Source organism: Schistosoma haematobium, chromosome 4, assembly GCF_000699445.3.
Source record: "Schistosoma haematobium chromosome 4, whole genome shotgun sequence".
Lineage (NCBI taxonomy): Eukaryota > Metazoa > Platyhelminthes > Trematoda > Strigeidida > Schistosomatidae > Schistosoma > Schistosoma haematobium.
In genome coordinates, this window is record NC_067199.1 from 28,153,088 (window position 1) to 28,297,266 (window position 144,179).

General features: G+C 32.8%; 3 protein-coding genes across 3 annotated transcripts in view; 2 read left to right on the plus strand and 1 right to left on the minus strand.

Annotated features, from left to right (window-relative positions):
- Positions 1-442, plus strand: part of POU4F3_2 (POU domain, class 4, transcription factor 3) — a gene marked incomplete at its 5' end in the record, with an annotated part of 1,216 nt that extends 774 nt beyond the window's left edge. Inside the window, one exon of the mRNA XM_012947210.3 lies at positions 1-442. This exon is cut by the window's left edge and continues 774 nt beyond it. Coding sequence (XP_012802664.2) covers positions 1-42 — 42 coding nt within the window. The 3' untranslated portion in view covers positions 43-442.
- An 18,946-nt stretch (positions 443-19,388) lies between these two features.
- On the minus strand, positions 19,389-73,769 carry WDR96 (Cilia- and flagella-associated protein 43; the record flags this gene model as incomplete). The annotated part of the gene is made up of 29 exons (XM_051219345.1): positions 19,389-19,549; positions 23,040-23,196; positions 24,697-24,777; positions 24,827-24,917; positions 27,710-28,014; positions 30,009-30,309; positions 37,593-37,762; positions 39,129-39,362; positions 42,079-42,597; positions 43,824-43,915; positions 46,190-46,271; positions 47,907-48,179; positions 48,623-48,748; positions 49,087-49,474; positions 51,380-51,510; positions 52,543-52,692; positions 53,504-53,706; positions 54,813-54,956; positions 56,602-56,705; positions 58,357-58,505; positions 60,547-60,627; positions 62,172-62,743; positions 66,872-66,938; positions 68,284-68,414; positions 68,514-68,650; positions 69,540-69,707; positions 71,993-72,086; positions 72,134-72,387; positions 73,714-73,769. The coding sequence occupies 29 exons, from the start codon at positions 73,767-73,769 to the stop codon at positions 19,389-19,391; spliced, it is 5,421 nt and encodes a 1,806-aa protein (XP_051066687.1).
- Positions 73,770-73,876: 107 nt separating this feature from the next.
- On the plus strand, positions 73,877-107,969 carry ZNF84 (zinc finger protein 84). Its single transcript, XM_051216135.1, has 3 exons — positions 73,877-74,666; positions 79,520-81,332; positions 107,873-107,969. Exons 1-2 carry the CDS (start codon positions 74,137-74,139, stop codon positions 80,751-80,753), a joined length of 1,764 nt encoding a protein of 587 aa, XP_051066688.1. The 5' UTR covers positions 73,877-74,136; the 3' UTR covers positions 80,754-81,332; positions 107,873-107,969.
- Positions 107,970-144,179: the final 36,210 nt, after the last annotated feature.

Sequence of the window (144,179 nt, forward strand, 5' to 3'; positions counted from 1 at the left end):
TCTACACTTGGCATGTTGCATCACTCTGCAACTCGAACATGAATTAGATTAAGCAGGTAGAAATAGAAAAAAACTAACATAACATTGGTAAAAACCACCAATAATGTTAATATTAATAAAAAATTAAATATCTATCACTATCGATTATTTTGGCTAAGATCACCATTATCCTTCATATTAATAACTATGTATTCTTTCGTTGGTTCTTTTAGTTTCGAGTTTTTCTTTCTCTTCGTTAGTGATTTGAGTATTTACATCAGTTCTAATCAATTTTTGTGTGTATACATCACTTTCCTAAGTCCTATTACTTTCTGTTCTTATTATTTCACTTAAGTCTGTAATTAAAAATAATTACGTTGTAAGCTGGTATATTTGTGATATTTCATTAAATAATCATGTTATTATAGCGTATCAACGTGAAATATATGATCATGTTAACGTATTTTAATTAGCAACTTATGATAATAAAAATGTGTGAATTTTATTATCTTAGTTACCTATGGATTAACTAAACAGTTAATTGGCAGTATTAAATAGCTTTAGTGATAAACTGATTAAAATTGTAGCGGCTACCTATTGTATTTAAAATGAATAAGTTATAATTTGACCGCTTTTTTTCTCAGATGAACTGTAGAAGGACAGTAAATATTTACTGCCATATTATTGAATCTAATTCTGATTCTAATATAATGATGTTAGAATAATATAAACTTTTTATCTGTTTAGTTACATGCCAACCAGTGAATCTTAACCGACTCATTCTAATACCCAAAAGTGTTCAGATATATGATTAAGAAATTTAGTAATCAAATTTACCAGATCTTTTTTAATCTGAAGTCTCACTTTCACTTTGAAATCCGAGCATGGAATGAATAAACGTTAATTTACTAATACATCAACTAAGACCTGATTTTAGAAATTGAAAAGATCCCAACGACTGACATAAGTATTTACATGAATACATTTGAAGGGATAGTGATTCCTGCATTATACTGTATTTGATAAAAACCAGTTTTGAAGCTGAAAATTACTCATTAATTATTTCTATACTGTAAGTAAAGATAAAATCTCAAGTTCTACTTATCTCCAACGGCGGCGGCCTGCTTGAATATTGGGGCTACATGTTCCTGCCATCTAGATATTAAGGCGGCTAAGAGAAAGAATGTGCAAGGAGAAAAACTCCATTAAAGTTCGAAAGCAAAATAGTCTAATAAACCTAAAGATTAGACGTCTCAACTCAATGTTTACTCAGAAACTTTTATCTTGTAAAAATCCTTAAAGTATGTAGAAACTATTTAAAGAACTTACAGGTGGGAGACATATTAGGATTGATAACCAGCTGAATGTTTGCGACTTAAATAAGTCTTTCGTACGTCAGTCATCGGATTTCATGCTCCTTATATTCACAGGTTTGAAGAATCGTAGTGTTCCAATTATCGTTGAAACTGATATCCGAAAATGTCTACAGCCACTTAACTCGTCGCAATGTTTAGGACCTGGTGAAATCCAAAACTTTCTAAAAAGCGTGCTGACGTTCTGGATTATACATTCACGAACACGTTTAACAGATCCTTCTTAATTAATCTCATACCGAAAATTTGGTGAAAGATAAAGATAAGTTATCTAGTGATAAAAGTGTGAAATGTAGACCCTTAGCAACGAATTCGCCTTTTCAATCTACACCAAAATAGTACATTGATCCGTATCAGTTTACTTATAAATGTAAAAAACGTATATCTGATGCTGTTGTTTTTCTGCATCTCAGTATACTGTTCAGCTTGGAAAAAGGGTAAGAAATATGTTCTATGGGCTTTTGTGGACTGTACTTCTGCTTTTGACTATATTCTAAGATAACTTCTACTTTACAAGTTAATCAGTGTCAACACTGACAGCTGAATAACCAACTGGTCATGTCCCTACATCTCTGGAAGAGAACAGCACACCATGTTTGGAGGAAAGTGTTCGACGTCTCTACTGTCTCATGAAGGTGTGCCACAAGGAGCTGTTCTTTCCTTTTTTTCTGGATGATCTGCCATATTCCACAGAAAACACTTTTGTTAAGTATGCAGACGGTCTCACTGTATGTATGCAGATTTCTATCTATTTACATCCCTTGGAAATGAATAAGTTCTTGTTTCGTATTGAATGGTGGTCTGTTGTTAATGGTCTCACACTTAACCTGTCTAAATTTCCAACTGTTGACTTTAGCATGATATATGAACAGAACGTAAACACCCTGTTGGAATTCCATAAAACTTGTGCCATTGGAGATTCTTTTATAAACACAGTATCAAAAGTCATTTTTACCTTGGTGTAAGTTTTTCTTCTGATCTTTCTTGATCTTCTCATGTTTTATTGTGATCAAATAACGTTTTCTGTCTGACTTATTACATAAAGAGACTGTTTGCTTTTGAGATTACTCTATATTTACTCTTACAATTTGTCAATTATTGCACATTACCTATTATTCTTTACTGTTCCCCATTATTCTTTCCCGGGCTTTTGAGAAAAGACTTCGTCGTATTGCGAAGAGTGCTGAAGTCAGTTAGTATGATGTGTGGTAAATCTTTTGAAATCGTTATTAATATGGTTGTGGATAGACATTCAAAGTCTTGCGTATTCCTAGTAAGTGCTATCTTATTAGATAATAGCCATCCACTTCATTCATATCTTTCTCCTTGTATATCTTCTGGTAGAACGAGACGTCAATGGATTAGAATCCATGCACTCAAGCCAGGATGTAAAGAATCTACAATACATCATCTTGCAAATATACTCTGTGACGAACAGGTTATCAGAGTTTAAGTCAACAACTTGTATTTTTAAACATGCTTCTAATTAACAAGTTGTACAGATTCAAATCATCTTAGAAAACATTTCATTTAATTCCAGGTAGTTTACGACATCAGTCGTGTGTGTTATGTTATCATCCTGACGTAGATTATTATCAGTTATATTGCTGAAAATATACAGCGACGACTAATTAGAACACAACTAATTAGTTGTGTTGTCTTTTTGTGAATAAATATTTATATTATCATCTTGTCTATCGTGATCATAACAACCTGTGCATACTTTTTGTACTCAACTGTGCTATGATCTCTATCTAGCGCTTATTCCATTCATCTATAAACTGAACTTGTATCAGTGTGATAAGCCGTTGTAATCATTCTTTACTAGTGAATCGAATGAGTTTATGCATGTTGCACACAGAATTATATTTGTAAAACAATATTTATTTATAAAAATCAGTGCATATGTGGGATATTTAGAGCATGCAAAATGAAGTGAATCCACTTGATCCCACAATGTTTGTTGATCGTCTTTTAACTAAATTGATGACGGATACTAACTGGATAAATAAGGTGTTAAAAAAACACTCTCATTTTTAAAACTTCAGCAATCAAGATATAGACAGCAAAATAACACACTCAAATGAGATATGTTTGCTCACATTTCTCAGTTACCTTTAAAGGTATTACAGTTTCATAGAAATACTCGTAATAAAAATGAAATTTGTCAAACTCAAAACCTCAGAATTAAATATTAGATTATTATTCCATGTTATACGGGTTTTTTAATGACAAATGATTTTAATTTATAAACTGTCAGTCTTAACTTCTAATGAGGTTTCTCAGGTGAAAATAAAGAGTAAACTTCAAACATGTTAATTATTCTGAATTACTTTATGCAATATTATGTTCACCATCAACATTACTTAATGAAAAGTAGGCCGAAAATCAAAAATGTTTTACGCTTATCCGTTGAGTCGATATTTAAAACACAACTATATATTTTCATTTACTATCGGTTTATTATGAAGTACTCAAACTAATTGATAATGATTCCTATCAAGTGTAGTGTTACTCAGTAAGTTATGTACATGTTTCGTGGTCTGCTGATTAGTTAATTTCATAGTTATTACTTCTTCCTTACATTAATTAAATATAGTCAACCACCAAAGTAATAAAAAAATGTGAGGCCTATTATCTATTGCGATTATGCACGAACCTAAACAATTCGTTATCGATGGATTTGATTAGACATAAGTTGTACTTGGTTTTATAGCTATTTCATGATACGGTTAGTTGATTAGTTAGTTTATAAGTTAACTAAACAAATGCGCACATAATCAGTCATGACAAACTTTGAAGAGAATAGAGTTAGGTATAGTAAAGTAATTCAGCGAAGAAACAGCAACATATAAGTCACAAAGAAAATTTTACGAGTTATAAGAGCAGGAGGTAGAGATGGCGAAGAAAATCATCTCACTAACTATTTTTCTTCATGTCAATTAAAAAAAGAGAAGCTCATGAATTCACCCTTCTTACTCTTTTCTCATCTCTTACTCTGTACATGGATTTTCCAGACATTATTTAAAACTTCTCCTTATGCCTAGACCGTTTTTGTATATTAAACTAATCAGATTCTTATGGGAGTGTAATATAGTCACATATATCACCCATAAATATATGAATATACATACTATTCTTTAAGTAATTATTTGTAGAAGTAGCTTTCTATTTTTTTTTTGCTTTCTATTGAAAGTATGCATACACATATGTAACATGTCTTTAGAAATCTGAATATACACGTGTATAAAACATCAACAACTCATCACAGGCTCAATGCATAAATATTTAATTGACTTTGGGTGGAGTAAATAATAACATTCTCAATCATACAATTTGTAGGTGGAAACAAACACAAAAAAAGGTAGAATGGAAGGAAAATATGAGGAATATACTGTCAAAATTTATGTGTACATAAGAATGGAGAAATATACAGAACTATTCATTTTGGTTTATGTTTTTTTTTGTGTGGTTTGTTATATTCTGATTGTGTATACAATATTAGATGAACAAGAAAATTTGAATTTTCAGGATTTTGTCATCTAGTCTTTATTCTGTTGATGATATATGTGAAAAAGACAAACATAAGGTTGGGTGGGACTGATAATTGAGTAGTAGAATAAAACCACTAAAGTGTGTCGAAAATTTGTGTGCTTATGCTTAAAATTTATTTTTGTTCATCTCAAAAGATTTTCAGTGTTGCCTTTTGGGAATGATATATATATATATATATAAGCAAGATTACTTATTGATCATCCATCTTAATGCTAATGCACATTGTTAAACGAGTATGATGATCATGATGTTTCCATTTACATATATATATATATATCCCCTCCTAACTTCCTTCTTACTAACCTATAGTTAGTGATTGAAAGTAAAATAAAATTATACACTTATCTCAGGTATTCGCCATTGGAAGGCCAAAAGAATATGAAATAAAAGAATATATATTATGGAATAAATGTAATAAAATGTAAATTTTATGGACCGATAAGCAGAGAGAAAAGGAGAACTATAGGAATCTACAAATCTGAACTTAGTCACTGTTCCATTTAATGAAATTACATACATTCGTACGCTCAAACACATGACCACCTATTTGTGTTGGAAACCAAATGAAAATAAATATTGGAATATGAAGTATATTGTTTTTATTATCATCAATTTCGCTATTTTTTTAAAAAAAGCAATGCTTCATTCATTATCAGAAGTAGGCTGTTACCTCAGAATCTCACAAGAATTTTACGACTCATTGGCCAGAAAGAAACTTAGCATTTAGGGGAGAGATTATTGAAATGAAATTTATGAGATATCGAAAAAATGGGAAGATAATATTAAACATGAACTAAGATATACATTCATGTAACAGGGCAGCTACTCGTAACTTTGTCAAGTTAACATTGATTATACTGGTTATTAAGTTAAATAACAATGAAACTGAACAGAATGATGTACCATTTGTGATAATTAGACTTTAAATAATAAGATGAAATAGTTACCAACTAAACTATATCATAGTTATATTAAAAAGTGAGTTATTCAGAGGCCTTAAAACTTGCCAGAATAAACAAAAATTAGTATTGAAGGAAATAACATCCCTGTATGATCTGCTTAAGTTCAAACTATAATGGACTTGGTTTAACATCTACACTTATTTCGTTCATCTATCGTTCATATATCAGTCAGACCAGCATTAGATAGTTTTATAATGTAATGTCGTTTTCTTTTCCAGTGATCTGTACTCTTTTCTTATTCTAGATTTATTTCGGAAATTATAATGAGAAGTAGCTAGGAATAAGTAAAGTACTTATGATTAAAGCAAGAGGTGCGTCATTACGGCTGTGTTAACTGGTTAACTTTTCTATCTTGTGCTTTATGTCTAGTAAAGCCATTGCTTATTGAAAACTACTATCGAAACTGATCGTTTGAAATTACAGGTGACCATAATTTTGATCTTGTCTTGAATGTACTTTAATTGAGCCCAGTTAATTGGGTTATAACATGACAGTTGTGAGTCGAATTTATTAACAGATAACAAGACTGTAATAAAAAAAGACATACAAAATCGTCTTAAGATGGTAAAACCAAACGTTGTGTACAAAAGTACTAGCTACGAAGAATCGACAAAATTCGATGATAGGAATTAGACCATCGGATATTGTTTCGGTTGATAAACTGGGTTTCTTATGTAGAAGTGATGAGTGGAGTCAGAAAGTTTCAGGTTGTCATACGATCTAAACCATTTCTCAATATATCATTCACTCATTGAAATAAACATCGAGTGAAGATAATTAAAACCAGTACTTATTAACCGGTAATACTCATTACTGACCATCAAAAGTGACTTGGATGTCAGGTTGCAACATGCATTTAGATAAGAGGTGAACAATACTAGGTTATCCAGTACTTAGCAATTATCGAAGTATTATCGGTAAAGTTGAAATGTGGTTACTATTGCTAGTAACTCAAAATAATGGTTCCTTGTTCTCAATATTAAATGATAGAGTGGAATTGGGAGTAAACTATAAACTTAGGTTTTGTGTTGGCTGGCACTTGTCAGTAAGCTGTACTTGAAATCCTGAAGAGACTTATACTCCCTATATGAACCTAAAAATCCTTCCCTAAGTGTCCCAGTTATAGTTCTTTCAACAAGGTATTATTAACAACTGATTCTCTCTTTTAGCGAAAATCTGTTTTCAACACATCTGTTCTACACAGTAAGTTAACCTAGTATGGAATACATGTTTATCAAACAGAACTCCCCTTAGTTCTTATCCAGTAATATCATCCTTCAATCTGTTAATATTTTCAATCATCCCTATATTAGATTGTAATATTACTTATCCCTATTCATTTGACCAGGATTAAGTTATGACTGAAAAAAATCCGCAAGTCGACAGTTCGTTTGACTGTATACCAGTTCTACAAAGTTATTAATTTCTATCAAAGTTGATTATACTTCTTTTCTTTTCAATTTCTAAAGTATTTGCTTTTTTAATTCACTATTTATAATTATTTTTCATTGAATGAATGTTTACGAGTGTATGACTGTTTACTACATCATGATAAGCTGAAAATAGTTTAACTAAAATGGAAGTTTTATTTACTAATTGATTTATGTAGATCTATCTACCGTGAAACAAATATCAACCAATTATTAATGAGTAATTTTTTTTATTATCGAAACTGGCTAACCTCATCACTAATAGACCGAGTTTTAGCCAGCTAAAGTACCGCTATATAAATTTACTAATGGATGTGAACATAGAACATGAGGACACAAATGACGTTACGATCAATGGTAAAAGTCAACCTATCACAATAAAGCGAATATCCAATTGGTTAATGATGACTGTCACATCAACTAAACAGATACCTAGTTAAATAACTCCATTTCTGTTAAATCTGTAATGGAATGTGATTTCTCTAAACAACAAATTTGTTTTACCAGACGGTAAAATAAAGATAAATATCCATTTTTTAAAGTAATTCAACGCTACTTCTCCCTGGAAAATGATAGTAGTATAATTGAGATTACACTACTAAATCTATGGAGATTTTGAAAATTCCGAGCGCATATGTTTCATATAATTTGTCATTGTTTTATTAAGATGCTTAATGAATTTAATACATTCCGAAATGTAAAATTAACTTATGAGAGTTAAGAAAACGTTATTAAATAGTAAATTTTAGAATACGTTACTTGTTGGTTTAGATAGTTATTACTACTAATATTATCTTGAAATGGTAGAAAATGTTTGTAGCATGGGTTACATAGTTGGATGTAGTCGTCAAGACTTGATGGACCAAAGTTTTCTGCTAGTTGGTACTAGTCGACGACTAACCATTATCTCCAGTGTTTAAGGCCACTTCCATAAGAATTATAATAACCTTACCTATAAGATTAAAATCAGTGTTAACAAATGTTACCATTCCTCACTAAATATATGTCTAATTGAAGATAAAAAGATTCACAGTTCAGGAGAAAAGACTTATGAAATTTCATAGACAATAATGTTTCACATACTTACCTAAGACTTTATCATGATGCTGACGGGGATTTTTCTATGTGAAACGTATCTATATAATCATATTCACTGTTTACTCCCTATTATACAGCCATCTCATGACACAACAAATTCGATCAAATATAGTTTGAGTAGGTCAGCATTTTAATTAATAATCTGTATAACTAAATAATTGTTCTACAAATTATGCCTCACTGTCTATTTCACATACAAGGATCGCTCTACAAACACTGAACAGTAAGTGATGCACGATAGATTTTTTATTTTTCATGAAGTAGGCAGAACTAAGATTCCTCACAAAATAAAACGCGAAATCTTCACGGTTGAAAATAAGCGCACTATCTTAAAACTACCAGAATAAAATTTAGAAAATAATATTTTGTATATAACAAATTGCCAAGAAGTTGAAGTAACTTCTCCAAATGCCGTCGTATGGATGAGGGTGGGGAGAGTTCAGTCTCCTTCTCCAAATACTCTCACTTAGCCACGTGCATACGGCCACTGCCAGGGAAGTCCTACTCACTGCCTTCTCGTGGCGGGGGTGTTGCTTACGAAGTTGAAAGGACGAAAAGCGAATGTCCGACGCTTTAACCGGGTTGGTGGATACAGAGAATCCACCTAGAGGAGTTGGGAAATTCTGATTTCAAACCAATGGTGCATATGGGCTCCAGGATCTCGAGGGGACAAATGACGTATGAACCTATTGTTGGTAACCAGCTACTACGGGACTGCACCTTCTGATGTTGCTCCACTGCCATGTGGGTCAGACCTTTAGGTCGAAGGCTCCGAGTGTAACCAGCTAAGAAAACCACCTGGTTCGGTTTGGGCACCTGGGCAGTATCACAGCTCACACACAAATAAAATGAAATGACAATAATTACTGAAAATACTGTTCTCGCTCCAATTAAAATTCAAACAACTCACATCCATTTGATAACATTTATTTGTGCTTTTATCTTTTTATGTACTACGTCACTTATCTACTCTCTTCTATTCTCACATAGAGTATCCTCATTTTTCAACCTATACACCAGCTTGCCTATGATGGAAACCCTGTTCTATCTAAACTATCTTGATTAAACGATTGATAAAAAGTTAAGTGCTACCACCGAATACGAATACTGACGCAGTCTTTCTGAAACCAGGTATATCATTCAGACCGGCTTCCTTCAAAGTTCGTACACTAATGTAGATCGGACAACAGTTAGGGTTGGCTATTTCTTTAGAAAGTATCAACCTCGATGTCTGTTGTCTGAGACCCACATTCAAGACTCTGGTGAAGTACTACAAATTCGCTCTCAATTTATCGCTTCGGAAAGCTTGTTTCACATACGTTTATCCGGGGACCCTGTGGCATCTTCGTCCGTTTTTGCTGGCGTTGGTGTTACACTAAGGCTGAGGCAGCATTGAACGATTGGATCTTCATTGACAATCAGTTATGTGCCGTTAGATTGGAAAGTCCCATCGAAGTAAGAAGGAATCGGTTTGAGAAATGATGTCTTCTCGTAATCTCCGCTTATGCTCCGACATATTGCATCCCGGATGCGATCAAAGACGAATTTTACAAACAGTTAACAGTTCTTCTACTGAAAGTGCGTTCGACAGATATTGTAGTACTAGCCGGATGCTAGTCGGGTGCCTGGGCACAGGAGAGAGTCGTTCAGGTGGCCGATGGGGACTTGTTGGTCGCAGGTCAGATAACGGGGACTGTCTACTGCAACTGTGCATGGACTATAATCTGTTTCTGGTTAGCATTAACTACCGGCACAGTGCCATCTGGCGTCCTCCCTTTGCATCTCAAGCCTGGACTCAGATTGATCACATCGCGACCAGCTACCGTTGGCGTGGTTGTGTACAAGACTGCCGCTCTTTTTGGAGTACCTATTTGAACTCTGATCATGCCTTTGTTTGCGCTAGTCTTACCTTAACTATCAGTGGCCAACAAATTCATCGTCCGAAACGGATCTATGTCAGTACATTGGTTTCACCTTCTGCTGCAAGTAAATATCAAACTGAGCTAGGTTCAAGGCTAGCTAACATCCCACCAAAAGTGTAGATGAACATTGGTTGCAATTGTATGACACCATGAGAATGGCGAGTAAAGTCGCTTGCGGCTTCGCGTAACGTCTCGCTTATAAGCAATGGGCTTCTCCAGGCTCCTTACAACTTGATGAAGCCCCTCTGTCCACTCTGGGTAACCGAGAGTTTGACTACAAATGACGGCTGTTACGTAATTAAATTGAGCAAAGCTTGCGTAAGGACCAAGAAGGCTGGTGGTCGGAGCGTGCCAGTGAGTTGGAAGTAGAAGCTGCATCTGGTAACTGCCGCGAGCTCTTCCAACTCATCCGAGTCACTGGTAGCCATAAGTCCAGTGTGAGCGAAACAACATGTGAAGCTGATGGGATGTCAATCTGTTGGGAACGATAGATCCCCAAATATCATATTTTTTAATTTTATCTTATCGATTAAATGTTTAAATATTTGTATGGGGGTCAATTGATGAACTATCGATTAAATGTGCAGATAGGTCAATTGATGAACTCACTGATTAATATTTAAAAAATTTTCATGACAATATCGACTGTAAATATTTGTATAAATACGCTTGATTATTGTATGCTTGACCTGACTTGTTATCTGCTGTTTGTTTGTAGAATACACTTTTCTACACCTTAACCAGATTTCTTGATCGAGTTAGCAGAGTCGGGGACAGCGAACCACAATGGCTATCGAGTCTCTGAATCATTGACCCTTCGTTCCGTTCGAGTAAGACGAATGAGCAGTAGCCTTCAAGCTTAACGAATCATTACACAATCAATGACACCTATCAACGTGTTGAACGATGGGTAGAGTTTTCCGAGGAGCTATTCAACTGGTCTACTGCCCCGGTAACATCGATCAGACTGTCCTGCCCTCCATGGCCTGTGAAGACTGACCCATCAAATTAGGCGGAGGTCCACAGGGGACTCCAGCTTTTGAAGCGCTACAAATTACCTCCGTCCCCTTTTGAAGATGGCGGCGACCTGGTTAAGGAACTGAATGAAATGTTTTCAAAGATCTAGCAGTTCGAGAGTGGTTCAACATCATGGAATGAGTGGTTAGTTGTTCCTATCTTTAAAATGGTTCACGTCGTTTCTGTAACAAATATCTGGGGATAAGTCTACTTCCGATTGCGTCCAAGCTGTTGGCTTCCGTTATACTTTGTTGGTTGATCAAAACACGAGAAAGATGGACTCGCGAGAGGCAGGCCGGTTTTCGTTCTGGTCGAGGATGTATTGATCGTATCTTCATCCTTCGCCAAATGTTAGAACACTGTCATACTTTCACAGGCCAACAATCGTAATGTTTTTTGAAATCAGGGCTGCCTTCAATTAGCTGGACAGGACTGTTCTCTGGAATCGTCTTTTGAAGAAGAGTGTGCCTGAGAAGTTTATTAACATCCTAAAAGCCCTGTATACAAACACCTCAGGTAGAGTGAGGGCATACAACCACTTCTCTCCATTGTTCCATTCGAGCAGTGGGGTTAGACAGGGTTGCCCAATATCACCATTCCTCTTCAACTTTGCCATCGATGACATTCTGGAAACAGCTCTGATGAATGTAAGTAATGGTGGTGTGGATCTGTTGCCTCGAGAAAGACTTCTCGACCTTGAGTATGCGGACGATATTGTCTTACTGTGCGATAGTGCTCAAGGCATGCAATGCGCACTTAATCAGTTGGCAATCAGTTTCCGTAGGTATGGTATGTGCTTTGCACCTTCGAAGTGCAAAGTACTTCTACAAGACTGGCAGGATTCTAATCCTGTACTCACCGTGGATGGTGAGCAGATAGAAGTAGTCGAGAAGTTCGTGTATCTAGGTAGCTGCATAAGTGCTGGTGGTAGCATGAGTGATGAGATCGATTCACGTAAAGTGAAGGCCAGAGCGGCTTATGCCAATCTGGGCCACCTTTGGCGCCTTCGTGATGTTAGTCTGGTTGTAAAAGGTTGGATCTACAACGCGTCGGTGAGAGCAGTTTTGCTCTATGCTTGTGAGACTTGACCTCTCCGAGTTGAGGATGTTAGACGACTCTCTGTGTTTGATCATCGTTGACTCCGAAGAGTTACTGACATCCAGTGGCAACATCATGTTAGTAATGCAGATGTTAGGCATCGTGTGTTCGGGCACAGCGACGACAATCCAATTAGTTTCATTATCTTGAAACACAGACTTTGGTGGTTTGGACATGTACTACGAATGTCATCCCACACCGTGCATTATTTGCCGACGCCGGGACTGGTTGGAAAAGCGGAGAGGTGGTCAGTGTATGACATGGTATCGTGGTATGAGAGAAAGCTGTATAAGACTGGCTTCTATTGGTCCTTCGCGACTCCCTGGTTGGGGTTCTAGAGACTATGCATTACAGTGGCTAGAGACGTTATCAGACATGGCTCAGAATAGAAGCTAGCGGAAATCCTGTTGTAACTTTATTTTACTCTCTTCATAAAAAGTGGACGTAACTCCTTTAACTGGCAGAATTCTTTCTGGTTGTACCTTTTCTAACTGAACTGCTTCTTCAATTATTATTATTTCACTATCAAATACTGATTTCTGTTTGTTAGTGTTCCCTTTTTTCTTATACGCACCTTACATTCTCTATCTCTTCACATTCTCACTGTTATTGTGTGGCGCATATGTATTTAGTGTCCCTTTGTGCCAATATTTATGTGTTCAAATGAATAATAAATAAATAAAATAACTTCTAGCTAATTCCATGTTCGAAACAGTTTTTACAGTAATGATGACATCTCTAGATTTTTTTAAAGAAAGCTTGTATTCCATTAATCTTCAAAACAACCAACACTCGTGCTTTGTTAATATATATGCCTTTAGTCTAATATGGTCAATTTCCAGAAATATTTACCCCAAGAAATTACAGATAACGTTTCATAAGTTATTTGAAGACTATATACTAGATTTAATTCAAAATACGTCTCCAGGCAAATCAAAGAAATATCTGTGAAAAATAAACAGTTTAAGGATCATTGATTAAAAACAATATAGTGCTGTCTGTTTTGTCTTAAAAAATACATGTCAATGATTAATCTGTGCAAATTTCCTGATTTGAGCATGAACTTAAATAAGTTTTATATTAAATAAACAAACTAAATTTAAGCAATCAAAAAGTTGCTTGAGGCATATATCTAATAAACATATACGTGATGTAGTAAAATTATTTTATAAATGTGGTACTGATTATTGAATTAATTAAAAACCAATGAACTAGTCTCATTGTATGATACTTGCAGATAATTGGTACAGAAATTTTCTTAGAAACGGATCTTTCTGTTGTTCGAAACAAGTGCTTTTTTTTAAATGAGATTATATTCTATGAACTAAAGGATTTTTACAACTTAGGTTTCTTGTTTGTGCTAGTCAACATTCTGAGGAAATTCCTTTGGATATTATTATTGATAATATATTGAAGACTATCAACACGTTGCATTTTTCTTAGCGATCCTGACACTTGTGATTGAATACTAAGAATACCTAAGAATGTCTTTTATTCTTATTGGCTATGCTTCACACCCTTAAGCTAGGACAGAGTGAACTATTGCTCAGTATACTCGACTTTGATCAACAGACGGTTTAGTGTGGTTCACCACTTTGGTGGCTGAAGATCTGACACTCATTCGAACGAACGAATGAATATTCCATAAATAGAAATCTATTGTAACTCCGCCTGGAGTCCCTCCGGGGGCTACTGCCGGTCCCAAGCCCGGATAAAGGAGGAGGGTTGGGCATGGGGTTAGCGTCCCCATCCCGTAGAAAACTAACTCGCTAAAAAAACGCTAACCAGAAAAAATTATTCAAACCTTTTAAACTCTGCCCTGGGAGTCAGAAGATCTTCATTTAGAAGAATTATGACGCCTCATGATGAAAGCCCCTTCTGACAACCAGAGCGACCATTTATTTAGGTACATGGAATGTTCGTACAATGTGGGACACCGGAAGAGCCTTCCAGATTGCTGCAGAAATGAGAAAATATAACCTAGAGGTACTTGGGATCAGTGAAACACATTGGACACAAGTTGGACAACAACGACTAACTACAGGAGAGTTCCTGTTATACTCCGGCCATGAAGAAGAAAATGCACCACATACACAAGGAGTTGCATTGATGCTGTCCAAACAAGCGCAAAATGCACTTATAGGATGGGATCTCATGGACCAAGGATCATCAAAGCCTCGTTTAAAACAAAGAAAGAGGGCATTTCAATGAACATCATCCAATGCTATGCGCCTACCAACGACTACAATGAAGACGCTAAAGATCAATTCTACAATAGGCTGCAGTCAATAGTCGAGAAGTGCCCAACAAAGGACCTGACCATTCTGATGGGAGATTTCAACGCCAAGGTTGGAACGGACAACACTGGATATGAAGACATCATGGGACGACACGGACTGGGAGAAAGAAACGAAAATGGTGAGAGATTTGCAAATCTATGTGCCTTCAATAAGCTGGTCATAGGCGGCACCATATTCCCACATAAACGCATACACAAAACCACATGGACTTCACCGGATCACTCTACACAAAACCAAATCGACCATATTTGCATCAACAAAACGTTCAGGAGGACTATAGAGGACGTGAGAACCAAGAGAGGAAATGATATAGCATCAGATCATCACTTACTGGTCGCCAAGATGAAATTGAAACTCAAGAAGCACTGGACAACGGGGCAGACAGTATCACAAAAGTTCAATACGGCCTTTCTCCAGGATACTAACAAACTCAACAAATTCAAGATAGTCCTCAGCAACAAGTTCCAGGTCTTTCATGATCTACTCAATGGAGAAGGAACTACTGTGGAGAGCAACTGGAAGGGGATCAAAAAGGCAATCACTTCAACATGTCATGAGGTCCTGGGTCACAAGAAGCACCATCACAAGGAATGGATCACTGTTGGTACACTGGATAAGATTCAAGAAAGGAGGAACAAGAAGGCAGCGATCAATACCAGTCGAACAAGAGCAGAAAAAGCCAAGGCACAAGCTGAATACACGGAAATAAACAAACAAGTGAAGAGGAGCATCAGAACCGACAAACGTAAATATGTGGAAGATTTAGCAACGACGGCGGAAAAGGCTGCAAGAGGAGGAAACATGAGACAATTGTATGACACGACAAAGAAACTCTCTGGATATCGCCGCAAACCAGAACGACCAGTGAAAAGCAAGGAAGGCGAGGTAATCATCAACATTGAAGAGCAACAAAACAGGTGAGTAGAACACTTCAAAGAACTCTTGAATCGACCAGCTCCACTGAACCCACCCAACATCGAAGCAGCACCCACGGACCTCCCAATCAATGTTGGCCCACCAACAATTGAAGAAATCAGCATGGCCATCAGACAAATCAAGAGTGGCAAAGCAGCAGGACCGGACAACATCCCAGCAGAGGCACTAAAAGCAGACGTAGCGGCAACTGCAAGGATACTCCACATTCTCTTCAATAAGATTTGGGATGAGGAACAAGTACCAAAAGACTGGAAAGAAGGACTACTGATCAAAATACCGAAGAAAGGCGATCTCAGCAAGTGTGATAACTACAGGGGCATCACTCTTCTCTCAATACCGGGAAAAGTCTTCAACAGGGTATTGTTAAACAGGATGAAGGACTGCGTAGACGCCCAACTTCGTGACCAACAGGCAGGATTCCGTAAGGATAGATCGTGTACAGACCAAATCACAACTCTACGGATCATTGTGGAACAATCAATTGAATGGAATTCATCACTCTACATCAACTTCATTGACTACGAAAAGGCATTTGATAGCGTGGACAGAACAACACTATGGAAACTTCTTCGACACTACGGCGTGCCTCAGAAGATAGTCAATATCATACAGAACTCATATGATGGATTACACTGCAAAATCGTGCATGGAGGACAGTTGACAAAGTCGTTCAAAGTGAAGACCGGTGTTAGGCAAGGTTGCTTACTCTCACCCTTTCTCTTTCTCCTGGTGATCGACTGGATCATGAAGACGTCAACGTCTGAAGGAAAGCGCGGGATACAATGGACATCTAAGATGCAGTTGGATGATCTAGACTTCGCAGACGATCTGGCCCTTCTATCCCAAACGCAACAACAGATGCAGGAGAAGACAAACAGTGTGGCAGCAGCCTCAGCAGCAATAGGTCTCAATATACACAAAGGGAAAAGCAGGATTCTCCGATACAACACAGAATGCACCAATCCAATCACAATTGACGGAGAAGATTTGGAAGATGTAAAAACCTTTACGTATTTGGGCAGCATCATTGATGAACAGGGTGGATCTGATGCAGATGTGAAGGCGCGGATCGGCAAAGCAAGAGCAGCATATTTACAACTGAGGAACATCTGGAACTCAAAGCAACTGTCAACCAACACCAAGGTCAGGATTTTCAATACAAATGTCAAGACAGTTCTACTGTATGGGGCAGAAACCTGGAGAACTACAAAAGCCATCATCCAGAAAATACAGGTGTTTATTAACAATTGTCTACACAAAATACTTCAGATCCATTGGCCGGACACTATTAGCAACAACGTACTGTGGGAGAGAACAAACCAGATCCCAGTGGAGGAAGAAATCAGGAAGAAGCGCTGGAAGTGGATAGGACACACATTGAGGAAAGCACCCAACTGCGTCACAAGACAAGCCCTCACATGGAATCCTGAAGGTCAAAGGAAAAGAGGAAGACCAAAGAACACATTACGCCGAGAAATGGAGATAGACATGAGAAAAATGAACAAGAATTGGAAGGAACTAGAAAAGAAGGCCCAGGATAGAGTGGGTTGGAGAATGCTGGTCAGCGGCCTATGCTCCATTGGGAGTAGCAGGCGTAAGTAAGTAAGTAAGTAAGAAATCTATTGTTCAGTTCCGTATACTACACCTAGGCTGACTCCGTTTGCGTGACGGCCAAATATGGATTTAGTTGAATGAGTTTATTTCAGACTTTCGTTTACTCAGACAGACACTAACAATGAGAAGCGGAAAAGTAAGGTTCACAAAACTCACCCCCGATATAGCGTAACTCCTTATTTATAATCAGATATGAATAAACTAAAGACATGTAATGAATGAAGTAAGCGATGCGCACACATATTTTCACATAAAAACAGTTAAAGTTATAAGCAAATAATTGACATGGTCAAAACATGTGTGGATAATGACTAGATAAGAATAAATTAATTGGTTTGTACGAAAGCTGGAATAAGCCATGTAGGTGTCTCATAGTATTAGGCACTAGGAATTGTCTTACAGAATGTGAATCACAAAATCGGAAGTCGGAAATACTACAGCTAATTACATGTGAGGAAATATAAGCAGATATATATTTTACAGGGTTGTTATTAAAACAGTCAAATGTAATCTAAGTATAACCCGACCGTTGTTGCTACATTGACGTGGTGGTCGGGCTTCCCTATCGTGATGAACTAATCGAGCTATACTGGCTGGAACAATCATTCCTCAAGGTCCTACCATGCCAGACAGGTCGGTTGAAGAGCGGTAAGTCTAAAAGCAGCAAATCCAAGGTCTGAGGGTGAAGTCGTACTGCTGACTGTGCAGAGGTGTGACGGCGGCAAGGTGTTTCCTTCAGACAACCAGCATAACAGCGATGCTGCCTTCTCATAAGGAGGGGTGAGGTTAGAAAAGGTCGACACTAAAAATACACACCTCGCCTTATCCCATGGATATCCGTCTCGAGCGGTAAGGTCTCAACAAGTACGGAGCTAACACAAGAATTACTCATAAAAAGGTTGTGTGTGACCGACCTCAAGCAGTTGTCCCTTGGGCACTGCGGTTACGCACTCAGGTCACTAAGACCACCTTTAATCCAATTTTGTTTTCAGGCACCTCCAGAAGAACCCTTCCACGGTGTCGGCGACCGGGATGTGATAACTGCCCTCATACCTCTAACAGCACTCAACACCACTGTATTAATCTAAGTATAATCTAGACAGGATGTATTTGTTATCTAACCAAAAGTCTTAAAAAAAGGTAAAAACTAGTTCCAGCTTGTTTTTTGAAGATAACAATTTCAGATTAGATGGTGGTTGGAGGTAGTCAAACTAATAAGGACTAGACAAGCATGAGATTGATCACCACCCAGTGATCAATCAATTGTGATAACAATTTCAATTTAGATTATCTAGTTATAATATCTTTATATACTCCTTATAAATTTTGTTCATCCCTTTTGCTTACACTTATCTTCTTGTTTATGTGCCATAGAAAACTATCGTGATTTTAAACAATGTAACTCTACATCCAATTCTTTCTGAAATCAATGTACCAACTTGATCAAATCCAAAAAATTATGACTTAAGCTGTCAAAATTTCTGAATTTTATTAAACGTTCATAATATAAATCTTATATAGGAAAAAAGTTCAGAAATGATGAGTATAATTACTTTTTATCAGAAAGGGTTTTGTGCAGATTTTAGAAATTTCACTGATTGAAATCATGAGTCGATTGAAGCTAGACCACCATGGAAAACCTGGAAGCACTGGACGGCCGTTTCGTCCTAGTATGGGACTCCTCGCTTTCGCACGCGAGACTGACAGGTCCTGGGTTTGAATCTCACGGGGTGCGGGATCGTGGATGCGCACTACTGAGGAGTCCCATACTAGAACGAAACGACCGTCCAGTACTTCTTGGTTTTCCATAATGGTCAAGCTTCAATTGACTCATGATTTCAGCCAGTATAATTACATTTTACAAATCATTTGATATTTTCAAACCGGTGAAATAGTACTAAATAATCATATTATAACAATGAACTTTATAGTATCTGGCTGTAAAATATATAGTTTTTTCTAAAAAAAAAAAGAAAACTTATACTGCATTTTTCAAATATCATTATCGAGTCACATGGAAACGGATAAAGAATGGAATAATTTAAAGAGAGAAAAAAAGAATTATATACTATTTGTATTATATAAGTAATATATAATGAAATACTTATAATTTTAAATTTGATTTTTGTTGACGTAAATAAGTTAATTCAGCTTGAAGTATTTTTAATTCTTTAGTTTGTTCTTTAATTTTTTTAATAATATTTTGATGTTGAATTAATAGTTTATGTCGAAGTTGAGGATTATTGAGATGATCACTTTTCATATCTAAGTAAAAAAGGAAACGGTAAAAAACAACAACAAATGGTTTGTAGATTAAATGAAAAGTCATACTGTATTTTAGCGGAGAAAAAGTAAACTTTCACACATTGAATGTATCAAGTAAATATTAACAATAAACTTTGAAATATTAAATGTATAAGAACTTTAAAGTCAAAAGCTTTTTGAACAAAGATGGGTCAATTGCAGTCCTAAATAACAATGGGAAGATACAAGTAAAACAACACCAAGTGAATTTAAACTCTATCCCATTGCACAAGCAGGTGGCTATCAGGACTCAGTAGCTAAGTGGATAACGCGATGGCGTTGAAAGCGAACGATATTGGGTTCGAGTCCCAGAGTGAACATCAACTCTAAGGTACAGGGACATCCAGCTGACGAGTCTCAAATAAAACGAAACGCGTGTCCTGGATTCCAATACTAGCCACTATCCATCTATGCTTAAAAAGCATGTGACTTAAGACTGTATCGAGGCAACCCTACAGGATGCACATATACCAATAAGAGACTGATTAATGGCAGTCCTAAATAACAACAAGAAGATACAAGTAGAACAACAAGTGAATATAAGAACTTTTGTCTAAATTTGATTGAATAGTTTCACAGTATTTGGGCGCTGAGCTGATGTGAGACATTAATGTTTGAGATATTAACTTGTTGGCTAAATACCATTAAGTTAAAATAGTTATGAATTGTAGTTGTTTTAGGGGATGAAATGAACACATGAATAAATTATATTAACTAAAAACTTTAATCAAACAATATATATATTACAGACATTTGTTTTTTTCTTCAAAATACCTTATGCCATCAATTTTTTGATCAGAAATGTGATTGAGCAGAAATTTTGTTTATACTAGTTACTATTTCAAGTAATTTCAAGAAATTTAACCAAAGCTCAAGTTGGTTACTGTTACCAAATATGTAATGATAGCCTACTGATAACTGTTGACTCTGGTGGAACAGAGATCGATGTAATGATAGGTAACACTTTTGTTCAACATGATCAACATTTTGACTGCTTTTAATAACAATAGTTCTCTGGATTTATTTAAGTTATGTATCATTAACACCTATATATAGCGAATAAAACTTGACAGAAACGGTAATAGGTGGAATTGAACTGATTTAATAAATAATTTTTTAAGGAATATAAAAACAGATTGTTCTATTAACATCATGAAAGGAGCATGTGATAGTGAAAAATGTGAGCTATCGCTTAGAAGACGATATTGTTGATCCTGTCAAAATTATTGAGTAATTACACTTACAGATGTGAATGAAGTAATGCACTCAAAATGTAAAGAAATAATTTTTTAATATTAACAATGTTATATTAATGAGGAAGAATGTATTTGTAAAATCTCAGCGAATGAATTTGAAGTAAATCCAACGTTTCGCCTAGCAATGTGATCCAAGCTTTTTCAAGGAATTATAATCAAACATCAAAATTATCGAATATAAATAAGTACATGGTTCTCTGGTTAACTATATACTAAATAGGTCATCTAATCAATGTTAACAATGTTTAAAGTAGATATTTGCTTTGGTGTGTAAGAGACATGTGGGGTAAAATGAAGTGTTACGAAGAGATTGTGTGTATACGTAAGTGGTGTGAGAAGAGATTTCATTCACTATATATTGTATTTAATCGGTGAATTTTTAAGAAAAATATAATTTTTATATATGATATGAATTAAATGTCACAACATACATAAAATGAGGATAACTAAACAAAATAATTGATTAGAACCGTTGAATGTCATTGTTGTTATTCAGATAATAAGAGACAGATAAAATGGAATAAGGAGTTCAGGTTTACTTACTAATTCTTAGTTGCCATGGAACAACTAATTGTATCCCATCTCTACGATTAATACTATTTGTATTTGCCCGCATGTGTAGAGCTTCAACTGTTAGTCTTTCTTTATAAGAATTAAAACCTTTTTGAAGGATTATTGTACCGTTGAAATCAATTGTACAATCCGATTCTATTGAGTCTAATGCTATCGCTGATTTGTTGTCGAGTTTTCTTACATCATCTGAGGATTTATGAATGTAGTTTAAGCATAGTTTGTGTTCCTTCACTCACACATTCAGTTGTCTTGATGCTTCACCTACATATGTGACATTACAGTCACTACATTTGATTTTAAATTTAGGTGAAATTTCTTATATATCAACAGTGTTATTTCTCCAGTGGTCACAATTGTTCGTTGTTTCAGTTAATTTGTTACTACGCATAGTTGAAACAGGTCATAAGATTGATCTTAGCTGTAATGGTTTGTTACAAAAGTACTGAAGGGCGCATACGAAGGTTTATTAAAGATTTGACCATATAAAAATTTAAATACCCTTTATGTGTTCAAAAAGTTTGTTCTCATCCTAAACTTACCCTGGAATTATTATTTCCCATTGTTTTTAGTATTATTTTCCTTACTAACTCTATTTCCTCTTACCTTTCACTTGTCTAGTTAACTTTTTAATTCCTCATATATAAATGATCTTGACAACTAGATGTATAATCAGAATGTTCGATGTCTTGCACATACTTCTTATAATCTTTGTCTTCTTATTACATCAACCAAGTTTATTAGAGGAAGTGACTTTTTTAAATTTCTAATCGATTTATGGTATGTCAGTCATGTAAATCAAACAGACATTACTAACTATTTCGGTTAGGCCAGATGAAATTATTAAATAACACATTTTTTGTACTCGTACTTTTATCTTTCAAAAAACCTATTTCAGTTACCTGTAAATATCATCAATACTGTTTTAGAATTTAGCAGTCAAAAGTCCTAAGAATATCATACATGCCGATATCCAGTTGGATATATTTTCGGGGGTGATAATTGTTGAAAAAATGGCACAAACTTAATTTCTGGGTTAATGATTGTGTTTCATTAAATAAACATCATTATATAATGTCCCCAAATAAAATTCAAAATATTCCCCTTAAAAATGTCATACGATGTGTGATAGCCTTAAGAATTAGACAATTAGTTAGTCGTGATAAATCAAATTCATATTTATCACGATATTTTATTGATGAAAACGGTAGAAACGAAGCTATGGCACTTTTTATTTGTCAGCACATGGGATCTCTTTCCTGATTTAAATACTTATAAATCATGAATCATGATAAGTATGGTTATACTGGCAGTCATTTGTAAATAAATATACACATTTATTGACTTCGCTATAAAGAACAAAATATGTACCAAAGTTTAATCACTATACTATTTCTAATCCCTCTTTTTTCCCCTACCATGTTCCTTGAAAACTAATATTCTTCTTAGCCTGTGATCCATATTATTTTGTTCTCGTAACTGTAAACTAGAAAGATAAATTTTGTTGTAACTATAATCCCACGATTTCTAAGATAATTACTAATTTGATTATACATCTTTTATATTTGCATGAAACAAATTTAACATAGTTTCATATATTATAAAGAATTATTATCATAACTTACGATTTTGTTCATGAATGAACTTCGTTTCATGTAAAACAACATTCATTTCTTCTATTTCTTTCTTGGCCTTTTCATTCTCTTTCTTAAGTTTTTCGCCTTGATGTATTTCATATTGGCGAAGACGAGCAAGTTTCTGAGCCATTGTTTTTTCGTGATTCTAATAAATAGTATTGATTATGAAATCATTATTTTTACTTCATGAACATTGAACAGTAATACAACTAGCCATCTTTAAACAACTATTATACAAAATATAAAGAATTTTGGCGGTACCATGGTATGTGCTTCTGTGGTTTGTAAGTTTGCATAGAATCAGAACTCATAATATGAATCGTAAATGTCACTGAGGAATTCAAATTTCTGATCATTTATACGATCATAAAAAACAAAATATTCACTAGACCAGGTGACCTAGTAAGGTAATGTTTCTGTATGAAATTCATGATCGGTTTCCGCTGTGGTCCAAGTGAAACGACGATAGAAGTTTCTAGTCGAATTTTTAAAGAAAACTATCTGAGTTCCAAGAGGAGAATGCGTTTTCCTAAATGTAACGGTAGTTCTCTATGATTAATCTTAACAAGCTTGAACCTTTTATTTAAGGATTTCAGTTGCGAAAAAATCAACGATAATTGAACTAGGAACTTTGTTTTCGATAATATCGTTTCCTGAGACTAAACAATCGTATGTATATATATCTAATATATTTAGCATTCTATCGAATAATAGAATGGTAATGTCATTTCTGTTAACTTATTTAAAACATCTAATGGCGAATATTCCATAACCATGATGATTATCTGCGAAAGTGAAAACTTGGAGACGGTAATAACGTATGAAAAGTGGAAAATGGTTTTGTTGAAAGAACTTCAGAATATAAGTAAGCATACGAACGTTACACTTATTATCGACACATCATTAAATATATAGCAAAATAAATATCAAAAGTGAGGCTACAATAATAAGAAGTGTATGAACTGTATATGCGTTAAAAGTTTAAGCATTTATAGATTGATAGTTTTTTAACGGTGAACAGACAAGTAAAAATGTTAAAAAAAAACACACTAATTTGTATCATCTCATGGTCACAGTGACTTATGTTCATTTTATTTTGTCTGATATTTGTATTTAGCTTCACAGAGATATATAATCTGACTGGGATAATTGTGCTTAGCTTTACAGCGTGTTAGTTATTCCCTGTATGGTTACTTTTTGAAATGATTATTGATTAAAAATAATTTTAAAAGAGCTTTTCTTTTCATATTCTTGGAACATGAAGACAAAAGGGAATATAATAATTATTAAAGAGTAATATTTCTAATTTCCATGCATCGACGTAAAAATATGAGCTTAATACTTAACAAATCTTCAGAACTGCAGAATTTCAATTCGTTCAGTTATGTCACCATTAACGGTTGATAGCTAACTTCTGCTTCATTGATTTCTTAATTTATGTTATTTTATAAATAGTTCAAATCATTAGTTGACAACGATAAAAATACCACTATAAATAAATATAATAGTGGATATATGAAATTTCTAGCAGTAAACATCTTTAAAGTAATTTTGGATTTAATTGTGAATCTTTGATTATAAGCCATAAAAATGTAAGAAATACCAGGATAATATTAAATACACAAGAGAAAACAAGGATTCTTACTTCTTGTAACATTTGAATGGTACGTTCAGTATTTGTAATTTGTGTACTGATTAAAGAATCATAATCATTTGATTGAAGATACTAAAAATCAGAATTATTTGTATTATGTAAGTAAATCAGTTTAACTTACTTTTCGTATTTCGCTGGTTATTTTAAATCTTCGTATATCGCCTAACTTGGTTTGTAAATCTTCATAATGCATTAACATTTCACTTAGTTCCCTTTACGTATACACATATTATGTATGAGATTGCAGTGATATGAAAGTGAATAAAAACTCAGTAAGAATGATAATTACATGTTTTATATCAAATGTTTAATTTAAAGGAAATAACATACAAAATAAATAGACTGAATGGTTCAATATTGTCAGAAAGTTCAGCTAAACTCTATCCTTCCATTTCATCAAAGACAATATATACGTATTTCCATCAATCTTACAAAAAACATATTGTAAAGCAGTTTGAAATGATAAAAAGATAATGGTTACTTCGAATTATAACTTATTTTCAGTCAAATCCATTGAATCAGCATTAACACTTTGCTATAAATTTCATGATATGCATTAAAACGTTAAATCAAACGTTTGTGTAGAACTTAGAATTACTAAATAACAATTTTCAAAGAATTTTAGATTTGAAAAGGGTTTTGTGAAGATTGTAGTAATTTAATAGTTGAATTTATGAATCAATTAAAGCGAGACCACCTTGTGAAACCTTGAAGCACTGAACGGTCGTTTCGTCTTAGTATGGAACTGCTCAGCAGTGCGCATCCATGAGCCCGCTCGCGGGATACTAACCCAGGACCTCCGGTCTCGCGCGCGAACGCTTAAACTTTAGACCACTGAGCCGGAATCCAACGGTGTTAATGTCTAACTTCAACCAATCCATGGAATTGCGCCACTGTCTACCATTGTTTTCAGTAAGTTACTGCGTCACAACAGACACGGTTGAATTCCACCAGTGCCTCTAGGTTTTATAAGGTGGTTTAGCTTCAATCGATTCATGAATTCAACTATTAAATTTTAGATCTCTAAAGTGTAAAAATGTATTCAATAATAAATTTATATGATGAGAATATTCGATACAACATTTTTTTATAGAGTCATTCAACTGTGTACTGTTCAAGGAAAATTGTCGGCGAGACTATAGTTTATGGATGAACCAATCAGGTATAAGCTAACAAATCTCGGATTTTAGCGCGAAATTCACCCATCCAATTGGCTAAATAGAGTTTTGGCATTGTAGCTTATATCAGTTCATGATGAAAACCCTAAATCTAGTTCCTAACCTTAACCATCAACTGTAAATCATTATTCGAATTCCTCACACTAATTTGTAACCCTCATTTGGTCTTAGTTATTAGGTGGACACTCTCAAGGTTACTTTAGCGTCGCTCAAAGGTCATCCATAAATTATAGTCTCACCAAATCGTCAGTTAATTATTAACAAAATATATACTAGATGCGAAAAAAGTGAAAAGAAATATCTAGTGAATGCAATTCTCGTGAGTATTCCATAATTATTTATAACAAAACTGCAACAAATATAATCCATCTGATAATTATTATATACATATAATTCTCTTTATTATCTTAAAGAGAGCAAGGACGAAGATTGGTGCAGAATAATATGAATTTCGTTAGGTTCTCATCAGCTGCTTACAACCTATGTTATTTAAAATCAACGTTAATACATATATTGACATACTTATACATGCGAGGGCGATTAAAGATGAATATGTATACCATGATGTAGCGGAGATTTCAATAGAGTTAATAAGGTCATAAAAATTGTTTGTTTCGGACAAATAAATAAAGTTTAGGGAGGAAAGTTCAAGACACTGAAATAGTGATTAGAACTCATGGAATTTTTTGATTGATTTCAATTCATAACTTCATTAGCATTAATCTGTTTTCAGTTGCTTCGTTACACAATCACCTAATGTTTGTTAACTCCATGAGTTCTAATCACTAGTTCAATGTTCTGGAACTTTCTTTCCTAAACTTTATTTATACGAAACAAAATTTTCTATGACCTTATTAACTTCATTAGAATCTTCGCTACATCATGGTATACATATTCATCTTTAATCGCCCTTGTATTTATAAGTATGTCAATATCTGTAATATATATAATCACTATCTTTAGTCACTTTTTAATTCCAATATGAAGTAAACAGTTATATTATGAGTTGAATTAGTATTAACGCTAAAACTTATCTATAACAGTAACCGTTTCAAATCAGATTCACAGTTCTATTTTCTACAACTCTAGCTCATAATATTTGTAAATAGATGAAAGATATGTTTTATGGAACTTGAATCCAAACTCCGGATATTGGGATTGCTAAAGCTCATTGTTATTAAATTGGCAATCATTGAGTAAATTATTGGCTATAGTCTTCATCTTAAAACTTTAGTGGTCGAATGTATCATTTTTGGGGAACAGAAAGGGGAAAGGTGCAGAAAATTGTTCATTAATTGAGGGGTTGGGTGTACATTATAAATTTAAACTACTGTTGTTTAAATGTTTATCGTTTCCCTCAGGATGTTATGTCTTTATATATGTATGAAAGAAAAATATATGTGTATTTAGATATATCGAGCGTATATTTCGATTACACTTCAACTAATAACTCCTTTTTCAGTGTTCATGGTCATACCCTAAGAATTAACTGTAAAGGTCAAAGGAAGAAACCCACAAATTTTTTTTAACGTAAACCCATAAATACTCTGCTCTGTTCGTTCAAAAACATTTTGTACTACACAGAACCTACTCTAGAAATAATGATTTATTTCAATATTCAGATTAGTGTGATTCATATTGTTTTTTCCTATTATCTTTGTTTTTCTTATATTCTAATTTGTTCAGTTTGACCTCTGTTTCGTATATAAATATCTTAGTAAGTTGATAAGTAATTAAAATATTCCAAGTATACTTCTCTAATGAAGTTGTTTTGACAAACTTTGTCATTTAATTGAATTATCGAAAATTGAAAGATCTGTACTTACCACTCAAGGTGATAAAATCTTTTTTTAAATTCTTTATTTCTTATCATATGTGATACTTTTGATTCTCCTAATACAATTATCTGTTTATTCAATTCTTCAACTTGCTCTCTTTGTATTAATAATGCATCGTCATAATCATGGAGTAATGTGAATTGGTTAATATTAACTTCAACAAATCCTTGTTTTATTAACAATTGTAGTTCTAAATTTGTCTGATTTCGATTATAATCTTTTATTAAACTATCTAATTGACATTTTCTTTCTTCTAACAATTTATGTAATGATTGTAAATCACGATCACGTTTCTAAAATATAAATCAAATACAGAAGATTAATACATATGAGATTGAAAGATAGGAAAGTATTAGTTTATTAAAATAAACTTTAACCTATGTGAAAGTTATTTATTGTGCAAGAAATGTATTTGTTAACCGCTAATTTGAATTTGTGATTAAAAAAAGCTTACTGGTAATTACAGATGACAGATGATTGAATTAAGTTAATTATAATACTTTTGATGTATACAAAGATCAAGCTATTTAATTCGTTACAAAATTTAGCATACAATTAAATGACAGCCTTTAATGTTAAATGATTTGTACCTATATTACTATTAAGAAGGGTTTTAACAATCCCTTTGTTAAAATTCTTGACTGACTTTCAATTGATCGTTTTTGGTACCCGTGAGTTATATGAGGGTTGCTTCGATAAAACCATTATGTTACAAGACTTTAAGAATAGATGGATTGAGTCTACTGGTAATATATCGGTTGTCAATTTAATTCTATACATGAATCGTAAGCCGGATGTAATTGATCTTTACACTGGGAATTGAACTCAACGACTTTCTTTCAAACACCCTGATCTGTTGAATTTAGATAGTCACTGACTTGGTAAACGGGTATGAAATTTATATCATTATTAGGAAGGTTTGAACTATCTCGTTGTTGGTTTTATTGACCGAATCTTGATCAGTCTTTGTTGGTAGGAACATCCAAATGCAAATCCAAAAGTACAGTAACTTAAGTGAGTGAATGGAGAACAAACTATAAATTGATTCACACAATGCTAGAAGACTTTACAGTCGTTATAAGCAAGATTTTATTGGACCGAAAACTGTGAATGAACAACTAGTCAGTATCATATAGTTTTAATTAGTCATTTGGCAGTTGTCAGTCTGCAACGAGAACAATTAGTTAATTATTCCCATTTTTAAACCAGGACTGGTGAATAGTTGACCTTAGCTAATCAAAATAGATGAATTCTCATATGAGTATCATATAGTTTAAATAAATATAGTCATTAAAGAAAAATGAGAATCACAATGACAATTAATACTAAATACGTTTAGTAGCAGTCAAGTTCTACTTGAAACTTGTTGATTACTCAAAGTTATATTCTCTTAAATTAACTAACGTTCAAAATGACATTCATCATGAGCATAAAACTGATGAAAATGCGACTGAACAGCTTCCTGTATCAAATTTAAGTTCACTCAACATAACTCACAAGGAACCTTCTTATATAGTGCAATGATTAAATCAAATCAAAGAATATCAGTCGAATTCATTCCGAATTAATCTTCACAGTGTCATCATTAGGTCATTTGTTTACTTCAAATATGTGTTTACCTAGAGGAACAGTGTTATTTCAGCTACGTGATCCTATTAACATGATATAGTTGATCATCAAGTGGGAAATCTATGTTGAGGTTATTCTATGTTATATTTGCGAACTAGTGATCATCATATATACTAGCAAAAAAATTACAAACCTTGACAAAGTTGTATCATGCTTTAAAATGATACACTATACAATGAAAAAGAATTTCTGTAAAAATAAAACTGATTTTGGGTCTTATCATAGTTGTCAGGAAATCTTTGCAAAGATTACAAAAGATTACAAAAAGACGGAAAAGCTCAGTTGGATTTCCGTCTTATTGTTTCGTTCATGCAAATAACACAAAGAAACTCTAATCAATATCTTTGACTAAAAGAACTTGCGAAATTCGGTTTCTAGTTCAATTGATTAATGATATTTTGTAGAACAGTTTTCACACATTTCGAAACATACAAATACAGAATACATATACGTTGACCAAATTATAAAAGTATTTATATCTTTTGTGTCCTGAATAAAATTTCTAACAGAAGGACAAATTGAAAGTTAAGGAAGCTTGCTAAAATTAGCAAACAGATTGACCAGCTAATTTACAAATGGATCATATGGAAGTGATATTCATATTCATTAGTACATAAAACACCGTAGAGCACTGGATTACGCAGAAACTCAAGCTTACACGAATAAAATTTGTAATGTCATCTAGCTTCTGAGTGGCAAATTTAATTTCCAACTCTTTATTAATCTTCCAGCGTCTTGCTGCACATAACCTACTCCATAAAGCGTTATCACACCCAGGCTGCTGTTCATGTGAAGGGTCATTATCTAGTTCTACCAGACTTTCTTCTAGTAAGCTAGTTTGTTTGGTTGACTGAGATGATTGCCATATTTTTTCGATATATGGATTTAGTTGTTTAAAAAATTGTGCATCCTTTCCAGTCTGATCAATCTTTTTCTCCAAAGGAGCTAAAAGAAAGTACCTTTAAAAAAGATAGGCAAAATATTACGAAACAGTGGATCTGATTTATTGTAGGTATCAAGTAAAAATAAAACATCCCTTTGGCGGTTAAAGGGTAAATATTTCCCAAGTTAACTTCTACAAGATAATCAAAGTCTGTACTCGTTTATGAAACTGATTGATACTTATCACCAAAAAACGCATTGACTGAAGTTGTAATGAAATTCCTCTTATTTGAAATCATCTATCTAGAGGTTGGCATTCTAGTGGAACTCCATCAAAGTACTGATGTGGTGTATGCTACTCATGGGTACAGGCATAAGTAGTATGTGGCAGGAATCGGAGGTGGAATGCTAACCAAACAAAAGATAGAAATAAATAAAAGAGGAAGGAAAACAGAAAGCAACCAGAATAACGACAAGATTTAACGGATGATGGAGTAGTTAAAGAACAACTCAGGAAAGATATGCAAATGATGTATTAATTGTATGATTTTCATATTCTGCATAGTCACTGTGTAATTTCGTCTAAATAATAAACTGGTTTTCGCCTTCATGCCTTCGTCCAATACTTTGATATATTCAACCAGTCTAAATTTTCAATGTCAGAAATCAAACACTGTGTCAAGGGGGTTACTTAACATGGAATGAAATTATAGTCTGCTTATTGGAGAATTTTGGAAGCGTTAGCATAATACAGTAACTGTAAATTTATTTCAAATCAAATTTGTTAACCTACATTACATTTCAAAAATAAGGGTTCATTGTGTATAAATTAAACGATATCAGTCAGTAAATTACATTAATAAAACATAAAGACCAATCATCTGGTACGTCTAAATAATCCATTTAGTGGCCAGAAAGTTTCTTTTGTTAATTCATAAAGAGCTCCTTTAAAATTAATTAACAGTGAAATTTCCTTTTATAAAATTTCCTATATTTATAATCTCAAAGTTGTTTGACATCAGATCGAAAATGTAACCTCACTGAGTGTATTGATAATTATTTATATAAGAATATTGAAGAAGAAACTTGTACTTACTTGGTTTTCCTAGCTAGTACACGATATTCTTTAAGCATTTATCAAGTTGCAAAATTTTCAAGCTATTATAAAATTAATAACCTTAGAATTAAGGTTAGATACCAACTAACTGAAAATGCAGTTTAAACTTGATGAATGTCGCCGGTTATACGATATATTAATTAAATTTTTATTATCCAATATACTACTCATAAAAAAGTAATTTATACTAAAGTTTATGACTTGATCAAACTCGATATAGTTGAATAGATTTATGTTACAATACTTAAAAGAGTAAAAAAAATGCATATGTCTGAATATGAAAATCATTAAGTCGGGTAACATTTCAGGCTAAAATATATCAAAATATAATTTAGGTAAAATAAGTTGATCATCTGACCATTACTTAATCAACTTTAAAGCTTGATAGTAAAGATTAATAATCCATACACTGCTGGACAGGTAAGAGATGTATTAGTAGGTAGTTAGCTATAAATTAATGGTACTGTTCAAAATCATGTCAGTCACCTGATTTTGACAACTTCGTTTTACATTTGTTTTAGATGCAAATAATCCTACAGAATATATATGCATTCTATACTCTCACTTTTGAAGAAAAATGTCATTCTTCTGTAGTCCGCTTTAGATCTTAATTATTTTAAGCACAATAAATTTCAACAAGTTTTATTTGAAAAAAATCATTTGATTATTGTTATGTCTTTGGACTGTCTACCCACTTTTAGCGCTTGGCTACTTATTTAATCCAGATTAAGACCTTGGCGCGATAGGCTGACCGACCTAACCTTGAGGTTCGAAATGGGGTAGAGAGAAGAAAACTATTCTATCACCTGATTGGCTGACAAGCACGCGAATGAGAGAATACAAGACAACTGGAACATTACTCGATCTATTCCTGATGATGCCCTGATATACTGATTTCATCTGATTTCAGATTAGTGTAAAAAGGTACATGAATAAATAGGTGACTAACCCGACCACAACGTACAATAATTAGGAAAAATACAATTATGTCCAAAGCTGGGAATTAGAGTAGAAAATAGGGTGCAAAATATTATGTTTAAATTACAATAGCTTCGGAATAGAAAAGGGTATAGCAATGAATCATACATCGAACGAAAGCTTATGTTTTGTAGAATAGATTAGGGACAAAAATAAATGCTAGTGTTTTACAAACTTTGCATAAAATGAAATAACGTCCCGAAAGATAGCTTCCATAGTTTGTCAGAGCTTCTCGTTTCCCTGTTCACAACCATTATAGATTTATAATAAAACAGATCAAAATTCGAGGAAGAATGCATTTGTAAAATCTCAGCGAAAGAATCTGAAGTAAACCTAACGTTTCGTCTGGCAATCTGGTCCAAGCTTTTTCAAGGAATTCGGTTTCAAAGAAATTTCATAACTAATCTAATAACTCACAGTAAACGGATACCTTCGAAATCTTGTTCAGATAAAAATGTAGATCGGATATATCTTTCATTATCAAACTAACCCGACCGAAGCTACTACCTTGACGCGGTGGTCGGGCTTGCCTATCGTGTTGACCCAACCGAGCTATATTGGCTGGAACGTATGTTCCTGTAGGTTCTACCATGCCAGGCAGGTCGATTGGAGAACGGTAAGACTGAAAGCAGCAACTCAAGGTCTGAGGGCGAAGTCGTACCGCTGACTGTAGAGGGACATAACAGCAGTAAGGTGTTTCCCTCGGACAACCAGCATGACAGCGATGCTGCCTTCCCACAAGGAGGGGTGTGGTTAGAAAAGGTCGACCCTAAAACTGTCACACCTCACCTTACCTCACGGATTTCCGTCTCCGGCGGTAAGGCCCTTTGAAGAACGGAGCTAACACATTAAAAACCTTCCACAAAAAGGCCGTGCGCGACCGGCCTCAAGCAGTTGTCCCTGGGCTCTGCGGTCACGCTCCCAGGTCGTTAAGACCAACACTAATCCAATTTCCTTTTCAGGTTCCCCAAGAAATACCCTTCTACGGTGTGGGCAGCCGGGAAGTGATATCAGCCCTCATACCCGTAACAACACACGAGACCAAGTTGGTCACATTCAAATCCTTCCTACACCTCCTAATACCTCTCTTATCTCCATGACTAACCCTCCTCACGTCTCTTTGCCACCTCGCACCGCTAGGGCAAACGATTCGAGTACGCGGAACGCTATTCCTGGTCTCCTGAAACCACGCTCTAAACTACACGTAGGAGCTTTTAATGTCCGAACACTGTGCCAAATAGGACAGCAGGATTCCTTAACTAGGACTTTAGAATCTCGCGCCATCCATGTGTGCTGCGTCTCCGAGACGCGCACACACGATCCGAGTAGCGTTATTCATTTGACCTCACCATGCCAAAATAAAGAACCGACTCGATTTACGCTTCGTGTATCTGGAAGCCCTGATTCTGCTTCCCGTGGCCTCGCCGGCGTAGGTCTAGCATTGAGTCCTAGGGCAGGACTAGCTCTCTTAGAGTGGATCCCAGTAGACAGTCGTTTATGCGCTGTCCGACTGAACGGAACAGTAAGGACTCGGAAAGATAGGGACACTCGTCGTTGCCTATTCGTCGTCTCTGCCTATTCTCCCACTGACTGCAGCTCAGATGATGTAGGAGATGAGTTATACAGAAAGCTTTCCGACCTTCTCCGAAAAGCTAAGCGCTCTGATGTAGTAATAGTGGCCGGTGACTTTAATGCTCAAGTAGGTAAACTAAGCGATAGGGAAAGACACCTGGGTGGATCTTATAGCATCGTGGCTCAAAGAACAGATAATGGCGACCGTCTGTTGCAGCTATGCTCAGATAACCGCCTGTTCCTTGCAAATACTAACTTTAAGCATAAGGAAAAACATCTTTTAACATGGAGACCCCCTAATTCGTCCCAATGTTGGACCCAAATAGATCACATCGCTATCAGCCACCGATGGAGGGGCTCGATAGAAGACTGTCGTTCATTCTGGAGCACATGCTTAAATTCAGGTCATGCTCTAGTGCGGGCTTGTATTTTATTGCGTCTTACTGGACGTAGGAAAGACGCTGCAAGGAAACCTCTTAGGGTCCTACCTAATGATAGTCAAGCTAAGAGTATATTTCAGGAACAACTAGGGAAACTGTTAGGCAGCCATGCAAGTAATGCTCACCCCGATGCAGCATGGAATGATATCCGAAAAGCTATGGAAACAGCAGTGGTATCTGCTAGTATGGTAAACCAAAAGGTTAGGGAGAAACACTGGATCTCAGCTGCATCTACCGCACTGATAGATGCTCGAAAACTCATTCCATCTGGTTGTGAACATAACGAAGAGCGGAGTCAGCTTAAGCGCAAGCTGACAAGAAGCCTACGCAATGATCGTGAACAGTGGTGGGTAGCGAAAGCAAGAGAGATGGAAAAGGCAGCGGCAATAGGTAATAGCAGACAACTCTTCCGACTTGTTAAGAAAACTGGTATTAGGAACCCAACTGTTAGTGAAACTCTCTCGAAAAAAATGGACACACTATTCACTCCTAATCCGTGAGATTGGATCGATGGGCAGGATATTTTAGGGATCAGTTCAACTGGCCTTCAGCCACACTTCGGTTTCCCACGATCTCCAGTAGACCTGAATGGCAAGTTGATGTAAGTCCTCCAGCTCTTTACGAAGTTGAGAAATCTATAGGAAATCTGAAGCGAGGGAGAGCAGCAGGCCCTGACAGGTTCACTCCTGAGATTTTTAAGGATAGTGGTCCAGTATTAACAGTGAGATTGCTGAGGTCTTAGGTAAAATTTGGGAACTGGACGTAATCCTATCTGACTGGTCTCAATCACTGATTGTGCCAGTCTATAAGAAAGGACAAAAGTCCTCTTGTGACAATCACAGTGGAATCAGTTTGACTAATATAGTGTCTAAAATATTAGCTTCAACAATACTTCGACGCCTAACTAAAGCTCGTGAAGAGTAGACTGGAGAAAACAAGACTGGTTTTCGACCTAGATGTGGTTGTATAGATCAGATATTCACACTACGTCAGGTTCTAGAACACAGACACACAATCAGACGGCCCACAATGGTAGTATTTCTTGACCTTAAGGCGTCATTCGACTCTGTTGATCGTGAGGTTCTATGGCAGTGTTTGTCACTGAAAGGAGTACCAACGAAGTACATTAACATTATAAAGGCTCTCTACTCGAACACAACTGGTAGAGTGAGAGCTTATGGTGAACTGTCATCAGAATTGATCACCTCAAGTGGTGTTCGTCAGGGCTGCTCACTCTCTCCATTGTTGTTCAATTTTGTCGTCGACGTAATTTTAGAGAAAACACTCTTCTCGTCTAGATTTTCAGGGGTTGAACTTCTACAGGGAGGTTCACTTGTTGACTTAGAATATGCTGACGACATAGTTTTATTTGGTGAAGACGCTGACAAAACGCAGAGTCTTCTGACCACTCTAAGCAACAATGCAAGTATGTTCGGGATGCGATTCTCTCCCTCGAAATGCAAAATGTTGCTTCAGGATTGGGCTGCATCGACACCCGAACTAGCGATAGGGAGTGAAGTAGTTGAGTGTGTCGACCGCTTCACTTATCTTGGAAGTCTCATCAGCCCTTGTGGTCTGGTGTGTTACGAAATCTCAGCACGGATACAGAAGGCTCGACTAGCTTTTGCCAACCTGCGTCGTTTATGGCGTAGGCGAGATATCCGTCTATCAACCAAAGGACGGGTTTACTGCGCAGCAGTTCGTTCCGTCCTAATTTATGGCTGTGAAACATGGCTGGTAAGAGTAGAGGATATTCGTAGGTTACTAGTATTTGATCATAGGTGTCTTCGAAATATTGCTCGTATAACCTGGGACCACCGAGTAAGTAAATCAGTTGTTAGGAAACGGGTACTAGGTAAGGATGACAAATCAATTGATGAAGTGATGAAACTTCATCAGTTGAGATGGCTGGGACACGTGTTACGTATACCCAACGACCGACTGCCTCGACGTGCGATGTTCAATGGCATAGGAGTAGGTTGGAAGAAAGATAGGGGCGGCCAGACCAAAACATGGCACAAGTCCATGAAGTCACTGACAAGTGGACTGAGTCATGTTGGTAGGTGTAGACTACCTGGTCGGGGACCGCGAGATGATAGCAACCGATGGTTAGAGACCCTGGATGACATGGCTCAAAATCGTTTGCAATGGCGCAGGTGCATCCACTCTTTGTGTTCTCCCAAATTCTAATCTTCTGAATTCTCCATGTCCCATTCTTTTTTCTCTTTCCAAATTTATTTCACTGGATTATACTCCTTGAATAACATCTTCAAACTCTAATTTTTCTGATTACAGCTTGTAATTTTACTACATCTAGCACTACGGGATTTGATTCGACCACTGCATCTCTGTGCTAATGTGGTGTGGCAACTCGAACTGATGTACGTACGCACGAAGTTCTACGTTGTTACTGACTGACTGACTGACTACTGACATTCAGGGGATATTTTGCAGCCATTTTGTTTTACTTTCTCGTATCCAAACTCAAAGTTTCATGTTGCAGTAAATATTTTTCCGCTCAAAGGTCGTCTGTCCATCATGGTATATAGTTTAATCGGGTTCATTCTAATTATAATATGCTTTCAGTTCAGTATAAAGGTGATGTATACACTACCAAATGATCAATAGTTAATAAAAAGAAAATTTATGACCAACTAAAAATTAGTCTTTACAGTTGGTAATACTGACCATACCATCCATCAATTCTCTGAAGGCTGTTATGAAAAAATTAACATTTTGTGTTTAATCTGAGATGAATTTCTATCTTATCACTGTCTTAGCGCGTTAGGATTAAATTCGTTAGTCTTATACAAATACAAATAAGCTCAGTAAAAATACTTCACATTTCAATATTTCTGTAGAAACTTCTGGAGATTACTGAATCCTCATAATTTACATTACATAGTGATCTTAGTTAAAAAGATATTGGAAACTGGGAAACATTAGACAGATGTTTAATCCTAGTGTAAGACTCACGGGTCTGCATCAACATCCCCATCGAGGATTGAGCTCTTGATTTGTAAGTCTTGTTTTGAGCGGTTGACTTCTAGACTAATGACCTGGAGCTCTGCATTAGACCTCTAACCGTGATGTGGATACATACTCCTGAGTCTCTTATTAGGATGAAACAGCTGTTCAGAGCTTCCTGATTTTCAGTGGCTGTCTAACTAAGGTCAATACGTCTTGTAAATAAGTGTAATTTCAATATTTGTGTTATAAATAGTTTCTAATGTAGCTTTTTTTTGTTGCTTACTTTGGACGTTTCTTATAAGCTTTGACAATAAAATCATATAACGGTCCATGTATATCACTGAATTCTTTTCGAAGATTTTTTTCCATTAATTTATCATCAGCAGACAATAGTTCAGTTTCTTCTTGAACTTGGTTTAATATTGATTTGGCTGTTTCTAAATTTTTGGTAATCTAACAATGAACAAATAAACAAAAAGAAACTTTTTAGAAATTTTAAGATTTATTGTTAATAAACAAATGTATAAATAAAGAGGAAAATACTTATAAAAGGAACTTCTTGGAATTCTCATACATTTCAATCACAACAAACATTTCAGTTTCAGACTGGGAAAGATGGGAGGCTGGATAATTTGTGTAATTCTTGGTGATTAGAGTCTTTCATTTAGTTTAATCTCCTTCTGCATTAATCACCAGACGAAGCTTCAAATTCAGTAGTAATATGGATCATGTAAGTAAAATTTTCGACGTCTGAATTAAAAATCACATCATTTAGGACTACTAAATGACGGTTATTGAAGCCAATATTTTGTGCAGCTGTATTTCACAAGTTGGTTAAAGCAAGTAGATATGCTTTACAGAAGTCTTGAAGGTCTCGTGCTCGATATTAAATGAACTTACAGGTATTTTATTCAGAAATATATTGCAATATATTACCTATTACAATTCGTTGTTCAACCGATGCAAACTGATTAAAAGATTATCGTAACAAACTTTAAAATGAAGTAGTTAGCGCATGATTACTTCGCGAATTCGTTTCGATTCTAGTTACCAGTTATCAGTCATAAATTTTAAAAAAAGTTTGAGGTTTAGTCAGAATTAAGTTGCTAATTGCTAAAATAAAGAAAACTGTCATTTTTGAGACTAACTGCTTGATATAGGAAGCCATTTCTATTATCAAAATCAATTTTTCGAATGTTCAGTAAAACTAATAATTCGAACTAACAAAATGGTAATAATCGTTTTATCCGATACAATATAATTGATTACAACATAATTTCTTAGAACTAAATGTGTAATTTTGGCAGAAATTTTCTTACATTGATTTGATTGCTGAACATAATATATATGCATAGTATAACTAACTTTTTAAAAGCGACTATTTGTCATTCTTAGTCATCCCAAAATATCTACGATCAGCCTTCCTCTTATGACATAATACATTCGGTGAATGAATTTTACTCAAATCTTCTATGAAACGAAAGAAAATGGTTCCGCTCAAATTTTGCCTTGATTAATCGTGTGGAAGGTTTAAAATCTTTGAAAAAAACGGATGAATACAACACGAAGTCAATGTACATAATTCCTCAATTAAAACAGACAAAAAAAAAGAAAATCCTTTGTAATATATATGCAACTAGAAGATAAGTAGTCTATAAATTTAAGTAAACCACCAAAAATAGTACCATAATGTGTTTTTGATAGAATAAAATAAAATTGACCAATGATCTTCAGCTTTTTAAGAAAACAATTATTCATATTTATTTGAGAGTTCATTTTATTTTATATCACTTAAAGAAATTAATACTGAAAAGCTTACTTGTACTTCCTTCTTATATAATTCATTAATTGATTGTTTTAATTCATATTCTCTATTAATAAATTCCTCTTCAGTAAGTAACATCCATTTAAGCCTCCATATTTTTAATTCTTCTTGTAATATAGCCACTTGAACATGTAGCCATTTATTAAATAGAGAAGTTAGCTCCTCATCAAATTTTTCTTTAATTTCATCTATTTCATTGTTAATCTTTTTTAAATCACCTTCTAAAAACTGCATTAAAAAAAGTATTAAATTACTTTATGAATAAAATATTTTAAATTATGTTTCGAAAAAAAGCGATCATTTAGTATTGTAAGATGATATTATGCTCATGACAGATAGTAGGTCAAACAGTTATTATAATAGTCTCGTTTGTATTGAATGATGTTAGTAGAATATCAGGAAGTTTATTCAACAACTGTCTCTATCACATATGATCTAGTTAGTATGATTGCTATAAATTTTCTAGAAGAATATGCTAATCATGTTCCATTGTGGGTGACATTGAGCAGATGTTATAGCAACACACCTACGATTTATTTCGATCACGGTTAATTTTGTCGAACCCTTTTATTAACTTATTTGACGGACAGTGTTATTCGAACAGTAACAATTCGTCTATTTCTTTGTATTATTATGATCACTATCATGTCTGTATAAACGCATATACTTGATCACATGTGACAGTCTACGCACATATTCCTCACCCTCTTAATAATTGCCCTGTTTTGCTTTGCCTTGATTTCATTTGAATGTAAATGCACCTGTGTATTCTCTCGTTCGTACACATTTGCCTCTGTGCTCCAGTTTCCTCGATTTGCTTGTAACTTGGTTATCTGTGTTGTCCAAGAATAGATTGTAATCGCCGCTCTTTATTGCCTTCTGAATTCAAACACCGTTGGGATTTATGTAATAACAGTTATCAAGGTGATTAATAAACGAAGCCTAACGAATTATCTCGAAGCGAAACCACTACAATGTCCATTTTGCGTTTCTAGAAGAAAAGTCGATAATATCTATTGAAACTAATTATATAGATGACAGCAATCTTTCGAGAAATTTCATATTGTTAATAAAAGACAGTATTGTTTGATAGATATTTATAGCCAAACACTTGTGGACAGTATCCGATTTTTGTGTAAAAATTCAATAGATAATTATTAGGAATACTTAGAAAGAGAAAAAAACAATTAGATATGCACATGTACAAATTGTAAAACGAAATATTGAATAAATGAATTTATAATCATTATGAATAATTGATACTGATTTGTCTGTATGACAATAATGTGATTTATAATTGCCGTACTATAGTTAATTATTTTATTCATCATGAAGATAAAATAAATTCTACTCTTTGTTCAATCACATTATTTTGTGTATGCCGAGGGATTCGGTAAACTTAGCAAAGAAATAGTAACATATTATTTTTAGAGAGGGGGTTTGTGGAGATTGTAGTACCTTAATAATTGAATACATAAGTCAATTGAAGCTGGAACACCATGGAAAACCTAAAAGCATTGGACGGCCGTTTCGTTCTAGTATGGGACTCCTCTACAGTACGCATCCACGATCCCCCACCCAGCGACACTCGAACCCAGGATCTGTCAGTCTCGCGCGAGAGCGCTTAACCATCAGACCACAGAGCAGGCATCCAACAGTGTTAATGTCTAACTTCAACCGATCCACGAAACTGCGTCACCATCCACCACTTTTCCAGGTTTTCCGTGGCGGTCTAGCTTCAATTGACTCATGAATTCAATTATTATGTTATTTTATCTTACTCTTTTTTCACATACAAGAAACCAAGTCATAAAACACTAGATACTAAACATTTTGGTAAAGGTAAGTGGAATTAATAATGAAATCATAGTATTAGCCTGAGGTGAACAAGAACACGAGTGGGACAATTGAATGTACCCGACACGACATTACAGAGCATCTCACTAAAATCTGAGAACCATATAGTAAATAGTTAATCTGTAAAATATCAATCCACGTCTCAAACTTGACTGCTTCTTTTGCAAATATCAGTCCATTGTCTCAGATTTCATTGTTCATACATTTTCATACCAACTGCTCTTCGTTCCCCTTTTTTCCTTCGATCTTCTACTGAAATACTTTCTATACCTGACCATCGTTATATACTAATTATGTGGATATAAGGAGCTCACATCACAACCCTATTGGTAATTAATGTCATCATTTTGAAAAGTTTATAGAAAGATGAATAATTATCTAAGCATATTTAATTAAAAAAGTTTGTTACTAGTATACACAATGACAGTGATTGACAAGAGAATTATTGATGCAAGTTTTATTCATTTCGGCTAAATAGAGCACAAAAGCACTATGACTTGTTATCCCTGTAATTAAAGCTTTAACATGGAGGAAGGAAGAAAGGAGAATAAATAACACGAACTCTGGGATAACAAGATTGTGACAGCGACTATAAATTTTGACTAATCCGCAACCACATAGGAGCGAAAATCACAATTGTCTAGTTCTCTGTCAATCCCGTAACAATGTGGCCAACTACCATCGGAACATAGTACACAAGATGTAAGTTATATGAGCTAATGACCACATTGCAACTTGATCGACAGAAGCCAAATAGCACTTAAAAAATTAGAGATACATGGAACTAGTCGCTATTCAGCTATCAGTGAACTGCAAATACTGCAGTCCTAAAGAGAATCAGTCATTGCTCGAATAGCTCAGCGGTAGCGTCCTAAACTATGAAGCTACGTAACTGGTTAGAATCCTCCGGCAATCATAGGTATGTATTACTGACTAATGTCAAATAGCATGAAATATAGGTACGGAGTATCCCACCGACTATTTCCAACCATCTATCATCTATAAATTTTGATTGCATGAAACTGATATATTATAGTTTTATTGAATTGCGTTTCATTTTGCACATTAATGTAAAAGACAATACAACCTTTTTATATTTTTCTCTTTCTTCATTTAATTCTTTTACTTTACGCTCATACTCTGCATACATTTGTTTATCATCTTCCGTCCAATGAACTGATGGTTTACCAGTTAATAAAAAAGCTGGTTTTGGGATATCTTTTTTCAATTCATCTTCTTTTGTAATCTCTAACACACCACCCATCATTTCCTCCAAACCTTTTTCACGCCAATTATCCAACTTTTCCTTACGTCGTCTTTCTTCGTCAGCTAATCGTTTCAATTGAATTTCAGCTAACTGCTCAGGTGAAAAATACTTTTCCACTGTTATCTCATCATCTGTAACAATAAATAGCTGTTCTGGCTCTTCGTCGGGATCAAATTTCGGACTAGTGAGATGTTTTATTAAATGTGGTTGTTGAAGATCCGTATGAATTTTACGTATTCTCGATAATTTAGTTTGAATGTTAGAAAGGTGACTTGCCTTCTTTTCATAGAATTCATCGAACTGTTTGTTGAAAGATTCTTTCATACGATAAATTGCATCCTAAAAGTTTGTCGTTAATTTTAAATGTTTATAATTAAAAAGATTCATGTAGTTAGATAAATTATTTTTACAAATCAGAAATTAATCAGATGTAACTATTAAAAACACAAGTGCCTATCTACCGTTTGAATATCAATTTAGATATGTATGAGTGATACAAATCATTATTTAAATGAATTTGGTTGTTCAGTCAACCAGTTATTTAAATATTTAGGTTGTTGAAGAAAATCCTAGATTATCCTTCATTAGATTTTTATATTCATTTTGAAACAATACTTGAGAAAATTTCAAACTTTGTCTTAACACTATGTAAGTCATAGTACATAGGATTTTGATGATTATCTCAAAGTGAATCCATTACACTGTAATTACTTTCGGAACCTCAAAGTGTATGTTATCAATCGACTTATTCTGATGATCTAATATTGGTATAAAGCTAGTCTAATTTCTAGATATATGGATACCAAGTGCTATTTTACAGAATAACTGAGGAGCTCGAAGGATAACACGATATATTTTATTAGATAGATGGACAATAAAATCGGCCGAAATATTAGAAGTTTATCCATATTTGATAGTTTGCAATGACTCCTTATTTTAATTGTATTCTGTAGTCACATGTTAAACCCATAATGCAACTGAAAATTCAATATTCATTACAAAAAAGTTATGATAAATATTTTACAAAAGGAATCGTTAAATTTTTAATCCAAACATTTTTTAAACTGGAAAATAAGTTCACTGAAAACATGCACATATCTTTAACTTCAAGCATACTTTTTGACAGAATGACTACCGAATTTCTATAATCTATCTGGATGATTCAGAACAAGAGAGTCAGTACAAGAACTGGCTCGCATAAAGTACACCTTAAACTATGAAAAATGACTTTCGGGTTAAGATATCAAAAGTTGCTTAGATTATATACCGTTCTATAATTCCCATAAACAGAATTGACCACTTTCAACTTGTACAAACAATGAAATACAAATAAAAATTATTTATTTACAGAATTAATAAAGTTTCAAGTTTATTTTTGATATTTAGATGAAACTAAATATCTCTAGACGTGAATTTAAGTAATTCATTGGTTGAGATCACAAGTCAATTGAAGTTAGACCACCATGGAAAACCTGGAAGCACTGGACTGCCGTTCCACTCTATTGTGGTACTCCGTAGCAGTGCGCAATCCCTTCTGATACTAGTTCATTGGTGTTTATACTTACTTTTATCAAAACAATTTGATAAATCTTTTGCATTCGTGTATAAAGTTCCATTTGACCATAACCATGATCAATCGATCCACCTTGTTCTCTGGCTAAAATACAAACAATGATAATCAAATTAAAAATAAAATCCGGTTTGCAAATAATACTACCATGCCAGTCAATAATATTAATTATTTTCAAATGTTTCGCTAGGAGTAAAAGTGAAAATCATTTAAGGGAAACATATCCAGATCTCTGTTATTATTCAAGGTAGTTATGTGTTATCTTAGAAGCATAAATTTTCTAACCTTATTAATAATTAATACTAAATTTGCTATCAAGAGTGACCTATACTACTCAAGGATTTAGAAATCAGCAACTACATTGTTTATTGATCAGTCGGACAGATTAAATACACTAGATTCGGTATTGATACGTTTTTCAAATTAGGGTTAAGTGAGTAAAACAAGATAGTCAAATAACTAGAAAAACGGACTAAAATTTGCGTTCATTTTTCCTAAGTAATAAGAGGTGTACAATGTTAATTATTGAAATAAGTTATATTTAAAACACAATTGTATGAACGAAAAATATTCTTTTCAATAATTTTTCATCAGGCTCTACAACTATAAATTCAAATTAATAATCCATAAAATTGACTAGATTAAAGGCAGAGTACATCGTTTAAAATTGTAACATGTAAATACAGAATTGTTGTTTGTCATATAAATTCAAATCAAATCAGAAGGGGTTTTGTGGAGATTTTAGAAATTTCACTGGTTGAAATCATGAGTCAATTGAAGCTAGAACATCATGGAAGACCTGAAAGCATTGGACGGGCGTTTCATCCTAGTATGAGACTCCTCTACAGTACGCATCCACGATCCCGCCACCCGTGAGATTCGAACCCAGGATCCATCAGTCTCGCGCGCGAACGCTTAACCATCAGATCACAGAGCCGACATCCAACGGTGTTAATGTCTATACTCAACCAATCCAAAACGCCTCTATGATTATTAAGGTCTTCCATGGCGTTCTAGCTTCAAGTGACTCATGATTTCAACTATCGAAATTCAAATGAAATCGTTAAAAAACTAACTCTTCTTTTAGAAGAGTTATGACGCCTCATAATGAAAGCCGAGTTCCTTTGTAAGTCACGAGGCTGATGCCCCTTCTGACAGCCAGAGCAACCATTTATTTAGGTACATGGAATGCTCATACAATGTGAGAGACCGGGAGAGTCTTTCAAATTGCTTCAGAAATGAGGAGATACAACCTGGAGGTGCTCAGAATCAGTGAAACACACTGGACGCAAGTCAGACAACAACGACTAGCTTCAGGGGAGCTTCTGTTATACTCCGGCCATGAAGAAGAAAATGCTACACATACACAAGGAGTTGCATTGATGCTGTCCAACCAAGCATTAAGTGCACTTACGTTATTAAAAGGGGGAGGTGTTGGGGTTGTTAGATCCCCAGAACTCACTTGGTAAATGCCTTAATTTTATAATTTTATTTTGGAAATTTAAATTTCCTTGTTTTCGCGCCAAAGTCTCACTTTTCACCTTCGTGTCGTATTTCCCACTTGAGAGAATCTTTAACGCTATTGTTCCGTTGTGTATTTTTAGTATGCTATTTTCGCTACACTTCCCAAGGACAGTTTTATGCTGTATATATACGTTTGGTTTGTGTCTGCTATTATTCACTAGTGCTTCTAGCTTACGGAATATACTTTCCCGTTCCAAGCTTGGACTTCTTCGTCTAGTTGGCGGGGCGGGGATACATCAAATAGCTAGATTATTGGTCTACAGTCACAAGCTAACCCATTGGGGTTTCTCCGCGTGAGTTCGAATCCCGTCCCCGTCGCCAAATTTACTAGGTTTGAAGTTATTACGAGTTCACTTTGTATGCGAACCGAACAAAGACTTGTGACCGTAGACCAATACTCTGGCAAAAATATAAGATTATGGATTTTTGTTACTTCAAATCCTAGTTAATTTTATAATTGCTGATGAAATTTGTCTTTATATATAAACAGCATTAGGCTTTTTCTGTATATTGTAAACATTTCAATTTTCCGCAAATAGTATCTTAAATGATGTAAGTTTAAAAAAAAGGTGAGATAATGAAACACATATGAACACTTTCATTTAAACAATAGTTCTTGTTTCATGAATAAAATATAAGTGAACTATTCAACTAAATTTCAAACATAATCACCAATTTCTGACATTAATGTAAGGTGATTTAGATTTTCATGTTGTTTGATTTTTTAACACATTAAACGAGTAAATATTAGCATTGAAAAATTTTTTTTAAAACTATAAACCCAGAATGTAGATAGTTATCTCGGTAGAAACCTATCTACTTAGAATTCACACGTACCAGTACTTCCAAGAAGAATCCGATTTATTGATTGCTCTGTTTCCTCTTCCTCATCTACTTCTTCCTTTTGTTCTTGACTGGGCTTCAGTTAATGTAGGTAAAGAAATAAAATCATTAAATTTATTTTTTGATAGCTTTTTGGTGATATTCAGTTTATCGGTTAACATTATAACCTATGATCAGGAGCTAGATATGTATTTATTAACTAAAGGGTCTTTACTTCACTCTGCGTGTGATCATGTAATGTTCATTAAACGAAAATGTGTTTTTGTAAACAGTCAAATTTTGCTTAATAATGTATTATGGTGAGAACACGAACTTCCCGAAAACAGCATAATTAAACGGGTTTCCTTTGATTGATCACTATGTAGTCTTCTGTATAGAAACTACGAAAGGACAAATACCATTACCCGCAAATGAAAGAAGTAGACTGGCAGATTTATTTGACACCGAAAATAAACCAGAAGCCATATTTTGGTACTGTAATTTTTACGGTGTTATTCATACTAAATACTAATCAGATTTGCAATAGACTTTAGGGGAGTAGAACCGGTTACGAAATTAATCAGTGACTGGTCGTATTGAGTTAACTTACTAATTTCGTAGGATTTAAGTGTACAAAATAAACCGGCCATTGAATTATATACTTATCCTCTTTTCTAAAAACTCAATTATTTTGTCGCGCATGGTCAGGTAATATTATCTGCTACCAGATGACATATATGTGAAATGTGATCTAGAATGCCAAACCTTAAGAGTCTTCTGAACAATAACTCAAATTAGCATATGTCAACGAATACTAAAACACAAGTATTTTCGAGGTAGCCTATTAAAAACTAAACAAAATGCATTTTACTAATCATTCTAAATTTCCACTACTGCTTGTTTGTTATCTACACTATTGATTGCCCATTCTTATATTTTAATCTAGCTACTTAGAAGAATTCATGCATTTGTTAGGGTCAATGCTATTTCTGCTTTCGTGATTGGCATTCGTTTACTAGGAATTCATGAACTTCCATTAGTCGACCACTGCAGAAAGTAAGAAGTAGAAGAATCCACATCGGGAAGACATTTATTTTTGGCTACATTGAATGCTAGTTTTAGTTAGTTTTAACCGGACAAAATACGGTAGTTTCAGTAATTTATCATATGATAATGCAGGTCAAAAGAAAGATTGATCGAAAATGATCTACTATGGATAGACTGAATACGAGATATGCGTACAACCTCATTCGCTTTATGACCTGATGCGGTTATAACATAAAGCATCTAAACTAAATAGACTAAATAAGAAAAATTGACACTAAATATAACTATAACGAACAAATGTATATTACTGAAATCTATAAAATGATGTATAAGTCAAATATTCAAAAACCTGTGAAATGTGGATAAATTTAAAAGGTTGCCTAAAAGTTATAACAATAGTAATTTTAAATGGATTGAGAGATGAGTGATGGATTAAGGATAGAATCCTATGTTCATAATAAGTAGAACAATGAATTTCGTATGTTTCATTTGCTTCTCCAGTTCTCATGAGTAAACACAAATTAAGTAGATTATAATAAATTCTAAAATGGGAAATCTCCTTCCAAATTATGACTTGTGTCATAAAGTATTATTAAATTTTACAAGACGTTCTTTTTACAGATTATCAATTAAAATTACCTTATATAACCTAATGACTACAAAAAAACTATTGAATGAAACTAGCCTTTTTTAATATATTTGATTGAAATAAATGTGAAGATAGTAATTCTCTTTCTTTTGCTGTTGCATGAATAATTTTCATTCTAGCAATAACAGTATTAATTAATTGTTTTTCACTGTTTGTAATATTCTTTAATGGATAATTTGTAACTTGAATTGGTAAACTGAACGCTTTTAAGCATCTTCCCTTGACAAACATTTCATCCCAACATTGAGATTTAATAACTTGCCAAGTAAATTGTTTTGCTAAATTTCTTAAGTTTATTTCTTTTCGAAGCTTTTATAAAAGAAAGATAAGTACATTTAATGTGAAGATGAAAACGTGAATTATAAATGGATATTTGATTGAAATCGAGAGAAAGTGAGAGAGATATTTGTATGTGAAAAGATTTAGGGACAATTCTGTACTAACGTCATGAACAATGATTGTTTTTTACACTTCGATTCTCTAATTCGAACCAATCCAGGTGTATTAATGTTTAGTTTACATTCAAAAGACAGTGTTACATAGCTCTGGATAATTGATAATGTTACACTTTCTAATGTGATTACTAAAAAAGCATAATGTAATTTTTCTCTTAGTTTCATCTAGTTCTTCTATCTTACCCTTAACCTAGAACCTCGTAAACACCAATTATACTGCTATGAATAAACTAATATATAAGAAAGATTAATATGAGTATAAATTAAAACAATTTCGTGCATACTTTTTCTACTAACCTGGTTGACCTCTTCCTTCGTTTTTTCTAAAATGACACTTTGTTCATCAATATCTAGCTCAAATTCTAACCTGCCAATACGTTGAAACTCAGGAAGACTTTCGTTTTCACTGACCATAGCATTGACCTATTTTGTGTTTCATAAAAAAGTATCAATAGTCAGGAAACTTGAAATCATAGTAATCTATGTTAAAATTATAGATCTACATTTCACTAACGAGTTACAGTAATAAGTAATAATTATCAGAACTTTTGCAAATTTCAGTTCAAACAGGTTTTGCGAGTGGTCATCAGTATTCCATATTATTGGATAAAGCAAACACTAAATTTCTCCCTATTGAAATGAATATTTAAGTAAAATTAATTTTTAAAGAAAAAGCACTATGACGATCAGAATTTCTTATTTCGTTAGTCCAAATAATCTTAAGGCTGATACGTGGTATATATATATATAACAAATCTTACTGTATTTCTGATTTCATTCAATTCATTAAGAATTCTTGTCTTTGTTTCTCCAAAAATCAAGTCTTCTGAAGCTTCAGCATTAAGCTGGCAAGATTCTATCCATGTGTTAATATTTGAGTCAGTATCTCTTTTATAATAGGAAAACTCTTCTAAATCTGTATCTTCATCAGCATCTACCAATATTTGTTGATCAAATAATGAAAAGCTTGTACCAGATTGATGGGGTAATGTTGGTAAAACATCAGGATTTTGTAAAAGATTAACATTTGAATGTGATTGATTTTGTGTTATCCCACAACTTTTCATTTCTTTTAATTTAGTTAGTTGTTCATGTAACGATCTTAAACTTGGAAATAAACGGACTTTCGATTCCGTAATTGTACCTTCACTGTAATACAAAATAATCAAGAAAATTAAAAATTTAAAAAATGATGATGAAAATGCTGAATTGAGTCTTTACATAAAAAGAAACTATACAATGAAATATCCAAATGTGATCTTACTCGAATCACAAAATAAATATTATGAGAAGGGGTTTTGTGGAGAATTTAGAAATTTCACTAGTTGAAATCATGAGTCACTTGAAGCTAGAACGCCATGGAAGACCTGATACACTGGACGGGCGTTTCATCATAGTATGGGACTCCTCTGCAGTACGCATCCACGATCCGCCACCCGTGAGATTCGAACCCAGGACCTACAGTCTCGCGCGCGAGCGCTTAACCGTCAGACCACAGAGCCGACATCAATGGTGTTAATGTCTAACTTCAACCAATCCAAACTTCTAAATTCTCCACAAAACCCCTTCTCATAATAATCATCTGCTCATTGGTGACTGACTCCAAGAGGCATTTCCTGAAGTTCTAGTTAGAAGCAGTGACCAGTGGAGTTCAACCAGGTCTGTTGTGAGATGTCAACTCACTGAAGACAATGGTGTACGGTGGCGCAATTTCGTGGATTGGTTGAATTTACACATTAACACCGTTGGATGCCGGTTCTGTGATCTGATGGTTAAGCGTTCGCGCGCGAGACTGATAGATCCTGGGTTCGAATCTCACGGGTGGCGGGATCGTGGATGCGTACTGTAGAGGAGTCCCATACTATGATGAAACGCCCGTCCAGTGTTCTCAGGTTTTCCATGGTGTTCTAGCTTCAATTGACTCATGATTTCAACTAGTGAAAATAAGTATTGTTAAATTCTGTATCCTCAAAACGTTTTATTTAATTATGGATAAAAATATAATGAACATTCACTAAACACTTAATTTAGGTTGTTTATTAACTATTTTGTTATAGTAATAGGCTATGATTAATTAATCATATATTTATTTTCTATATAACATACAGAAAAGTGTTTTCATGAATTTATTTCATCCATTAAGGTAGCCTCAAAGAGCATAATAATAGTAATACACATCTTTTCATAAAGCATTTCTGAAAATTCAACTAGTTCATAGTTCTTTGTATCAAACGCACTTGGAAGATCGTTAAAATATCTGTGAAAACCGAGGGAAGAAAAAGTGATAAATGGTTGCAGAAGGACAAATTCAGTATCCAGATAGGTTTTGGTTCAAAGGTGCAGCTTCTATGTTCAAAATTATATGGTCTGTGATGAAAGTTAACACTTTCAAAATCCGTCAGTTATACGATAAAAAACTTCATACTGACATGAAACTAATTAATTATCAATACCAGTCGGAAAAAAAATTGACCATCAAAACCAACTAAGACATCTAAGATGGATGCGATATCAAAAATTATTATAGATGATCATTATTTCTGAATGAACACTTAAACCGCAATAATGTTATCGTTAAGGAAACAGATGAATTTCTACTCATGCGTGTAGAAACAGAAACTGAGCTCCCTAATTTTAATACCATTAAATGGTGATGTCAATAGCATTTAGGTTGATAATGACTGGACTGAAGGCTTCGGCACTGATAATAGGTAAACATATTAATAACATTAACAGACAGTAGTTTTTTGAAGATATTATTTTATATCTAAGTGTTTATAAAATATTTAACGAAACTAATTTGGATTATATATCATATTTGATTAGTCTTTCAAATCATTAAATGAATGAAATGAGCTGAATCATGGAACATCCAACTTGTTAGTATAAAATCCATTTGTTTTGATTTATTCCTTACTTAATGCTTACATTGTATAAAAAATCATATATTATACGAAAATAGATTTGTTATAAGCGGTGTAAGAGTAAATTCATCATATGAAAGATCATTTAGGTAAGCAAAATAATTATAAAGTCTTGATTGCCAAAACTTACCTTATTTTAACTCTGGCTAATAAACCATCTCCACCACATGTGATTAAGCTATTCAAATCTTTACAGAACTCTGCAGCGATTATACCACGTGAATTAGATTCATGAATATTTATGGAACACTGAAGTGAAACCTTGTAAACATGAATGGAAAACAATATGAACAGAACAAAGTGCACTTTCATAAGAGGTTTGGTGGAGCGATGTGGTAAAACTAACCAGCTCAGTAACAGAAAACTTTAAAAGTGAGTAGACACACTGTAGGTGTTGAATAAAAGTTGTTTAAGGTAGTTGGTGGTCTGACCTGTGTAGCACATGACAGTTATTTATCCTGTTGGTTACTGAATAATATTTCTGGAGAACTTGTAGCTGATATCCGCCTTGCTTCCATAATATCTTCAAAGCAGTACGAATTAATTTACTACACAATATTTGCTAAGTGAAAAAATACACAAAATACTTTTTAGATCTATGATGAAATTGATTGGGCGTCGCTTATCGAAAATGTATTAATATAATTATATTTATCAGTATAGGGTTGCGGAGATTGTTGGGCTTCATTGAAATCATAAACCGATCGGTGTTAAACCACCAGTGAAGACCCGGAAGCACTGACCGGTCGTCTCGTTGTAGCATGAAACCCCTAAACAGTATGCATCCACTATGCTGTACGTGGAAATGAAGGCCAAAACCTCCAGTCTCACGAGGGGACGCTTAACCTCTAAACCACTGAGCCGACATGTAACGGTGTTAGTGTCTAACCTCGATTAAGCCACGATATTGTGGGACTGACTCAATTGATGGCATTACTGAGGAAATCCGCTCATGATGCGCATACGTCAAAACAGTTATTTACATCAACAACAAAAGGATTCAAGCCCTTAAAAATAAAACAAAGTTCATCCCCGTTTTACATGCCAGCGACCATAAGAACTCAGTAACCAAGTGAAAAACACGTTGAGCATTTGAAACGATAAGTATTGGAATTAAATCCTGGTATGAACATCAAAATTCGGAAGTAAGTATATTCAGCCGATGAAACCGAAATAAGATTGAATTCGCATCCTCTATTCTACCCCCACTTAATATCAAAAATTGCTTACAAAATCTCCTATTTTTTGGTAGTTGTGAATAAAGGTCAAGATAATATGAAATAATTATCTTACAGTTTCATTTATACTAATAATTTGAACTGATCCATCCATAGAATAAGCTAGTAATGAATTAGTACCAGATATTCTTGTAAATTTGATGCTTTTTGATTCTTGTAAAATGTCATAGGTGTACTCTGTGGTAATATGTAGTAGATTTTGTTTCTAGTAAAGAAAACAAATGAAAACGTGCAAACTAATTATTCAATGGAGGAAATATCTGTAACAGTAAATTACAATATTTCTGATTTTAAAATTTGGTAATTCAACATTCCATTTTCAATTCAAATGTGTTTTTTGGAGAAAAATTTACTTTAAGGAAATAGTGTAATATTTATTGTAAACCATATTTTTTAAATGTTATAAATTCTCTTCTGTATATCTTTCAGAAGAGTCTATAAATAATTGATTGGTTTCAATTTATAATCCCGTTTAACACATTTATGATTCGACCAATAAAGTTAATTGCCACGTTATAGGCATTCAGCTGACGAGTCCCAAATAGGGAGGAACACGCGTCTTGGATTCCATTGCTAGCCACTATCCATCTTTGCTTATAAAGCTTGTGACCTAAGGCAATATCGAGGCAGTTCGCACAGGATACACATATGCCAATAAGAGACTGATCAATTGCAGTCCTAAATAACAATGGGAAAATACAAGTAAACAACACCAAGTGAATATGATTTTTCCGTTCTAAATTTTTAAACACTTTATGAATCTGCATACTGTAATCATAATGCTTAAAAATAAAACCGGTAGTGTTTACAGCATTTGTGACCTGCTTAGATAGTAAACTTGAGTTATAGTGATTTTTAATGAACATGAAGATATAAAATCGTTGCTAATCATTATGTGTCGCAGAAATAATACTTAAGTAGTTATTCTGAATCAGACTAAATATTTGCAAGCGTTCAATAATTTCGACCGATAACTTTCATATTATTGATATAGCTTATAACTCATTATCAACTACCTTTTGTGATTCATCGATGCAAAATATTTCCAATCTATGATATTGAGAATCAGCTGCAATTAACAATGGTGATGTTGATTCATAAACATCATTTGATGGCCAATAGCAGACACCAACCTTCGGTTTTTGAAAATTCCATTTGATAAGCTTAATTTTATCTTCATTTAGTTTTCGATAGTTATCAACATAGTCTAATTCATTATCTAAAAATCAAACAGAAAGTTATTGAAAAATATCATATTATGATAGATTTGGCATTATTCAACAAAGAAGAAATGAATGGGTATACGAGTAAGTTTTTTTCAAAATCTATATTTGATCCTTAATAAGACATTCATGAGAACCATGTAATTTAATGGTCGACAGTAATATTATATGAAGGGAGTCCAAATCTTTCCTGATAAGGTTGATAATTAATTAAATAATTTATATCATAAAATTCAATTAAAACCAATATAATAAATTTAATTATTCGAACCCAGGGCCTTCGGTCTCGCGCGCGAACGCTTAACCTACTGGACCACTGAGCCGTCATCCAATGGTGATAGTGTCTAAAATCAATTTACATTAATTTACATTTCTCAAATTCTTAAAATTGATTTAAAAATAAAAATAAAAACCTCTTTCACTGAACTTAAATAGAGTAAAATGAATTATTGTAAAAGTAGTCAAAGTAATGGTCAGAGCACTACAGGAATTTTGGATAAGATTACATTCTAAAATACACTTTGGAATATGAGTCTTGATTTATTGATTATAACGAACTTTAAAAAAAAAAATTCATTATGTGAAAAACACTTTCTAGAAAATTATGAGAAGAGTACAAGTTGCAAGTAGTCAATAAAAGCATATAATAATCACTTTAAAACGTTAATAAAGGTAGTAACAGCAAACTGTACAGAAATGAGATATTTTCAAGATTAACTAAACGTATTGATATTCAATGCATTGATTATTACTTGGATTGAATATATTAGGTCGGTTAATTACTATGGTTCAACTTTACCAGTTCTAAACAAATTGGAAATAACAATCAACATTTTTTAAGTGACTTTAATTTCGAGTTTGTTTTAACGTTACTTTAAGACTCAGAAAAGTATTCATTAAACAATCAAGTAGACTGAATAAATTGATAACCACAGAGTATAGAAAATAGATTTCAATCCCTACATTTCACTAAGACAAAGTGAAAATACCGTTCATTTTTGTTTCTTATAAAAATTCTCTATAAATAAACATCTATTTCACGAAGTGAAACTTGTATTAATTGTAAAAATAGCCTACTCATAGATTACTCTATTTAACTTACTACTTCCAATTTCAGCTGGTATTTCGTACTGGTATACAGCCTCAGCAGTTTTATTGGTATCATTACTAACAGCAAGAAGAACAAAGATCTTCTGTGAATCTTTTGATCGAATCATGCTTAAATTATGCACTCTACCACTAAATGCTGTAAATGATGAGAAAGCATATGTTGAAAATTATTATTTCAGACAATAAATTAAAGTAGACTTATGAAAAAGTTGTTAAAAATCTAGGAAACTTGAATAAACATAAATTAAATAAGTACCCATGGTACTAGTGTATGAACTACTCTCCAGTTTTGTGGTTTTCCATTATAAAATTTGACAACCACAAAATCTTAAAGCAAATTTATCAGATAGAATGAAATGGGTACACTTCTTAAATCTAGGTGAACTTACAGTTAAATGGGTTCCCTCTAATTACATAGTGAACAAATCATTTCGAAATAATGACGACAAGTTTTTCCTTGACTAGTAAGGTAGAAAGAGCCATACATACACGCCTTCATCACAATGATAAGGTACAAAAACTGAAATTGAAAGATTCCAATTCTGCTTCTTCTTAAGGTAATAGAAGAGTTTTTTAAACTGTGCAGAATACCAAGTAAGAACAAATAATTTCTATTACAGCCCTTACCTTAGATCTCATGCCATGTTTACAATCACCACTTTGTTCCAGGGAATAGTGTGGTGCACGGTATATATATACCAGTATGGCCTATATTCTTCCATGCAAAACATATTATAATAAATAAATTCACAATTTTCATTATGGAAAACCTTATCGTTGGTCATTATTTATCGCTATATAAAATTTAGTTAAACTGTTTGGATCTATGCCGTCTAATTTCATATCTGGTACTAAAACTCTGTTTCAAAATAGAGTACTTGATTCCCTGAAACTATCGTCAGTCGAATATATCGGTATTATGTGGTGTTCCAACCATTTAAGGTTGGTGAAACCTCATTGCGTAAAGCTGATTGGTTTATCTGGATTGTAATCTGCTTTCCAAGGCTCACGAACTCACCGCGTGGACGTGGTTTCGTGTCATAAAAGTTTGAACACTTTATTTTAAAAAAAACTTGAAAAATAATCACTTTGAAGTTTGTCAGTTTCTTAAACATAAACGATAAGTTCGTGGGTTATTAGTGCATTTAAATTTAACCAAAGTATTTTTCATCTTAAGTCAACCTTTCTAGTTGTTTGAAATTTAGAAAATCAGGTTACGGCTAAATTTTAAAGTAACATTGCCGTTGTTCTTAGTGGAGGGATGAATAGTATTTGAACGAATCATGATCAACAGTCATATGTATGAAATTTGGCTAAATAGCTCTTAAACGTTTTCAAAGCAAAACGTGGGTTTAAGTCACAGTTTTTCATAGTTTTATTTCACCCTTGCATTACAGATATATTAGTTAATAAGGCTACTTCATGATTGGTGAATAATCATTTACTATGGTAAGTAAGTAGACAGAGGTTCAGGAATGGTGATCAATTAAACCAAGAATACGACCAACTGCAGTAGCTGTAACCAGGCAAACATCTACTCTTACTCAGTACTAGAGTAAAAGTTAGATCAATGGTTTATTACCAGGTAAAATCTACTATTACAATACAAACTGTTGTATATCATAGTGTTAGGTTATGAAATTTAGGTTAAGGTAACATGTTTTTTTTTCCAGTGTACCTTAGCAGTTGTTATCAAGTATTTGTTATACTTATAATTGTTTTCAGTATACTTTCTATCAGTACATTTATGATTATTAAGAAAATATTATGATTAAACTTACACACATAACCTATTGGTTTAAAAGATTTGTTAGGTAATGCTGATACTAAAATACTTGGACCATCATCTATTACTGTAGTTAAAAATTCACCATCAGGGTCGAATCTGAAAATAAAATAAAAAACACATTACTGAGTAGTATAAAAATGAATTATTCATTAATTGTATGGTATATTGTTAATTACTTTATATTTTAAAATTATTAAACTGGCTCATGTTTTCTAGAAATGGATGATCTAGAAAAATGAAATTATCCAATTCGACTTAACTAAAACAATTTTAAATAGAAGTAAAGTTTTTATTGACATTTAAAATATCATAGTAATTAAATATAAAAACAAAGTAACCTAAGATAATAATAATTATTTACAAGTGGAATAAACGAGTTATTTCATTATCAATAACAATTAATAATAAAAAAATCCTTCTTATTTTAATGTAGACTTTCACAACCATACTCTTAGTAGTATATAGAATAAATGACAATTTTTTTTCTATTTACAAAAACAATAATTTGATTTTGAGATACTTCATATTAAATATTTATGTGTGTCAAATTCTTTGTATACATGGTAAATAACTTTGTTTCTTGTGATTTAGTTCGTGAATTGTGACTGGCATTAATTATTCATATATATATATATATATATATATATATATATATATATATATATATATATATATATATATATATGTGTGTGTGTGCTGTAATTTTGAGCAGCTCTTTTCAGTTTATATCAACTTCTACATAATGTGATGATTGAATTCATGAAACAGTTAAAGCTAGACCATTATGGAAAACCTGGAAGCACTGAAATGACGTTTCGTCCCACTGCAGGACTCCCCAGAAGTGCGCACCCACGATCCCGCATGCGATATTCGAACCCAGAACTTATCGGTCTCGCGTGCGGACACCTAACTTGTACACCAATAAGTCGGCGTCTAACGGTGTTAATGTCTAACTTCAATCGGTATATATATATATATATATATATATTCGATAAACTTTTGTCCTTAGTTTACTTTTTAATAGTCGACAATTTAAGTTACAAATGAACTGTTTTGTAGAAATTATTATTATACATTGGATAGTGAATATTTTATGACAGAATATTATATTGAATTATATAGTTTTTATTGATTAGTATATCATAGTAGTTAGTAATTTATCATTATTGTATGTAGGTTATGTCATCCACGTTTAATTTGAGTTTTTAATACCCATAAATTATCATCACTTTTTTTGTGATAACATTCGCTAACTAAAATTATCTGAAGTAAAACAGTGTTCATAAACACTTTACAATTGCAAAATATGAACGATTACTGGATAAATCTGGTATTTATCTGTTTGGTCAGATAGAATGATAATTTATTAGGTCAAATTTGGTAAACTCGTTGATTTCTCTGTTTGTCTTTTCATGAGAATGTTTTCCTGCTTTTTGTAACTGAATACGTCATTAGTGATGCAGTGCTCCGTCAGGGAGTATCAGTTCTCTCAAAATCACAGGTACATTTTGTTGACGAGTACCAAGTAGTACGAAACCTAGATCCAGGATTCCTGTTGACTACCTCCAGCACCATCTTATCGCAAGTAACATGTTGTATTGAAATAAGTACAATGTGTTCTTTATTCTTGTACACAAAATAAACACCTCAGTTATGTCTAAAAGGTAAGGGCGTCAGCTTTTAATATTACATGAAGGATAATCCAACAAAAATGTACAAATAAAAGTACTTCATAATATACACTCACGCAATATGTGTTAGAGGTTTACGATAGAGTCGAATAACATTTACAATTCTCGGTGAAGTGGGACTAGTAAAGTCAATAAACATTATAGAGCCAGAATTCATTCCAGCAACTGCCAAAGGCAAAACTGGTGAAATGGCCAAACAATGACACTAAGTTGAGGAAAAAATAAGAATCTTTGGTAGATTAAAAAGTTTTTCAAATATTTTTCAATAATAAAGATCGTGTTGTTACGAAAAAATAGGGTTCTTAGAAGTTACGTACTATACTGTCGAAAATCGTGTTTCAACATAGCATATCATTAGTTGATGCAATATTATCAGCCCGTTTACTGACTTATTTTCATAATTAAAGCACCAAAAACTGATACGGAAAGTTTCTCAGCTGACTAAAATTTACTAGTTGTTAAAACATTACAAGCTTTAATAAGCCATATCAAGTATGATGTTTATCATTACTTGAGGAAGACTAAACCAAGTAATAAATAACAGGTACCCAGAAAATTTTTTTAGAAAAACACTAAATCACCATTCTGTACAGAATATAGAATTCGATCAGCACTTTGCTAACGAGTGAAAAATAGCACGTAACCTAGGTTCATGGCTTTCTGTGGATCACTTCCAACCACCGTCTTACATTTCAAGATACTGTACACCATTTCGGGTCACTTAAACTTGTGGCTACATCGCAACTAGGCTTATAAAATTCGATTAACACTAAGAAAAACTTAACGTAAATGACACTGACCACTTCTCAGTGATTAATCAATTGCGAAAGTATGCAACTTTTGTGACATAAGAATATATGCTTTTTTAAAAATATCTATCTAGAGAATCTGTTCTGAGAACACTCTATCTCTTATAAAGTAATCGGTTTATATGCATTTATTACAAAGTGGTTTTAAAAAGGACACTGTCAGACAAAATTTTATAAAACCATGAAATTTCAAGGAAACAAAATTTCCCAAAACTTATGTGTCACGAAACATTTGAGGTTAAAACCTTTTTTATACCAATACATAGATACCAAGTCAAATTCTGTTCAATAGCAGCTCATTTTAGAAGGCCAACACATGATAATTTTTGCGTCCATACAAAGTTAAAATTTTCATTATTTTCATTACAATCACTGGTGGTTTGTAAACAATGAGCTCTGAAGTTGATCATTCTTACCGCTATTCATCAAGTAAATCAATCAATAATTACGGAGATAGTTATAAAGAATCAAAGTTTTCAAATAACTAATTAATAATATAGCAAATAGAATTTCGTGAATGTTTCATCTACATTACTAATGTATGGTAATTTTTCCCATTATATCGTTCGTGAAACCTCAAATTCATTCTTAGTTACTTGTTAGTAGTATAATTTTATTTATCTAATTAAAATTCCACTTAATAAAATGTTTATGAGATACATAAAGTAAATAGTATAAACAGTAGACTTTGGAATATTGAAAGATAATATTCCTACATTAAAAGTACATGATATTTGATATAGTTTTGTTATTAAATGAAATAATAATTCAAAACAGATGATATTTTGGGAAAAATATAAATTAAGACTTCCATCATATGACAAATTTATTAATGAATATTCTGTATTTTCGATGTAATTGCTCTTGGCATGATTTCAAATATTCTAAGTAACAATTTCTATTTGTCAGACATAAACCTTTGTCATTTATAAAAGATAAATTATATGTCTCGAATGAGTTAAATGTCAAAATGAGAATAAGGTTAAACAAAATAAAATCTCAGATGGGTTTTGTGGATATTATAGTAATTTCAATGGTTAAGATCATGAGTCAGTTGAAGCTAGAACATCATGGAAAACCTGGAAGCACTGGACGGCCGTTTCATCCCATTGTGGGACTCCTCAGCCGTGCGCATCCACGACCTCGCCTCCTGCGAGATTCGGACCCAGGACCTACTACTGGTTTCACGCGCCAGCACTTAACCACTAGACCACTGAGCTGGCATCCAACGGTGTTAATGTCTAACTTCAACTAATCCGTTGATTTAATTTTCATTGTAAACTGCTTGAATAAAATATATCCATTTATTTAAATTACAAATATCGATAAAATTACATTATTACGGAAAAAAGAGGATGGAATTAGTATGAGTGAATGAGAAATGGCAACAAAAGAGAATAATAATCAGTACAAAAATAAGTAGATATAACTTCTTACTGTATAATTGAGAAATAACGATCCAATCAATTCTCCAGTTATACAATCCCAACAATTGATTATACCGGTAGTTCCTGCAGTCTTTACAATAGACAAAATGATAAACCAGTATTTAAACCATAATTTATACTGAAATTTTTTGGAAATCAGTGATTCAAATATGAAGCATACGAAGACCAATTTAATGTGATTACTTACATACCAGATACTGTTAGTGGTGAAAAACAATAATTTACAACTTAAATTTAGTCATATGATGCGTAGTAATACATACATTCAATGGTAACTTTGAGCGTTTTTATCAGTGAACCTTATTTTAATATCATCTAAATGTGCATATATTTCAATAATTACATGTCCCCTAAATATTGTTCAACAGTTTTCACACCGTTTCTTGACGTTACGAACATTTTCAGATTTTTTAAATAGTATTTATTGTGTTGCCATTGTTTTGCGAATCCCGTTTGAATAAAAATCACAATTAAAAACTGGGTTACTGTTTTACTAAATATTTTAACTCAGTTATCAGAACGGACATATTTCTGGTTTGTCTTAATAGATCAAAAATACCATCGTCCTCAAGTTTAATTCACAAGTTTCCTAAGTCAGAACAAAACACCCGAATGATTTTTCAAGCAACGTGTGCCCGAATGGCTTATTCTCTCGTAGCACTACGAAAATTCTTGAATTACCAGGGGATTCATAAAACAAATAAAAAAAATTAAGTTGGAACTTGCTATCTTAACAGTGTCGGAACGATAATGTTTGCAAAATAAAATGAATTTGTTATATTTCATGGCTTCCTATCATCAGCAACCAGCTTTATTCAGTGAGGTTTATATGATTGTGTGAAAAGAAATAGAAATTGAGAAGAAGAATAATAATAGGAGGAATAAACATGTCATAAATATTATTGTATGCATCCAAGGAGAGGCCATTTGATAGAATAAGTTCATTTTGTTCTGCAAGTCTTATTGATGACGCACTATTTGAATTTATTAAGAGAACTTGTTTATAGTCTGTTATTGTGCAAAGCTACTTAACCGAGAATTGGAAAACCAAAGTGTTCTCGGCCATGGGAATAGTTAAAGCAAAAACAATTTTTATTCCATCTATTTCTTTAAACAATTCTGTTTTTCAATAGTTTGTTGACAAGTATGTCGTAAAATTGAGTTGTACTACTTGTACCTTATTCAATAGTGTAAATATAAAAGTTTTCAACTTGGAAATGCTTAAAAGTAACCAAATATTATTATTTATCACTTGGCCCGATATAAATAATTAGTACTAATAAATTTCAATAGGTATAAATCTTCTATGAACTTTTTATTCATATGAGGAAATATAATAAACTTATGGTCTGAGCCTCAGAGACTGCGAAAACTAGTTGCGGGCGAATCACTTGGCTCAAAATGGATGGTGATGGTAAAGATTATCTTGTGCTTTCATTGACTTAAAATTTTGAATATTCATTCGGTATTCCTTTGTTTTTATCTACACACGGTAAGATTGTTTTGATGAATCACTAGTGTTAAGCATAGATAAATAATATCTTGATTGGTGTATCAGTGAAAATTATTGCACTAACAAAGAGTAGATCAAAACGGATACTCAAATTAACTTACAACACAAATTATTGATTTTTCAAATCTAATTAGTCCCATTCCAACAAATCGATCACAGTTAGTAAACATTTCTTTATCAGGACTGAGAGTAGACTGTAGAGAATCATGTAAACTAAATAAACTCAAATAACCAAGCCGACAACTAACTGCAATTTGTCTATAAGACGATGATATACTCAAACCTGTAATATTTCTACCCCAATGGTATCGATTATTTTGTATCAGGTTTTCAAATTTATAGAGATTTATACAATTTTGAATTTCAGTGTTGAATAAATAATTTTCACTATTTTTTGCTAATGATGCTTCATTTACTTTGACAGATAATTGATCACTTTGTTTGTTGAGTGGATTTATTTTATTAACTATCGTTTTTGTTGCTTTACTTAAAATTAGTAAACGTAGAACACCATCACTACCCCCGGCTAATAAACCATGCGTTGTATATAATATATAGGTTAAACATCCTTCTAGTTTATTGACTATTTCCACTTCTGAATTAATTAATGAAGACTCTGTTGAAATTAAATCACAATTGCAATCAGTTCTATCAGGAGTACTTTCAGACGCTTCTATATATTCAAAAAAGAATGTTAATCAATAAAATAAAATAAAACGCTTATCAATGAACTGATATGGAAAAATGAATTTTTCGCATGTAAGTAATAAATTCATATATATAGTATAATAGCCTGATAATAAAATAGTCATGAAAACATTCATATCCTTTTTAATACAGCTCTGACAGTCAGTCAGCTACAATGTAGGACCAGGCACATATGTACATCGATCCAAGTTGTCATACCTCATTAGCACAACAAGATGAAAACCGAACTCATAGAAGTAGTTTAATTCAATGGTGGTAATATATAAAAGAAAGATTGTGTATAAGGATGTAATACATAAAGAAAAAACCAGTTCGTAGAAAGAAAGATATGAAGCTATTTGAATCTCATAGTTTAAAGGAAGATAGAGAGTGTATACACCTACGCCATTGTGATCGATTCTAAGCCATGTCACCCCCAGTCTCCAACCATTGGTTACGATAGTCACGCGGATCCCAACCAAGTAGTCTGCATCTACCAACATGGCTCAGACTAGAAGTTAGTGTCTTCAAGCACTGATGCCACGTTTTGGTTTGGCCGCCCCTAACTTTCTTCCAGCCATCCCCAACACTAGTCTGCATTTCACGTCGTGATAATCGGAGTTTAGGCATACGCAACACGTGGCCCAACCATCTCAGTCCATGAAGATTCATAACCTCATCAACTGGTTCTCCATCATTCCCTAATACCCTGGGTCTAACCTCACTATTACTTACCCGATGTTCCCAGCAGACGCCAGTAACATTTCTAAGGCATCTGTGGTCAAATACTAGTAGCTTACAAGTATCTCCTACTCTTAATGGTCACGTTTCCCAGCTGTGAAGTAGAACAGAACGAACTGCCACGCAGTATACTCGTACTTTAATTGATAGATGGATATCTCGCCTTCGCCATAGGTGACGTAAGTTGGCAAAAGCCAAACGAGCTCTTCGAATCCGTGCTGAGATTTCGTCAGTCACCAACCCATTATGGCTGATCAGACTTCCAAGATAGATGAAGTTGCTAACGTCTTTGACTACTTCACTCCCTATCCTTAGTTCAGGTGTTGATGAGAACCAGTCCTGAAGCAACAACTTGTATTTAGATGTCGAGCAACGCATCCCAAACATTCTGTCATTGTTGTCCAGTGCTACCAAAAGACTGTATTTCATCAGCGTCTTCACTAAACAGGACTATATCATCTGCGTATTCTAAGTCGATAAGTGGACCTTCTGTTAAGAAATAAATACCCGAGAATTCAGTCGACGAGAATGTTATTTCCATCAGTAGGTCTATGATGAAGTTAAACAAATATGGAGAGAGTGAACAGCCTTGATGGACACCACTTGAGGTCGCAAAAGCGGATGACAGTTCGCCATAAGCTCTCACTCGACTAGTAGTGTTCGAGTAAAGAGCCTTCACAAGGTTTATGTACTTCTGAGGTAAACATTCCAACGACAGACACTGCCACAGAATCTCGCGGTCTACCGAGTCAAATGCTGCTTTTAAGTCAAGAAAGACCACCATTGTCGGACGTCGATAAGTATGCCTGTGTTCTAGAACCTGACGAATGGTGAATATGTGGTCGATGCAGCCACGACCAGGTCTGAAGCAAGCTTGGTTCTCTCGTGTTTGCAGTTCACGAGTCTTAGTTAGGCGTCTGATAATTATCGAGGCTAGTATTTTAGATACTATATCAGTTAAACTAATCCCTCTATGGTTATCACAGGATGATTTTGACCCCTTCTTATACATCAGGACAATCAGTGATTGTGGCCAATCAGATTGGATTACGTCCAACTCTCAGATTTTAGCTAAAATATTAGTCAACCTAATTAAAATTGGACCACCATCCTTAAAGACCTCTGGAGCCAATCCATCTGGACTAGCTGCCCTTTCTCGTTTCAGATTAACTATGGCCTTTTGAACATCAGCTAGAGTTGGGGGACCTACTTCAATGTTCCATTCACACTGTGTGGGAATGGTGGGTAGTTGTAGATTAGCTTAAGGCAAGCTGAACTGCTGCTTAAAATGTTCTGCCCATCATTCTAAACGTCTGAAATGGGAGCAAATAAAAATGTCGTCTTTTTCTGAGGTAGTTTCACAAACACTTGACTTATTAATTCCAGTTTCTTTGATTAGTCTGAAGAGCTGTCTTGTACAACCTATAGCCGCCTCCTTTTACATCTCCTTTGCTTTCGTTGCCCACCACTGCTCACAGTCATTCCTTAGACTTTTGGTTAACCTAGATCTGACTTGTTTTCGCTCTTCATCATGTTCGGAGCCTGATGGGATGAGTTTAGGAGAACCCATCAGTGCAATAGATTTAGAAGAAATCCATTGGCTCTTTGTAACCCTTTGATTTAAATCACTGATAGATGTCACTGCTGTTTCCATAGCTGTTTGTATTATTTTCCCAAGCAACATCTGGGTCAGCCTTGTTTTCAGAACTACCTAAGTGTGACTTCAGTTGTTCCTGGAACCTACTTTTAGTTTTCTCATTACTCGACTAAATTCTGATGGGTCTTTTTAGTGTGGCTTTTCTGCATCCAGTGAGGCCCAAGCAGATGCGTGCCCGTATTAGAGCATGGTCGGAGTTCAAGCAGGTACTCCAGAATGAGCGACAATCTTCTATCAACCCTCTCCAACGACGACTGATGGCAATATGGTCTATTTGACTTCACCGTTGGTCTGGTGCAAGGGGTCGCCATGTTAAACGATGTCTCTCCTTATGCAACGTGTGTATGCAACGACATGTGGCCCTATCCTTCAGAGTTCTTACGAAGCCATTTAGCCGAACAGTACATAGAAGACTGTTAACGGGCATATACTATAATAGTGCTTGTTCCGCCCTCGTACTTAGTTCTATGCTTACATCTACCAGTCCACAACAACTAGCCATCTGATCGCCAGATACACAGAGGGTGTAACTCGTCGGCTCTCCATTTTGGCGAGATGAGGTTAAGTGAATGACCACACTAGGATCCTGTGTGCGTGTTTCAGAGACACAGCATACATCAATGGTGCGAGAGTCTAGGGTTTTAGCCAAGGAGGCATGTTGGCCGATTTGACACAGGTTACTTAAGTTAAAGGCTTTAATGTGTAGTTTGGAGCAAGATTTCAGTAGACCTGGGACAGTGTTTTGCGCACTAGAATCGTTGGCCATGGAGACACTTGAGGAGGAAGCCAAAAGAGGAAGGTCGATCTAGGAGGAATAATAGGAACTGAAGAGGGAGGTTGATTATAAATACAGTGATCTTGAGTGCTGTTAGAGGTATGAGGGAAATTATCACTTCCCGGTTGCCCACACCGTGGAAGGGTTGTTCTGGAGGTACCTGAAAACGAAATTGGATTAAAGGTGGTCTTAGTGACCTGAGAGCGTAACCACAGTGCCCAAGGGACAACTGCTTGAGGTCGGTCACATACAACCCTTTTGTGAGTAATCTTCGTGTTAGCTCCGCACTTGTTGAGACCTTACCGCCCGAGACGGATATCCATGGGATAAGGCGAGGTGTGCATTTTTAGAGTTGACCTTTTCTAACCTCACCCCTCCTTATGGGAAGGCAGCATCGCTGTTATGCTAGTTGTCCGAAGGAAACACCTTACCGCCGTCACACCTCTGCACAGTCAGCAGTACGATTTCACCCTCAGACCTTGGATTTGCTGCTTTTAGACTTACCGCTCTTCAACCGACCTGTATGGCATGGTAGGACCTTGAGGAATGATTGTTCCAGGCAGTATAGCTCGATTAGTTCATCACGATAGGGAAGCCCGACCACCACGTCAAGGTAGCAACAACGGTCGGGAGCTCTGAGATCAGGTTTACAGTAATTATTTTTGCTTGAAAAATATCTAATGATATGAAAACGATGAACCTTAATCTTTGATATTAAGATTTTACTGAATAAAACATCCAGCCCAAAATTGATACTTAATTACAAAACGATCAAGTATGAACAGAATAGTGTTATATATAATCGATTATTTGTTTGCGAATTATTAGCATGTTACAGATAAATAAAAAATATTTGTCATTATTTATCTATGTTGTTCAGAAGAAATTTCAGAAAAATCTGTTAATTTTCATAATTGTTATTGCATTATTGTCTTCCTTACCTTTGAGACACTGACAACGAGAAGCTGGGTTCAATAAAATTTTCACATTCATGCTGAGGGGGTCAAACTTGAAAAGAAAAAGAAATAATAGACTTTTTGCATTTAAAAATGTGAATTCACTACACAAGATAAAAGAAAGAATTCAGTATTACATATAGTTGGATTATTTACGAGGTATCCAGTTTTGATTTTAGGGTTAAAATTACACTAACGTTTACAACATCATTATCACCAATTCTTTGGATTTTTTAAACAGGGCTGTTTTCTATATTTATTTCACTCCCCAACATTTAGATGGGCTAAACAGTAAGTTCCAAAATGTAATTCAATGACATCAAAAACATAGTTAAACACTAGAAAAGTCTTTGGAATTTTTACCTACTGCAACTATGCACCAGTCGGGACGGCATTTGGGGAGGTTAGCACTGAGTGTTTTTTTTACCGGGTCTATTGCAGCATTTATCCCCCTAAATACTACGAGACTTCCTAACAGATAAAGTTTTACTGACAGTGAAGTTTTCATTAAAATAGGTTTAATTTATCTGCTACAAGTATAAGTCTGTCTCAATGATCAGGTAGGTACTTAGGTAATCTGCTTTAATTCTTGAAAATTAGGGCATAAAAGATATTTTTTATTATATTGGATCAGTATTAACACTAAAACAGGAATAAAAGTTCATTATCCAGTTAAATCACATTTCTGAAATATATGTGATCGATGCCGTAACCGTAATAAGGATAAAATGTAATATTTACTTATCATTTATGATGTGCTAACCTAACTTTTCATTACTTACATCCAAAGTAACTAAATTATTCAGACCAAACTTACAAAACCCTTTATACATACACATAGGATACGCATTAAATTTATGTCAAGCCTCATATTTTAACGCTTATTGGATAAATATTGATAACTAATGAATGAATTTAATAAAACATTTCAAGGGTTTGGAGTATATTCGTAGATTAGTTGGTCAGTGAATTATTTCTAATAACAGCCTCTAAATTAACACCTGTGGTTGAAGTTAGACATTAACACCGTTGGATGCCAGCTCAGTGGTCTAGTGGTTAAGTGCTGGCGCGTGAAACCAGTAGTAGGTCCTGGGTCCGAATCTTGCAGGAGGCGAGGTCGTGGATGCGCACGGCTGAGGATTCCCACAATGGGATGAAACGGCCGTCCAGTGCTTCCAGGTTTTCCATGGTGTTCTAGCTTCAAGTGACTATTGAATCCAACTATTAAGTTACCTATGAAAATATTCAGATGAAGAAGTCTGAAAATAATCGAACAACACTATGGTTTCGGTTAACTACTGATAGCATGGTTACTAAGGTATTAGTGAAGAGTCTGAGAAATACATTCTAGACAACCAAATAAAGATGAAAAGTTGAAAATCGTAAATGAAACGTACCAATAACAACTGGCCTCCTTCACAGCCGATAAAAACTAATTTTGAATTCGTCCAAGTCTGTGAAACGCAATTTAATCGAACAGATATGTCCATATAATCGTCAAACTCCTCTTCTCTGGATTCATTGATTCCTTACCAAGTAGAAAAACGATAGATGTTAATGAAAGTAACACCAGATAGTGAATAAGTGAAGCAGAATATAATAAAAGCAATAGTAAATATTAAGTCACCTGTAATTGAAGATTTCAGTATATTTGGATCAAATCTTGTTTCATGTCGTATACCTGCAGTATCTCCATTGGTCTTAGTGTTATGTGATCCATAATATGGCCCAAGATTAACGGTACGCTCTGGTAATATCATCGAACTAAAATCAAATTTTATGAAGTTAGTAATGAATCAGTAAGATATTTATTAAATGGAACTAATTATTATTCATTTGGAAATAAATATCTAACGTACATTAGGATATACTCAAACTATGGTTTATGCTACGTGAGTATAACAAACAAAATGATACCTGACTATTGATTTTCTTCGATATTTTGTTCAGAATGTTGATTCCGCATTCCTGAACCTACGCCATTTGTAAGTGCTAGGATATTTGAATGCATTATCTATAAACTTATTTCATGACTTACCAAGTCAGTGAAACATGTTAGAGAGAATAAAGGACCAAAGAAGTATACATGTATTCTATTTCAGATATTTTCGAAGCACTTTCTGCCGGTGTTTTGAATAATACAGTTTAAGATACGTTTCAAGTCCTGAGACTGAACACCTATTTCTGTCTCGTTTTTCTTAAGTATTCATATAAGTGAAACGTAGCCAAGTAAATACATTTATTGTTGTTCAGGGTTATATAAAGCTTTCTTGTTCTCAAAAATGTACGTTATAAATATTAAAAACTTATATCAATAAGAATTTAGAAATAAAGATTTGACCAAAAGTTATCAAACTCAGTAATTAAAATCTTGATACGGCATCTCAGTAGCCCATGAATATGGGGCTAGTCTTCGGAAGAACAAATGTGTAACTTGTTGGAGAGTTAGTGATTGAAATAAGCGAATTAAACAAAATTAAATCAAAATAACGTTGATTTATAATATGACTAGAGATTTAGTAGCTCTTCAGTTTATTGATATTTATACCCATTTTTTAGAAATAAAGTTTACAGTTACTTAGCTTATATAGTTTTGTTATGATACAATTAATAAACATACATTTGTGTATGCCGGTAGGATAGTAAGTCTTACTTGCATTTAATAGAATTCATCCGGTCACATGTTTCAACCTGCCAGACATGTATACAATGATGATCTGTTCCCAAGAGATAATGCCAATCTGTCGGACAAAAGCTGAATGTTGTTAAATGTAGTCCATTTAAATTAGTTTTGCACAATATTTCACAAGAATGAAAATCCCTGCAAAAAGTATGAATGGTGCAAATATAAATGGTTCAAATTAATCTACGAATTGTTTTTCTCATAAAATATCTCAAATCGACGGCTTAGATATTATATTCAGTTTTACTTATCATGAGAGCCTGTTTGTGATTTTTAGAATTATTTACAAAACGAAGTCGCCTACAGTCTCTTATACAGAAACCATCATTCAAAAATGCTATGGAAATCTAAGCTATTTGAAGGTAATATACTATTATGAAGATCCCATAACGTTATTCAGTTTAGCTCCTCCTTCATTCAGTTTTTCTCTCGATGAAATATATGCTAGCTGTTCTATAATTCGTAGAAATGCTCTTTCGTCTCAATTTTCGTTTTAGAAATAAGTTCAATGCACGTAATTGTTTGCTAAACCTTTTATATTCGTTCATTTGGAAACCAAGATTTGGGTTTGTGAGTATTCATCAACTTGGTTATCTTACCATGGAATACTAGTTATCTTAGTACCCAATGAACAATAGATGTATTGAAAAAGTAACACTTGGCAACCCTATAAAAATCAGTAGTCAGGAATTCATGTTTACTGAATCACAACGTTTGCCCATTCCTGGATTTCCTTCTCATGTTTGATACACACAAATAAGTGGTTACTCTCAACCAGCTATCAACCTAACGAATTTGCACGTATAACACCATGGGTTATCGTACAGCGTTTTTATCGCTTCAACAAATCAGTACAAAAATACAAGTTGGGCGTCTTATAAAGTTTAAGTTGACGGTTCACTGATTTGAATAAATTAGCTTATGGTGACATTTCAGTGTTTTTAAGAACTGACAGCGGTTACTTCAAACTCATCCGAACAGCATTTGAACGTTGCTGATAGTATTATTTACAGAAGACCATATATCACTGAATACTTACTGGTTATCGTGACTCAAAACATAACTTCACAGTATTTAAAATATTTTATTTTGAGTCTCAATGACAATGGTAAAATGAAAATGATTGCGTAAACAATCTGATAAATAAAACTAATGGTTCCGACTGGAGCTGGATTCGCTGATGTTGGCCACTATAAAATGTCATCAAATAAAACCTGTTTCCTGAATGCAAGAGTTAAACACAGACGTATGCTGATTAAGGTTCCATTAGACAAAGTCTTTTACAATGGTGATATTTATTTCTAAATTCACAAATAAACAAAGAATCGGGATATGTGTAAAGAAAGGGGTTATCAATTTTGACCAAAAATATTTATAAAATGGGTGTTCCTCAATGAAACTAGAAGTGAAATGGTATTCAACTACTGCTTTTAGTATTGAAAGTCATGAAAGTGAAGACAATAAAAATATCACTCTTGATTTTACTTAACCATTAGTAGATCCGGTTGTATAATTTTTAGTCAACTGTAGCATCAAATATAATGTCATGTTTTAAATTATGTGACGCTTGCATCATGGCTTTGAATTACGTTTTTTGATGACCAAAAATATAAACCCATGATGAACATAACACACAGCTTATCATCTATTAAGCCATATAGAGTGCAGCATGGTGATAACTCAATGGATGGTTATGACTGAGTAGAACTTGTAACAACACTAAAGGTTTCATAAGTTAACTATACCGGCAAACTAGACTTCTTAAAATATCTGTCCGGGTTGATCTCAGAGGGCAATATACATCTATGAGTTAGGTTGTTATTACTGTCATTAGTCTGTAATTTCATGAGGGTTGTACTTCATGGCTGAGCTATGCGGAAAAAAACATACAACCAACGGTGTTTATAATTCATGATCTTATTTTTAGATTAAACATGTTTTTTCATATTCGCATAACAGCTATCAACCGTCTCCTTCTCCGTTCAGAGTTTGTGTGCTAATATCTGATTGCATACTAAAGGATGCCAGTCTGATTGCGCGATTAGTTTTACGAATGATTAAAGGAGATGAAACATGAATCTATCGATGCTAAGTCCCAAAACTTAACATTTAAGAGGAAATCACTTTTAAAGTTCACACACTAGTCTGGAGTGAGTTATGTCCGTTCGTTTTTAGTGCTTATCTATCTGAATCGGTTCATTCTGTATGAGGTTAGTTTTCTGACATTTTAAGAGTTTAATTAAATTAATTAGATCACTGTTATTCTGAATTTAAATGATGGTAAAACAGCTAATAACTTTTGTGATAAGTAGTCACTGGAACTAACTGATACAATAACAAATGGTGTCAAGCCAGATAACTGAAAGAGACACAAAATTAGCACAGAATTCAGAACATTGATTTATACCAATAATTCAACTCACCATATAGATAGAATAAAATCAGGTATGCCAGACACTGTTGCATAATACTTGGTATAGGAAAAGATGGACTGTTGTATCTCCAATTTGGCAGCATCTGTTTGATCAAAATTGACAAAGCTTGCGAATCGGGTTGCAACTTACTTTTCAAAATAATTTCATCCTTTTGCGGATAACTGTAGACGTAAACCTTTGGGTTGACGTTACATAACTCTGTTACAGCAAAATAAGGTTCTAGTGGATGTATGGATAGAACAGTGGAGTATTTTGTAGGCAAATGAAGTGTTTCAACCTTATTAGTTAATATATCATGAAATTTTATTGATGGACCACATTTTATACACAAAATATGATCACCTAAAAATCCAAATTGAAACTTCTTCAGTCCTTGCACCCATCTAATAAAAATCAGCAATAAGCAAACGAATAAAGTCCATTTTGTGGATGGATAGCTCAAATCAAGTAAACTACAATATTGAATAATGAGAAAGTCTACATTTATATTACCATGCAGTGATGTTGTAGTGCGTGTGATAAATTTACTCAGTAAATAACAAATTAGAACTACTGCATTTTGTGTATACTTTGTAAGCCAATACAAATTTACCTAAAGGTGGATAAGTCATAGAAAATCAGGTTGGTTACTTGAGTTGCAAACTTTCCAAAATAATTTTCTACAATCTCTCTGAGACGTTTTTATTTTTTTAAAGGTTATTATCCCGTCAACTCATGTACTTCGGACAAAGAACTACTCAAAGATGTACGTATTTCAGTGATTTACATTTATTATTAGCATCCGCATGGAACGTTGAGAGAACATATGAATACATTTTTTAACGTAAAACATAGTTACGGCAATAACAAATTGAAATATTGGATCACAAAATAAGTGAAATAATACTAGCTTACCATACACTAAATCATGATTTCACAACTATTATTTTCTATTCTCTCTCCCCTATCTCAGTGGGTTTTCTTATAAATGTGAAAAATCTAGATCAAATGGTCTAGGTCTGGAGTTTCGTCTTTCACTATAAATGGCAAACTTATGGGAGTGTCAACCAAAACACAAAGCATCGGCACATAATGTTGATAAATTCAAAGACAGGTTACTACTATAGCAAGGATTAACAAAATCATCCTGAACCCAACCTTTGAAGACTGAAGAACCTAAGGATAATTATTTGGGTGTCAAACGTGATTTTTACACTTAGAGTTAGGAAACCTTTGGCGTCTAATACCCCTGACATTGAAAACTGGGGGTTCACGAAAGCTTTTAAAGATACTCGTCTGAGAAATCAACCTTATGTAATATAATAAATTATCAGAGTTTTACTTCCTGTCTCATTTTCCTCATGTATATGGCAACATATATGTTACAAAAAAGAAACCTGCTGTAATATTCAGCGTATTTGAGAAAAACATAGTAAATGCATGTTGTTTGACTCTGTAAGATGAACTTTAATTGATTCATTACGACACATATTGTGGTTTATCAATTAAAGTGATTACAAATTATAATATCAATGCTTATGCAAAACGTTGTGATAAGTCACTTAACAAATATTTTGATTTACTCAGCATATAAGTGATTTATAACAAACTTTTGTGCAAGCACTGATACTATTATTTACTATCATCTATATTGAAGGTATATGGAAGGATCTCCACGGTAAGATTATCTTAAAGTAACTATACAGTACAAATCTAGAGTGATGGCATACTCGAAGGTCGTTTTCATTTTTTGCCTGTCGTCATGATGACAGAAGCTTAAACACATGTGATAAGTAATTTTCATCCATACTATTATTATAAATAATAAATGGTTTTTATTATGTGGCATAATATGTTACGTTTGATAGTCTTATACAATTATTGGAATGTGTGGTGCTTTTGATATCTGCGCAACATGGCCTTTGCGGCAGTTTCAAACGTACATTACTAATTTGCCCAACAATTCGATATCGACCATTTCCTTAGTGTTCACATTTATTTTTCAATAAAGATTTAAAAAGGATATACTATGCTCTCCATTAAAATGACAGTCGCACGCGGATTATTCATTCACTTCCGAATCTAAAAGATTATTCGCACTAGTGTTAAATGTCTGTTTCCATAAGTTCTTCACTGTTTACGGAAAATCATTGATGAACTTCTTCACTCAATTTCTTGAACTGTGGAACTCACGGTTTCCTGGCGATAACAAGGCTCCCCAGCTGGATTGTTTGAAAGCTGACCAGTTCAGTTCTGTTGCTGATCAAAAGCGTGCTCTGGAGGAACATTCGTGTAAATTGTCAATGACAATTGAAGAACTGAGACAAAAGATCGACTACGATTCTTTTACAAAGGAATATTTACAGAAGTGTATACAAAAGCTGGGTGCTATATCACAAGTTTTCAGCGAGTTTGAACATGTTGGTCCTAAAGTTTCTGGAAGTTCTAGTAGTCAACTTTCGCACATTAGTAATTTCCCTGGTGATATTTCGAGCAATATATTTTCTCAAAATACAACACCATGCTTTACGAACAATCCTTCTAATTTTTCTCTGCTTCCGCAATGCATTGCATCAAGTCTTATCAACTCCGCATCTCCGCTTCTTGCAGCTGTAGCAACGTCTACTGCCCCTTTTTTATTTCCCTCGACATTGACACACTTTTCCTGCCCAGATGTGATCAAGTAGGTTTTTTATCTGTGACTTAAGTCATTGTTGTCATTCTAGTGGATTGTTTACTTCTAAGATGGTAACTTCGTTATAATTTCTTTTGTTATTTGGCTTAAATCAATCCTTAAAAAAACTAGTCTGGAATGTATATTTAGTGATTGTTCGCACATTCTTACAACTTCAAGAATATTAGGGTGGAAACGAATAAAATATTTTGGCATTTTCATATGTGAGATATAGGAGTCCATTACTGAGAATATCTTTGGGGCTTCTTGTTGTGCGCCAACTATCAGTTCTTTTATTGAATCACCTAATTGTCTGTTATCATACTTAGTGTATACGAGAGGATGGTCGTAACACAGATGGGTTCTGCATTTTAATCAATCTTCCAAAAAGTCTTGGCTGTAAGTCCTCGGGTAATATCAATTATTTTTCTCATATCCTGGAGACCAACATATGTTAGCATCATCCCTCATTCTTACTAAACTAACTTGATCGTGTGTTGTAAAGTTTATACCGTTATCTATTACTTTGACTTCATATACATATCAGAATTTCAAGTTTTTCGACATTTTGGTGCAACGCTTTCATCTTGAGCTTTGTATGACTTCAGACGATTCCAACAACAGAAAGTACCCCAGAGCGATTTTATTTTTGGTTTCTAATACCTTGATAATGACGGAACCTCTGAATCTCATCATTGTATTCTCTCGTAAGTTTGTGCACTTATGAGCCTATTTGATTTACAATTACGTTCCGTGTGACACTAGATGGTGGATTCCTGGCTATCATGTGCTTCTTAAAGGGATGGGAACTACTTGTGTATATTATTTATTAGTCATTCGAAACATCTTTGTTCCCACTTCCGAAATGTCTAATCAAGTAGTTGATATGACGAGATGAAAAGTCAAAATTAGATTGATTTACTCATTATGATTTCTGTTCAACATTAATTCTTTTAATTCAATGTGATGATTACTCAGTATAGTATTTGTTTTGTTTTCCCGTATGGCATTTTGTTCTGTATAACATGCGATTTTCTCGTGTTAAGTTAACATGAACTATGCTCAGCATACGATTTGTTATAACTTTTCTATATATGTGATTTTATTCTAATTCTTAATCAAAAGTGGGTGTATCAATCAATATATAAGTGGGTGTATTTCCGAATAGACTTGTCGTGGTTGTTTGTGATTCTGGCTGCTTGTCGAATGTATTTCCCTCTTCCGAACTTGGACTCCTCTCTCTAGTTAGCTGGACTGGGTCGAGTCAGAATAGCTAGCTTATCTGTCATCGTGCCTCAGAGAGTCTTCGTTCCGTTCTCATATTAGGTGAACTCGTAATCTCTTCAAACGTAGCAGTAGTTGAATGTCTATTGATTATACCTCAGGTCGTTACAGTTTGAAATGTGTGTTATTGGACATAGAAACATGTCTGTTGATTCTGTGAAGTTTATTGGGATGTAGTTTATTAACGTATGCATAATTATCTGAAACGTGTTCTTGGATATTAAGTTAATAATCGATGTAACTTGATAATTTATTATATGCTTATATACAGGCTAGTGACAGTATTTTGTGATCCTGTGATTGACTCACTGTAACCTGGTTTTTAAGTTCGATGTAATAGTAAAAACCATCGTTATATTGATTGGGTGTTTACTACTACTTACTAATAAGAAGATGAAGTTTTTGGGTGATCAAACCGTAACGTAATGTCAAAAGAAGCTGTATCTTATTATGATGTGTGTTGATATGACCAAAACCTATCACCAATTCATAATATAACTTAGGAATCAAGTAAAATTTTATACATTATGCTTTGCACTCCAAGTACTGTATATGCCCGGTGCTACTTGATGGTCTGCATTTCCAACTTCTAAGGGTGTTGATGAATGTGAACCGTAGGATCGTTGATATGAACAAAGGTTTTGTTTTAAAATTAACAGCGTACAGTCGATCTCAATATCTTTAGATGTACATACTCAGAATATTAGTTTGATAATATTGTTGCTGGTCTCAATAAGTTGTTAGTTGCCTATTTTACGGATTCAAAACTGGACCAGTGAAAATGTAAGATATATTTCTGTTGTAGATATTCGACCATAGATATCTTCAAATCATATACTAAATGTTGGGGTCACTTGAGAGCTGCTAATGTTGGCAGTATACTGTTAAGTGAAAGCTAATGCGGTGCCTAGTCATAAAGGCTGTCAAACCAGGATATAAAATCAAATCATCTCAGTAACCGATCAAGCTTTTGAATTGTGATCCGTCCTGTAAGCGTGCCCTGTGCTTAAAAAACCTTGTGTAATATACTTCATGGAGAAATGATTTTACACTCACTGTTTACATTAGTTCTGGAATTCTAATTCCTAGATTTCATTTTCTTCTTAAGAACTATACTTATTGTGAAATTCACTTGGTGTTGTTTACTTGTATCTTCCCATTGATATTCAGTACTGCAATTGCTCAGTCTCTTGTTGGCATACGTGCATACTGTGTGGATTGCCTCGATATTGCCTTAGGTCACAAGGTTTATAAGCAAAGATGGATAGTTGATAGCAATGGAATCCAGGACGCGCGTCTCGTCCTACCTGGGACTCGTTATCTGGATGTACCTGCATCTCAGAGTTGATGTTCACTCGGACTTGAACCCAGCACTGTCCGCTTCAAACGCCATCGCGTTATCCACTTAGTTACTGAGTCCTGATAGCCACTTAACTGGTCAATTGCAGTCGGAAGATACAAGTAAACAACACCAGGTGAAATTAAAACTTCACCCCATTGCACAACCAGGTAGCTATCAGGACTCAGTAGCTAAGTGGACAATGCGTTTGAAGCGAACGGTACTGGGTTCGAGTCCCAGAATGACCATCAACTCTGAGGTGCAGATACATTCAGCTGACGAGTCACAAATAGGACGAGATGCGCGTCTTGGATTCCATCGCCAACCACTATCCATCTATACTTGTGTTTTTTCTGTTATTTCAAGTTCTTAGGTTTTCATCTTGTTAATATCTTGTCGTCTCACTGAAGCAGTGTATTGGCTTAAACTTACTTTTGTTCAAGATCCTACACTGTTTGTGGTCATATGAATGTCCGTTTTGGTAATCTCTAGTTACAATTCTGTAGTCGAGTTAATAGTTGGTTAACTCATTTTCGCAGAATATCAACTGTATACATTGTAAATCTGGTTATCACATCTCAAACTGAACATATATACTCGACCGTTCGTCGAAGATTAAACGAGTAGTGCAGAAGTATCAACGTACATTAGCTGTGCGGCATTTTTTGGGTTCTATATTACCAAAATCTTTGTATTATAAATAAAATACAAAATACTCTGATATTAACGAGCTATTTGGATTACGGGAATGACGAAGAAATGCGGGTCTTAAACATATCACTCCATCGTTTGATTATAATTTGTCTTACTTGTTTTAATTAATGTAAATTGAGTTAAACAATACAAAGCCTAACTATACAATATATTCGAGTGAAAAGTCGTTGATTATCAAAGACAACAAAAAAACTCGCATGAAACGCTATCCAGAAGGACAGTTGCAGTTTATCTGGTGTCAGTCAGTCAGTCAGTAACAACGTAGAACTTCGTACGTACGTACATCAGTTCGAGTTGCCACACCACATTAGCACAGAGATGCAGTGGTCGATTCAAATCCCGTAGTAGTAGAGGTAATAAGAGTATAAGCAGTAATCGGGAAGATTAGTGTTTGGAGATGTTACTTAAAGAGTATAATACAGTGAAATAAATTTGAGAGGAGAAAAAAAAGAGACAAGGAGGAATAAGGAGATCAAAATTTGGGAGAACACAAAGAGTGTATGCACCTGCGCCATTGCAAACGATTTTGAGCCATGTCATTCAGGGTCTCTAACCATCGGTTGCCATCATCTCGCTGTCCCCAACCAGGTAGTCTACACCTAACGACATGACTCAGTTCACTTGTCAGTGACTTCATGGACTTGTGCCGTATTTTGGTCTGGCCACCCCTAGCTTTCTTCTAATCTACTCCTATACAACAAAACATCGCACATCGAGGCAGTCGGTGATTGGGCATACATAACACGTCCCAGCCATCTCAACTGATGAAGTTTCACTACTTCATCAATTGATTTGCCATCCTTACCTAGTACCCGTTTCCTAACAACTAAGTTACTTACTCGATGGTCCCAGGATATACGAGCAATATTTCGAAGACACCTATGATCAAATACTAGTAACCTACGGATATCCTCTACTCTTACCAGCCATGTTTCACAGCCATAAATTAGGACGGAACGAACTGCTGCGCAGTAAACACGTCCTTTGGTTGATAGACGGATATCTCGCCTACGCCATAAACGACGCAGGTTGGCAAAAGCTAGTCGAGCTTTCTGTATCCATGCTGAGATTTCGTCACAGACCAGACCACAAGGGTTGATGAAACTTCTCAGGTTATTTTAATAGGATATGCCGTATCCAAAGAAATTTAGTCATAATTTTCTGTCTTAACAAAGTTACGTAACTATGACTTTGATTAACATAATTAATGCACGATACGTACACTGAATCTACGATAATGTAACTTAGTTTCCAGGTATTCGTTCGTGTATTTGGCTTTAATCCTCATTTTTTGAAAGAACTGTGACAGCGCGGAGTTTGGACCATAATTCATTGGTTGAAACCAAACACCTTAACCCTTTATATTTACTGTATCTTGTATATTTTTTGTTTTCCACCTTATCTTTTGTGAGATATTTCCAAACATAAAACAATTTCGAAACGCATCTTTTTAGTGTTTTTGAATTTCTATACATAGTTTCTATGAATGTTCTAAATTTTTTTACAATATTTTATCCTGTAACAGGTCTGATCCGGATCAAGTTTCACAATCCAATAGACCACGTGGTTCAGGGGACCACTGTCTGGTTCAAAATCATGAACACCAGTCATTTGAGCTCACCCCATCTCCTATTCACAACAACTTGTTTTGTTCCGGGACAAATTATCCTCCTCCAACGGCATCTCGACCTCTACCCCATGAAACAGGAAGCTGTGTTAAATCTGATTACTCGGGCAGATTAAACGATGGTTTATCAGGATCAACTACGGATGCTCAAGCGGCAGCTGCTGCTGTAGCGGCTGCTTTTGGACTCAATTTTACTAGTGGTGGTCCACTTACTGGTAGCAACAGTGTGATGGGCTTTAATAAGCAAAGAAATCAGTCTGGCTCTAGTCTTCTCCAAATCTCGCCAATGAGTTCTATCAACGGTGTAGATGGAAAGGAAGAAGATAGTTCAGTCGAGCGTCCTTTCCAGTGTATGACATGTTCGAGAAGTTTTTCTGTGAAGGCGGGTTTAGTACAACATATGCGCACACACACAGACGAGCGGCCGTACCCATGCCTTCACTGTGGACGAGCTTTTAAGCAAAAAATTCAGCTCACCACACATATGCGTGTACATAGTGGTGAGCGTCCTTATGGTTGCCGTTTATGTGGTAAATTGTTCAGGCAGCAAAGTCATGTGGTCCAACACCTACGAACTCATACAGGAGAAAAGCCACATAAATGCTATCAATGTGGTAAAGCTTTTCGTCAAAAATATAGTCTTATTTCCCACCAGCGTCGCATGTGTCGCAATCGTTCTGCTTCTAACCCTATTGCAGCAGGAATGACCATGTGGATAAGTCCAGGAGTGGATGGTGATACTGGTAATCTCATTAAGGAATTCTCTCCCAATAAAGGCAATTCGTCGATCGCAAGTCCGAATGCTTCATTGTCCACTCCAATCTCAGTTATGACATCTCTCCAATCACCTCCATCTCCATTTCCTTCCTCACCGGTGTCTAATACTCACGCACTTCCACAAAACCAGTTTCAGACTCCAGTTAACATAAACGGTGATTCACACCGGGAAAATTCAGTTACAACGAGATCCCGTTGCAATTCTCTGTCAAAAAGCAAGTATGAATTACAGGATTGGTCTCGTTCTCTTTCAAGGCATCCATCACGTCTCACATCAGAAGGTGATCCTATTCATAGTCCTAGAACTTCAAGGTCCAGCGCACTGCAAGGTCATGCTACGATGGGACTTACTTAATAGAAGTCATGAAGATTCTCGTAATTCATAATGATTTAGAATACATATAATTTCATTTTTTTTTGTCGAATTATCAACATTTTATATTAATAACGATGTTCTGTTTTACGTAATTTTACTAAACATACAGCTGTTATAAGTCAACTCCCAATATTAGGCACACATTGGATGCAATGAAGTTTGCCTTTTTAAAAGATTGTTGAGGCACCCACTCGAACACTTTCACCTATAAAAAGCAATTTCGATTATTTTGTCACTGTCTCATTTTTTTTGCTTCCTACTGTTATGATAATGATTCTTACCATTTCTGTTATATCTAATCAGAACTGCGAGAATTATTTTAAATATCTGTTCACTCTTCAAACTTTCCACTCATAAGTGGATTCCAACCACTTGCGCACGAAAAACCTGCTTCTATTTTGTAAAGTGCTTTCAAAATCTTTTTTGCTTCACTGTTTTCCCCATCATCAATTGATTGAAAATGTTTCAGCCAAGATACACAAGTTTCATCGAATTATATGTTATAATGGATGAAACTGAACAAATCAGTTTAAGTTTCGATATTTTTGATTAAAACAGGTAGATCGTATTTATCATTCATTCCGCGTTTGTTTGTTTTCGGTGTTATCTTTTCTAACCACCCTATGTTTGTATTACGGAATAAATTAGTCATTTATATCATGTGAATTGATTTGAACATAGGAACTTAGGCTTTATGAATACCTTTGTTGTGTATTTGGCCCTAATTTTACGCAAATATTTTTTATAACTGATATCTGTTCGTTGTTTGCGTCACATTTAAAATTCGATCTTGCGATAATGTTTTCATAATTTTTAATAAGTTTTTTTTTATAAAGTCAATAAGATATTTCCTTTAACAAAATGCTACATAAGTAATTATTGAGCTCACATTCAAAGTATTATTTTTGTATACGATACCAGTATGATTTGAGCTCTATAGTTGGTTGGATTCATTTAAGGTTATAGTGCTTGGCTCTTCATCGGGAATATTCACACACATATAATTACTTCCAGTATATGCCATTTTGCCAACCATTCACATTTACCTTAACAATCTAAAAAGTACCTATACCCTATGAATGTGTTGACATGTAGTAGTGATTCTAAAAACGGTGATTCATCTGATTACTGTGGATGATGTGAATGCCACTGACAAAATATTTCAATACCTATATAGAGCTAAGTGCCATCTATTTTAGTACATGTTTGCAAAACTTCTTCATGATTAAAAATCTTAAGTGGATGAAATGTTTTAATGGAGCTACTGAGTAAGCAGTAGCAGTATTAATACCAGTCAAAGTCAATTAATGAGGTTTTAATTGAAAGATTCGTAGGAAATCCAAAGCTATGGCTTAACGTTGTGGGAAAAGCACTTTTTAATGTACAGGTGCGTTCCCAATTAACTAGGGGTAGATTTTTAGTCGTTTTTTGATGATAATAATAATAATAATAAAGAATTCAGAACAATAACGAAAAATGTTATTTTAGATGTTATATCAACTTTGTAAGCGTTCACAACTATGACTGCAAATAAGAAAGCTTGTGAAATTCAACATAAATTTTAGTGTTTTGCTTCTAACAATAAGTTTCACCATTCTCGTTTATAATCATTGGATGTGGCTTTCGCTAATTAAATGGGCTTTCATGTACATCAAACATGTTTACTCTCGTAACATTGCTAGTACCTGTCATGAATTCGACGATAAAGTCCCTACACTGGTTTGTACCTTTGAGTCATTATCATATATTTGGTCAGACATTACTTGATTAAATTGTTTAGAAGTCTTAAACTAAGTGCCCAATCGTAATTACATTTCAGCTCCTTGATAACATTCCGATTTAGATCCTATTAAATGCTACTAGCAGATTAAGTAACTGAAAAATATATATCAGAAGATATTCGAAATAAGTAGCCTAACAATGTGAAATGAGGCGTCCTAGTAAACCAGTAGTTTTAAAATAAAAGGTTTCTATATTGCTTCATTTTCCAATGGCCATCTGTAATGTTCATTACTAAGTGACATTGGAAATTGTTTATTTATTTCATTCTTAGTATTCGCTGTTCTTTGTACCACATACTGTATGTAATAAAAGATGTCTGGCCCCTTTTAAGTTCATTTTGCAAACTAATAATTCGGAATCATTGACCCACGTCTTTCACTCGAAAGAAAACATTGTATACTGAACCTTTGTACTATAAATACAAGTACTTCTGGGCGTCATAAATTTATTTAAATTTATGATATCTTGTTTTTCTATGACATTTAAGTAACCACATATAATTCCTAGTATAAAATTAACAACAATGTAAATAGTGTGACTACTTTAAGTGTCTTAGGTCGCATGAATTCGTGTTTGTTTTTCATGAAATCCGGACATAACATCATTGAGAAATTCTATCGATGTTTAAGTCGGTTTTTGGACTTTGTTAGCGCCAATAGTTGAGTAACTGCTGTTCTAACTTAATACTGCTTTGGATTGTGTTGTGCCAATTCAAACACTTATGTTCCTTCGGAGGTCGGCCAGACAGGCAAGTTTATTCCCAAACAATCAAATGGATTCAGTTTAATCCCTTACGTTTTTTGGTGCAGTAAGTTGACTAAAATCCCTTACCAGTTTGTTTAAATAGCCTATCTTGTATTTCTTTTATATTTTTGGTACGAATAGTTAACTATCTAAATTTAATAAGAAGCATCGTTTTCTACATAGTTCTGGAGACTGATTTCCCTAGTTTCGTTCTGTCATAAATTTATTATACACGTAAATTTAAAATGGAAATACTTTCAAAGCGTTAAATATACTTTTTACTTGAAATGAATCATCTTAGTACTCCAGATTTTCCTAAAATATTTCAGTGAATCGTTCAGCATAAAATATTCAGAAGACTGCTATCAAGTTATACTCGCGACCTTAGACTAGGCCATAACGTCAATGGCTGAGGTAATAAGATACCGTTAGGTCTATGTGGTTTCTCTCCAACTGGATAAAACATATATACCCCATCACCAATTATTTACAAAGAAAAAAAAACGCTTGAGAGAAACTATCAACGTTATCATATTTCATTTCATAAATCTTTTGATATTTTATATTAAGTGAATAGTTAAAAAGGAAATGAAAATTATGCAGATAAAATGTGGAAAGGAAAAACAAACGGCATACGATCACCAATAAATGAGAGTTGTCAAAAAAGTTAAATTAATCTCTAATCATCAAGATGTAAGGAAAATAAAAGAGCGAAAAAAATCATCTTCAAATAACTGAAAAAAGTCTGGACAATTGTATAGGGAGTCACTGATAAGTACTTGTTCACATAACATCATACAGGAAAAATTATATTTTCATATGAAGTTTGACATGTTATTTTTCTAAATAAGCTCACTCGTTTAGTGTTCGGGTATACAACAAAGTATATGATGTCAGATTTTTAATCATTACTGTTTTTATTCACTTCGGTATGTATAGATATAGTGTGGAACACTCGACATATATTGAATAACCATTGCAATTGTCCAAGCCTCTTTTAATAAGCAAAGATATAAAATTTATTTATCGAATTTAGGTTCATACACATTATTTTAAGTAAGATTTATGAATTATTTGTTCAGAACAAGTACAAAGAGTTGTGGTTCTGATATACAAAGCACAGGAGAGTTATCATCTTACAATGACCTAAAATATCAATAAATAGCTCCGTTGATCTGTTGAAATTGTATACCAGTTAAGTTCATAAAGGTGTACTGTTGCTGGAAATCGTAAAATTGTTTTGAAGCAAATTCGTTTGAATATTCCACATCACATATGACTTTACAGTCTGTTACCAGTCATTGAGTTATTCCATTATTTTTGTAAAAGTTTGATGAAATGAACTTGCTATAAGACTTACGTAGGGTTCCACATAATACCACTAACTACACCATGTTGGAAACTACTTCAGAACTAAGGAGTTTTTCTACAAAAGTTCAGCACCAAACAAAATTAATTTAAGTGATGAAACGATGGACTTTAACTGTCATCCATACTTTTGATTGTATGCTAATGTAGCTGTCAAGCTCTTGTATAAAGAGGGAAATCTTGACTAGATTCTACGCTTGTTTCGTTAATTACCATGGACAGATACCATTTCCAAAGATACGTGCACTTTGTGTGCTTACTGAATCTCTTCTAGAATCTCACACTACTCTGCATACAACACACATTTAGGTCAGTCTTAAGCCTACCAAAGGCTGAACATTACATTTTTTGTTGACAGTATCATCAACGTTAGGATGCTGATGATCAAGGCATTTAACATGTTTTCTTACTGGCTTTTGTCCGCACTAAGCTTGAACAGATTACTGACGTTGTACTACAAAACCAAATTATAGTTTAATATGATCTGTTTCAACCTAAGCCTGTCAGTTAAAACTAGGGCATAAACGTGACTATTGCATACAAAGCTGTTCAAAACCACATAAGATAGGTGGTTTAGTGATGACTAAGATAGTATTATGGGTAATCTCGTTCATTTAGATTCACTCGTAAATGTAAACTAAGATTTCTTACCATACAGTATATTGAGGTTCTGGTCATATACTAGAAAGAATAATCTATTTTATAATTTAATTTACACGAATCACAAATTGTTAAATTGATGTTAACAAGATACAAGGGAGTCGAATACACTGATTGTGACCACTACAGGATTTTCAAGTTGACAACACCGAGATGCTTAAGTGAAATTCGAACATGCTGACTCAACCTAAGAATGAGATTTCTGTTTGCCTAAATGTAAGACACACACATACATCTTATAGAATCACTACTTGGCCAGGCAAGTCTGGAAAACATCCACTTTATAACTGTGTCCTTTACATTTCCCATTATGTTAAAACACAATTGTATGAACGAAGAATATTCTTTTCAATAATTTCTCATCAGGTTCTACAACTATAAATCCAAATCAATAATTCATAAGATTGGTCAGATTTACGGCAGAGTACATCATTTGGAAATTGTAATATGTGAATTGAGAATTGTTGTTTGTTATATAAAATCAATTCAGATCGTTAATGTTGGGGCTGTTTAATAAAAAGCGTTCACTTGAATCAGTTTATAAGCGGAATGAAATTGTGCGATAAATGATCAGAATAAATATGGTCAACATGGGGTGAGAGAGAGAATAATGGAAAAAAATCGGAGATTACGTAATATGAATTAGGTCAGATATAGTTGATTTAGGGGTGGATATTGAATAAATTCCTCAAAAGGTTATCAAGTGTAAAGACAATGATAATGACAATAATAGTAGTAATAATAATAACTTGCTCCTGTGGAGCAAGTTATTTTGGCAGATGTCCTAGAAATCTGTACATTCGAGCTCGTGAGCACCTCCCCGTGTGGTTGAGCAAAGGTGTAGTCAAAACTGTTAACAGCTCCATCTTAGACTATCTAGTTCAAACAGGACATACAGCCAACATGGAGCAATCTTTCTCAATAATCTATCGTGATAACAGCAGTCTACCGGATTCCGTCAGACTGCGAATCCTACAGACGGCTGAAGCAATTGCTAGTCGGATCAAAAAGCCAGAGCTTTGCATTAAAAAGAAGTATGTTCAGCCATTCCTTTTACCCTGGCCAACTAGTTAATAATTAATTTTATGATATGATGATGTAATCTGATTAATGTTCATTTTATGCCCTAAACTTATTATTATTATTATCTTTACACTCGATAACCTTTTGAGGAATTTATTCAATATCCACCCCTAAATCAACTATATCTGACCTAATTCATATTACGTAATCTCCGATTTTTTTCCATTATTTCTCTCTCACCCCATGTTGACCATATTTCTATTCTGATCATTTATCGCACAATTTCATTCCGCTTATAAACTGATTCAAGTTAACACTTTTTATTAAACAGCCCCAACATTAACGATCTGAATTGATTTTATATAACAAACAACATTCTCAATTCACATATTACGATTTCCAAATGATGTACTCTGCCGTAAATCTGACCAATCTTATGGATTATTGATTTGGATTTATAGTTGTAGAACCTGATGAAAAATTATTGAAAAGAATATTCTTCGTTCATACAATTGTGCTTTACATTTCCGTCTGTTTTTAAAAGTGATAAGATATCTTGTCTCATTTCTTCAAGTGGTCTATCCTGAGGCCTCGCATTAGCTATAACTTTTTTGGACCCCATAATAATCATATCAACACTTAAATAAAGTTGATTAATTGTTTGAAAACAATCAACAGTAAAATCACTTCATGTTAATGCTGTCTAGAGACCGAATATCTATGTTGAGCACTTCGACTAATATTACTCTGACAGATCTAACTTAACACAATCTTACTGAATAGTGATATAAATAAATTTGCATATATGCTTCTGTGATTATTCCTATGCAGGCAACTTTTAATAACCATAATCTCAAAGACACTGAGGAGATCAATAAGATAAGTTACTGATTTTCCATAGATAAGACTTGTGAAATCTACTGAACATTGACGCTTATTTCACCCCACGTAATATTTATTGAGAATGTAAATAAAAGGAAAAGACAAAACATTTAGCAACATAACAAGAATTCATCTTATCCCTGATGTCCGCGTACTACCGTTTATATTATGTAAACAGTAAATGACGACAGTGTATCGTCAGGTAAGGCGATACATTATGAAATACGACGAAGATTCGGCACATCGTATTTCAGTTGTGTAACGTTAGTTGATTAATTATTTCCGAAAACTAATAATGTTGATTGAAATAATATTAAATTCAAGCTTGTTGTTTTTTGTATCTTGATGTTTGTGCATGCAGTTAAAACTGAGTTTTCGATATTATCTTGACCTCAAGGTCTACGATTATATTCAAGAAATGTGACGTAGAAATGACAGTAATATCAAAAGTTTATGTGTACCATGGGAAGTCAAATAAATAACGAAATAAGTAATTCGCTATTAACATGAATCATCCCTTCATTACATATCCCTTTTTTAGATTAGACATTAACCATACCAACCATATGCAACTTGGCCAACATTCATTGTTTTTGGAATACCGATAGATATCATGGTACTATGTAGCAGAGATTTGAGCGATTACATTAATCTATGAGTATTCTTTAAAGTAGCGGTTCCCATTTGTGTAGTAGTCTTGGATATCAGTTACCTTGACACATCCTTCTTTATAATTTTTTTGTTAACGCTTCCCTGCACTGACTAATACTACTAATAATCTGTGAGGTATTTTTTCAACGAATATCTAACAAATCTGATACGAAAATTCCAAGCTTTTCTTTTGATAGTTGAATTTAATTCCGAGAAGTGGTCAGTCGATAGTTTCAGTTTGTAAGATATACATGAGTCTTATGACAATTCGAAATTACAATTAGACCTGAACATAGAATTAATACTATTTGAACTTGCTTGTTTATTCACTGCGCTGTGAAATCAAATGAATAGAATTCCATGGAATAGTAGTATACTAATTGCTGAGACGTTCTACATAAAGCTGATTTTTTTTATATACTTTGATCGATACTTCATTGCATTGAGACCAGTACTTTCATGGTTAAAATTAAGGAATTCCTCGTAAAATATCATAAGGATGTTTGAGGTAACTAAGAAAAATATAAATACTAGACTCTACAAATTTCGTATTTCGATTTAGTAATACAATAATTTTGGTCCTGCGAATTGCAAGCTTATTAGAGAATTATGAGTTTTACTAAATCAAAGGGATAAGTTACTTCAAAATTGATGACAATGAATAATACTTTATAACATCAAAAGACAAATGTTTCTTATTTACAGTTATACTGATCGAGACCCTAATTTAATAAAGAGATATAGCATAAATTAATCAAAGTAATTTTATCTTCATATCGGTTAGGCCTAAGAATTATTATTTCTCTCCCTACCCAATCATATTTGACTTAGAATGAGACCAAAAGACACATTTAAACATCTTAGATGATGAAAAATCGATTTCAATGAGCTTTCTTGTTCATATAACGTCTAAGCAGATATTTACAAGTGAAATCTTATAAATCAGCTGTTAATGTACCGGTATATTAAACTGTAAATCACTGATTTGTAAAATTGTAATCCAGGTTTTATTTTCAGCTTCAATGGTCATTCTCTTATAAATATTCTGAAAGTATGTTCCCTGTAATTATTACCTATTTATTTTATTGCGTTAGTGTATTGTTTGGTAACTATAGTAATTTATTGTTTATTGTTTTTACTGTCGTCTCTATTTTTGTTGTTGTTGTTGTTGTTTCTATTGTTATTTTTCTCTAATAAACAAGGTGGTTTTGTTGAAATAAAAAGGAAAGGTGGAAAGAGATGAATATTTAAACTATTAAACGTTTCATTTTTATATACAATACAATTAATTAGTTTTTAGAGAAACGGTTAAAAAATAAAATAGATCCTTTACATAGCTAATTTTAATTTTAAAGTATAATATAAGACACTAGTGTGCATGTGCATATTTGATAATTTCAAAGAAAAATTAATTCACTGTTTTTATAATTCCTTTATAAGTAGTTTTTAACAACACATAATGGTCAGTTGAATAGTTGTTGCAAACTTCAAAATATCCCATAAGTCTTCATTTCAATAAAATCGTAACTTTTCTTCGATCATGATTGAGTATCGTCAAGCGTTGTAATTTCATATATATATATACCATTTTTAGTTCGAGATTTCATTCTGTTTGTTTGATGTTAATGAAGTTTTTAAATGTGATTTAATAAATTAAATAACTGAAGTGTTGTTTCAGTGATCATTAGTATATATGATGAATGTACTTCTGGGAAATTCCTATAGTTTTTTTTATTATTAGCAATGATATTGATCCCTACAATGTACAAATAATCCTTTCTCTGAACTACTTACCCTTGTGAACGACTGTTTGATATTTATAAAGAAATATATTGTAACATTTTAAAATGACCTGTTACATTATTTAAAAGTGTGTACAGAAATATCTTTCGACTATGATAGATGCATCGGAATTTTTCCAAAACCTACAATAATGAACAAAGTTGATCTGTAGTAAAATATTATATATTCAGACAAAATGCTCTGTATTTAATATGATTTCCAATAATTAATTTTTTGTGAGGGTTTTGTTCTCTGAGTCGGATGCTCTAATCATGGAGGTTTTATCGTTCTTCTGAATGAAATCACCAGCACAAACTTCAGGTAGTTTGTGCTCCACGAGCAAACCATCCAGCTCGGAGAACGAAATTCTATCAAAATCATTCACCTGAGCTACAAATCTTCTCCACTATCTCAAAATCAATTTTTTTTTATTTATTTCGAATAAATAACTTTTTATATTCATGATAATTTTATTACACAACAATATTCACTAGAAATTATTTCAATCAAATTCATTATCATAACAAAAATCATTTTGACTTGAGTTCATAAGAATTATGAAAAGAAAAAAGATTATGCAATGAAGAGAGTTTTGATAAACAGATGAAGATTTATGAGACTAGAATGTTTCAAGAAAAAAGGAAACAGTAAAATAATTATGTTTTATGAATGAAATTATTATGATTTAAAAATGTAGAACGAAGAAACTAAATTAAAAATTGGTTAAATAAAGTATGAACATGGTGATGAAGTAAAAGATAAAACCAATGAAGTATAGCTCACACTAAATGATCCTCTTGTATTGTCTTAATAAATTAAAATCATTAAAAATAAGAATTATTGAATAGTGTTTCATGTCTAACCAGCAGTTTGGTTACAGTATATCTATACTGAAAAATATGTTTTGTACTGAAATCTTATTACTGTAAATGATAATGGGTAACACAGTTTTCTAAGTATTGTCATTCAGCTTATTACGTCCTTCAGTTATCAGCGCAGAATGCTGCAAATAGAAAGATAGTTACACATAAGGATATTTCACGTTTTGGATATTTATTGTTTAAATCGACGACGATAATAGAGCTTAGTTCTGTCTAAGAAATATCATATTGATGGTAAATATTCTTCTAGATTATAACCTGAATCTTGGAAAAACAATGAACGCTTTTCATCTTTATGATGAGTTATAAACCGTATTTAGTACTTAGTGTTGATATTTTTATTACACAAAATTTCGAACATGTAGTACTTAGAAATATTTTTGGAAACCTTAATTCTCAAACAAAATGATCTGACAATAATCACAAGTTTTTATTACAAGGTGAATTTTAAAAAAATATTTACATTATTAAAATCTGTGTTACCACTACTAACTAAACATTTTGAACAATCATTCGTTTAACCTTATGGTTTCCCCCAAAAAAGGATATCATACAATTGTATTTCGTTTTAGTGAACCTGACAGTCACTAGGCAACCACGAAATTATTCAGCCTTAGTGCTCCCAAATTAGCTTCAGTTAGTGTATACCAAACCAATTTCTTTTTTATCAGGTTTTAGTTCACCACTATCGGTCTAGTTTCTGAAATAATTATTGTTCTCAGGATTTCACTTCACTTATAAAATTAATTCTAATGTCAGTGGCGCATATGTATTTGGTGCCCCTTTGTACTAATATTTATGTGTTCAAATAAATACACTGCACACTAGCTACTAAAAGAATCTCTGTAGAAAATGTTAATCTCTAGTATTCTGCAGATGTTAATCATAATTTCTAACGAGACAAGAGATTCATTAAACCATATATAGAAATTTATGATCATCAATAAAATATGTTAATAAAATATCCTGTCTCATTTTGACTTAACAGTGTATTGTTTAAATATTAATAAACATTGAGATAGAAATAATGAAAGTGTTGTTTAAAAATGTTATGTCGAACCATAATTACTCTGCAACTTACAAAATATCAACAGTATATTAAGGAGTAACATCTTGGTTTATATGAAACCTCGAAGCCGATAACATTGCTTATTCTAGAAAACTAACCGATGATATGAATGAAATGAACTTCATCTACTGAATGTCGATATTTAAAGCTTGTTTTAAAGTGATTAAAGTGTGTATTACACAAGTACCCCAATATAGTATCAAGGCTTCTCTACAAATATAAACATTTTAGTTATTGTTAAGGATGTCTACACAAAAAAATACACTTTATTTGATTTATTACATACAAAAATGTATTATGTTAATATTATCGAATAATTTTAACTGATAAGTTAGATGTATTAATAAATTTGAAAATATAATATAAACATCTATTAAAAACTTATTACAAATAAACTGTAACCACTTCTCTATGATTATTTTCATCATCTATCTCATTTAAAGCTTGTTACTTATCGATCATCGATAATGATATATCACCATGTAACTTTACAAGTTGAATACTTTCAAGTTGTACACTTACTAATATATCTAAATACACTCTTATTAAGTAGTTTCAATTTTACTAATTAACTCAAGATAGTTTTGTAAATGATTTTAAAATCAAAGATAACTAAAAGATAATGGGATAACACCCTCAGTTTTAATGAGAGATTACTTGAAATCCTCTTTTCTCGAAACCTTGTGTGACTCAACATTTTATTTCAAACAAAAATGTTGTTGTCAGCTTGTTGAGTCAGATTTAAGTTACCGAAAATTTTCTAGTATTTAAGCAACTTAGCTAATAAGTAAATACGCTTTTATGAACTGTTATTGATAGATGTCGATCTTTTTGATAAATTTTGATTCAGCCTAAACGTTTTAATCATCTACGAAGTGGAATTTACTGAGGATAAATTGATATATACCAGAGATAATTTGGAGCATTATTAATCCTGAAAACAGTCCTCACAATAGATTTCATGTAACAAATATAAGTGATCTAAAAAACCTAGTTTAGTTTACAGATCATGAAACATATTTGTTTCATTGAAGCTCTTGATTTCTGGCCACCTGACATTGATATGCAAACTATGACTAGTCAAAACAATTCAGAATTATCTACAATTTAGATAAGAATAATGACTGTTTACATTAACTGTTATTTAAAACGCTTAATAGATTATAACCTTTTTAGCTTTATTTTTAAGAAGTTAATTTAGTAAATGAAATGATAATAAATAAGTTACCATTCCAAATAATTATAGTCAACATATGACTGAAACAGAATTTAATTTTTAACAATAAATATCCAAACATTTTATCACTCTTACTCGACTTTGTTCCCTAAGCATACAACTTTTATAAGTTAACCAAATGTTTTCAACGCTTAACACTGTTGATTCACTGATGTATGAGATATTGTTAAGTAAGAATACAGTTGTTAATTTATTTGGAAGTTGATATTTAGCCAACTAGATAATTAACAAACATCTATCTGTTTTACGAAACCAAAGTCGTACTACTTATGAGTTAAACTTGGTAGATATCAATTACATTCCATGAAATTCTGTCATATTCCTCCTGTTTTAATATACGTATTCTTTTAAAATTTTTTACAATTAACCTCCAAAGTTTTACTTGATAATGGTTAATAATCTGTTCCTATATAACTATCCATTTCTTACAGCTATTTATTTAAATCCAAATTTATTTAAACTCTACTATTCATGTTTTCTTTTCTTTTGTGTTTAAGTGCATTTACTTGTGAGTTGTTTCAAAAGAAAGAAAAAAAACAATACAGAAGAGATAAAAGAAAGTTTCTCTTATTTTTGTAAAAAGAAAAGATAATTTCATTAAACACGAATATAGAATAATACAAAGAAGAAAAAGTGAAAACACAATAATGACACTAAAAAGAAACGTGAACACAAAAGGAAAAGAAAAACAAATTTAAAATAACAATGTCTTTATTACAAACCTAATAGATACATTCAAACAAACACTATTGATGAATGTATGCTGTTGTATATAGTATACTCATGTATGCGAATGACATTTCCGAAAAATCTTTAGTTACATATAGTCGTTTGTTTGTTATATATACTGATGAGTATAAATAAAGTGACTTAGGGTAACCGTAAAGTTGTTGACGTGAATAAGAACAAAAAGCATTGGAAAAAGAAATGTGATACATTTACAAAGTTTCAGTTATTCTTATTCCTACAGATTTGAAGTTATTATCTTGCATTACAGTCAAACATTTTTCTGCTGCTGAATAATAAATAAATACTTACAATATTAAAATTTTGATTAAGAAAAAAATATTTGTATTGCCTAATCTGTAGGTACTTTTATGAAGCTGAAATTCTGCAGTACACGTTAAACATACATTTATATATACTAAAAAACCTTAACACCTGTATTTCTTTAAAAAAATAATTCGTAAGCCAAACTCTGGAGCAAGTCAAAGAAATAACTCAACCATGTAATAAAAAACTCAAATGTTTTAGTCTTACTTAAAAAAGGATTTAAGTAAGGTTTCGTTCCTATTCAACTTCGCCAGTTTATTGGACCTTCATTTTAGAAACACTAACATATATCACCTGATCTTCCCTTTAATACTATAATGTATATATATTTCTGGTCATTTATAGTATTATGCTATATCCACTGTCCAGTCACTACATTATATTTAATTTCAAACTAAATTCCTCAGACTCGATGCAAATTTAATGGCCGATTTAGTGAGTGATCAAGATAACGTTGGAACATTATTTCGTATTAAAGTAGTTTATGTTTTCGACTTAGTGTAATCCTTATTTATTCTCCCTAATACGGGTGATTTCACTGATCACAACCTCCTTGTTGAACTTTGGGAAACTAATCTCTAAATTTGTAAGTACATCTCTCTTATTAAGTGATATGGTGTTGTAGAAACTCAACTTGTCCTCAATATCAAATTTCCTAGAACAAAAGATAGATTACCTAGTTTTGTCATCATCATTTTAGCTGAATATTTTTTGACGTTAGGCAGAACATATGTACTCTAGACAACTTAGTTAACACAATGCTGTACATCATTTTAAGTGGTTTAAGTAGGATGAAATAAATTCAATCACTAGCTCTGGTTTATCTCATCTAAGCCATAATAACAACGGGTTACATATAACTCCAATATTTATCCTCACCCCAATCCATCTTCCCTCTAGGATTCAAAGCAATGCTTTAAACAGAGTGGAAGATGTGTGTGTTCATAAAAATTATTCTTCTTTGTATTTGAAACACATTCATAGTACCGATATCTATCCACGGTCATGAATGAATAAACTGCTTCACCAACTTTCATTCTTTATTTTTTGTCCTAATATCTATTCTGCATTATCCTTCTACTCAGGCTTAGTTCATTCACATACTTCATTCTTTAGGATTAAATGTATTTCCGAGTTTTAACTTGCTTTGCATGTTGAAATAATCGTTTGCTTTATCATGATATCTTAACCATTGTTATGATTATTCACATTGTATAGAATGCCATTGAACATCAAGAGTGACATGAATTCCTTTTTTTTGACAAAACCTTTATTCTTCTATCAACTGCTTAGTGTAGGAGTGTTGTAATTTCATTTCTCTTCAATGCATAACTTAACTAGAAGTAGTAATGATAAATTTTAATTTACTACTTCATTTATTCGAATAGTCTACCTTAAATTGAACGACGATTAACTTTACAAAATCCTTCTATATGTGTGAATGGAATTGCAAGTTAATTAAAAAAATTTGAAAGGCCAAGAGTTAGTGTTTATCCATTGCACTGGCTAACTGATTTATAAACATCTTTTATGATGTTCATTCTGGTATGCACACTAAACTCACATCCTGTTAACGTCCGAATAAATTATTTATAGTGTCATTTATCATTTTGTCTACCGACTATTAACATAACATTTACTTTAAAAGTTAGGTAACCTGTTTAGGGTCGTCAGAATGTTACTTTGGTTACTTTGGTCATGAATAAACAAATTGAATTCGTAAATTTCTATCAACAATCTGGTTATTGATTTTTGCCATTATTAATATGTAAACACAATAAGGTCAAATATCCCATTATGAGAAAGAAAAATAGAATTAACAAAAAGTACATTAAATAGTGGAAAAAAACAAATTAAATAGACACATAAAAGAAAAAACTATGTAGTTTGAAATTAAACATAAACAGTAGTCAAAACAATAAACAAAAGAAAGGATAAAAGGGCATCAAAAAACAAAAAAAAAATATGTAGTAGACTGTCTTAAGTTTGTTATTGTTACTATTTTGAATAAATAAACTTGTATACTTAAAAAAAACTGAAGTTTGAAAAAGAACCCACTTAGAAATAATCATTTATACAAGAATTTTTTTGTGGTTGACTGAACAAAATAAAGAGATTTAAAGAAAATATGTTAATTATAAAATTCAATTTAAGAAAAGAATTCACACGCCAAGTGAAATGTTCATTATTGAAACTTACATGATCTAGTTTAATAACTGGTTTGTTCTGTACTAATTTATACTGTGCCAGTGAATGCTTTAAAAGCAACTACTACCAGTTTAAACAACAAAAATCAGTGATTCCTCTGAGTCCTATTATGTAGTTTTTTTCCAAGTATCAAGTTGAACACTAATGGCTATTGAGTTTCGCTTCGAATGAATAGTATTCTCAGCGATATGTGCACAAATGCATTAAAATCGTTCTTTAAATCAAGTTATCTCTGGAAAAAAATATAAGACAGATTGTTATACACAAACACATAGTAATAGTCATGAAAACTATTATTGTCAAAGGAAAGGAAATAAAGATTAATGAATTAATGATTTTTGGACTAATATCTAAAATATAATGTGGAAATGTATTAACTCCTATCACAAACTATTTTTTTTCTACGATGCAGACAAATCTAGAATGAGTGTCTCTGTCTCTAAATGCAAAATTTTGTTTCAGAACTGGTCTATCTTATTATTTAGATTGATAATACGGAGTGGAATAGCTGGCTGAGTCGGCTGCTTCATTCATCGTAAAAGCTTCATCAGCTCTTGAAGGTTGATACATGATGAGATCTCTTCACAGACTGAACAAAACTGGATTGGTTTTTCTCAGCTGGGTGAAATTGTGTGTATACTGTATAGCTGCTCTTTCTGCATTACTATAAAACATAAGCTATGTAGGTGAAAAACATGCATAGACTCTAGCTTTTCTATCAAAATTCTTTTCAAAATATTGGTCGAATATCATGAAAGGATTAAGTTATCAGTACTGATGTTAAGCAGTGAGGTACTAGTCAAAGATATCAAATCAGCTGACGAAACTATGTTTCATCAACAACTAAGGTGGCTGGGTCATTCCATGTATTACCAAATACCGACTAACCCGACCTGCCATGTCTTCCGGAGTAGATGTAAATTGAGAGGAAACTAAGGTTGCCCAAATAAGAACGCGACATCAGTCTATAAAGTTATTGATTGTTGGTCGGAGATATTAGTAGGTGAAGACTACCTGGTTAGGTTTGATCGATAACTGCCTTCAATGGTTGGAGGCATTATGCAACAAAGCTCAGATTCACTCATAGCAGTCCATGTGTACTCTTCCTCTACATTCCTCTTGATCCACTATTCCATCGTGCATACCTTCTCATTCTTTCTTATCGAACCATATTCTCAAAATTTAACAAATCTCGTTTCCATTAATACCACATTATTCTGAATGCTCCTCCAATAATCTCATTCATTTAAATCTCTTCACACTAATATGGCATGAAAACTTGGGCTATGGCATATTCCAGCCTCTTTGCTGACTATGACTGACTGAGTGACTACTAATATTAATCATACTACTAAAGAATGATATGCATTGAGACAATATTAATCCAACTTTCGAAGTTATCAGATTCCTTTCATACATTTATGTAAATCTCATCTAATAAATAAAACTTCACTATTGTGTTCAACTATTATCTAAATATATCATCCTTTGCAAAGTCATACTGATGAAATGGCCAGCCAGTGTTTTGTGATCATAAGAATTTATAGACTTCGAATCAACTAACTTCTTTACAGTTTTTTTATGTTAACGTTCTCTTGCTTAATCGTTATCTTATTACACAATAAAATCAACAAAAGTTACACAAGAAGGTATCAGGGAAGTTTTTGGAAAAAAACGATAATGTAATTTTTAAGACAAAAAAATACCCAGTATTTTAAAATCACGAACTGATTTTAGTTGAGCCTCCATTAAAATCCGGGAAGCACTAAATGATTGGGATCTCTCAGCTTGGAGCATGCATCACCCTACCAGAACGAGTCAAAACGAGGATTTTCGGTCTCGTGAACGAACGCCTAACCTCTGGACCACTAAGATGGCATCTAAATGGTGTAAATGTCCAACTCCAATAAATTCAAACTGTTGCGCGAGCACCTCCGATTGCCCGAGGTGGATAACTATCTCACATTGAATATGGCTGGACTCTACTAATAACAGCTTATCACATCCTGAAGTTAGTCACCAGTGAGCACATAGTTGTTATCACTATAGAGTTTTGTGAGAATAATAGAATTTCCAAGGACCAACCTTAGCAAGACCACCAGTGAAAGCCAGGACAGCTGTTTCGGGACTTTCCAGTAGTGTGGATCCTCAATGACACTACAGAGAAATGAACTCAGTACATTTTGTCCTCTTTTTAGGTCAAATATTCAAAAAGAGAAAATATAATAGGCCATAACTTTTTTCTTTGATTCTGTCTAATTCTCCTGAAATTATTCAATGCAACATAGTTGTATTATTTTCTTCGTATTTCTATTTTTCAAGACTGACAGATCTGCAGTATAATATGAAGCAAAGTGTTCTACTGATGATCAATAAATCTTAAAATTAGAACTAACAAAACACTTCAGAAGAGAAAAAACCCTAAATCAATGATTCTTAGTTCGATAATGTTCTTATATCCATCTATAAAAAGTTGTTAGAAGTAAAAAGGCAGAACAAGTTTAATAGTTTTTTTATTTATGTTTATCTTTGAATAGTTATGTGCTAGTGTTTGCGTTGAATAAATAAATGAATATGTAGTCATGCTTATTACCTGATTTGTCGTATTCCTACTTAGTTAGACGCAAATATATTACCATAAGGAATGGTAATTTAGAAACAGACCATAATTGAAATGTTAATTAAAGCGACAAAGCACTGGTCAGTTGATCATTTTGATGTTACAATTTACAACTGAGATTTGAAAATAAACTTTTCATGAGAACTGGAAGGAATTCACTAGAGATATTATCCATTTTTGCTTCATATTATTCTATTTGATTAAATTTTTGATTTCCTTGAATGCTGTATATATTAAAGTCTTTAGGGTTTCACATCTAACATTAAAATTTTAGCCAGGATCGTTAATTTTACTTAACATACGGACACACAGCAGTCTACTATACAACAAAAGTATCTTCTAGTAGGTTTTATCAATAGAAATAAGCCAACTGTTTGATCGCTGAGCCATGTCGAAATCAGAATTTCCAAGGATTACTTAAAATCCGTTGTCGTAACTTGAAATAGTTGCGCTTTCATTGAGTAACTTGTATTTTGTAAATGTTGTAGGTGATGCTGATAAAAATTAGTTACTGAAGTTTGTCGAAACTTTTGGAAATAAGAAAATTACGGTTTTTTATAACGTCGTTGAATCACTCAATTTGACGATGATCAACACTAATTCCTGAAGTTCTAGTCCTTATAACTCTTTTTTCAAAGTACCATAATACTGATGAAGAATTCAGTATATGTGGCAGTTTACAAAAGTGTGATATGTATTTGCAAAACGAAGGTAAAAATAACCAAAAATATATTCAAGTTCTATTGTTCCAGTATCCAAAAATACGGAATAATTTTAATATGTTGTAATAGAATACATTTGGAAGTATTCATTTTACGCTCATCGGTATTTTGGTGCAATTCCACACGAACTGGAGTAACTAAGTAAATCAAGTGTACATGACAACAAGGCACTATTCACATAGCTATATATATTGAATAGAAAATGGTCTCAATAATTCTTGTTGGACCACAATAAGGCATAAAATCAATAAAAATACTGGCATATAGAAAGTACTACCGAAGACTTTATTAAAGTCTAAAATTTTTCTTGCTAGTTTTTTCCAACAAATCGATTGGAATTAAAGTTTCCTTGACTAAATTATCCTGTTTATTACTGTCACTGAAATTAATAGGAGAGAAGAAGAAGAAGAAGAAAGAGAAAAACTGATGAAGAAACAAAGACATGTATACTATATGAAAATATTTATTCATGCGTTTTCATCTTTTATATTTTTTTTAAACATTATTGATACTACTGGAAATTTTGGGAAGATGATACAAGCCAGTTACGTCTATACATTTCAATTTAAAATTTTATTCATCGTTGTCTATTTGTTTTCTTTCCCTCATATGCATTGTCAGTTCCACGTTACATACTTCATTCATATTATATTCAAACACATATGTGTACGTATTACAGTCTATTTGCTTACCACTCATCACATCAGTTTTTCGATTTAGCATTAAATATGACCTCCTATTATATTCGTTTTGACCAGTATATTTGGAAATGTCTATTTCGTTAACTACTTTCTGATTACTATGAAAGTTTGAGGTTGACATTAAAATTCACAGTACTTTGTCTGTGGAGCTCTATAACTACTGGTTGTAACAGATTATATTTATTATGTTATTTGTAGACCGACAAAAAATGTTTACGCACTGTGAAAATTGTTACTACATTATTATTATATTCATTCTAATAGCACTTAAACCTTACCTCATTAAATAAAACAATCTAGGGAGAAAACTGTATAATGAGTGAGATAATTTTACGAAAACGAATAGATAATCACATATATCAGATGGAATATGTATTCATGACTTAAGTACCTGATATAACAGTAGGTAGTGATCTACAACGAAAGACATCTGTTATTGAGAGAAAACAGTTTTTGCTGTCCCTCAAAGTTCACAAACAATAGATTATACTGAGAATATTAATCTATTTTTAGGAGCATTTTAAACCATTAATGTAAATCTAGGTGATAGTTTTCTTTTCATAATCTTGTTCTCCAAAAAACAGTTATTTTTGAATCACTAAGTCGAACCATAGATGATGCGATGTATACAAATAGTTTATAAAATTAGATAGGTTGTGAGTAAATTATACTTCACAGGTGACATTGGATCATTGATGTACTATGCTACAAATTAACTGGTGATGCGAATATGAACTATAACATTTCAAGTCGGTGATCTAAGTGTAATATACTCACCTTGGAACATAAAGATCCTGAGTTTAATCTCGTATGGTATCGTGAGTATTTACAACTAAGGACCTCAAACACTGGGACGAAATGGCTATTCGACCACTCCTGGTTTTCACTAGTGCTCAAAGGTCCGAAGGGAAGTCGTACTGCTGACTGTACAGAGGTGTGACGACAGTAGGGTGTTTCGTTCAGACAACCAGCATAACAACGATGATGCCCTCCCACAAGGAGGGATGGGGATAGAAAAGGTCGACCCTAAAAATGCACACCTTGCCTTATCCCACGGATATCCGACTCCGGCGATAAGATCTCAACAAGTACGTAGCTAACACAAAAACACTGATGGGAATAACTTTCTCGTCGACTGAATTTTCGGACATTGATTTCCTACCAGGAGATCCACTTATCAACTTAGAATACGCAGATTATATAGTCCTGTTTAGTGAAGACGCTGATAAAATACAGTCTTTTGGTAGCACTGGACAACAATGACAGAATGTTTGGGATGCGTTTCTCCACATCTAACTGCAAGTTGTTGCTTCAGGACTAGTCTGCGTCAACACCTGAACTAAGGAGAGGGAGTGAAGTAGTCAAACGCGTTAGCAACTTCACCTATCTTGGAAGTCTGATCAGCCATAATGGGTTGGTGACTGACGAAATCTCAGCACGGATTCGAGGAGCTCGCTTGGCTTTTGACAACTTATGTCACCTATTGCGAAGGCGAGATATCCATCTATCAATTAAAGTACGAGTATACTGCGTGGCAGTTCGTTCTGTTCTACTTCACAGCTGGGAAACGTGACCATTAAGAGTAGGAGATACTTGTAAGCTACTAGTATTTGACCACAGATGCCTTAGAAATGTTACTGGCGTCTGCTGGGATCATCGGGTAAGTAATAGTGAGGTTAGACCCAGGGTATTAGGGAATGATGGAGAACCAGTTGATGAGGTTATGAATCTTCATGGACTGAGATGGTTGGGCCACGTGTTGCGTATGCCTGAACCCCGATTATCACGACGCGCAATGCAGACTAGTGTTGAGGATAGTTGGAAGAAAGTTAGGAGGGGCCAAACCGAAACGTGGCATCAGTGCTTGAAGTCACCAACTTCTAGTCTGAGCCATGTTGGTAGATGCAGACTTGTGGGGCCCGTTATTTAATCGTCATTTAGATCGGATGATGTTGTCGATAGGGCTCTCCACTTTAGTGGCCCGAGATCTGACTTTAATTCGATTGTATGAAGGATTGTTATTGGAATATATATGTCGCCTATCCTCGTATGTAATCATTGACTTAAATCGCATTAATCAATAACGAAATTAAATAAGTCAAATAACGAGAATGGACTTTTCAATACATATATTTCGTATATGAAGCGAATGGAATAGAGAGAAGAAAAACGACACACAGTGGAGATGGCGGGTAAGCCAACTCCCATTTAACCAAGCGTTAATCAATAATTATAGTTACACAAAAGTAAGTTACAGACATGTGATGAGTAATGGGATGGAAATGTACACACACCTACGCGTTCATATGAAAACAGTCAAGATTGATAAGCGAATAAATAACAATGTCAGAATGTGACTCAAGTAAAATGAATAGGATGGGCTGTTCGAAAGTTAGAATAAGGTATAATGGGCTTAACATAATAACCGACACTATAGACTACTTGGTTGGGATCCGCGTGAATATCGTAACCAATGCTTGGAGACTGTGGGTGACATGGCTCAGAATCGATCACAATGGTGTAGGTGTATACACTCTCTGTCATCCTTTAAACTATGAGATTAAGATAGCTTCATATCTTTCTTTCTACCAACTAATTCTTTCTTCCTGTACTATGTCCTCATATGCAATCTTTCTTTTATATATTACCACCATTGAATTAAACTACTTCTATGAGTTCGGTTTGGATAATTTTTTTCTGGTTAGCTTTTTTTTAGGGAGTCAGTTTTCTACGGGATGGGGACGCTAACCTCATGCCCAACTCTCTTCCTTTATCCGGGCTTGGGATCGGCAGTAGCCCTGGGAGGGACTCCAGGCGGAGTTCGGTATTCATCATGTTGTGCTAATAAGGTATAGAAGCTTGGACCGATCCATATATGTGCCTGGTCTTACGTTGTGGCTGACTTAGTGCTCAAAATGCGCTTAGTTCTTGGAGAAAATTATCTTAGAATATAAGGTTGTTCAAACACAATGAATAATATCGCTGAAATTATATTCTGTGGATTATGTCTTCACGATTCCAATTACTTTTGATGACTTTTCACTTAATCAGGGGTGAGGTCAGTCTACACTATGAGTTTTACAAAACTAGTGAAATCACTTTTATTATCAATGCTAATACTCATAGTACTATAGCAAGTCTCCTTCAATTAATTTTGATAATGGTTAATTTTGTCGAGCCCTTTTGCTAACTTATTTGACGGACAATGTTATTCGAACAGTAAAAATTCGTCTATTTCTTTGTATTATTATGATCACTATCATGTCTGTATGAATGCATATGCTTGATCACAGGTGACAGCCTACTCACGTATTTCTCACTCTACCATAAGTGTTAATCGCTTTAAATATCGCTTGATGAATCATTCTCCTTCCCATATATATGCTCGAATTTTATTAATTGCATTGCTTTGCTTGGCCTTGATTCAATTTGACTGCAAGTCCACATATGTATTCGCTTGTTCGTAGACATTTGCCTCTCTGCTCCAATTTGCTCGGTATGCCTGTAACTTGGTTATCTGTATTGTCCATAAATAAAGTGCAGCCACTGCATCTTATTGTCTTCCAATTTCTTACACCGTCGGTTTTTATATAATAACGGTTATCAAGGTGATTGATAGACGAAACAAGGAATTATATCGAAGCCAAGCTACTACAGTACCCAAGCTAAAGTCTCTTGATATGAATGAATCATTTGCTGTCTTAAGAAATGAAATAAAGGTCGAGATCAGGAACAAAAAGTTAATAAGAGAGTCATTATTCATTTCATTTGGTTAAACTCTCATAAACTGTTTATAACCCATCACATTTTAAAATCAAAATCACTAAGAGGTTTGAAAATACTTACGTAAATCAGTTCAGTTGTAATTTGTTGTGATCACGTATCAGTGTAATATAGCTAGGATTTATATAAATTTTAAAAAGTATATAAAAATCACAACTACGAAAAAACATTGAGAGTAAAATAGGTAACTCAACGGTTGTAAATAAGTCGCTACCTAGTGAGCGAAAGCTAATAATAATTAAGCATGTAATGTGTAAAGCTCATCTAGTTAAAAGTTAAAACTATTGAACCAAAAGAGAATTGAAAAGATGTAACAACAAGCATTCAACTGAAAAGAATACAATGAAATGACGTATTATAGTTTATGTTAACATGATAGAGCAAGGCTAACAACACTATCCTCTCTAACACATGAATCAACATTCTAACTTCTGATAGCAGTAACCTCAGTAAGCTATAGAAGGCTGGAACTCGCCTGTTAATCGCCCACTTTGAAAGTTTCCAAGGTGTCCACTGTCTATAGAATATATAGAGATAGCGTTACTCCAAGTCCATCTTCCTTTTCATCGAATACTTTTAGGAAGATGTTCAAAAAATCTTATATATGCCCTGTTTTATCTTGGATTAATATATATCCCTTGGTAAGTTTACATGTATTAATGGACACATTTGGAGGTAACATAAAACAGGGTACTTATCAGCCTATGTATATTTCTATGCCTTCGCCATTAACATGGATCACATAAAAGTGAGTAAACCTACTTTCTCAAATTTTCTAAATTTTCTTCACTCTTTTTTTCTTACATAATTTCAGTATATGTTCATATTCCTAAGTAATTATCATTTAATTAATATTACTTCGAAATACTTTGTCAATTCTCCTATTATACAATCTGTTAGCTGTTGACCTACGTACTTCTACTTTTCACAAATAATTACTTTACTTATAAAAATTACCTTATTCTCCCTCGTCTAACTACTTTGTTAATCATTTGACATTGTTGTAGTTTCACAAGTGACTATGAAAATATTATTATATAACTTTACTACTCGACTAGCATTATTATTTTATTATTGTAGATTATATATATTAGTCTAGAGCTATGAAGTGAAACTAATTAGAAAGAAATAAATCCTTGCTCTAATCGTCTTCAATTGAATTGCTGAGCATACTTTGTACAGGCTATTATTTTGATTTCAGTGTAGTTTCTGGTTAGCGAAATTGCAAACTTTCTACTGACTGTCTCATCAGCATCGCCATCCTTAAGTTGGATAAAGATGAGTTTTTATTGACTCCATATAGCTTCAGTTCTCTCACATTCATCAATAAATGTTTGTTGCTAGTTGTCCTCTCTTGCTTATTTTCCATCGTTCAACAATACTCCCAAGAATTATTGATTATATCGGTCAGACATTTCAAAACAATTAACAATCGGAGTTTTGCAACTATTAAGTAATCACTAAACATAAATCTAAAACATCTTTTTAATTTTCACTCTATAACTCTATGAGTGGGATTCAATAAAATTATTTGACAAACGATTGATTTATTTGAGATATTTACTTGGTTACAAATAAACGAAACAACTGAATTTCTGATTTTGTTGGAACCATTTAATACATGTACATAGTTAATGTTACTTCTATCATAGCTCCGAGGACCGAAATGCTATGGTGGATAAATAGTAAAAACAAACTAATGATTTCTGATGTTATTCAGAGTCGACAATAAATCCTTACGTAAATTTGGATAATAGATGTATCTTTACAAGTAAATTTATTCTGTTTAAAGATGTTGAAATCTGTCGTCAAAGAACAATCCTTTAAATTTATATCCACTTATAATGAATAGTAATATTGATAACAAACTGAAAGTATTGATTATCAGTTGTGGACCAATAAAAGTGTGAAAGAAATAAGTTAAGTGATTAAAATTTGCAAACGTATATGTTTGTTTTGTTTCAAGGAATTCAATTAAACTCAAATAATCTTATCAAATAAACCACCAAACTCGTGTGTTTGAACATGAAACAACCAAATAGCCTACAAAACACTAAAAATTATATGAAATTCAAATAATACTTTATCATTGTGCATAATATACATATATTTGCCATCGTATATACTTTTAGTAATGCATCAATTATCCTCTCTCAAATAACTCTTTGTACTAATTCATTGATGCTACACAAAACGTTTATACATAACTGTATTTTGCAAACAAATTTTTTTCATGGTGCTGAATCAAATCAATGATCAGTTAGATATATATACTTATTTCTCTTTCGAAATGAGTATAAAATATATAATTTAAGTGAGAAAGCTAAATACAAGATCAGCTGGATCAGACTGATGATTTAACGAATGAAGGTTAATCAAAATATATGAATAGAAAAGATGGAAGTCAAATAAAAGAAAAAAAACAACTAAATAAAACATGGTAACAAAAACCATCTAAACTAATTCATATATTGGTGAAAGAAAATACAACATAATGAAAATAAAATGAGGAATATATATATATATATACATATATATGTATATATATATACACGCTAGGCAGAATGATGAAAATTATAAAAGAATAAAAATAGGCACACTAACAGTCAACATAGAGAATAAAAAGAGATTATATGGAAAGAGGAAGGAAATAGACTATAGATAAAGACTAACAAAAAAGAAAGAAATAAAATGCATTGAATGAAACTACAGAAACAAAGAGTACACAGATAAAGAAAAGTAGGAGAGTCATAAAAACTAACAACAATGACAATAATAATAACAATAACAACGCTTTTTCCTTCTAAATAAAGAAACAAAAATAATCAAAATGCTAACTTGAAAAGAAAAAAAACAAGTTGAATAAAATAAAAGACTGTGGTTATATAAAATAGATGAGTTAAGAAAAAGAACTAAAGAAGGGAAGTGACTGATAAGGAAATAAAGGGCGTGGGCAGGAGTAAAGTTAAAAATTAATTAGATAGTTGTATCCAAAAGATATATATATATATATATATATATATATATATATATATATATATATATATATATATATATATGAACTGTGCTTATTGATAAATAAATAACGAAGGTAATGCGTAATGTAGTGAACTATTAGTTATTATTGTTGTTTAAATATCAGTTCATACTAAAGCATAGTTCAATATACATATTGGATGAATAGAATCTAAACAATCTGAGGTATACAATTAAACCAAATAATTATATTTATTGACGGAACTCGTCATTCAAATTTAATTAACAAAATGTATTTTTATGGAAGATAATAATGCAATGTCAATGAGCTAGGCCAAAAAGTAACATGGACAGTTTCTGCTTATCAAAATTAACTAAGATTTTCATTTCAGTTTATCAGGTGTCCCACCAGTAGTATTGAAACAGTCCCAAAGATTTCAAATGTACCCTAATTGCTAATGGTTTCGGTGACTTAACGTATGATGCACGCAATAAAGATGATATTAAAGGTTCTTCTAACCCTTCTTGAACACTTATTGTGTTAAATCTTCCCTACACATCATCTAAAAGAAATCTAATGTACAAATTTCTAGAATAACCTAATTAGTTGATGCTTGCCAAGAAGTTATTATGTCAAAAAATTAAGGTTTTAAACTCACAAATGGAGTGAATAGATGAGATAGAAATGTTTATCTGCATTTGCATTAAATACAAATAATTTAAATCCAAAAAGAATTGCTTTAGAAGAAAAAATAGTGCTGGCAACAATAAGTTTTCACTGTTTAGATAGTAACCTATTTACTGGAAGTAAATCATACCTCTGACTTAAACACTAAGGTAAGTACAATTTCAATACTTTTTATTGGTAAATGTTATATTTCCTAACAGTCTTGCAAAACCTGGTTTAAACATTACTATTGTCAATGGATTTTCTGTTCTATATGAAAAACAACTAGGAGAGTTTCCTAGTACAAAACAGGATTTATACTAACTGGATAAAGCAAACAACTAGTACACAACCCCTCAACAAGAATCCACAATGGAATAGGTAGGAAACTCTTTTAAAAAAGAATTAAATTACATTTATGTCAATATAATTATATATCAATTATTCAATGAATAATAATTACAAAATGTACCATAATAAATAATTATCACAATGCATTAATAAATACAATAATGATGTATTGGAAATAAACACTAATTTCATCTTGAATAAATTAATACAAATGAAAAGAAACAAAACACTGCAAATCACTGAATGAAGTTTACTTCAAATCAACGTGTACATTTTATAATTGATTTCTTTTCAAGTTTTTTTATTCTGAGATTCAATATCTAAAACGACTATAATTTACCTTTTGTTAAAGAATTGAATCTTCAAAAATTAAGATACCAATACATGTCAATCAAGTCTTTAGTTTAAATTGATAAATTTGAAAACAGGACGGTAACAGTAATGAAATATTTATTTCATCAACTTTGAACTGATTAACTTAATGAACACAAAATTTTCATCAATAAAACGGTCACTTTCATTATAATCTGTTTTTGTGGCCCTATATCTGACTCCAATTGGATTGTATGCTGATTGTCAATGAAATACACATATCGGCTCTCCTCGTATATTTCATCGACTTAATCTGAGTTGATGAATAACGGAATTGAACAAGTCGGATACGAGAATGGATTTTTGAATACATATATTTTGTACACTCATTGATTTGAACAGACAAGCAGAGGGATGAAGTGAAGAAAAAAGAGCGAAAAGAAATGACGTGTAGTGAAGATGGTGTGAGCCAACTCTATTTAATCAAGCGTTAATCAATATTTAGTCACATAAAAATAAGCTACAGACATGTGATGAATAGGATAAGAAGTGTACACACATATACCTTCGTATAAAAACAGTCAAGGTTGATGAGCGAATGATTAACAAGAGTAAAATGTGACTCCAGAAGAATGGATAGATCGGCCTGTCCAGAAGCTAGAATAAGTTATATGGGTTTAACATAGTAACCGACACTGCATTGTAATATTTGATAATGTTTGAACTACAGTAGCTTGAAGAAATAATAAATTAATTACCATGGGATTGTTATTGAATTTAAATGAAAATACCATAATAAGGCAGACAAACCCAGAGAATAAAATTATAAAATTGTATGATGGTGGCTGAAAAGAGAAAATTTAAATCTAATTAGTAATAGAGTTAAGCAATCTAATCATTGGTGTGTCAAATACATCATTTATAGTCCATCACTCATATCTTTCTGTGACTTATCTATTTGTTAGTCCATAAAGTTAAATGAAATAATTCAAACGAATAACAAATTGGGAGGCTTTAGCAGTCCAACGATTCAAAACAAATTTCTATGTATAAAAACACCTTGTTCAATCTCTTATTTTACTGTGGTCTTAATCCTTCTCCTATCTTCTATATTCAGCGATCTGTTGTAACTACTTGCTCGTTATTTCTTCATATTCATTAAATGACCAGCTGTTACACTTTTACAAAATGTTTTAATATTTTTTTATTGGCTATTAAATCATTACATAAGTTCCTTTCTATATTTGATATTTCCGAACAATTCAATCTCAGTTCCCTAATATTTTCCAAGTTCGTAATAATCTTTTATTTGCAATCTACTTTAACTCTGGTTCATTACTGAATTTTGTGATACTTGAAAATATTTCTGATCACCTTTTAAATTATAAAGTATGTTTTTCTATTTTCTATTATAAATCTGTGTATGCTAGTTAACCATCAATGCGATTGTACAGCTTTAGTAAATGATACCGTTCAAACGAAAATTTTCTTCATTGACTTGTCTTTATGTTTTCTTTAATGACTCAGTGAGTTTCTCTATTTGATTTCCCATTATAACTTCAAAAAGTACAGTATATAACTATGTTCATGATCATTGTTTATATATGTTATTTAACAAAACTATAGACAATGCTTTATTATCTTTTTCTCTCTTTGCCCTCTATAATAATGTGGAAATTAGCTCTATATAAACTAGTTTTAGTTTCACTTTTCTTTCTCTAAAAAATGTTTTTTCAAAGAGAAAAATAAAATGAAAATAAGAAATAAAATTATCCGAAAGAAAAACAAAAATGTCTCCACTGATCACGTGATATATATATATTTCTATAGGTTTTCTTGTTTTTAGCCTTTTCTATTCTTCTTCCTTTTGTATATTTTTATTCAAAAGACAGAGGAAAAGAGAAAAAGAAAGAAAAAAAGAGATTCAGAAGGAATTTTCTCATATAGAATTGATTTTATGTGTAGGCTTTTGTGTATTTGTTTGTTTATGCGTATGAATCAGTATATATGTATACTTACAATAAGGATATTATGATGTAAACAGTTGTCCTAGTTTAATAAAGATAGATTTGTGTTATCTTTGTGTATTCATTTGCCTAAAATAAACAGTTTACTTCGAAATATTAGATACTTTGTTAAAGCTGTATGTAGAATGTTTAAGTTGAACTACTTATGAACAACTATACCACATAGATTCTTACCACAAATATCTGAGTTCCTGAATTTTTCAATATAAGAAAATAAATAATTGGTTCTATTCACTCTCCTAATATATGGTACTGAGCTCTGTTTTCTCAGTATCTACTTGTTTTAATATTGGGTTGCTAATAGGCCTAAAATATAAGTAGTGCTGTCCTATGGATTACAATAAAATAATCGACCGTTTCCTATTTCATGGTAAATGGAAGTGATTTAGCAGTTGATTGTTAATTCAACAATTCTCCAATTAAGTGAAGACTTACAAACATTTCTCACTACAAAGCACTTGGTAAATCCCCCGTAAAATCAGACAAATGCAAGTTTCAAGAGTATGCCCAACGTAAAAATTTACTACCTTTCGTATCCTGCGTAATAATAGCACTAGAGATGTGAATCATTATTCCCGATGGTTACTTTTCATCTGTCAGCAACCTTGCAAGAATCTCTACTGTCCTCCTAATAATTTCAGGCTCATTATTATCCATACCAATCACTAGAAGTTCAGTGATTGCATTTTTGTGAGTAGTAATAATAATCAAAACCCTACGAAGTATTCACGAGTTTCATTTAGTTTTTCATGAAAATTTTCTTTATTTCTGTTTTCTAACAATCATCATAGTAAGTCATATCCTCCTAAATTTCTCTTTGATCAATTAATTAAGCATGGATGGCATTATGATTTGTTTACAGTGATTTATTTCCGTCTGATACAATATCTAGTGATTTTGTTTTTTGGTATTGCCAAAATAATCATTTTTCATAGTAACAAATAAGTAAATTATTATTATACAGGTACAGTTAAGACAAGTGTTTTTGCTAGCATGTTTCTGAGATTGAACTTTATATGATACAAGTGATACTCTGTCATTATTTGTTCATGGATTATGTTGCGTAATAATATGTGATTGGTCCTGGTACTATTCATTAATCGTTATTTATCAGTAATACTTCTACGGATTACCGAAACAAAAACTATCAACAATGGTAAAATACTTTATAATAAAAATGTGGTTAAAGTTTGTGAACTTTCATGGTCAAAAATCTCTAGATTCACTTGAAACTAAACAGTGTTGGTAAACAAAGTGGAAATAATTAATATAATTTAAAATACTATTTTTGTAAAATCAAATAAATGTCAAAAAATGGAAAAGTACCATTTTGAACAACTAACAAACAAATATATGATTATTGCTACATCTTCATCTAGGTTATGATATACATCATTCAGATGTTAAAAACACTAGATTGTTATATGTATCATTAATTTACATTTTCCCCATACATTCATAAAATCAAACTAGCTAACTTTCAAAGGTGATCTACATTGTATATCCTAATTATCATCCATATGAAACGACTTTAAAAATCTAGTGCCTGTAATACTCTATTTAGATGGCTAAACTGGATAGCAAGTAACTGAACGTTTTAAATTCTATTGCCCTTACTGATAACATACATACGTACTTACTTAAGCCTGTTATCCCTCATGGAGGAGCATAGGCCGACCACGAGCATTCACCATCCAACTCTGTCTTGAGCAATACTTTCCAGTTCCTACTCATCTTTCTTATGTTTGCTTCCGACTTCCAGAGCAGTGTGTCCTTTTGTCTTCCTCTTTTCGTTTCCCTTCAGGATTCCAAGTTAGCGCCAGCGTCGTAAAATGTACGTTCCATCTATTTCCAGAGTCTTTTCCTAATTCCCTCTTCAGATGGAAACTAGTTTGTTCTACCCTAAAGTAGGTTGTTGCTGATGGTTTCCGGTTAGTGGACATCGAGTATCTTGTGTAGACAGCTGTTTATAAATACTTGTACCTTTCTGATGATAGTTTTAGTGGTTCTCCAAGATTCAGCTTCATACACTAGGATTGTGCTAATGTTCATATTGAGGATTTTGATTTTGATGTTGACCGACAGTAATTTTGAGTCTCATATGTTCTTTAACTGTATAAATAAAGCCCTAACTTTGCCAATCCTTTCCTTTACACCTGTATCACATTCTTCTTGTTCATAGGTGATGCTGTCCACGTACGTGAAAGTTTCCACCTCTCCCAGAGATTCTCTATCAAGTTTGACTGGACCTGTGTTCTCTGTGTTGTGTTCAAGGATCTTGGTTTTTCCTTTGTGTATGTTGTTGCCTGCTGATGCAGAGGCTACTGCTACACCGGTTATCCTGACCTGCATCTGTTCATGTGTATGAGATAGGAGGACTACGTGATATGGGAAATCCAAATCGTCTAGTTATATGCACGATGTCCATTGCATTCCGACCGATACTTACGACCCTTCCATCGGTTCAGCAACACTCTTGTAAACGTTTCCTAGTACCGATAGTAGTGTGATGCTTCTGTAGTTCTCACACGTGCTCAGACCTCCTTTCTTTGGTATCTTGATGAGGTGTCCTCCTTTCCAGTCCGTCGGCACTCGTTCCTCCTCCTAAATCTTCTTGAATAGAACGTGAAGCATGTCTGCAGTTGCTTCTATTTCTGACTTTAGTGCTTCGGTTGGTATATTGTCAGGCCCTGCTATTTCCCCACTCTTGATTACTCTGGTGATCATTCTGATTTCTTCGATCGTTGGTGAAGTGACATCAATAAGAAGGTCTGTAGGTGCTGCTCCGATATCCAGCGGATTCGACAGAGCCGGTCTATTTGAGAATTCCTCAGGGTTTTCAACCCATCTGTTCCTCTGTCCTTGAATTTCAGGGATTGGCTTGTCTTCTTTGTCTTTGACCTGTCTCTCTGGTTTACTATATTTCCCTGTCAGTTTCTCGGTCGTATCGTATAGTTGCTTCATACTTTTTTCTCTTGCAGCTTTTCCTGCTGTCGTTGCTAGGTCTTCCACAGATTTTTGCTTGTCAGCTCTAGTGCTCTTCTTCACTCCCTTATTCGCTTCTGTGTGTTCAGCTTGTGCCTTGAATTTCTCTGTTCTTGTTCGGCCCTCATTAACTGCTGTCTTTTCGTTCCTCATTTCTTTAATTTTGTGCAGGGTTTTGATGGAGATCGGTTCCCTATTGATAAGGCTCCTTGTAGCCAAGCAACTCCTGATATGTTGAAGTTAGTGCTTCTCTGATCACTTTCCAGTTGTCCTCCATATTAGTTTCTTCTTTCAGTAAATCTTGTAAGGCTTGGAACCTGTTGATGAGAGTTATCTTGAATTCGTTGAGTTTGTCAGTATCTCGAAAGAAGGCTGCATTAAACCATTGTAATGCTGTTTTCTAGTTGTACAGTGCTTCTTTATCTTCATTTTCATCTTGGCTACAACCAGGTGGTGATCGGAATCTATGTCAGCTCCCCTCCTGGTTCTCATGTCTTTCAATGATATCGTGAATATTTTACTGACTCAAATATGGCCGATCTGGTTCTGTGTAGAGTGATCTGGTGAGAACCATGCATCTCTGTGTATGCGTTTTTGGAGGAATATTGTACTGCCCATAACCATTTCGCAATCAAGTAATTTAATTTGTTTATTCTGGTTAGTGTTTTTCAGCAAGGCTGTTTTCTACGGGATGAGGTTATTGAACCTATGCCCATCCCTACTCCATTACCCTGTGTTGGGACCAAAATTTACCCCATAAGATCTACAGACGGAGTTGATGATATAAATATATATAACTATTTATATATATATTTATTTACGAACTCTAATATTCATGTTGAGCCTAATCGTACAAAATGTTCACAGCAGGTCGTTTGAGTAGATAATAGACATTTCAAGCTACTTGCAAGTAGTATGACTCTGTAAGAGAATTTTGATTGTCCATTTGATGAGTATCGTCCTGTAATATACATAAAAAGTTAGAATGACAATGTTATTTCCAAGAGAAATTTGTAATTTTCAGACTTGTTATGATTATTTCCAAAGAAAATCAATGATTCTAACCAAAAGATTTAGCAAGAAATAATTTTTTTCCTTAATTATTCAGTGTGATATATCAGTAATTTACAAAACCATTATTTAACCCAATAGCTTACGTAAACTGATTGAATTTCACTTCAATGAAAAGTTATTGAAATATTGAAAAGAATATAAGAAATATTATCGAGAAAATCCTGGTAACTAATAAATACCGTTTATCATGACTACTTTAAATAACAAATGATGAGAAGAACAACGAAAGAGACTTGATTCATATACTAATGAACTATATTCTATACAATGATAGTCTTACTAACCGAGTGAAGTAAAGCAAATTAAGAAAAATATAGAACACTAGAAAGCATTAGATAGAACAAGAGAATTGTAGGAATAAACAAAGGTAAAAGATAACAAAGCAAGTAGTTATTACAGAAATGAAAGTTTAAAAAATAGATTTAAATAAGAAAAAGAGAATTCAGCGAAGAAAATTTTCTTTTCAACAAAATCATTTACTTAAGCTGTACATTCGTACATATAGTTATATGGAAAATAGATGTCTATAGAAGGATAGAATGGATTGTATCGCAAAAAATGGATTCGAGAATAAATAACAAATATTGTTTTAACAAGAAACAATCATGAAATAAAATCGGATATAGGCTTTTACTAAAACTAAAAGCTATTTATTAAAAAATAAAAATTAGATTGATACAATGATATTTGTTTAACTACCTGTTTTTATATTGTCTTAACTAGACTAGTAAAATAAATCCTACTATTCATCCGATTAGATCATGAATTAACTAGATAGAAATAAACCAGAAACTAGAAGTTTGAAAGCTAACCCTTTATATATTGTTAAAGAAGACTTAAAACTTAGGATTATGCTTGTTTAGGTTAATTAGTATACAATTTTATTGTAAATTAGAAGTCAAAATTTCATATTTTACATCCCGTGAAAATCATTTATATATCTTTAAATAATAGTTAAGTAACAAGATATTCAATTGCCTATTTTCCTAACAAAACATGCTATTTATAGTAAGGCTAACTCATTTATTAAATTCAGATAATAATAATAATAATTCATATATTATTTTTAATTTAGTTTGGAAATTTCTTTTTTTTTTGGTTTAATCAATCAGTGAAATAAATGGTAACACATTGGATAAATTATGTTTTCAGATATGAAAATCTTTGACTATTAGACTGTTGAAGCTAGATTGGATGCCGGCTCAGTGGTCTAATGGTTAAGTGCTCGAGCGCGTAACCAGTAGGTCCTAGGTTCGGATCCCGCGTGGTGAGGGGTCGCTGATGCGCACTGTTGAGGAGTCCCACACCAGGACGAAACGGCCGTCCAGTGCTTCCAGGTTTTCCATGGTGGTCTAGCTTTAACTGACTCATGATTTCAATCTGTGGAATTTCTAAAATCTCCACAAATCCCTTCTGATATTAGTTTGTTTCATTAATTTCTGTCATTTTTCTTTTCTTTTTAAAAAGTGTAATGCTAAAATAAATTGATTAATCCCGCAAAATTTGGTTCTATTAAAAATTAATCTCCTCAAAACGAACATCATGAAACTAACACTGAATAATATGCTTTTTACAGTTTTACTTATCTATAATTTCACTGGTTGAAATCATGAGCCAATTGAAGCTAGACCAGCATGGAAAACCTGGACGCACTGAATGCACACTGCTGATGAGTCTCATACTAGGACGAAACGGTCGTCCAGTACTTCCAGGTTTTTCATGGTGGTCTAGCTTCAATTGACTCATGATTTCAACCAGTGAAATTTCTAAAATCTCCACAAAACCCATTTTGATAATTATCTATAATTCACTAGATTTTTGTTGGCATGTAATTTAGATTACAGAATGACTAATGATAGTTATAATTACTATTGATGACATTTTCCTGAAATAATGTAACACTTCATCTACAGCCTTTATCTGAGAGATGATAACGGATAGTTATAATACAGTTGACTCATTAGCTTAGATGATATTTATTGAAAAACGGATTAATTTAATAATGCAGATAATGTTGAGTTTCAGATAAGTCTATTGTAGTATCGTTTATTATGTTAAGCCTATACACATTATTCTAGCTTTCGGACAGCCCATTCTATTCATTCACAATTTGACTTTGTTAATTATTTGCTTATCAATCTAGACTTTTTTGCATATGAACGCGTAGGTGTGTGTACATTTCCATCCCATTACTCATCACATGTCTGTAACTTACTTTTGTGTAACTATAATTATTGATTAACGCTTGGTTAAATGGGAGTTGGCTTACCCGCCATCTCCACTCTGCGTCGTTTTTCTTCTCTCTATTCCATTCGCTTCATATACGAAATATATGTATTGAAAAGTCCATTCTCGTTATTTGACTTATTTAATTTCGTTATTGATTAACGCGATTTAAGTCAATGATTATATACGAGGATAGGCGACATATATATTCCAATAACAATCCTTCATACAATCGAATTAAAGTCGAAGTCGGGCCACTAAAGTGGAGAGCCCTATCGACAACATCATCCGATCTAAATGACGACAAAATTCAAGGACCCCAGACTATATTGTGGAATTTTCAACGGATTTTCAATATTCGGTCTAATGATGATATGAGAGAAAATTTCACAGTAAAACAGAAGGAAGTTAAAAAGTATATATATTATTTTACATAATTAATGAAGGTCTATTAAGCTTTTTGTTGAATATTTTTAGGCTAAAGAATGTTCGATGAAGAAACTCATCCAAATGGTCTTTTATTGAAAACCTTTGTTCGGTTATGCATAGTTTTTCAAATGATCTCACATTTTTATTTTAACAATTATATCTACACCACCAAGAGATAGCAGTGGTTGTGTTGACGTTCCTTTATAGTACTCGATCTATTCTATTCCAACTGTTTTGATTTGCCTATCAAAGCTGTTTTGAGCGATCATCTTAGTTCTTATTATCCTGTGTATGATAACTAATATGATTTGTCTAAATTTCAATTTCCAATTTAAGAAATAAAGTTGCTCCTGACTAATTCCTTTCTGCAATACACATTACAAATAAAAGGTCACTTCATCTCATATTTCTGTGTATTCATTTATCAACATTTCATATTTATAATAACAGGTGAACATGTTTTTAACAATCTAATGCTCTAAACATTTAGTTTGCATTTTATTTTCATATATGAAGCTTAACTAACTATATTATTAACTAAAGAACTTACAAATAGGATCACAAGTTTAACTTTCATATTCAGGTAAATCAACACAAAGAAGAAGAACTTTCTAAAACAATCCTTATCTTAATAAGTAAACAAAAAATAATTCAATTACATTGGTTAAATATTTTATAAAAGGAAAAATACAATAAAGAATTTCGACCTTAAAGCTAAAACAAATATGTTCACTTCCAAAACTGAATTCTTACTTGTATTGTTTTCTTTTTCCAACTTGTTAAGTGTATTAATTGATGTTAAAATATTTGGAACAAATCTACATAGTCAATATTGATTCTGATAGTATTGAATGGAACATATATATATATATATATTCATCGTTTATTATTACAAGTTATATCCTGTGAAACAATCAGAAATCAATAAAAAGAAGGATACAAAAGAAATCAAATCGTAGAGACTAATTTAATAAGTTAAATGTTGAATATATTTCCTACAAATGAGAATAATACATAATCTATGTTTAGTGATTATAGTCTATATATTTTTTCTCTCTAAATTGAATTTAATTAGTTATTTTATTTTTCTTGTTCTTTATCATTGTAGATTATTTTTTCAATCTACTAAAAAAATCATGTGAATTAACGTAAACAACAATTATGTAATAATAAGAACATTCTGACAAGAAATTAATGGGATTAAAACTAAACTGTTCGCAACTGTTATTATTATTATTATTGTTACATTTTGTATGAAGAATTTAAAACAAAAATTGTACCTAAACAACTACATATTTAACTATAAAATTCAATTCACATAACAAATGTTTTTCTTTTTTAAAAAAATTAGTTTTCACTCTTTGTTTATTTTAAATATGTACAAATGAAATCCATAACAGATATGTATTTATTAACTTACGGTAACAACATACAATGTTGTTATTATTATGATTAGTATAAGTTCAACTATTTCCTTATATCTTTATGTTGTTTACTTATTCTTGTTTTTTTTTCTTCTAAATTAATTGCTTCCTATTTTTTTTTCATTCATAATTTTAGTAACAAAATGTTTTTCGGAGGAGGGGGGGGGGAAATAATTTTACTTGGAACTTATGATTGTTTTAAAAATTACTATTAATCATCTATAATAATCGTGAATGTATAGTTTATTGCAAGATATTCCAAACAATCATATATATATATTATTTTAGTTTAATATTACAAAGATCTTCAATTCACTTTCACGGTTCTTTTATCATTCACTTGTTTAGAAAGAGAAAGAAAATATGTACTATTCACAAATTAATTATGATAACATACATAGCTGATATTCAATGAACGTAGAATTAGAAAAATTATTCTAGCTAACTAATTTTTATGTTTCTATGCATTTTATTAAATGTATTATTATCAGTTAAGAGAAACGAACTACTTTTGTTTTTAGAAATTTTCATTATATCTTATGATACCATTGAGTTGGATCATTATTCTTTATAGAAAGTAATAAAAGCCCGATCATAATTCCATGATACATGAATTAACTTATTTGATACACCAATCATTATAGATAAAGTTTAAAAAGTCAAAATAATATAAGTATTTAAAGTCTATAAATGATTTGAAATTAAGCTGTTTGACATGGGAACTTTGATAATTGAATATGGATTAGAGATCTTATTTAAACATTGTTTTCTAATGATTTAAGTTCATATATTTTCATTAAAATGAGTTCATAATATACAATTGTTGTCGCTTAGTATCCAGTTAACAATAAATTAAAATCAATTTTAAACATTTAAAGAAAGTTAGCTTGATGATCAGTTAGTTTGGTTCATAGTAGTGATTCATGTGTACATGCTTTGTAGTATTTAGTGATACACTTTGTCAAAAAAAAGTGAAATTGACTGGATAAGAGATGGTTAGCTACTGTAATCACAATACTTCATAAACATACGTATAAATTGTAAAGGAACCTTTTTTCAGTATGCATGATCAAATCTGAAATGATATTATTACACAATTACTCACGAAATAGTTCATATAATATGGTTCATAACATCAATCAATTTAAGGATTCGAAATATATATCAATTCATTTTTGGAAGTGGTGATCCTAAATAACCAGCTTATTTTAAGGAATGCTTGGTTCTAATAGGATATTCACGCATAATGCACTAAATTGTGTTTCATTTTACCGAATAACATGCTTTTGCGTCTACCAAGATTGTAATGAGCTTGTTTAATCTAATGTGGTCCTAGCCTGAAATTCTTATGCTGTGATATAAAGGTCAGTCAGTTTACTTCGAATTGGCTAAGATAATTTAATAATTTAGTTTCATTTAATATAGAAACACTCATAGATGTTAATCCAGCGGTATTAGTTATTCGAATAATCTCGCTGATGTTATATAATGTGACTGATCAGTCTCTTTTGGCATATGTGCATCCTGGGTGAACTGCCTCAACATGGCCGTCAAGTCATAATCATTTTAGGCAGAGATGGATGGTGGCTAACATTAGAGCCCAGGACGCATATTCCACGCTATTTGGGACTTGTCAGCTAGATTTACTTGAACCCATGTTGTTATTCATGCCGGGACTCGGACCAAACACTTTTCTCTCTAAACATCTAGCGCCTTATTCACTTGGCCATTGTGTACAGATAGCCAATAATTTGAGGGACGGATTTCGAGTCCCAGAGTGAAGAACAACTAGGATTCAGGTACGTCTATCTCAAATCATCTCGCTTAGAATTGGATATAAATCTTCAGCTAATTTCTACTTCGAAACAACCTAAAGGACTCAATGATTTTTTAACAAATACAAAAGGTTAATTTAGAGAGGAATTTTTCGGCTCGATTTTATCATCACGTAAAGCTGTATAACCATATTTTCACGTTTTTCTACATACATAGGTATATATATATATATATAACATACTGGGAAACAGAATAGGATAACGTCATAGTGTTTGAAAATCTTAATTAACAAAAGAAATTCGCATGAAATTATTGGGGTAGAGTGAACGGAGGTAAATGTATGTATTGAGGGCATTAAGAGTGTGAAGAGGGATAGAACCATCAAGGTAGTAAATAATAAGTCAGTAACCAGTATTAAAAATGTAAAGAAATCGTCGGTGGTTGACTAATAATTTTAAAAAGTTGAAGGGGGATCCAGACCAAGATAGAATGAGCGACTGTATCTATTTGAAAGCCAGAGTTTGACCTTGAACAAGTGAATTGATAAAACATCTTTAGTGGCCCGTGGATCTGACTCCAGTTAGATCGTATGAATGTTTGTTATCGCCTATCCTCGTATATAATCATCGACTTAAATCGCATTAGACAATGACGGAATTGAATAAGTCAAATAACGAGAATGGACTTTTCAATACATATATTTCTATATGAAGCGAATGGAATAAAGAGAAGAAAAACGATACACAGTGGAGATGGCGGGTAAACCAACTCCCATTTAACCACGTGTTAATCAATAATTATAGTTACACAAAAGTAGGTTATAGACATGTGATGAATAAAAGTATAAGAAATGTACACACACCTACGCGTTCATATGAAAACAGTCAAGATTGATAAGCGAATAAATAACAATGTCAGAATGTGACTCAATTAAAATGAATAGGATGGGCTGACCGAAAATTAGAATAAGGTATAATGGGCTTAACATAATAACCGACACTACATCACCCCCTTTGTAGGAAATAGCACATTTGAAAAAAATGTATGTTTTCGAAAATAACAGTGAAGTGGTATGGTGCTAACGTTAACAATAAGTAGCGAAAAAAATTGTACAACACTCGATAAAGTACAGTGTCACATGAGGAGTGAGTGTATTATATGAAAGTGTCATGCGTATGTAAAAGAATGCATGAATATCGCAATGGCGCTCACAAAAATGGAAATGTTAGCATGCGAATATGAGAAAATTAATGAGCGTACAAAATCCTAACATGCATTTGTGTTGTGACTGTCTGAACGATAATATAATACGTTCGTATGAGCGATTCATAATAACGTGAAAACGTGATAAATTGTTTGTGGGTATGACAGGGAAATAAATCGTGAAAATAAGTAGAGTAGAATATGATATGACAGAAATTGGTCTGTGATGCTGAAAGAATAGTGAAATATGTTAAATATATGTTCTGATGAGCCGAAGTAGGGTAAATAGCATCGAACAGCGATGAGTGAATTCGAATTTAAATAAGTAGTTCCCGTTCTTAGGATAATAATAGTCAAGTCGTGATATGATAACTGCATCGACGGGTGATGTTCGTTGCTGTACTGCAATTGATAACAGTCACAAAATGTGAAGTCAGTGTACGTTGTCGTTTGCGTTGACGTGTGAGACTGACTTGGATGTGACGAACAAGAGTGTATGTTTGAGACCAGCTCTAAACTCTATGTTCTGATATACAGTGCGATGGAAATAGAATAGTAGTGGCAGTACTCGAATAACGTTTTTGGGTGATAAATGATGCAGCGTGCAGTTATGCATGTGGAAGAATAGATAAGATGAACGTAATGGTTACTTACTAATCGGCTAGTTAGAGGCATCCACAGACATAATAGGAGGCGATTTCGAAATGAAAAATGTATGTTATGGTAACATGAAATAATGACCTCGACTAAGTGACTGAATGTAATATTAGGTCAAAATGACATGGAAAAATTGGAACAAACTCACTTAAAGCAGGAAAATTTCACGTTTTTGGATAATAAAAATATTCCAATGAGTTTCAAATGACATAACGTGGAGTGTTCATAAAATGATAATTCGTTCGGTGAGTGATATGATCGCGAAAATGTCATAATTTAATGACAGCACGAACAAGAATAATAATTTCTCATTCGACCATGATATTGACAATAATGTAATAATAAACATATAATTATAATTTGAATCGTAATGGAACAATCCGACGAATGGATCAATGAGAATAGTTGACATGAGGACAAAGTAACGATAAGATAATACGACTTGAGCATGTCCATATCATGATGCACAGACTTTGCTGATTGCATCGGATTAGAGATTGCGCTGGCTTCGCTGAATATGTTCGTTGAAAGTATAGAGTGAAGAAGTTCCTACATTGACGTAGCTTGCTGCGTTGCGTTCGTCGTCGGCGGGCTCTTCAAACCATAAGATATCAGGAGATTAATGCTAGGATACCTTTTTTTCTATATTTTGCATTGTTATGAATGATGCGTGTTTTCATAAATTGACTTACGTTTTATTATGGACGCGATAAGTATGTATTTATGGATTTATGCTAAAAGGATCTCAAAAAATTACCTTAAAATTCGCGTCATGAGTGATCAAGGTATCTTGCATTCATTTGGACTGGAAAATACTATTTAGAAAGGCGTATGGTGTAAAGTTAAACATTTTTAGTAGATCAGTAAACTACCTATTTAATGAATTAACAACTTTTGAAAATCTTCTCTGACCATAATAAGGACTTTTAATCACCATGAATAATATTCAGTCATTCAAGTCACCAAGGAAGCATATATAAATATGATGTCATAGATTATTAATTTCTACTCAAAGAATGGAAAGGAGTTTAATAATTATATAATTCGTTCGGAATTCCTACCAGTCATTGTTTTATTCAAGCTAAAATAGGAAGCATCAAATTCAACTGCTAAAATTCGACCAGTAAACTGAGAAAGATAAATCGGTATATTTGGTGAAAAAAGATTTGTTAAAACAACTGCTTAGCATATTTCATACTCTACTAGTGTCCTTTCAGACAGTCAAGTTGTGAGTCTGAAATAAAAACCGAATATATCCACCTGCATTATGCTGGTGCTAAAATGTAATTGCCTCGCTGTGAAATGTCATTTATGACTGAGAAACTAGTCTACGTATAAATTTATGATTATCGATGATTGAAGATGACTTAATGTTCAGTCAATACAGCTCATTAAGCTATGTTATCCGATGAAAGTACGTAAGTTATGTTTTACGATGTTGTTAGACGAGCTAAGGTTACTGGATTAAGAAATTTCTAATTTTATTAGGATGTCTAAGTTCCGTAATAAACCATGACAACAATAGATAAGTGAGAAATGTTTAGCAGAATATATTAGGTAGCAGTGGTTCAACATATATAATATGCTACTTGATAAACCAAGTCCTAGCATGTGTGGCAATGGATACGAGCACATTATTTGGTTCTTATCATGTATCTAAGATAACTCCATGCACTTATTGAAGTTGATTTTAAGTATCTAATAAGTGTACTCGCCTTTGAGTATTTTGTATTTATCATTCGTTCAGCCGTGTGAACAAATCATTTCCTCCTAGTGGATTCAGACTACATTGTACTATTTATAGAGTGATTATTAATCAAAATACACGGTACATAATAATAAATCACACCTTTAAACTTCTATTTTTTACAGTAGGATGGTCAAATATTCAACCAGTATATCAGAACTACGAGAACTAACAAAGTTATTTGTGTTTATTTTTGAACAATATTGAAATAAAATAGCTTCCTACTACTAATACTACTCATGAACTAAGTTTTATATTTCATGTGAATGCATAAGCATCTAACCTTTAATCGCATTATCATTCGTTAAAAAATCACAGTTAATATCACTAAGATATCTGATTTTTCTGTAATGTATTCCTTTTTGTCATCAATATTATGTGGAAACAATCTGATTCACCGAAAGTAGTAATCTAATGTCATTTTTACAAAAGATAACTTCTACTGAAGTTGGGGCTGATGATGTTGTTCAGAAGAACGATGAAAGCTCCACGGGTTTAATCCACAAGACAGTGGAGCAACATAAGGAGATACAGTCCTATGGTAGCCAGTGACCAACAACTGGTTCATACGCCATTTGTTCCCTCAGGATCCCGGAGCTCGTTTGCATCATTGGTATGGAATCAGGGTTTTCCAACTCCTGCATTATGCTGGTGCTAAAATGTAATTGCCTCGCTGTGAAATGTCATTTATGACTGAGAAACTAGTCTACGTATAAATTTATGATTATCGATGATTGAAGATGACTTAATGTTCAGTCAATACAGCTCATTAAGCTATGTTATCCGATGAAAGTACGTAAGTTATGTTTTACGATGTTGTTAGACGAGCTAAGGTTACTGGATTAAGAAATTTCTAATTTTATTAGGATGTCTAAGTTCCGTAATAAACCATGACAACAATAGATAAGTGAGAAATATTTAGCAGAATATATTAGGTAGCAGTGGTTCAACATATATAATATGCTACTTGATAAACCAAGTCCTAGCATGTGTGGCAATGGATACGAGCACATTATTTGGTTCTTATCATGTATCTAAGATAACTCCATGCACTTATTGAAGTTGATTTTAAGTATCTAATAAGTGTACTCGCCTTTGAGTATTTTGTATTTATCATTCGTTCAGCCGTGTGAACAAATCATTTCCTCCTAGTGGATTCAGACTACATTGTACTATTTATAGAGTGATTATTAATCAAAATACACGGTACATAATAATAAATCACACCTTTAAACTTCTATTTTTTACAGTAGGATGGTCAAATATTCAACCAGTATATCAGAACTACGAGAACTAACAAAGTTATTTGTGTTTATTTTTGAACAATATTGAAATAAAATAGCTTCCTACTACTAATACTACTCATGAACTAAGTTTTATATTTCATGTGAATGCATAAGCATCTAACCTTTAATCGCATTATCATTCGTTAAAAAATCACAGTTAATATCACTAAGATATCTGATTTTTCTGTAATGTATTCCTTTTGTCATCAATATTATGTGGAAACAATCTGATTCACCGAAAGTAGTAATCTAATGTCATTTTTACAAAAGATAACTTCTACTGAAGTTGGGGCTGATGATGTTGTTCAGAAGAACGATGAAAGCTCCACGGGTTTAATCCACAAGACAGTGGAGCAACATAAGGAGATACAGTCCTATGGTAGCCAGTGACCAACAACTGGTTCATACGCCATTTGTTCCCTCAGGATCCCGGAGCTCGTTTGCATCATTGGTATGGAATCAGGGTTTTCCAACTCCTGCATTATGCTGGTGCTAAAATGTAATTGCCTCGCTGTGAAATGTCATTTATGACTGAGAAACTAGTCTACGTATAAATTTATGATTATCGATGATTGAAGATGACTTAATGTTCAGTCAATACAGCTCATTAAGCTATGTTATCCGATGAAAGTACGTAAGTTATGTTTTACGATGTTGTTAGACGAGCTAAGGTTACTGGATTAAGAAATTTCTAATTTTATTAGGATGTCTAAGTTCCGTAATAAACCATGACAACAATAGATAAGTGAGAAATATTTAGCAGAATATATTAGGTAGCAGTGGTTCAACATATATAATATGCTACTTGATAAACCAAGTCCTAGCATGTGTGGCAATGGATACGAGCACATTATTTGGTTCTTATCATGTATCTAAGATAACTCCATGCACTTATTGAAGTTGATTTTAAGTATCTAATAAGTGTACTCGCCTTTGAGTATTTTGTATTTATCATTCGTTCAGCCGTGTGAACAAATCATTTCCTCCTAGTGGATTCAGACTACATTGTACTATTTATAGAGTGATTATTAATCAAAATACACGGTACATAATAATAAATCACACCTTTAAACTTCTATTTTTTACAGTAGGATGGTCAAATATTCAACCAGTATATCAGAACTACGAGAACTAACAAAGTTATTTGTGTTTATTTTTGAACAATATTGAAATAAAATAGCTTCCTACTACTAATACTACTCATGAACTAAGTTTTATATTTCATGTGAATGCATAAGCATCTAACCTTTAATCGCATTATCATTCGTTAAAAAATCACAGTTAATATCACTAAGATATCTGATTTTTCTGTAATGTATTCCTTTTTGTCATCAATATTATGTGGAAACAATCTGATTCACCGAAAGTAGTAATCTAATGTCATTTTTACAAAAGATAACTTCTACTGAAGTTGGGGCTGATGATGTTGTTCAGAAGAACGATGAAAGCTCCACGGGTTTAATCCACAAGACAGTGGAGCAACATAAGGAGATACAGTCCTATGGTAGCCAGTGACCAACAACTGGTTCATACGCCATTTGTTCCCTCAGGATCCCGGAGCTCGTTTGCATCATTGGTATGGAATCAGGGTTTTCCAACTCCTGCATTATGCTGGTGCTAAAATGTAATTGCCTCGCTGTGAAATGTCATTTATGACTGAGAAACTAGTCTACGTATAAATTTATGATTATCGATGATTGAAGATGACTTAATGTTCAGTCAATACAGCTCATTAAGCTATGTTATCCGATGAAAGTACGTAAGTTATGTTTTACGATGTTGTTAGACGAGCTAAGGTTACTGGATTAAGAAATTTCTAATTTTATTAGGATGTCTAAGTTCCGTAATAAACCATGACAACAATAGATAAGTGAGAAATATTTAGCAGAATATATTAGGTAGCAGTGGTTCAACATATATAATATGCTACTTGATAAACCAAGTCCTAGCATGTGTGGCAATGGATACGAGCACATTATTTGGTTCTTATCATGTATCTAAGATAACTCCATGCACTTATTGAAGTTGATTTTAAGTATCTAATAAGTGTACTCGCCTTTGAGTATTTTGTATTTATCATTCGTTCAGCCGTGTGAACAAATCATTTCCTCCTAGTGGATTCAGACTACATTGTACTATTTATAGAGTGATTATTAATCAAAATACACGGTACATAATAATAAATCACACCTTTAAACTTCTATTTTTTACAGTAGGATGGTCAAATATTCAACCAGTATATCAGAACTACGAGAACTAACAAAGTTATTTGTGTTTATTTTTGAACAATATTGAAATAAAATAGCTTCCTACTACTAATACTACTCATGAACTAAGTTTTATATTTCATGTGAATGCATAAGCATCTAACCTTTAATCGCATTATCATTCGTTAAAAATCACAGTTAATATCACTAAGATATCTGATTTTTCTGTAATGTATTCCTTTTGTCATCAATATTATGTGGAAACAATCTGATTCACCGAAAGTAGTAATCTAATGTCATTTTTACAAAAGATAACTTCTACTGAAGTTGGGGCTGATGATGTTGTTCAGAAGAACGATGAAAGCTCCACGGGTTTAATCCACAAGACAGTGGAGCAACATAAGGAGATACAGTCCTATGGTAGCCAGTGACCAACAACTGGTTCATACGCCATTTGTTCCCTCAGGATCCCGGAGCTCGTTTGCATCATTGGTATGGAATCAGGGTTTTCCAACTCCTGCATTATGCTGGTGCTAAAATGTAATTGCCTCGCTGTGAAATGTCATTTATGACTGAGAAACTAGTCTACGTATAAATTTATGATTATCGATGATTGAAGATGACTTAATGTTCAGTCAATACAGCTCATTAAGCTATGTTATCCGATGAAAGTACGTAAGTTATGTTTTACGATGTTGTTAGACGAGCTAAGGTTACTGGATTAAGAAATTTCTAATTTTATTAGGATGTCTAAGTTCCGTAATAAACCATGACAACAATAGATAAGTGAGAAATATTTAGCAGAATATATTAGGTAGCAGTGGTTCAACATATATAATATGCTACTTGATAAACCAAGTCCTAGCATGTGTGGCAATGGATACGAGCACATTATTTGGTTCTTATCATGTATCTAAGATAACTCCATGCACTTATTGAAGTTGATTTTAAGTATCTAATAAGTGTACTCGCCTTTGAGTATTTTGTATTTATCATTCGTTCAGCCGTGTGAACAAATCATTTCCTCCTAGTGGATTCAGACTACATTGTACTATTTATAGAGTGATTATTAATCAAAATACACGGTACATAATAATAAATCACACCTTTAAACTTCTATTTTTTACAGTAGGATGGTCAAATATTCAACCAGTATATCAGAACTACGAGAACTAACAAAGTTATTTGTGTTTATTTTTGAACAATATTGAAATAAAATAGCTTCCTACTACTAATACTACTCATGAACTAAGTTTTATATTTCATGTGAATGCATAAGCATCTAACCTTTAATCGCATTATCATTCGTTAAAAAATCACAGTTAATATCACTAAGATATCTGATTTTTCTGTAATGTATTCCTTTTTGTCATCAATATTATGTGGAAACAATCTGATTCACCGAAAGTAGTAATCTAATGTCATTTTTACAAAAGATAACTTCTACTGAAGTTGGGGCTGATGATGTTGTTCAGAAGAACGATGAAAGCTCCACGGGTTTAATCCACAAGACAGTGGAGCAACATAAGGAGATACAGTCCTATGGTAGCCAGTGACCAACAACTGGTTCATACGCCATTTGTTCCCTCAGGATCCCGGAGCTCGTTTGCATCATTGGTATGGAATCAGGGTTTTCCAACTCCTGCATTATGCTGGTGCTAAAATGTAATTGCCTCGCTGTGAAATGTCATTTATGACTGAGAAACTAGTCTACGTATAAATTTATGATTATCGATGATTGAAGATGACTTAATGTTCAGTCAATACAGCTCATTAAGCTATGTTATCCGATGAAAGTACGTAAGTTATGTTTTACGATGTTGTTAGACGAGCTAAGGTTACTGGATTAAGAAATTTCTAATTTTATTAGGATGTCTAAGTTCCGTAATAAACCATGACAACAATAGATAAGTGAGAAATATTTAGCAGAATATATTAGGTAGCAGTGGTTCAACATATATAATATGCTACTTGATAAACCAAGTCCTAGCATGTGTGGCAATGGATACGAGCACATTATTTGGTTCTTATCATGTATCTAAGATAACTCCATGCACTTATTGAAGTTGATTTTAAGTATCTAATAAGTGTACTCGCCTTTGAGTATTTTGTATTTATCATTCGTTCAGCCGTGTGAACAAATCATTTCCTCCTAGTGGATTCAGACTACATTGTACTATTTATAGAGTGATTATTAATCAAAATACACGGTACATAATAATAAATCACACCTTTAAACTTCTATTTTTTACAGTAGGATGGTCAAATATTCAACCAGTATATCAGAACTACGAGAACTAACAAAGTTATTTGTGTTTATTTTTGAACAATATTGAAATAAAATAGCTTCCTACTACTAATACTACTCATGAACTAAGTTTTATATTTCATGTGAATGCATAAGCATCTAACCTTTAATCGCATTATCATTCGTTAAAAAATCACAGTTAATATCACTAAGATATCTGATTTTTCTGTAATGTATTCCTTTTTGTCATCAATATTATGTGGAAACAATCTGATTCACCGAAAGTAGTAATCTAATGTCATTTTTACAAAAGATAACTTCTACTGAAGTTGGGGCTGATGATGTTGTTCAGAAGAACGATGAAAGCTCCACGGGTTTAATCCACAAGACAGTGGAGCAACATAAGGAGATACAGTCCTATGGTAGCCAGTGACCAACAACTGGTTCATACGCCATTTGTTCCCTCAGGATCCCGGAGCTCGTTTGCATCATTGGTATGGAATCAGGGTTTTCCAACTCCTGCATTATGCTGGTGCTAAAATGTAATTGCCTCGCTGTGAAATGTCATTTATGACTGAGAAACTAGTCTACGTATAAATTTATGATTATCGATGATTGAAGATGACTTAATGTTCAGTCAATACAGCTCATTAAGCTATGTTATCCGATGAAAGTACGTAAGTTATGTTTTACGATGTTGTTAGACGAGCTAAGGTTACTGGATTAAGAAATTTCTAATTTTATTAGGATGTCTAAGTTCCGTAATAAACCATGACAACAATAGATAAGTGAGAAATATTTAGCAGAATATATTAGGTAGCAGTGGTTCAACATATATAATATGCTACTTGATAAACCAAGTCCTAGCATGTGTGGCAATGGATACGAGCACATTATTTGGTTCTTATCATGTATCTAAGATAACTCCATGCACTTATTGAAGTTGATTTTAAGTATCTAATAAGTGTACTCGCCTTTGAGTATTTTGTATTTATCATTCGTTCAGCCGTGTGAACAAATCATTTCCTCCTAGTGGATTCAGACTACATTGTACTATTTATAGAGTGATTATTAATCAAAATACACGGTACATAATAATAAATCACACCTTTAAACTTCTATTTTTTACAGTAGGATGGTCAAATATTCAACCAGTATATCAGAACTACGAGAACTAACAAAGTTATTTGTGTTTATTTTTGAACAATATTGAAATAAAATAGCTTCCTACTACTAATACTACTCATGAACTAAGTTTTATATTTCATGTGAATGCATAAGCATCTAACCTTTAATCGCATTATCATTCGTTAAAAAATCACAGTTAATATCACTAAGATATCTGATTTTTCTGTAATGTATTCCTTTTTGTCATCAATATTATGTGGAAACAATCTGATTCACCGAAAGTAGTAATCTAATGTCATTTTTACAAAAGATAACTTCTACTGAAGTTGGGGCTGATGATGTTGTTCAGAAGAACGATGAAAGCTCCACGGGTTTAATCCACAAGACAGTGGAGCAACATAAGGAGATACAGTCCTATGGTAGCCAGTGACCAACAACTGGTTCATACGCCATTTGTTCCCTCAGGATCCCGGAGCTCGTTTGCATCATTGGTATGGAATCAGGGTTTTCCAACTCCTGCATTATGCTGGTGCTAAAATGTAATTGCCTCGCTGTGAAATGTCATTTATGACTGAGAAACTAGTCTACGTATAAATTTATGATTATCGATGATTGAAGATGACTTAATGTTCAGTCAATACAGCTCATTAAGCTATGTTATCCGATGAAAGTACGTAAGTTATGTTTTACGATGTTGTTAGACGAGCTAAGGTTACTGGATTAAGAAATTTCTAATTTTATTAGGATGTCTAAGTTCCGTAATAAACCATGACAACAATAGATAAGTGAGAAATATTTAGCAGAATATATTAGGTAGCAGTGGTTCAACATATATAATATGCTACTTGATAAACCAAGTCCTAGCATGTGTGGCAATGGATACGAGCACATTATTTGGTTCTTATCATGTATCTAAGATAACTCCATGCACTTATTGAAGTTGATTTTAAGTATCTAATAAGTGTACTCGCCTTTGAGTATTTTGTATTTATCATTCGTTCAGCCGTGTGAACAAATCATTTCCTCCTAGTGGATTCAGACTACATTGTACTATTTATAGAGTGATTATTAATCAAAATACACGGTACATAATAATAAATCACACCTTTAAACTTCTATTTTTTACAGTAGGATGGTCAAATATTCAACCAGTATATCAGAACTACGAGAACTAACAAAGTTATTTGTGTTTATTTTTGAACAATATTGAAATAAAATAGCTTCCTACTACTAATACTACTCATGAACTAAGTTTTATATTTCATGTGAATGCATAAGCATCTAACCTTTAATCGCATTATCATTCGTTAAAAAATCACAGTTAATATCACTAAGATATCTGATTTTTCTGTAATGTATTCCTTTTTGTCATCAATATTATGTGGAAACAATCTGATTCACCGAAAGTAGTAATCTAATGTCATTTTTACAAAAGATAACTTCTACTGAAGTTGGGGCTGATGATGTTGTTCAGAAGAACGATGAAAGCTCCACGGGTTTAATCCACAAGACAGTGGAGCAACATAAGGAGATACAGTCCTATGGTAGCCAGTGACCAACAACTGGTTCATACGCCATTTGTTCCCTCAGGATCCCGGAGCTCGTTTGCATCATTGGTATGGAATCAGGGTTTTCCAACTCCTGCATTATGCTGGTGCTAAAATGTAATTGCCTCGCTGTGAAATGTCATTTATGACTGAGAAACTAGTCTACGTATAAATTTATGATTATCGATGATTGAAGATGACTTAATGTTCAGTCAATACAGCTCATTAAGCTATGTTATCCGATGAAAGTACGTAAGTTATGTTTTACGATGTTGTTAGACGAGCTAAGGTTACTGGATTAAGAAATTTCTAATTTTATTAGGATGTCTAAGTTCCGTAATAAACCATGACAACAATAGATAAGTGAGAAATATTTAGCAGAATATATTAGGTAGCAGTGGTTCAACATATATAATATGCTACTTGATAAACCAAGTCCTAGCATGTGTGGCAATGGATACGAGCACATTATTTGGTTCTTATCATGTATCTAAGATAACTCCATGCACTTATTGAAGTTGATTTTAAGTATCTAATAAGTGTACTCGCCTTTGAGTATTTTGTATTTATCATTCGTTCAGCCGTGTGAACAAATCATTTCCTCCTAGTGGATTCAGACTACATTGTACTATTTATAGAGTGATTATTAATCAAAATACACGGTACATAATAATAAATCACACCTTTAAACTTCTATTTTTTACAGTAGGATGGTCAAATATTCAACCAGTATATCAGAACTACGAGAACTAACAAAGTTATTTGTGTTTATTTTTGAACAATATTGAAATAAAATAGCTTCCTACTACTAATACTACTCATGAACTAAGTTTTATATTTCATGTGAATGCATAAGCATCTAACCTTTAATCGCATTATCATTCGTTAAAAATCACAGTTAATATCACTAAGATATCTGATTTTTCTGTAATGTATTCCTTTTTGTCATCAATATTATGTGGAAACAATCTGATTCACCGAAAGTAGTAATCTAATGTCATTTTTACAAAAGATAACTTCTACTGAAGTTGGGGCTGATGATGTTGTTCAGAAGAACGATGAAAGCTCCACGGGTTTAATCCACAAGACAGTGGAGCAACATAAGGAGATACAGTCCTATGGTAGCCAGTGACCAACAACTGGTTCATACGCCATTTGTTCCCTCAGGATCCCGGAGCTCGTTTGCATCATTGGTATGGAATCAGGGTTTTCCAACTCCTGCATTATGCTGGTGCTAAAATGTAATTGCCTCGCTGTGAAATGTCATTTATGACTGAGAAACTAGTCTACGTATAAATTTATGATTATCGATGATTGAAGATGACTTAATGTTCAGTCAATACAGCTCATTAAGCTATGTTATCCGATGAAAGTACGTAAGTTATGTTTTACGATGTTGTTAGACGAGCTAAGGTTACTGGATTAAGAAATTTCTAATTTTATTAGGATGTCTAAGTTCCGTAATAAACCATGACAACAATAGATAAGTGAGAAATATTTAGCAGAATATATTAGGTAGCAGTGGTTCAACATATATAATATGCTACTTGATAAACCAAGTCCTAGCATGTGTGGCAATGGATACGAGCACATTATTTGGTTCTTATCATGTATCTAAGATAACTCCATGCACTTATTGAAGTTGATTTTAAGTATCTAATAAGTGTACTCGCCTTTGAGTATTTTGTATTTATCATTCGTTCAGCCGTGTGAACAAATCATTTCCTCCTAGTGGATTCAGACTACATTGTACTATTTATAGAGTGATTATTAATCAAAATACACGGTACATAATAATAAATCACACCTTTAAACTTCTATTTTTTACAGTAGGATGGTCAAATATTCAACCAGTATATCAGAACTACGAGAACTAACAAAGTTATTTGTGTTTATTTTTGAACAATATTGAAATAAAATAGCTTCCTACTACTAATACTACTCATGAACTAAGTTTTATATTTCATGTGAATGCATAAGCATCTAACCTTTAATCGCATTATCATTCGTTAAAAAATCACAGTTAATATCACTAAGATATCTGATTTTTCTGTAATGTATTCCTTTTTGTCATCAATATTATGTGGAAACAATCTGATTCACCGAAAGTAGTAATCTAATGTCATTTTTACAAAAGATAACTTCTACTGAAGTTGGGGCTGATGATGTTGTTCAGAAGAACGATGAAAGCTCCACGGGTTTAATCCACAAGACAGTGGAGCAACATAAGGAGATACAGTCCTATGGTAGCCAGTGACCAACAACTGGTTCATACGCCATTTGTTCCCTCAGGATCCCGGAGCTCGTTTGCATCATTGGTATGGAATCAGGGTTTTCCAACTCCTCTAGGTGGATTCACCATATACACCAACTCAGTTAAAGTGCTGTACATTCGCTTTCGTCCTTTCAATTTTGTAGACAGCAGTAATGCCACCAGAAGGCAGTAAGTAGGATTTCCCTGGCAGTGGCTATTTACGCGTGGCCATATGAGAGTATTTCGAGAGCGAGAGCTGACTCTCACTACCCTTGGCCGTACCAGAGCATTTGGGGGCGACCTAAAAAATTTGCAAGTGAGTTTAACATAAACAAATATTACTTAATGGAATGCATATTGATATTCGACAAAGAAACATAGTAATTTGTTTGTTTTGTTTCTTTTTTCTTAAAAGAAAATAATTATTATTTAACTTTGAAATTTCTAAATTTGAATAGCAAATAATGACGATTACAAAATAGATTTAGATGTTCAAGTGTTTGTTAATAATTAATCATTATTTAACCATTAGACCGTTGGATGCCGGCTCTGTGATCTGATGGTTAAGTGCTCGCGCGCGAAGCCAGTAGGTCCTGGGTTCAAGCCCCGCGTGGTGCGGGATCGTGTATGCGCACTGCTGAGGAGTTCCATACAAGGACGAAACGGCTGTCCAGTGCTTTCAGGTTTTTAATTATTATTTGATGTATAATTCATGACACTGAATCAATAAGTCTTCATTTTAATAAATATCTTAATAATAACTTAGTATTAGTATAGTCTTTTGTAGGATTTAACTTAATTATTTTTATCTCCAGAAAAAAAGGTACCTAAACTTATTTATTTATTTCAAATTTTTCAATCTGCAACGAATTCAAGGAGCAATTTTTATATTGTTGTTTAAATTTCTATCAAGATTAATTATCTGATCATCAATTAGGTTTGTTTTGTAATTCATGTATCATTATCGGTGCTGTATATTTATTCTGTATACATAAATTTACATGTAAATATAAATGCATCTATAATGGAATAATTGTATCGTTGAGGCTATAATTTATGAACGAGCCAATCAGGAGCGTGTGAGGGATTTCAAGGTCACGGCGCCAATTTTAGTGCCTGATGCAGACGTATGATCGGTTTATAGAGGATTTTAGAGGAAACATGGTAATTGAGTGGCTATAATAAATGGAATTACTAAGAAGTTCCTTTATATTATGATTGTGGTAATCAAATTACTTGGAGAAAGAAGTCTGCTGGAATAGTAACTTTTTTCTCTCTATCCATATTGAGAATAAAGGAAAGTATAGTAAAAACATCAGTAACTCGGCTTTCATCATGAGGCATTATAACTCTTCTAAATGAAGACCTTCAGGATTCAAAAGGTTTGAATAACTTTTTCTGATTAACGTTTTTTTAGCGAGTTAGTTTTCTACGGGATGGGGTCACTAACCCCATGCCCTACCCTCCTCCTTTATCCGGGCTTAGGAACAGCAGAAGCCCCCGGAGGGACTCCAGACGGAGTTACCGATTACATTATGTTAATGAAAAACATTAACTTACCTTCTCTGTAAAGGTAACAGTTAATACAAACTACTAAAAATATTTTTATTATTAAGCGTCAGTATATAATCAAACAAGTCATATTTTCAATCGTACAATTTTACAATTTGATGAACTCGGAAGATGTAATACTTTGAAATAAACAAACTATGTCATCTAAACAGAATAAAGTCATATGATAAAGGACATCACGACAACCAATTTACTATTTAGATACCCTCTATTCTTGAATATTAAGGTGATTTTAATTAATTCGGTTACTCAATGATCGAAAAGATATCTTCTAAAAATTTTAATTTAAATGTCTTTAAAATGAATTTTACCCGAACTTAATTTAATTAAAACTGTTGCATAAAATTTTCCAATATAAAAACAACTGAGAAATAAATAATTAATATTTCGCGTTGATACGTTTAAACGCTCGACTGTTCAAACATAACACTGTATGTGTGATAATTACCACCGTCAAAGTTGATAATAATTAAAATTCCTTTCTTAAGTTTTATGAATATTCAGAAGAGACACAATAATAAATTCACATATAAGTATTAGTAAAACACCAATAAGTTATGTAAAATGATGTTTAAGCAACAGTAATCCAATTAGAAATAATAATTTAAACTTAATCACATAACCACCTTGTAATTAGTATTTTGAATTTGATAAAAGTGTTTTGTACAAAAAGTGTGAATAATCAACATGATAACTACTGCATTCCGAAACTATACTTTAAGAATCTCAAAAGAGCGTCTCTGACAGATAATACTTAGTTATTCTAATATCAGATCAAAATTACGGCGACATTTCTTGTTCTAAATAATGAAACAGGTTGATTTTCCTTTTGATACTAAAATCTTGATAGAAATATTAATGAAAGCTTTTTAAAAAGAATCTACAATAGAAGTGATTTATTTATCAATGTAGTTCAGTGGAATATTTTACTTTCACGTAATTCATTTTAGACAAAACCGAGTCATACAATCATAAAAAATCTTCTTTATGCTTCAGATTGCCTCATGGAAAATTCGAGGCTAAGTGAATACAATAATATAAGATGTATAGAGATACGTACTCACTAATATGAACCACGACAATCCTCTGTTAAATATACTTCGATTCATAGTCTTCTATCCCATAATTTTGATCTATAAACTTTCTACAGACATTTTTTCTACTTTAAAACAATTCACTGAATCTATTTAGATTTTTTTTAAAGATTATGAACAATCACTATTTGATCGGGTACAAAACATAAATAATAAATCAAATTTATGTGGTTGTAAGTATTACGTATGAAAGTAATTGTATGAGTTTTATCAATGTACTAAGTACACTAAACATCACTGTTTTTACAGTATCATTGTCTTCTCAAATTACTTTAATAGAATTTTAAATATGTAATATCATATTTTAAAAGTTCTCTAGTTATAATTAATCAAATGATTGGATCAAAAAAGTCTTTCAATATTATCCATTTAAAACTCTATTTTAAATTATAACCATAAAATATTTAACATAATCATAATAAGATTCAAGAATTAAATATACAAGTCACTTTATTTATTTCAGTCAACATTGAAAGTTCATATAAACTATCTTAATCAAAAACAAACAATCAAACAACAACAACAAAAAAACAACTACCAGTTTATCTGTAAATCATGTCATAATAAACAATACGATCCTAACTTTTTTTTCCTCTCTAAACACATTCTATATACAAAAAAAAATATTCTGAAAGTAAAATCTTTCATAAAATATTTAATTACCACCATCATTTATCTAAATTCCTTTCTGAATTCGTAAGATATTTAACGAATAAAAAAACAATCATAATGATAATAATAATAAGTTACAATGCATACAATCAACCAAACTAGTAATAATGACAAATATTTGAATGAATTATTACATAGAAAGTATGTGAAACTATAGTCAATATTGTATCCATCAATGGATTTGTCAGTACGATGATAATTTCATGTCTTCTTTTTTTTGTTTGTTCTTGACAAGTGTGACATGAAAAATACATATTTAATACAATTTTTTTCTTCATGTGTGTAGAAAGAAGAATACACTTTTTGATTCATGAATTACTTTCGAAATGTATATATATATATATATATATATATATATATATATATATATATATATATATATATATATATATATATATATATACCGAATGTGAACATATTCACATGATGTCTCTCGAAATTGATTAAATATTCTGTGCAACAATTGAATTTGTTCTTGCTCACTCCCACTTTTTTTTGGAAAAAAAGTAATTATATATTTTCATTTATCAACTTTGCTAATTATTATTTTCTAATCAATTGCTTTTACTTGAAATCTAGGAATTATCTTTTTTTTGTAAAAATAAATGAATATTTGTGATGTTTGTGAATGATCGGTCAATTTGATATTTGCTATTATTAATAATAAGATGATAATCAGTTTGGGGGTTGTGGAGATTGTTAAGTTTTTGATTGAGATCATGAACCGATTGATGTTAGACCATCATTGAAAACCTGGAAGTACTGGACGGTCGTTTCGTCCCACAATAAGACGAGACGGCCGTCCAGTGCTTCCAGGTTTTCAATGATGGTCTAACATCAATCAGTTCATGGTCTCAATAAAAAATAAGATGATGTTTTTCAAAAGAAATGGTGAAAAATTCATAGATTAGATGGATAGTTTTGTCTATGTTGTGTATTCTTAGCCTGGGTATTTAATTGACAAGCTTTCATAGTGAATGTGGAAAATTTCTCTTTTAACCTGGGTGAAAGTGAAGTAATTTATATCTGAAACTGAAGTAGATGCTTATAATAGAATTTAAAACGTCAACGTTATTTTTTTATTTAGAGTTACCATGTCAAATAATACGACAACTAGAACAATTTATAAAATCGTAGCTATTTGTAATTTGGTTTCTTAAATATTTTGGTTAAGTGAACAAATTTACCTAACAGTAGCTTTCGTCAAAACAAAAGATATATAAGTTTGTATTGTCAGTTGACAGGGACTTTAATGTCAAAGTTTTGTATTTCCTATGCAGCTGTAAGGTCAAGAAATTGTGGTATTGGCATATAACAAACAATGATCGGTTATTCATTACCATTGATGAAACTTGACAAAATTCAGAAATCATCGATAAAACTCATGGTTTTTACTCAAATATATCTGATGACAAATTTTCTACCTCTTATAATAATTTATTATTGAAGTCATAAACACAACATTGTTGACTTTGTGACATTTATTAATTATTTTCAACAGCTTTTAGGTATTTACTAAAAGACTTTCAAATAATTAAGTTGACTGAAAAATAGTTAATTTCTGAATTTTACGATTTTAAACATTATATAAATTAGAAATTTCCATTCAAAAGTAGATGGCCTATGATTGATCACAAGAACTTAAGAAATATGGAACGGCTATTATCCTTTAATTTATCGTTCATCAACAGTTTCACTTACTGTAGAACTATGAAGAAATATTTATTCGTACAAGCGTTTTATATTGAGTTATCTACTATTTAAATTTAATCCAATTGTAGTATAATTTGTTATTCAGTAAAAGGAAAATTCGGCTGTCTCACAATAACATTCTAAGCTCTGTAAGTATTATGTAATAATCAAACATTAACAGTTAGTTTTCTGAAATGAATTTTACCCTTAAGTTAGCATTTGTTATTTGTCTACATAAACCTATTTTCATAATTCATGATTCGTACATGTTTGTGAAAATAAACCATTTTATTATTTTTTCAGTTTAGTTCTAAACCAGCGGAGGATTTTTACTTTGTACATACAAATTGAATGCCTGAGTATAGTGTTTTGTCAGACCATTGAAATACATATTAATTTTAAGTAAACGGTTCAAGGAAAGAAAAAGATTTATAAAGTGTACATTCAAGGAGGAAGATAATGCAGTTAGATGAAACCCATTTGGAAATTTCCACAGTAACCTTAAAAACTACAGATAATGATAATCGAGCTATTTATGCTAAGTTCCTGAATGTGTTATCTACTTTATACACTATTTATTATATACACTAAAATGTTTCACAGATTTAATAAAGGATGGAACAAATGCATGACTACTTAAACAATATTAGATTGCATAATGAGTTATTTAAAACTGTTTGGTATACACTTATCAGTAGGGCAAAATCTGACATCACGGATCAAAAAACACAATTATAGTAAAATTTAAGATTAAGAAAGCAATCTCCATTGAATGGTACGTTCTAACAAGTAACACTCATTCACTAAATAGAAATAAAAATGCCCAAAAGTGATAGATACAAAACGACTAATGAAACCGTTAAGAATAACCTCAGCCTCAGGTTATTACTCGAATTTCGTAAGTCATGCCTATATCAATCTAAAATTTTCAAAATAAATTTATATTTACACTGATCATACACTACATTTAAGTTCTATTCAAACAGTTCAAGTATATAATTTATTTCCATAATAAATTAAACATAACTTCAATTAGATTTTTTTAATGATCTTTTCAAAGATGAAATTTATACACGAAACCTTTTCATTTCATTTCTAACACAAACGTTAAAAGATCATTTTAGGATATATTATCACTTCAGACAGTAACAAATTAGCATTAAATTGATTAAATCCATCTTATCACTAACCATACTCCAACTTACAAGAAAAAGAAACTATGATTTCATTATTCAATTTATATTCATATATTGATTTTAATTTAATTGTAAATTTTCTTGGCGAGTAAATTTATCTTCTTGTTTTTTTTCTACTTCAATCAACATGCAATTAATTTAATTTAATCATCTGATATCCACGAAAACCTATTCTTCTGTTTACATGTACGTGTGGAAATTTATATGATAGCAAAAAAAAGTAGAAAACATAAATTTCAATGACAAAACTTGTCATTATTACTATGGATAGTATCTATGTCATTTTTGTATAGCTACTGTTCAAGTAATATATATATATATATATATATATATATATATATATATATAACAATACTCATTTATCTACCTATCAATGAAATTGATCTTCTGAAAAAAAGACTTTGACAATTTAGTTGATCGGTAAAAAAGATTTACAGAAAAAAAATGATAAATGATGTACTTTATCGAGTAAAAATTTACATAGGCTTATTTCATTCACAACTTTGATGTTCGTTATAATTGTTGGATTGAAAAACAAGAAAATTTGTCAAAAAAAAGAAAAAAATAATAATAACAGCGCTGACATGACATTGTAAATTATTTACTGTTATAAAAATGAATCAATTATCTTATCACATATCAATTATTTTATAACTAGTTAAATATATAAATACATAGTAATCTCATGTTTGAAATGAATTGATAAATTCGATATAGGGTTTCATTTGTTTCTAATTAAATATACGATTCTTTGTTAGTTACGTAATAAATATATACGTATATTGATGAATGGTTTCATAAAATTTCATGTCTGATTTTAGTCGATGTTGTCGATGTGCACTTACATAGAGTTCAGTTCTAAGAATGACATATTTATCTAGTTCTCTTTTATTCTCACCAGTTCATATAGGCAAATGAATAAATCCATTGTAAAGTGATCAAGGTCGATTCAGTCTTTTGACAAGTGACACTGATTATTAAGAAGTACATATCACCTGAATTAAAAATAAAACGTGTTTCAGTCACTGATAAGCTAACTGTTTTACAACTAATTGAATATCTAATCCTACTTATGAATAGTAGACAAATAGTCCTTATTTTAGATAGAATTTTATCTAAATAAATGTCAAAATACTTTAAGCACATAGTCTACAGTTTTCTCAGGAGTATACTTTGAACTTGTTTTTTTAATTTTCATTATATCCAATTACAAGGATGGCATTATACGAGTTAGTTTGAAGGTTGAATGGCGTTGCTTTCATCAACAGTTTAGATTCTATCTATTTTAATTCAAAGACAATATTCATGACTGATTAGGTTGGAAAACTAGTATAGCTATTTAGTCCTAGTTTAAGACTTCCCGTTGTGATCACTTTTTTTAATTATTTATGACAAATACCTTTAACGATAAATTTAAAAAATAGCCAGAATAACTTTCATAAATTAGTCTCTGTTCTCTGGTATTATCTGGAAGCTTTAAACAACTACCATACACTATAATCTAACTATACAGCAAAAGTTTGATTTTAGAGTTCTGGATCGGTAGGTTTTTCGAGTACATATTACTGATCAACTTCATTTAATTACAGAAAAGGTGTGTTAGAAATTTTGTTAAATATATTTGGTTTTTAAATTACAACACTTTGAAAATTATTGGATCGTAAACCCTATATCAGTCGCTTATCTTTCAGAGATCAAGAATAATGATAAATAGTATATTCAGTCTGAATAAACTATCAGCTTGCTGAAATGAATTACCTCATTTCATTAATTTCCTCTTAAGGTTATAAAAATGATTTAAGTGAAAAACCAAAATTCATTATTACTCATAATACACTTGTATTACTTGTAATCGTTATTAATTTCACCTATACTCTCTTGATTAATATCAAACCACACGTAAGCCGATAATATTTGCGAACCAAAGTAGTTCGTTTAATTCCCGATTACTTTGTCCAGTGTTATGCAATTGTGCCTATTCGTATTTTATTGAAGACCACAACTATACAAACTCTGCTTTGAGTGAACATCAGTCGACTCTAAAATTCGTATTGTATTACTGAGCTCATTTACACATATTTACGCTACTCAGTACAAATATTGAATAAATATTCTGATTCATTATTCACTGTAGTCAATGTTCACCGAAATTAGATTCGTTTTTGGTATGAACAAGTTTACCACTGAGAAGTGTAGTTTTTTCTGATGCAAAGTGTACTTATTAAACAATCAACAGTCTTTTTACTATTGACACTAATACAATTGCCCAATACGTTCTAACTTTGACAAATAACGTATGAATATGAACTGGTGAGTTGTTATTCTTGAACGCATCACATTAATCTTAGAACTGAATAACATTACATGTAATCTGGATTTAACTGAGAAATTGAGACTTTAATTATAATTGCTTTTTAATACATTGCAACATGATCAGAATACTAATACAACCTCACCTTTGGCAAACAATATATTTTGGGTAAAATTAGAAAAAAGGTTAATATAATTTACAGTGCATACTGAGCTATCAACATTATTGTTTCAAAGTAACGGAATTTAAGTGGTATACACATGGGCATAACATATTGTTTCATATTATCGTGTATAACGGGATCACCGTCAGTACTGAATATAAGAATTCTATAAATAGTGAGTAGAATCGATCATACAAAGAGAATATTTTGAATAAAACATGATTAACATGTTGAAAAACACAGTTCGAGAAAATAAATACTTCCTCAAATTACACATCTGATCATACTAGTCCATCGAAAAAAATATTTATTCAATCCTTTTGAACTGTTACTGTCAAGTAAACCCTAGTTTAGGTAATGACTAAGGAAATAATAGTAATAATAATAACAATAATAATGACACCTATAACAAAATCATTAAAGCGTTAATAAAGTTCTAAGTATGCATCAGTAACTGTATATGTTTGGTTTTGAATGAAAATCTTATTATAGAAACAACAAAATATATAACATATTATACCATAAAACGATATGAGCTTTATGAATATGTATCATTCATTAATTTATACAATTCATGTAAGTAATTATAATTGGAATCAAAAATAATAAAGGCTAATATGAAGATAATATTTACATAGATTCAATATGACCTTAACAAAAAAGATAATTATTATTTGGACCTAGGAGTAGATAAAGATTATTAAAGAAAAAAAAATGATACTGAATAATATTGAGTCATAAAAATCTCATATTGACCATTTCGTACAGGTAGGTCAAAATCAAAATATTTGACTAACAGAAAACGTTCAGTTCATTTTTTTTTGTTTTTTTTAATTAGAAAATTAATGCAGTCACATACAGTATGCCATCGGCTAAGATCAAGCGAAAATAGTCGCATACTGAACATTGAATATTAGAGTAAATGATCAGGCTACAATAACTATTATTCAAATAAGATAAGGTGAGATAATGTGTAGACAAAGTAATTGAATACACACACAACCCAGTATATATA

Excerpts from the sequence above, each read along its gene's own strand:
- ZNF84 (XM_051216135.1), top strand. The coding sequence starts at position 74,137 with ATGAACTTCTTCACTCAATTTCTTGAACTGTGGAACTCACGGTTTCCT. Across the intron at positions 74,667-79,519 it reads TCCTGCCCAGATGTGATCAA|GTCTGATCCGGATCAAGTTT; the intron begins GTAGGTTTTTTA and ends ATCCTGTAACAG.